The sequence below is a fragment of the Chiloscyllium punctatum genome, chromosome 15 (assembly GCF_047496795.1).
Source record: "Chiloscyllium punctatum isolate Juve2018m chromosome 15, sChiPun1.3, whole genome shotgun sequence".
NCBI lineage: Eukaryota > Metazoa > Chordata > Chondrichthyes > Orectolobiformes > Hemiscylliidae > Chiloscyllium > Chiloscyllium punctatum.
The window spans coordinates 19,150,500-19,294,678 of NC_092753.1; the positions used below are offsets into that span (position 1 = coordinate 19,150,500).

A 144,179-nucleotide genomic window follows, 5' to 3' on the forward strand; every position below is an offset into this window, starting at 1 on the left:
GTTGAGTGCCAGACCTTCAGGAATTTCTGTGCATTTCTTTGCCATACGTCAAGGACATTTCTGAAACAAACACCAGACTACTCTGACCCCTAGGTATTATGGTAGCCCACAAATCAGCAATTACGCTACAACAGCTACTGATGAGCATAAAGGATCCCATACCTGCAACTAACAGAATCAACATTATATACAAAATACCATGGAAAGATTGCCACAAAAGGCACACTGGAAAAAAACTAGCCATCAGGATACATGAACACCAACTAGCCACCAAGATATATGATCAACTATCACTTGTGTCCATACACATGGACAAAGAAGGAGACCAATTTGACTGGGACACACGTACCTATCCACGGACAAGCTAAAGACATGCATGGGAATCCCTGGAGGCCTGGCACCCAACCTAGAACTCCATGAACAAACATGTAGAATTATACCCCATACACCAACAACTAAGAAACAAAACCAGATATGAAACCACCCACCTCAGCAAACCGGGAGACATAAATAACAACCAGGACAGAACACCAATGCTTCACAGGAGATGGACTGATTATGTTACCTAATACGGTGTTGAAAAGTCTGCAAACAAACTTTCCAACAAGCAAGTCAACAACCTCTCATCCAAATCGTTTTGATTAACAGCAGTGGACCCAGCACCGAAACTTGCTGAACACCACTGGTTACCGGCCTCCAGTCTAAAAACAACTCTACAATCTTCCTCTGTTTTCTATTGTCAAGCTAATTTTGTATCCAATTGTATCCCATGTGATCTAACTATACTAATTAGTCTACCATGTAGAACATTATCAAAGGTTTTACTAAAGTCGATGTCAACAACATCTAATGCTCTACCTTTATTAATCCTTTTAATTACGTCCTCAAAAACCTCAATCAAATTGATGGGACACAATTTCCCAATCACAAAACCATACTGACTATCCTTAATCTGTCTTTACCTCTCCAAATGCAATGTATTTTATAATTTTATTTTTATAAATATGATATTTTATAATCTCTTCAACAACTGGCTCGAAGGTAGAAGATAGTGTGCTGACGCATGATTGCCTTCAGATTGGGGGCCTGTGACCAGCAGTGTGCCACAAGGATCGGTGCTGGGTTCATTGCTTTGTGTCATTTATATAAATAATATGGATGTGAAGTGTCGTTAGTCAGTTTGCAGATGACCACAGAATTGGAGGTGTAGTGGACAGCGAAGAAGGTTACCTCAGATTACAACAGGATCTTGACCAGATGGGCCAATGGGCTTAGGAGTGGCAGATGGAGTTTAATTTAGATAAATGTGAGGTGCAGCATTTAGGAAAGGCAAATCAGGGCAGGACTTGTATACTTAACACTAAGGTCCTGGGGAGTGCTGCTAAACAAACAGACCTTGGAGTGAAGGTTCATAGTTCTTTGAAAGTGGAGTCGCAGGTAGATAGGATAGTGAAGGTGGTGTTTGGTCAGAGCATTGAGTAAAGGAGTTGGGAGATCATGTTGCGGCTGTACAGGACCTTGGTTAGGCCACTTTTGGGATACGGTGTGCAATTTTGCTCTTCCTGCTATAAGATGGATGTTGTGAAACTTGAAAGGGTTCTGAAAAGACTTACAACGATTTTGCTAGGGTTAGAGAGTTTGAGCAAAAGGGAAAGGCTGAATGGGTGGGGCAATTTTCATTGGAGTATCTGAGGCTGAGGGGTGACCTTATAGAGGTTTATAAAATCATGCAGGGGCATGGATAGGACAAATAGACAAGGTCTTTTCCCTGAGATGGGGGAGCTCCAGAATTAGAGGGCATAGGTTGAGGGTGAGAGGGGAGATATTTAAAAGGGACCTAAGAGGCAACTTTTCCACATAGAGGGTGGTGCATGTATGGAATATGCTGCCAGAGGAAGTGGTGGAAGCTTGTACGATTATAACATTAAAAGGCACAGGATGAGCACAGGAATAGGAGGCATTTAGATGGATCTGGGCCAAGTGCTGGCAAATAGAACTAGATTAGTTTAGGATATCTGGTCAGCATGGATGAGTTGGACCGAAGGGTCGGTTTCTGTGCTGTACATCTCTATGACTCTATAACTCCATGTGGCACCGATGACAGATTCACTGGTCGATAGTTCCCTGGCTTCTCCTTAGAGCCTTTCTTTAAATAAAGGCACATTAATCGACCTGCAGTCCTCTAGTGCCCCATAGATATCTATGGTAGGGGGCCCACAATTTCTTCTCTGTCTATCCACAACGTCCTGGGATACACTTGATCAGGTCCCAGAGATTTATCCACCTTTATGTGTTTTTAAGATCTCCAGCACCTCCTCTTCTGTAATGTGGATTGTTTTCAAAACATCAATATTTATTCTCAGTTCTCTCGCCTTCATGTTTCTCCACAGTAAAAACTGGCACAAAATTTAGTATGCCTGCCATCATCTGTGGTTCCACACAAAGATAACCTCATCCATCTTTAAGGTGCCTTATTTTTTCCTTAGCTGCTCTTAACATATGTGTTGAATCTCTGGATTATTGTTAACCTTATCTGCCATGGCTATCGCATCTCCTTTTGTCCCCTGATTTCCCTCTTAATAATGGACCTATCTATCTCTCTTGAAATACTCTTCAAAGGATTCACTTGATCCCAGTTGTCTATACCTAACATATGCCTCCTTATACTTGTTCAAACAGAGCCTCAATGAAGGCAGCATTTGGTATACATGCCGTTATTGCATAGTGCATTGAGTATAGACTTTGGGAGGTCATGTTGCAGCTGTACAGGACATTTGTTAGGCCATTATTAAAATACTGTGCGCAATTCTGGCCTCCCTGCTATGAGAAGGATGTTGTGAAATTTGTAAGGGTTTAGGAAAGTTTTACAAGGATGTTGCCAGGATTGGAAGATTTGAGCTATAAGGAGAGGTGGAATACACTGGGGCTATTTTCCCTGGAGGCTGAGGGGTGACCTTACAGAGGTTTATAAAATCATGAGGGGCATGAATAGGGTAAATACACAAGGTACTTTCCTCGGGTTGGGCGAGTCAAAAGCTTGAGGGCACAGGTTTAGTATGAGAGGGGAAAGATTTAAAAGGGGCAGTTTTTTCACGCAGAGGGTGGTGCATGTATGGAATGAGCTGCCTGAGAAATTGTTGGAGGCTAGTACAATTACAACACTTAAAAGGCCTCTGGATGGGTATATGAATAAGAAGGGTTTAGAGTGATATGGGCCAAGTGCTGGTGAATGGGACTAGATTAATTTAGGGTATCTGGTTGGCATAGACGAGTTGGACCGAAGTCTGTGCTGTATGTCTCTGCGACTTTATGTCTTCATCCACTGTACTCGCATTTACCAGCTTTACTCTAACAGGAACATAATGGTGTCCAGAAAGAAAATCACTGCCAAGGTGCTGCAGGGATTAAAATCCCAAATTTGTGATGATTTTTGCATCCCCAGGATTAAGAGGCGATTGGTGAAATCTCTCATTTTCTGGAACAGTCTCAGTGGAATGGAATTTTTTTTAGTCACTTGTGGGACATGAGCATCACTAGCTGGCCAGCATTTATCACCAGTGCCCAGTGGCTCTTGAGAAGTTGGTGATGAGCTGCCTTCCTGAATTGCTGTAGTCCATGAGATATAGGTAGACCCCTCAGGGAGAGAATTCCATGATTTTGAACCAGCGACGGTGTAGGAATGGCAATATATTTCCAAGTCAGGATGGCGAGTGTCTTGGAGTGGAACTTGAGGGGTTGGGGTTCCATGTATCTGCTGCCCTTGTCCTTCTAAATGGAAATGGTCATGGATGCTTAGCTATCTACGAATCTGTCTCTTCACCTTCAGGGATCTGTGGGCAAGACCCCTGTTCCTCTGAGTTTCCTAGTGTCCTATCATTCACTGAGTACTCCCCTTGTCTTGTAACACAGGAACAGGAGATCATTCAGTTCCTCAATCCTGTTACACAGGAATAGGAAGGAGACCAGTCAGTCCCCCAGCAGATAAGATCAGTGAGCTCAGAATAAACCTTGGCTGATGGGAGGGAGATGGAGCAATCTGGGACCATCTTGCTGTGTGTGAAGCCTGCACCTTCACCCCGCATCCCTTATGACAACCCGTGAAAAGAATGAGTTCTGAAGTCAGACAGAATCTTTTGCTTTATTTAGGAATCGAAAGGAACTTGTTGCGATGCCTTTACCCATCTCACCTTCGGTCCCAAATTCCCATGCATCGACTGGTACACTCTCCGTGGTTCGCTGAGGATCAGCCCACTGTCTTTTAGCGCAGAGCGGAATCGCTGGACCTACAGAGCACAGAGAGATGGAGATGAGATGAGTTTGTTTGCTGATAGCCCCTTGCTGCCCTCCCTCTCTCTATCCTATAGGGTAGCTGTCCCTTCTCTGCCCAATCCTGAGGCAGTGATTCTTCTCCTCCAGTCAAATCTACCCTCTTCTTCTGTAATACCTCTCCCAGACAACTATCCCTATGGGATTGTGATTCCTACCTCAATCGATGAGCCTAAAAAAATTCTGATTGTTTCCTCCTCCCCCACAAACTTTCTTTCATTATTCCAGGGTTTTGTGATTGCTATTTGGACTGACAAACTCCCATTTTTATCCCAGGTTAAAACTCAGTTTAGAAGATTGCGATACTGCAGACTTGAACTGTTTCCTGAGATGTAAGGGACAAGGAGAAGTTGTTATGAAGGAATTAAAGGCAACATTCCAATTAACCATACCTGGGAGAAAAAGGAGTCAAAGCAACATAAATAACCCGTTTCCAGGGTTAGCAAAGTTAATTGTTTGACAACCAGCTGTCTTGTGACTAATAGGTAATTAATATTCCCTGCATGAGGGATGTACTGAAGTGAAGGGGTTACTGGCACAACATGCAATGTTTTGAATAGAAAGTTGGCATCAAGTGTAACAAGGAACAGAAAAGCTACTCCCAATAAGAAGGCAATCCAAAGACTTGAATACTCCAGAATCAATATTGTGGATGAACAAATCTAAAGGAGCATCAATCATGTCACATCACAAGGCAGAAAATTCTAGAAGATTTCAGATTCAGGATTCCTCAGCAGCAGAACTCTGAAGAACGGTATTGTACAAGGATGATACCCTGGACATCCAAAGACAGACATTGTAGGTCGTAATCGTAGCTAAATTCCACCATGAATCAGGTAATACCCAAGCTGGGTTGTAAGGCCTAACTCGCTGACCGGAGGTCCTTATTTTGGCTGCCACGTGCAATAAAGATTAAGTACAGACTAACCTCAATTATCCGTATTTTGGATTATCCGAACAAGGTCTCAAGGTCTAATAAAAATATTACATCAAAGAGGTAGGTGAATTTGGATTGCCTGTACTGAAGAACATGTGAAAACACTGGCAAAATCAAAGAAACACAATCACCTCAAGCAACAATGAGTGGAGTTTTTGGTTTCACGTAAGGATTAGTTACACAGTCCTTTTCAAACGTGTGCTTTATTTCCGTCACTTTACTGGGCAGTTCTTGAAATAAATTGCCGAGAAAGTAAACATGCGCAAGGCAGTGCTTCTGATTTCCTACTGTGACACTGAGTTCACAGAAACTTGATAAATGCTCTTGTGATTGTAGAAGCTGTTCAGGACCTTGCTTAATGCAGGGATTTCATATATTTATGTGATGTTAAGGGTTTAAGTCCTTCTCAGTTTAACCTGCAATTTGCAGAATGCAAAGATTAGTTTGTTCAAATAGCAGACTCATCAAAATTATTGATTTAAACAAACTGTCTGGTAGAGCACTGCGATCCGGACGAAAAGGTGCTCGCCCAACTCATTCAGACAATAGAGGTTCCTCTGTTTTAAGACTGGATTGTCTTGGAGATTCCTGAGTAAGTAGCCAAATTAAAGGTAGCTTGTGGTAATTCACCCACAAGATCTAATTGAAGTTTGTAAGATGCTAAAGGAGATTAACAAAGTAGACGCAGAGAAGATGTTTCCCCTTGTGGGGCAATGTAGGTTAAGAGGCTGAAAGATTTGGGAGGATGCACTGCAACATTGAGTCAAAGTTAAAATCAGATCGGCCATGACCTTATTGAACGGCAGAGTAAGCTGGAGGAGCTGAGTGGCTTCCTTACGGTCCTCGTTCATATGAGAGGTAATCGTTTTAGGCTTAACATGTGGCACGTTTAATAACAGACATGACGAGGGTTGGTACCTGGGACTTCGATGTTGTGGCCATTACAGAGATGTGGGTAGAACAGGGACAGGAATGGCTGTTGCAGGTTCCAGGGTTTAAATGTTTTAGTAGGGTCAGAGATGGGGGTAAAAGAGGGGGAGGTGTGGCATTGCTTGTCAAGGATAATATTACAGCAGTAGAAAGGGTGATGGAGGAAGACTTGCCATCTGAGGTAGTGTGGGCGGAGGTTAGAAATAGGAAAGGTGAGGTCACCCTGTTCGGAGTTTTCTACAGGCCTCCTAATAGTCCGAGAGAAGTAGAGGAAAGTATTGCCAGGATGATTCAGGAGAAGAGTGAAAGTAGCAGGGTGGTTGTTATGGGGGACTTTAACTTCCCAGATATTGACTGGGAAAGCTATAGCTCGAGTTCGTTAGATGGGTCGGTGTTTGTCCAATGTGTGCAGGAGGGTTTCCTGACACAATATGTAGACAGGCCAACAAGAGGTGAGGCTTTACTGGATTTGGTTCTAGGTAATGAACCAGGCCAGGTGTTAGACTTGGAGGTAGGTGAGCACTTCGGGGGCAGTGACCACAACTCGGTGACTTTTACTCTAGTGATGGAGAGGGATAAGTGTGCACTGCAGGCCAACAGTTATAGCTGGAGGCAGGGAAATTATGATGCGGTGAGGCATGACTTAGGATGCGTGGATTGGAAAAATAGGCTTCAAGGGAAGAACACAAATGATATGTGGAGATTGTTCAAGGAACAGCTAATGGGTGTCCTTGATAAGTATGTACCAGTCAGGCAGGGAGTAAAGGGTCTTGTGAGGGAGCTGTGGTTTAATAAGGAATTGGAATCCCTTGTGAAAGGGAAGAGGGCGGCCTATGTAAAGATGAGGCGTGAAGGTTCACTTGGGGCGATTGAGAGTTATAAGGTAGCCAAGAAGGATCTAAAGACAGAGCTAAGAGCAGCGAGAAGGGGTAATGAAAAGTCCTTAGTTGGTAGGATTAGGGAAAACCCAAAGGCTTTCTACAGGTATGTCAGGAATAAAAGGATGACTAGGGTAGGTATCGGTCCAGTCAAGGATAGTAGTGGGAAGTTGTGTGTGTGGAGGTGGAGGAGATTGGTGAGACACTGAATCAAAACTTTTCGTCAGTATTCACTCAGGAACAGGACATTGTTGCCGATGTGAATATTGAGTCACAAGTGATTAGAATGGATGGCCTTGAGGTACGTAGGGAAGAGGTCTGGGGAATACTGGAAAGGATGAAAATAGATAAGTCCCCTGGGCCTGATGACATTTATCCTAGGATCCTCTGGGAAGCTAGGGAGGAGATAGCGGATCCATTGGCCTTGATTTTTATATCGTCGTTGTCTACGGGAATAGTGCCAGAAGACTGGAGGATAGCAAATGTGGTCCCCTTGTTCAAGAAGGGGAGCAGGGATAGCCCGAGTAACTATAGGCCAGTGAGTCTCACTTCTGTTGTGGGCAAAGTCTTAGAGAGAATTGTAAGGGATAGGATTTAATGAACATCTGGATAGGAATAATGGGATCAAGGATAGTCAGCATGGTTTTGTGAAGGGCAGGTCGTGCCTCACAAACCTTATTGAATTCTTTGAGAAGGTGACCAAGGAAGTGGACGAGGGTAAAGCAGTAGATGTGGTGTATATGGATTTTAGCAAGGCGTTCGATAAAGTATCCCATGGCAGGCTAATGCAAAAACTACGGAGATATGGCATTAAGGGTGCATTAGAGGCTTGGATTAGGAATTGGCTGGCTGGAAGGAGACAGAGGGTAGTAGTTGATGGTATAGTTCATCTTGGAGCGCAGTTACTAGCGGTGTTCCAGAAGGATCTGTTTTGGGACCATTGCTGTTTGTCATTTTTATAAATGACCTGGAGGAGGGGCTTGAAGGCTGGGTGAGCAAGTTTGCGGATGACACAAAAGTCTGTGGAGTTGGGGACAGCGAAGAAGGATGTGGCAGGTTACAGCGCGATATAGATAAGTTGCAGAGCTGGGCAGTAAGGTGGCAAATGGAATTCAATGTAGCTAAGCGTGAAGTCATTCACTTTGGTAGGAGTAACAAGAAGATGGATTACTGGGCTAATGGTAGACTACTTGGTAGTGTGGATGAGCAGAGGGATCTTGGTGTCCATGTACACAGATCTTTGAAAGTTGCCACCCAGGTAAATAGTGCTGTGATGAAGGCATATGGTGTACTGGGCTTTATTGGTAGAGGAATTGAGTTCCGGAGTCCTGAGGTCATGTTGCAGTTGTATAAGACTCTGGTGTGGCCTCATCTGGAGTATTGTGTGCAGTTTTGGTCGCCATACTATAGGAAGGATGTGGAGGCATTGGAACGAGTGCAGAGAAGGTTAACCAGGATGTTGCCTGGCATGGTAGGAAGATCATATGAGGAAAGGCTGAGGCACTTGGGACTTTTCTCATTGGAGAAAAGAAGGTTTAGGGGAGATTTGATAGAGGTGTACAAGATGATTAGGGGTTTAGATAGGGTTGACAGTGAGAACCTTTTTCCGTGTATGGAGTCAGCTGTTACTAGGGGACACAGCTTTAAATTAAGGGGTGGTAGGTATAGGACAGATGTTAGGGGTAGATTTTTTACTCAGTGGGTTGTGAATTCATGGAATGCCCTGCCAGTAGCAGTGGTGGACTCTCCCTCTTTATGGTCATTTAAGCGGGCATTGAACAAGCATATGGAGGTTATTGGGCTAGTGTAGGTTAGGTAGGCTTCGGTCGGCGCAACATCGAGGGCCGAAGGGCCTGTACTGCGCTGTATTTTTCTATGTTCTATGTTCTCATAAGGGGATTTGCTTCTCCAGAGTGTGATAGTCACTGAATAAATTTGAGGTGGTAGACAATTCTTTAGTCAGTAATGGTTTCAAGACAGTGGGCAGGACTGTGGAGTTGAGGCCGGATGCAATCAGCCACAATCCTGTTTAAGTGAGTCACCCATCTTTCCTCCTAAACTAATCAGGACCCTCATTCTCTTAAAGTTCTCGGGACTTACCGACTCTGCCCAGTATTCCCAAGGGATAGCCCGGAATTGGAGGTAGCCGATCCCGGCCTCAAGGCAGCGTTGAGCTAGCACACGGCCCACAGTCTCGGCTGCAGTGACGTCCCGGGTGCTGTATAGGTGCTTCTTGATGGACCACTCTTGGGTCGAAGCTGAGATGACCACCTCGCCCTGACTGCTTGCTGCCTCCACACAGGCTGTGACGTGCCTCTGGCTCTTCCTGAAACGCAACCTGGCATCAAGCAGTAGAGAGACAGAAAAATCAATGACAAAGGAAATGAGAGATATCAGCAGCAAATCATCCTGTGAGGCACCACTTACCACAACTGTACTCCCCTGCCTTCTTCAATCGTCTTTGTCACTTCATCAAAAACTCAATTAAGTTGGTGAGATACCATTTCTCATGCACAAAACCATGTTGACTATCCCTAATAAGTCCTTGGCTTTCCAAATGCACATAGATCCTATCCCTCACAATCCCCTCCAACAACTTACCCACCACTGACATCAGTTCCCTGGCTTTTGCTTACCACCTTTCTTAAATAAAGACACCACATTAGCCACCCTCCAATCTACTGGCACTTCATTCGTGGCTATCGATGATACAAATATATCAGCAAGGGACCCAAAAATCACTTCCCATACTTCTGAGGCGTTAGATAAAGTCCTTGGGATTACAGGAATGAAATGGGATGAGGGAACCGGGTTGGCTGATCAGCCATGATCACATGGATTGTTAAAAGGGGTAAACAGCCTCCTCCTTTGCTTATACTGTATGTTTCTATGAGCCCTGTGTGACCTTATTTCTAAGTCAATGAATGCGAACATGGCGCTACAGCTAGCAGTTTGGAAAACAAGTAGTCCTTTGGCCTTTTTATGAGTAGTAGTGAGTCCAGCCGTTAAACTGTCTTCCATTTTCTTCCACGCAATTTTGGTGAGATGGAATATTCCATCTAGTTTTGACATTCCTGATAAAGGGCTTACCCCCGGAACGTCGACTCTCCTGCTCCTCGGATGCTGCATGACCTGCCATGTTTTTCCAGCGCCACACTTTTCGACTCTAGTTTTGAGGCACAGTCTCAGAATAAAAGGGAAGCATGAGGAGGAATTTCTTCTCTCAGAGGGGAGTGAATCTGCGGAACTCTTGACCACAGAGGGCGGTCGAGGCTGAGTCATTAATTATATTGAAGGCTGCGATGAGATTTTTAATCTGGAAGGGATCAAAGATTATAAAGAAAGACAGGAGAGTGGAGTTGATAATTGCCAAATCAGCCATGACCCCATCGGACAAAAGAGTACATTCAATTGGCTGACCTCTGTTCCAACATCATATGGACTGTCAGGTAGATACTGCGGTTACTCAGGGAACACAGCAACTAACGTGCAGACAGCAAGAACTGACTAACAGCACTGTGATATCGGGCTGATTGCCTGTTTTCACCAACTGGACACAAGTTTTAAAGATTCAGATTGGCATTCACAGTGCTTCTTCCAAGGAGGTCACGAAATCTTTAATATGGACTTCAGACAGCAGTCAGCCAGTTAGATGTCACAGAGGGACACAGTCTGGCACTCCCTCAGCACTGACCCTCCAACAGTGTGCTACTCCAGTACAACAGTTCTCACATCAGCCCAGATACCAGTGGTTAGATTTCTGCTCTCCCATCTAACCCAAAATCTCGGAAGTCTGAGACAAGAGGACTATTCACTGAAGAATTTTCACATTCACTCGGCCAGAGGCAGAACTCAGGGACAAAGAGCTGACAGCCACTGGCAATGGAAACGGGAAATTGGCAGAAACTGACACAGCAGTGAACCTGCACAGTTACTGCCTTTGCTGTTTGAATTCGTGAATCACTGGACATTGGAATACATCTGGGAAAACAAACAAGTGAAATTCACAACTAATCTTGGAGGAACCTGTTTGGGAGAGGGGACAGCACAGAAACAGGTAAGTGGATATTTTAAGCATGGCCTTACAGTAAATCTGCAGTTGTGAGTAGAGTTGGTGTTTTATTATGTTTTTTTGAGATATGCCTCTTGATTAAACTTAAAATATAAGCCACAAGTATTAATTTAACCTGGAGCAGTGTTTTGTAGAGGAATAAGACAGTGCTATTTTCTGTGTCTGTAGACTAAAAGCAAAAATGGCCTTTAGTAGAGTGATATGCTCTTCTTGTCGGATGTAGGAGTTCAGGGAGAGTTTAAGGGTTACTGAGGACTATATCTGCAATATATGCCGTTGATTAAGAATCCTTTCAAATTGAATGGAACAGTTGGAGAGACAGTTCGAGGTAATGAGGAATTTACAAGAGCAGGGAGACATGAAGGATGGCAGTTATAGGAAGAGGGAAAAGATGCAGATCCAGTCACATAGATTGGTTAACTCCAGGAAAGGTAAGAGAGGTAGACAGTTGGTGCAGGAGTCTTCTGTGGCTATCCCCATTTCAAATAAGTATGCTGTTTTGGAACATGTGGGGTTGATGATTCTCAGGGAAACGTAGCAAACAGCCAAGAATCTGGTACTGAGACCAGTTCTAATGCAATGACAGGTACATCAGGTTCCAAGAGATCGATTGAATTTGAGGACTGTCTAGAATTTGAGGACAGATGGTCCTGTGGCCAGCGGCATAAAATCAGAATGGTGTGTTGCATTCCTGGTGCCAGAGTCAAGGATGTCTCAGAGGGGATGCAGAATGTTCTCAAGTGGAAGAGGGGCCAGCAGGAGGTCATTGGAACCAATGACATAGGAAGGGAAAAGATTGAGATTCTGAAAGGAGATTACAGGGAGTTAGGCAGGAATTTAAAAAGGAGGCCCATGAGAGTACTAATATCTGGATTACTCCTGGTGCTATCAGCTAGTGAGGGCAGGAATAGGAGGATAGAGCAGATGAATGCATGGCTGAGGAGCAGGTGCACGGGAGAAGGATTCAAAATTTTTGATCATTGGAAGCTCTTTTGGGGTAGAGGTGACCTGCACAAGAAGGATGGATTGTACCTAAATTGGAAGAGGACTAATATACTGGCAGGGAGATTTGTTAGAGCTGCTTGGGAGGATTTAAACTAGTATGATGGGGGTGTGGGACCCAGGGAGATAGTGAGGAAAGAGATCAATCTGAGACTGGTACAGTTGAGAACAAAGGCGAGTCAAACAGTAAGGGCAGGCAGGAACAAAGCAGAGAACAGAGTAGGACTGATAAATTAAACTGCATTTATTTCAATGCAAGAGGCCTAACAGGGAAGGCAGATGAACTGAGGGCATGGTTAGGAACATGGGACTGGGATATCATAACAATTACAGAAACATAGCTCAGGGATGGACAGAACTGGCAGCTTAATGTTCCAGGATACAAATGCTAGGAAGGATAGAAAGAGAGGCAACAGAGGAGGGGGAGTGGCGTTTTTGATAAGGGATAGCATTACTGCTGTACTGAGGGAGGATATTCTCGAAAATACATCCAGGGAAGTTATTTGGGTGGAACTGAAATAAGAAAGGGCTTGTTGGGCTTGTATTATAGACTCCCTCATAGCCAGAGAGAAATTGAGAAACAAATTTGTAAGGAGATCTCAGAACTAGAGCAATAAGCTTAGGGTGAGAGGGGAAGACATAAAAGAGACCTAAGTGGCAACTTTTTCACACAGAGGGTGGTGCGTGTATGAAATGAGCTGCCAAAGGAAGTGGTGGAGGCTGGTACAATTACAACATTTAAAAGGCAATGAATGGGTATACGAATAGGAATGGTTTGGAGGGATATGGGCCAGGTGCTGAGAGGTGCCAGACTGGGTTGAGATATCTGGTCGGTATGGACAAGTTGGACTGTTCCCATGCTGTACATCTCTATGACTCTTTGACTTGCTATCTGAATGCTCATCATTTGGAGATGCCACTGCTGGATTGAGGTGTACAAAGTTAAAAATCACACAACACCAGGTTATAGTCCAACAGGTTTAATTGGAAGCACACTAGCTTTCGGAGTGCCGCTCCATCATCACAACCACCTGAAGAAGGACGAGCGGCACTCCGAAAGATAGTGCTCCCAATTAAACCTGTTGGAACTATAACCGGGTGTTGTGTGATTTTTAACTTTGTATCGGAATGCTGTTGACAAACTGAGGGCAGAAGCTGGAAGAGGGGAAAGCAGACAGATACATTCAAGGGCAAAGCGAAGGAAGATGGAGTGGATTTTTCCCGCTACAGGTGTACAAGTTAATGAGGGGCTTAGATAGAGTAGGTAGCCAGAGACTTCCCCACCCCCCACCCCCGGGCAGAAATGGGTGACACAAGAGGTCATAATTTTAAGGTGACTGCAGAAAGGTATCGGGGCGATGTCAGAGGTAGGTTCTTTATTCAGAGAGCGGTGGGTGTGTGGAATGCACTGCCAGCGGTGGTAGAAAAGTCAGAGACATAAGGGACATTTAAGCAACTGCTGGACAAGCACATGGACGGCAGTAATTTGCAGGGTGTGTAGATGTGGTTGATGTTAGATAAATGCTCAGCACAACATGGTGGGCCGAAGGGCCTGTACTGTGCTGTCCCATGTGGTGTCCGGTGCTCACCGGTGCCAGTAGCTGCCCCTCGGCCAGGTGCTCTGCCAGCCGTTGTCCTTCCTCGCCAGCGCCAGACGCTCCAGGTTCCGGGGGTTGCGGTTCACAAATCGCGGCGAGACCGTCTCGTTCTCTCGCGTGTCCGGGGCTATCGAGGCTTCAGCCGAGGCCGACATCAACCGCCAACCTTCAGGCCCAGAGAGAGAGAGACGGGGTTAATGCAGGGGCACATGGGTCATCACTGCTGACAATGGCCGGGTGACAGGGGCATGACCCTGCCCACCCCGTACCTGCTCGAGCGGGAGCCGCCACCGCCGCTCGCTCCAGCTGCAACCCGACAGCAACCGCCACCACCGCCATTGCGCTGAGAACCCCGCCCCCTGACGTTACGACGGAACACGTAGCCCCGCCCCTCGACCTCACTCCCAGACACTCAGCACTATCCCCTGAAGCCTCGCCCTCCGCCCATGGACACCAAGCCCCGCCCACTTATTCCCCGCCCTGGCAACTAAGCCCCGCCCCGGCAACTAAGCCCCGCCCCCTAACGCCTCACCCGGTTTGCCAACCCACGCCCCCTGGCAACCAAGCCCCGCCCCCCTGGACATCCTCCCCGGACACCTCGCCTGGCCTCCGACGCCTCTCCTGGATACCGCGCCCCGCCCACTGACGTCTCTTCCCCAATATCAAGCCCCGCCCCACCCGGAGACCCATCCCCGTCGTCCCCTGACACCATTGGCTAGTCACTAGCCCCGCCCCCTGACCGCTCTGCCGGAAGCTGGCCTTTACGGCAGTGACGGAACCGTCGCAGTGGGCGGGGCTTCAGTTCGTATCCTTCATTTGATTGGCGTTTGGATGAAGTCCCATCTCCAATCCACACACCATCCCCTTCCCTCACAACTGTCCTCCAATCTGTCCCCATTCCACACATCATCCTCAATCTCTCATAATTGGCCTCATCCCCTGCTGTTATTAGACTGCTGCAAGGACCCCTCTCAGTTAAAATAATGTTGATATTGCTGTTGTTGAAACTGCTTTGTGCACCTTCTGTGCAGTGTAACGTGTATGCCTGGCTCTGCCCAGACACCCTCTGATCTATATGTCCTTGCTTGTTATGATCTCCATGTACTGCTCACAAAACAAAGCTGCACTTAGATTACGACAAAAAATACTGCAGGAGGCTGGAGGACACAGCAAGCCAGGCAGCATCAGGAGGTCTTGAAGAAGAGTTATACCCGAAACATCGACATCTCCACCTCCTGATGCTGCCTGGCTTGCTGTGTTCTTCCAGCCTCCTGCCTGTTTATTTCACTCTACTTGGGTACACGTGACTACAATAAATCAAGATGTGGAGGCACATTCTCTCCCAGTCAGGGAACACTTCAGCAGTCAGGGACATCCGGCCTCAGATCTTCAGGGGACTGTCCTCCAAGGCCGACTTCGGGATTCGCAACATTGCACTGTGGCCGGGCAGAGGCTCATATAAGTTTGGTACCCATGAGGATAGCTTCAACCAGGATTTTGGGTTCATGCCACACTACAGGGGACCGCACTACACAATACCCACACACTGTTACATACTCACATGGACCCTATCATACACACACATACACCACCCACACTCACACCCATGTACACACTCTCTCACAGGCTTATTCTCCGTCATACTCATGCACACACTCTACCAAGAATGCACACACGCAAACACACCCTCTCACAAGCATTAACACTTACATGCACATACTCACAGTCTTTACCACACACCCACATAAAATCACTCAGAGTCTCTGAGACTTACATGCACGCACACACTCATGTAAGTCTATGGGGTGATTTTGCGTTTACAGTATTGTAATTGCAGATAGATTCTATTTTGTTCAAAAAGCACACAATTTGCAAGCAGTCAATGCAAGCAAGTCAATCCATGTAACATTTTACAAATTCCTACTTTGGAAATAGAACCAGTCTGGCTCAAGATTAAGATACAGACAGGCTCTAACTTCACACAGTTAATGCATTGTCTGAGCTGAAATGTCATCTCTTTTCTAATAAAGCCTGAAGTTATCTCAAGCATGTGACTTGAAAGAAGTTCTGGGATTTACATATTAATGAACTGAAACCTGCAGCCCATTCTAAAAGATGAAAGACTTAACAGCAATCTAGGTTTGTTCAACATATCATTTCAGTTGCATGACACTGTGATCTTTTTCTATAAAGTCTGTGTCTTATAGTCCTGCTCCACAGCTCCCTCATGAAGGAGCAGTGCTGTGAATGCTGGTACTTCCAAATAAACCTGTTGGACTACAACCTGGTGCCGTGTGATTTTTAACAATCTCCATCCCCTGTCTTCATCTTCCACACTATCACATAACTCATATCATCCCCATCCCTGCACTGTTCCAAACCTCCACACCATCCTCATTCCACACACCATGTCCATCATTACTCTCACTTTCCCACACCATTTCTCTCATCCCATTGGACAATCTCCACGTCAAGCAACACATTCATCCCAACTATTAGCCCCCATCGAATTGGCCATTCCCCTCATCCAAGGTAACTGTCTATAATTTTCAGTGAGGCCCCACATCATCTATCTACTCAGCCTTGTGTTCTGGCTCAGATTCCTCAACTTCTCCTCATATGACAACCCAGAACCATTCTTGTAGACCTTCTCTGTCACTTCCTTGGGTAACACATCCCTCCTTTGACACAGGGCTCATAGCTGCTCACAATGTAGAAAATGCCATCTGACCAGAACTTTGTACAGCCTCAACAGTTCACTTCTGCTCTTGTATTCTAGTCCATTCAAAACAAATGCAAACATTGCATTTGCCTTCCTAACTGTTCACTGAATCCACTTGATACCTCAAAAGATTTCTGAATTAAAACTCTGAAATACAGTATCCACATCCTTCATCCTGTGTCCTACTGCCCACCTCACCATCACTGCTATGTTATTGGCGAGTTTCCATGTTCATCACCAAACCTCCTCTGCACTATCTCCCACATCCTATTGGCCATTCCCAGAATCCAACATTACTGGCATCCCAATGGTCAGTTACCATGGCCATCATAGCACTCCATACCTAACCCACCATCACTCTAAACCCAGCATGCACATCTCCATGTCCAGTCTCCATGTACATTATCACTCTCTTTCTCACATACACCTCACCAACATTCCCATCCTATTGGCATTCATGCCATCATTCCTCTGCCTGACCGCCCACATCATCACACCAACACCAATGGCCAATCACCATGTCCATTATTACTCTGACAGCTCACCATTGTTGCAAGCCCAGTCACTCATCTCCAGAGGCAGCATCATTCTGTCTTCTGTGATGATACTATGGCTTTATGTATTGTATTATGACACGGTGGTGAACTCCTCTGTTAATTAAACGAAACACCCAAAAAGGTTCACCTCACCTCATAATCTGTTAAAATATGAGTAATAGAGAACATCCAAATTCCACTATTTAGAGAAAATAACATTAATTTATTCCTTAACTCTAAAAGTGAACATTAAACAACAAACCACAACTCTAAGCTCCTTCCTCCCTCTCTTAACTGCTTATTGTCTGCCTACAATTCTATAACAATGAACTCTTCCAATAAAAAAAATATATTAATATTACATCAATTTAGTTTCAAAACCATCTAGTGGCTGTCGTCTCCGGTGTCTGTCTTCTTTTGGCTGAAGATCTCTCTGGGTTGCTTTCTGCCTTTTAATGTGAAGATATTTCATATGAAGAAGATACCTCTGACAGAGAGTGTTTTTGAATGGCAGTCTTTCTTGATAGCAGTTACTCTCTCAATAACAGTTGCTCTGTCAGACTTTCTAAATGCCGGCTTTTTTTTTAATACCCCAACATCAGATCGTCTCACTGGTTGTATGTTTGCAAAAACAATAAATACAAACGCGATTGGGTTTAGGTATCCTGGGGCATAATTCAAAATGATTGGTTAAGTTTGAATTCTTGTCAAAGCAGCAACCAACTCATGTATCCATTTCACAGCCAAATTATACATATTTTCAAATTTCCAATACTCTCTGAAACTGCCATCTAGTCACCACAGGTGCGTGTCAGCTCTCAGTTCAGAACAGCATTTACTCTCTCTTAAACTTCTACTTCATAACACCTCCCCCCCGGTTAAGAAAAAGATGGACCATCATAATGAAACAACTGCTTCATCTTTTTTCTAATTCTTCAATCCCATTACAATAAAATACATAAGACATTAATTTAAGATCATATTAAATTTCTGCACACATATATATAACATAAGGTATCTGTCCAATCTTAGTTGTAATTTATCTGTTGAATTCACAATAACACGTGCTGTCAGATGAAATTCCTTGATGGCCTTTGTCTTTGCGATCCTTGAGGTCAACCTTCCATGACAGATTTTATGCCCCAAAAGCATCACCTCGGTTTTCGCAAATTCTGTTTTCTTTACATTTATTACGGTTTTATTTTTCTTAATTGTTCAAAGAGCTCTGCCAACTGTACCATGTGATCTTTCCATGACTTGCTAAACATCAATATATCATCCAGATAAACTGCACAGTTTGTTAACTCAGCCACGACTCTGTTCATAAATCTTTGGGATGTGGCTGGTGTGTTCTTCATTCGACTTTGAATTGATATAGCCCATTTGGAATGACAAATGCAGAAACCTCTTTCACTTTCTCTGATAAAGGTACCTGTCAATAACCACACAGTAAGTCCAACTTTCTGATGTAACTCGTTTATCCAACCTTCACCCTACAGTCCTCCAATCTTGTATGAGCCTGATTTTGTTACGGCATTGATCTTCCAATAGTCCACACAAAACCATTCAGTCTTGTCAGGTTTGGGAACTATCACGATCGGCGAACTCCACTTGCTCTGACTCAGTTCGAAGTATCTCCGTTAAGCATCACATCCACTTCCTTCTGGACCTGTGTGGCTTTGAAATGAAGAAGTCTGCAGGGGTGTTATTTTATGCATCAGCATTCCCAACTTCCAACTCATGCACAACAGTATTAGTCCTCCTCATCTTATTCCTGCATATGTTGTCATGCTGCTGCACCAATCATTTCAACTGGATTCTTTGCTCCTGAGACAGAGAGTTCATTAACCTATCCCACTCCTCAAGGACTTCCTCACTGAGACAATGAAATGTCCCCCCTACCTCCACGTGGATTGGATTCGCAGACGGGGAGTGTGAGGAGCGTTTGAGACAGCCTGCAAAACCTCGCTCCTGCAGTAGCCCAAGGGTCTCGCGTGTTGGGGAAATGGCTCAATCATAATATAGGAGGCCTGCGGATGCTCTCTCTGTGGATGGGCACCGTTTCGCTGAGTACCTGAGGGTAGTGCATGGGTGGACTGCTACAAGAGGGGCTGTGATCCAATAATCCCTTGTCCAGTGACCCTGCTCTCTGTGTCCCCTGCATTCATCGGTATTCCTGTCCCGACATCACTGCGCCGGGCTACGACTTCCTCCCAGTCTAATGGTTCCTCTGTTTTTGCCGTTTTTGTTTTCGAAGAAAACTCTTGAGAAGTTTTCGAAACTGAAAGAACTGCAGAATTATGTGGGGCATGGATAGGATAAATAGACAAAGTCTTTTCCCTGGGGTCGGGGAGTCCAGAACTAGAGGGCATAGGTTTAGTGTGAGAGGCGAAAGATATAAAAGCGACCAAAGGGGCAACGCTTTCATCCAGAGGGTGGTACGTGTGTGGAATGAGCTGCCAGAGGAAGTGGCGGAGGCTGGTACAATTGCAACATTTTCCAGGCATTTGGATGGGTATATGAATAGGAAGGGTTTGGAAGGATATGGGCCGGGTGCTGGCAGGTGGGACTAGATTGGGTTGGGATATCTGGTCGGCATGGGCAGGTTGGACCGAAGGGTCTGTTTCCGAGCTGGACATCTCTATCTCGATGACTATGTCTACGCTGTAAATCAGAAACCAAACCCGAAGTCGGTGGTAAAGCTGTATGAAGAGAAATCAGAGTTCACGTTTCGGTCCGGTGAACCTTTCTGAGAACTTGACAAGTTTTAATTGTGTGATCGTTCCAGGGTTGCCCTGGGATTTTCGTGCTATTTCTGTTATTGATTGATTTCAGATGATGAGAAATCCGAAATGCTGCTTTGTGTGTATTAAAAAGTGAGGCGGGGCATCAGGAGACCGATCCACTCAGTAAAACTCGGTCTTTGATGACTTCTCAATTCTAATATTTCACTGCAAAATTTCCAACAAAACAACAACGAAATTTCGAGTCAAGAACTATTATGGCACATCAGCTGATTTCTAGAGCGCTTCAGCCTGTAGCGATGGTGGTATAGTGGTAGTATAGCTGCCTTCCAAGCAGTTGACCCGGGTTCGATTCCCGGCCATCGCAAGCAGTGCATTTTAACACCACTCCACAACCAAAAGAGCCGATCGATTCAGTGGGAATGAAACACCTCCGTCTGCACATCACATTGAGTCTGCCAGACCTCTGGAGTGCAGACACAACTTTGAAGTTGAGGATGTCCCCAGGAGGATTAAGGAGTCAAGTCGAGCACGGTTCAAAGAAACACGAGTCATGGCAGAATTCCTTGGTTTTCCATCTTATTTCGAAAGAAATGTTTCCGGATTTCACTCATTTCAACATTACTCTCATTTTGTTTTTTGTGAACTACAGCCTAATATCAAGTGAAATGTGGGTGGACAGTTCACAAATATCCAAACAACGTTATTTCTCATATCGAATCGGTAATGTTATTGTTTTAGGTGCAGGTCAGATATAGGAGGAGTGGACACCAGCTGCTTTTATATTTCCAGTATGAGAAAATGATTCGATAAAACTCTGAGAGATGATAGAAGTGACCACACAGTGAGTGAAAGTTTAATCCAGGATAAAGTTAAAAATCACACAACACCAGATTACAGTCCAACAGCTTTACTTGGAAGCACTAGTTTTAGGAGTGCTCCGAAAGCTACTTGGACGATAACCTGGTATTGTGTGATTTTGAACTTTGTCCTCCCCAGTCCACCACAGGCTCCTCCACGTCATCATCCGATATAGTCATCATGGATTTGTTAAGGGAAGGTAGTGTCTGATGAAGGTGACTGATTTTCTTTGAAGGATAAAGAATGGATGGAGTGTATCCGATGTAGATCAACCTGATGATAAGAAGGACCATAAGACGCAGTATTTATAGCAAAAGGATTACAGTTTAATGCAGCTGAAATGATATATTAAACACATTTAGGTTAAGCCTTTCATCTTTTATAATGGGTTTACTAGTTTCCGTTCTTTAATATAAGAACCTCAGAACCTTTTCAAAGTTACGTTGTCGAGATAACTTCAGGTTGTCTAACAAGAGATGCCATCTCAGCTCAGACAATGCATTAAAGGTGTGAGGTTAAAGTCTGTCTGTGTCCCAATCTTGAGTCAGACTGGTTCTAGCCTCCCAGTCGGAGAGCACTTCAGCGCTCTGTGCCTTTCGGTCTCGGACCCCTGGGTGACAATCCTCCAAGGCACACTATGGGACAGCCAACAATGCAAAGTGGCCAAGCAGAGGCTGATAGTCAAGTTCGGTACCCATGGGGATGACTTTAACTGGGCACTTTGGTTCATGTCACACGACACGTGACAACACTGCACTGTATACTATTTCACGGACACTACACAAGTACACGCACACACACAAAAGCACACTCCTACCGACCCACACACACATGCATACCCTCTCTCAAACACAAGCTCTCTCTCATAAACTCACTCAAACACTTCCACATTCACAGCCACTCACGCACATTCTCACAAATTGATACCCCAGTACACTCACACACATGCACCTACACACACTCTCACACACCCGCATATCCCTACATGCATACACACACACACAGACACACACACACACAGCCACACACACCCACACATGCACCCACACACACACACATGCAGCCACACACACACGCATGCACCCACACACGCAGACACACACACACACACACACACACATATACACACACACACACACACAGTCCCCCCCGCCCACCCCCCCCACACACACTGATTCCGGGTTCTCACGACTCTCAGCTGGAGACTATCATTGCCTGCAGACCCGACCTTCATCCCCCCACGACACCATGAAGGGTAACACTTGTTCATGCCCTTACACAGCCGTCTGTGCCCTCCCTTGACACCGTCCTTTCCATCTTGCCCACCGCGCCTCCATGCCTCTCTACCTCCTTCCTGCGCAGGTTTGCTCTGACAATGTCAATTTCACGTCCTTTGTCAATTTCACTTCCTATGTTAATTTCACCGCACTACGTTTTCTTTTTCCCCTCACGAACCGGGATCACCCTACGCTGTGCTTGCTGACCCCACCCCCTACGTTTGCCTTCCCGGATAGCGCTTTGTGTTTCGTTGGACCCGCAGGAGTAGCTGCGGACGTTCTGCTTAAACCTGAGCGGATAACACTGTTCTGCTCGGAGACAGGGAGGTCTGTAGATGCTGGAGCCCGAAACATCGATTTCCCTGCTGTGCGTTTCCAGCAACACACTCTCGACACTGTTCTGCCACGACCCTGTCTCGGTTGCACACAATCCCATTCATCATTAAGGCGCCACGGCATCCCAAGGACTTGGGACCCATGGGAACTAAATGATGACAGCGGCCTCAGCACTCTGCACCCCCTGACCTTGGAAAGCCCATCTTGGTTCAGGTTACCTATCTAGGGCAGGGAGGGTTTTGCGTGCACTGCCTTCCCACATCAGTGGAAGCGACCTTCACTAAACAGCTGCCCATGACTACCCCTTGCTGTGAAGTTAAACATCACACAACACCAGGTTATAGTCCAACAGATTTAATTGGAAGCTCTCGATTTCGGACAACCACCTGATGAAGGAGCAGCGCTCCGAAAGCTAGTGCTTCCAATTAAACCTGTTGGTCTATAACCTGGTGTTGTGTGATTTTTAACTTTCTATACCCCAGTCCAACACTGGCATCTCCAAATCATGCCCTCCTGTGAAAACCCCTTACTGCTGACTGACACCTCCCCCTCTTCTACAAAGTAAAAGAGAAACCTGCAAATCTATCAACGGGATCGAACTTCAAATTAATACATATTCCTCGAGAGGGTTCTGCTTCCCGAACTGTTACCCGGAATTCCCTCCTCTCCACAATTACTGCAGCGTGGCCTCAGTCTAATGGTTCCTCTGTTTTTGCCGTTTTTGTTTTCTAAGAAAACTCTTGAGAAGTTTTAGAAACTGAAAGAACTGCAGAATTATGTGGGGCATGGATAGGATAAATAGACAAAGTCTTTTCCCTGGGGTCGGGGAGTCCAGAACTAGAGGGCATAGGTTTAGTGTGAGAGGCGAAAGATATAAAAGCGACCAAAGGGTCAACGCTTTCATCCAGAGGGTGGTACGTGTGTGGAATGAGCTGCCAGAGGAAGTGGCGGAGGCTGGTACAATTGCAACATTTTCCAGGCATTTGGATGGGTATATGAATAGGAAGGGTTTGGAAGGATATGGGCCGGGTGCTGGCAGGTGGGACTAGATTGGGTTGGGATATCTGGTCGGCATGGGCAGGTTGGACCGAAGGGTCTGTTTCCGAGCTGTACATCTCTATCTCGATGACTATGTCTACGCTGTAAATCAGAAACCAAACCCGAAGTCGGTGGTAAAGCTGTATGAAGAGAAATCAGAGTTCACGTTTCGGTCCGGTGAACCTTTCTGAGAACTTGACAAGTTTTAATTGTGTGATCGTTCCAGGGTTGCCCTGGGATTTTCGTGCTATTTCTGTTATTGATTGATTTCAGATGATGAGAAATCCGAAATGCTGCTTTGTGTGTATTAAAAAGTGAGGCGGGGCATCAGGAGACCGATCCACTCAGTAAAACTCGGTCTTTGATGACTTCTCAATTTTAATATTTCACTGCAAAATTTCCAACAAAACAACAACGAAATTTCGAGTCAAGAACTATTATGGCACATCAGCTGATTTCTAGTGCGCTTCTGGCTGTAGCGATGGTGGTATAGTGGTGAGCATAGCTGCCTTCCAAGCAGTTTACCCGGGTTCGATTCCCGGCTATCGCAAGCAGTGCATTTTAACACCACTCCACAACCAAAAGAGCCGATCGATTCAGTGGGAATGAAACACCTCCGTCTGCACATCACATTGAGTCTGCCAGACCTCTGGAGTGCAGACACAACTTTGAAGTTGAGGATGTCCCCAGGAGGATTAAGGAGTCAAGTCGAGCACGGTTCAAAGAAACACGAGTCATGGCAGAATTCCTTGGTTTTCCATCTTATTTCGAAAGAAATGTTTCCGGATTTCACTCATTTCAACATTACTCTCATTTTGTTTTTTGTGAACTACAGCCTAATATCAAGTGAAATGTGGGTGGACAGTTCACAAATATCCAAACAACGTTATTTCTCATATCGAATCGGTAATGTTATTGTTTTAGGTGCAGGTCAGATATAGGAGGAGTGGACACCAGCTGCTTTTATATTTCCAGTATGAGAAAATGATTCGATAAAACTCTGAGAGATGATAGAAGTGACCACACAGTGAGTGAAAGTTTAATCCAGGATAAAGTTAAAAATCACACAACACCAGATTACAGTCCAACAGCTTTACTTGGAAGCACTAGTTTTAGGAGTGCTCCGAAAGCTACTTGGACGATAACCTGGTATTGTGTGATTTTGAACTTTGTCCTCCCCAGTCCACCACAGGCTCCTCCACGTCATCATCCGATATAGTCATCATGGATTTGTTAAGGGAAGGTAGTGTCTGATGAAGGTGACTGATTTTCTTTGAAGGATAAAGAATGGATGGAGTGTATCCGATGTAGATCAACCTGATGATAAGAAGGACCATAAGACGCAGTATTTATAGCAAAAGGATTACAGTTTAATGCAGCTGAAATGATATATTAAACACATTTAGGTTAAGCCTTTCATCTTTTATAATGGGTTTACTAGTTTCCGTTCTTTAATATAAGAACCTCAGAACCTTTTCAAAGTTACGTTGTCGAGATAACTTCAGGTTGTCTAACAAGAGATGCCATCTCAGCTCAGACAATGCATTAAAGGTGTGAGGTTAAAGTCTGTCTGTGTCCCAATCTTGAGTCAGACTGGTTCTAGCCTCCCAGTCGGAGAGCACTTCAGCGCTCTGTGCCTTTCGGTCTCGGACCCCTGGGTGACAATCCTGCAAGGCAGACTATGGGACAGCCAACAATGCAAAGTGGCCAAGCAGAGGCTGATAGTCAAGTTCGGTACCCATGGGGATGACTTTAACTGGGCACTTTGGTTCATGTCACACGACACGTGACAACACTGCACTGTATACTATTTCACGGACACTACACAAGTACACGCACACACACAAAAGCACACTCCTACCGACCCACACACACATGCATACCCTCTCTCAAACACAAGCTCTCTCTCATAAACTCACTCAAACACTTCCACATTCACAGCCACTCACGCACATTCTCACAAATTGATACCCCAGTACACTCACACACATGCACCTACACACACTCTCACACACCCGCATATCCCTACATGCATACACGCACACACAGACACACACACACACAGCCACACACACCCACACATGCACCCACACACACACACATGCAGCCACACACACACGCATGCACCCACACACGCAGACACACACACACACACACACACACATATACACACACACACACACACACACACAGTCCCCCCCGCCCCCCCCCCACACACACTGATTCCGGGTTCTCACGACTCTCAGCTGGAGACTATCATTGCCTGCAGACCCGACCTTCATCCCCCCACGACACCATGAAGGGTAACACTTGTTCATGCCCTTACACAGCCGTCTGTGCCCTCCCTTGACACCGTCCTTTCCATCTTGCCCACCGCCCCTCCATGCCCCTCTACCTCCTTCCTGCGCAGGTTTGCTCTGACAATGTCAATTTCACGTCCTTTGTCAATTTCACTTCCTATGTCAATTTCACCGCACTACGTTTTCTTTTTCCCCTCACGAACCGGGATCACCCTACGCTGTGCTTGCTGACCCCACCCCCTACGTTTGCCTTCCCGGATAGCGCTTTGTGTTTCGTTGGACCCGCAGGAGTAGCTGCGGACGTTCTGCTTAAACCTGAGCGGATAACACTGTTCTGCTCGGAGACAGGGAGGTCTGTAGATGCTGGAGCCCGAAACATCGATTTCCCTGCTGTGCGTTTCCAGCAACACACTCTCGACACTGTTCTGCCACGACCCTGTCTCGGTTGCACACAATCCCATTCATCATTAAGGCGCCACGGCATCCCAAGGACTTGGGACCCATGGGAACTAAATGATGACAGCGGCCTCAGCACTCTGCACCCCCTGACCTTGGAAAGCCCATCTTGGTTCAGGTTACCTATCTCGGGCAGGGAGGGTTTTGCGTGCACTGCCTTCCCACATCAGTGGAAGCGACCTTCACTAAACAGCTGCCCATGACTACCCCTTGCTGTGAAGTTAAACATCACACAACACCAGGTTATAGTCCAACAGATTTAATTGGAAGCTCTCGATTTCGGACAACCACCTGATGAAGGAGCAGCGCTCCGAAAGCTAGTGCTTCCAATTAAACCTGTTGGTCTATAACCTGGTGTTGTGTGATTTTTAACTTTCTATACCCCAGTCCAACACTGGCATCTCCAAATCATGCCCTCCTGTGAAAACCCCTTACTGCTGACTGACACCTCCCCCTCTTCTACAAAGTAAAAGAGAAACCTGCAAATCTATCAACGGGATCGAACTTCAAATTAATACATATTCCTCGAGAGGGTTCTGCTTCCCGAACTGTTACCCGGAATTCCCTCCTCTCCACAATTACTGCAGCGTGGCCTCAGTCTAATGGTTCCTCTGTTTTTGCCGTTTTTGTTTTCTAAGAAAACTCTTGAGAAGTTTTAGAAACTGAAAGAACTGCAGAATTATGTGGGGCATGGATAGGATAAATAGACAAAGTCTTTTCCCTGGGGTCGGGGAGTCCAGAACTAGAGGGCATAGGTTTAGTGTGAGAGGCGAAAGATATAAAAGCGACCAAAGGGTCAACGCTTTCATCCAGAGGGTGGTACGTGTGTGGAATGAGCTGCCAGAGGAAGTGGCGGAGGCTGGTACAATTGCAACATTTTCCAGGCATTTGGATGGGTATATGAATAGGAAGGGTTTGGAAGGATATGGGCCGGGTGCTGGCAGGTGGGACTAGATTGGGTTGGGATATCTGGTCGGCATGGGCAGGTTGGACCGAAGGGTCTGTTTCCGAGCTGTACATCTCTATCTCGATGACTATGTCTACGCTGTAAATCAGAAACCAAACCCGAAGTCGGTGGTAAAGCTATATGAAGAGAAATCAGAGTTCACGTTTCGGTCCGGTGAACCTTTCTGAGAACTTGACAAGTTTTAATTGTGTGATCGTTCCAGGGTTGCCCTGGGATTTTCGTGCTATTTCTGTTATTGATTGATTTCAGATGATGAGAAATCCGAAATGCTGCTTTGTGTGTATTAAAAAGTGAGGCGGGGCATCAGGAGACCGATCCACTCAGTAAAACTCGGTCTTTGATGACTTCTCAATTCTAATATTTCACTGCAAAATTTCCAACAAAACAACAACGAAATTTCGAGTCAAGAACTATTATGGCACATCAGCTGATTTCTAAAGTGCTTCAGCCTGTAGCGATGGTGGTATAGTGGTGAGCATAGCTGCCTTCCACGCAGCTGAACCGGGTTCGATTCCCGGCCATCGCAAGCAGTGCATTTTAACACCACTCCACAACCAAAAGAGCCGATCGATTCAGTGGGAATGAAACACCTCCGTCTGCACATCACATTGAGTCTGCCAGACCTCTGGAGTGCAGAGACAACTTTGAAGTTGAGGATGTCCCCAGGAGGATTAAGGAGTCAAGTCGAGCACGGTTCAAAGAAACACGAGTCATGGCAGAATTCCTTGGTTTTCCATCTTATTTCGAAAGAAATGTTTCCGGATTTCACTCATTTCAACATTACTCTCATTTTGTTTTTTGTGAACTACAGCCTAATATCAAGTGAAATGTGGGTGGACAGTTCACAAATATCCAAACAACGTTATTTCTCATATCGAATCGGTAATGTTATTGTTTTAGGTGCAGGTCAGAAATAGGAGGAGTGGACACCAGCTGCTTTTATATTTCCAGTATGAGAAAATGATTCGATAAAACTCTGAGAGATGATAGAAGTGACCACACAGTGAGTGAAAGTTTAATCCAGGATAAAGTTAAAAATCACACAACACCAGATTACAGTCCAACAGCTTTACTTGGAAGCACTAGTTTTAGGAGTGCTCCGAAAGCTACTTGGACGATAACCTGGTATTGTGTGATTTTGAACTTTGTCCTCCCCAGTCCACCACAGGCTCCTCCACGTCATCATCCGATATAGTCATCATGGATTTGTTAAGGGAAGGTAGTGTCTGATGAAGGTGACTGATTTTCTTTGAAGGATAAAGAATGGATGGAGTGTATCCGATGTAGATCAACCTGATGATAAGAAGGACCATAAGACGCAGTATTTATAGCAAAAGGATTACAGTTTAATGCAGCTGAAATGATATATTAAACACATTTAGGTTAAGCCTTTCATCTTTTATAATGGGTTTACTAGTTTCCGTTCTTTAATATAAGAACCTCAGAACCTTTTCAAAGTTACGTTGTCGAGATAACTTCAGGTTGTCTAACAAGAGATGCCATCTCAGCTCAGACAATGCATTAAAGGTGTGAGGTTAAAGTCTGTCTGTGTCCCAATCTTGAGTCAGACTGGTTCTAGCCTCCCAGTCGGAGAGCACTTCAGCGCTCTGTGCCTTTCGGTCTCGGACCCCTGGGTGACAATCCTGCAAGGCAGACTATGGGACAGCCAACAATGCAAAGTGGCCAAGCAGAGGCTGATAGTCAAGTTCGGTACCCATGGGGATGACTTTAACTGGGCACTTTGGTTCATGTCACACGACACGTGACAACACTGCACTGTATACTATTTCACGGACACTACACAAGTACACGTACACACACAAAAGCACACTCCTACCGACCCACACACACATGCATACCCTCTCTCAAACACAAGCTCTCTCTCATAAACTCACTCAAACACTTCCACATTCACAGCCATTCACGCACATTCTCACAAATTGATACCCCAGTACACTCACACACATGCACCTACACACACTCTCACACACCCGCATATCCCTACATGCATACACGCACACACAGACACACACACACACAGCCACACACACCCACACATGCACCCACACACACACACATGCACCCACACACGCAGACACACACACACACACAGGACACACACCCACACATGCACCCACACACACACGCATGCACCCACACACGCAGACACACACACACACACACACACACACACATATACACACACACACACACACAGTCCCCCCCGCCCCCCCCACACACACTGATTCCGGGTTCTCACGACTCTCAGCTGGAGACTATCATTGCCTGCAGACCCGACCTTCATCCCCCCACGACACCATGAAGGGTAACACTTGTTCATGCCCTTACACAGCCGTGTGTGCCCTCCCTTGACCCCGTCCTTTCCATCTTGCCCACCGCCCCTCCATGACGCTCTACCTCTTTCCTGCGCAGGGTTGCTCTGACAATGTCAATTTCACGTCCTTTGTCAATTTCACTTCCTATGTCAATTTCACCGCACTACGTTTTCTTTTTCCCCTCACGAACCGGGATCACCCTACGCTGTGCTTGCTGACCCCACCCCCTACGTTTGCCTTCCCGGATAGCGCTTTGTGTTTCGTTGGACCCGCAGGAGTAGCTGCGGACGTTCTGCTTAAACCTGAGCGGATAACACTGTTCTGCTCGGAGACAGGGAGGTCTGTAGATGCTGGAGCCCGAAACATCGATTTCCCTGCTGTGCGTTTCCAGCAACACACTCTCGACACTGTTCTGCCACGACCCTGTCTCGGTTGCACACAATCCCATTCATCATTAAGGCGCCACGGCATCCCAAGGACTTGGGACCCATGGGAACTAAATGATGACAGCGGCCTCAGCACTCTGCACCCCCTGACCTTGGAAAGCCCATCTTGGTTCAGGTTACCTATCTAGGGCAGGGAGGGTTTTGCGTGCACTGCCTTCCCACATCAGTGGAAGCGACCTTCACTAAACAGCTGCCCATGACTACCCCTTGCTGTGAAGTTAAACATCACACAACACCAGGTTATAGTCCAACAGATTTAATTGGAAGCTCGAGATTTCGGACAACCACCTGATGAAGGAGCAGCGCTCCGAAAGCTAGTGCTACCAATTAAACCTGTTGGTCTATAACCTGGTGTTGTGTGATTTTTAACTTTCTATACCCCAGTCCAACACTGGCATCTCCAAATCATGCCCTCCTGTGAAAACCCCTTACTGCTGACTGACACCTCCCCCTCTTCTACAAAGTAAAAGAGAAACCTGCAAATCTATCAACGGGATCGAACTTCAAATTAATACATATTCCTCGAGAGGGTTCTGCTTCCCGAACTGTTACCCGGAATTCCCTCCTCTCCACAATTACTGCAGCGTGGCCTCAGTCTAATGGTTCCTCTGTTTTTGCCGTTTTTGTTTTCTAAGAAAACTCTTGAGAAGTTTTAGAAACTGAAAGAACTGCAGAATTATGTGGGGCATGGATAGGATAAATAGACAAAGTCTTTTCCCTGGGGTTGGGGAGTCCAGAACTAGAGGGCATAGGTTTAGTGTGAGAGGCGAAAGATATAAAAGCGACCAAAGGGTCAACGCTTTCATCCAGAGGGTGGTACGTGTGTGGAATGAGCTGCCAGAGGAAGTGGCGGAGGCTGGAACAATTGCAACATTTTCCAGGCATTTGGATGGGTATATGAATAGGAAGGGTTTGGAAGGATATGGGCCGGGTGCTGGCAGGTGGGACGAGATTGGGTTGGGATATCTGGTCGGCATGGGCAGGTTGGACCGAAGGGTCTGTTTCCGAGCTGTACATCTCTATCTCGATGACTATGTCTACGCTGTAAATCAGAAACCAAACCCGAAGTCGGTGGTAAAGCTGTATGAAGAGAAATCAGAGTTCACGTTTCGGTCCGGTGAACCTTTCTGAGAACTTGACAAGTTTTAATTGTGTGATCGTTCCAGGGTTGCCCTGGGATTTTCGTGCTATTTCTGTTATTGATTGATTTCAGATGATGAGAAATCCGAAATGCTGCTTTGTGTGTATTAAGAAGTGAGGCGGGGCATCAGGAGACCGATCCACTCAGTAAAACTCGGTCTTTGATGACTTCTCAATTCTAATATTTCACTGCAAAATTTCCAACAAAACAACAACGAAATTTCGAGTCAAGAACTATTATGGCACATCAGCTGATTTCTAGAGCGCTTCAGCCTGTAGCGATGGTGGTATAGTGGTGAGCATAGCTGCCTTCCAAGCAGTTGACCCGGGTTCAATTCCCGGCCACCCCAAGCAGTGCATTTTAACACCACTCCACAACCAAAAGAGCCGATCGATTCAGTGGGAATGAAACACCTCCGTCTGCACATCACATTGAGTCTGCCAGACCTCTGGAGTGCAGACACAACTTTGAAGTTGAGGATGTCCCCAGGAGGATTAAGGAGTCAAGTCGAGCACGGTTCAAAGAAACACGAGTCATGGCAGAATTCCTTGGTTTTCCATCTTATTTCGAAAGAAATGTTTCCGGATTTCACTCATTTCAACATTACTCTCATTTTGTTTTTTGTGAACTACAGCCTAATATCAAGTGAAATGTGGGTGGACAGTTCACAAATATCCAAACAACGTTATTTCTCATATCGAATCGGTAATGTTATTGTTTTAGGTGCAGGTCAGAAATAGGAGGAGTGGACACCAGCTGCTTTTATATTTCCAGTATGAGAAAATGATTCGATAAAACTCTGAGAGATGATAGAAGTGACCACACAGTGAGTGAAAGTTTAATCCAGGATAAAGTTAAAAATCACACAACACCAGATTACAGTCCAACAGCTTTACTTGGAAGCACTAGTTTTAGGAGTGCTCCGAAAGCTACTTGGACGATAACCTGGTATTGTGTGATTTTGAACTTTGTCCTCCCCAGTCCACCACAGGCTCCTCCACGTCATCATCCGATATAGTCATCATGGATTTGTTAAGGGAAGGTAGTGTCTGATGAAGGTGACTGATTTTCTTTGAAGGATAAAGAATGGATGGAGTGTATCCGATGTAGATCAACCTGATGATAAGAAGGACCATAAGACGCAGTATTTATAGCAAAAGGATTACAGTTTAATGCAGCTGAAATGATATATTAAACACATTTAGGTTAAGCCTTTCATCTTTTATAATGGGTTTACTAGTTTCCGTTCTTTAATATAAGAACCTCACAACCTTTTCAAAGTTACGTTGTCGAGATAACTTCAGGTTGTCTAACAAGAGATGCCATCTCAGCTCAGACAATGCATTAAAGGTGTGAGGTTAAAGTCTGTCTGTGTCCCAATCTTGAGTCAGACTGGTTCTAGCATCCCAGTCGGAGAGCACTTCAGCGCTCTGTGCCTTTCGGTCTCGGACCCCTGGGTGACAATCCTGCAAGGCAGACTATGGGACAGCCAACAATGCAAAGTGGCCAAGCAGAGGCTGATAGTCAAGTTCGGTACCCATGGGGATGACTTTAACTGGGCACTTTGGTTCATGTCACACGACACGTGACAACACTGCACTGTATACTATTTCACGGACACTACACAAGTACACGCACACACACAAAAGCACACTCCTACCGACCCACACACACATGCATACCCTCTCTCAAACACAAGCTCTCTCTCATAAACTCACTCAAACACTTCCACATTCACAGCCACTCACGCACATTCTCACAAATTGATACCTCAGTACACTCACACACATGCACCTACACACACTCTCACACACCCGCATATCCCTACATGCATACACGCACACACAGACACACACACACACAGCCACACACACCCACACATGCACCCACACACACACACATGCATGCACCCACACACGCAGACACACACACACACACAGGACACACACCCACACATGCACCCACACACACACGCATGCACCCACACACGCAGACACACACACACACACACATATACACACACACACACACACACACAGTCCCCCCCGCCCCCCCCACACACACTGATTCCGGGTTCTCACGACTCTCAGCTGGAGACTATCATTGCCTGCAGACCCGACCTTCATTCCCCCACGACACCATGAAGGGTAACACTTGCTCATGCCCTTACACTGCCGTCTGTGCCCTCCCTTGACCCCGTCCTTTCCATCTTGCCCACCGCCCCTCCATGAGGCTCTCCCTCCTTCCTGCGCAGGTTTGCTCTGACAATGTCAATTTCACGTCCTTTGTCAATTTCACTTCCTATGTCAATTTCACCGCACTACGTTTTCTTTTTCCCCTCACGAACCGGGATCACCCTACGCTGTGCTTGCTGACCCCACCCCCTACGTTTGCCTTCCCGGATAGCGCTTTGTGTTTCGTTGGACCCGCAGGAGTAGCTGCGGATGTTCTGCTTAAACCTGAGCGGATAACACTGTTCTGCTCGGAGACAGGGAGGTCTGTAGATGCTGGAGCCCGAAACATCGATTTCCCTGCTGTGCGTTTCCAGCAACACACTCTCGACACTGTTCTGCCACGACCCTGTCTCGGTTGCACACAATCCCATTCATCATTAAGGCGCCACGGCATCCCAAGGACTTGGGACCCATGGGAACTAAATGATGACAGCGGCCTCAGCACTCTGCACCCCCTGACCTTGGAAAGCCCATCTTGGTTCAGGTTACCTATCTAGGGTAGGGAGGGTTTTGCGTGCACTGCCTTCCCACATCAATGGAAGCGACCTTCACTAAACAGCTGCCCATGACTACCCCTTGCTGTGAAGTTAAACATCACACAACACCAGGTTATAGTCCAACAGATTTAATTGGAAGCTCTAGATTTCGGACAACCACCTGATGAAGGAGCAGCGCTCCGAAAGCTAGTGCTTCCAATTAAACCTGTTGGTCTATAACCTGGTGTTGTGTCATTTTTAACTTTCTATACCCCAGTCCAACACTGGCATCTCCAAATCATGCCCTCCTCTGAAAACCCCTTACTGCTGACTGACACCTCCCCCTCTTCTACAAAGTAAAAGAGAAACCTGCAAATCTATCAACGGGATCGAACTTCAAATTGATACATATTCCTCGAGAGGGTTCTGCTTCCCGAACTGTTACCCGGAATTCCCTCCTCTCCACAATTACTGCAGCGTGGCCTCAGTCTAATGGTTCCTCTCTTTTTGCCGTTTTTGTTTTCTAAGAAAACTCTTGAGAAGTTTTAGAAACTGAAAGAACTGCAGAATTATGTGGGGCATGGATAGGATAAATAGACAAAGTCTTTTCCCTGGGGTCGGGGAGTCCAGAACTAGAGGGCATAGGTTTAGTGTGAGAGGCGAAAGATATAAAAGCGACCAAAGGGTCAACGCTTTCATCCAGAGGGTGGTACGTGTGTGGAATGAGCTGCCAGAGGAAGTGGCGGAGGCTGGTACAATTGCAACATTTTCCAGGCATTTGGATGGGTATATGAATAGGAAGGGTTTGGAAGGATATGGGCCGGGTGCTGGCAGGTGGGACTAGATTGGGTTGGGATATCTGGTCGGCATGGGCAGGTTGGACCGAAGGGTCTGTTTCCGAGCTGTACATCTCTATCTCGATGACTATGTCTACGCTGTAAATCAGAAACCAAACCCGAAGTCGGTGGTAAAGCTGTATGAAGAGAAATCAGAGTTCACGTTTCGGTCCGGTGAACCTTTCTGAGAACTTGACAAGTTTTAATTGTGTGATCGTTCCAGGGTTGCCCTGGGATTTTCGTGCTATTTCTGTTATTGATTGATTTCAGATGATGAGAAATCCGAAATGCTGCTTTGTGTGTATTAAAAAGTGAGGCGGGGCATCAGGAGACCGATCCACTCAGTAAAACTCGGTCTTTGATGACTTCTCAATTCTAATATTTCACTGCAAAATTTCCAGCAAAACAACAACGAAATTTCGAGTCAAGAACTATTATGGCACATCAGCTGATTTCTAGAGCGCTTCAGGCTGTAGCGATGGTGGTATAGTGGTGAGCATAGCTGCCTTCCAAGCAGTTGACCCGGGTTCGATTCCCAGCCATCGCAAGCAGTGCATTTTAACACCACTCCACAACCAAAAGAGCCGATCGATTCAGTGGGAATGAAACACCTCCGTCTGCACATCACATTGAGTCTGCCAGACCTCTGGAGTGCAGACACAACTTTGAAGTTGAGGATGTCCCCAGGAGGATTAAGGAGTCAAGTCGAGCACGGTTCAAAGAAACACGAGTCATGGCAGAATTCCTTGGTTTTCCATCTTATTTCGAAAGAAATGTTTCCGGATTTCACTCATTTCAACATTACTCTCATTTTGTTTTTTGTGAACTACAGCCTAATATCAAGTGAAATGTGGGTGGACAGTTCACAAATATCCAAACAACGTTATTTCTCATATCGAATCGGTAATGTTATTGTTTTAGGTGCAGGTCAGAAATAGGAGGAGTGGACACCAGCTGCTTTTATATTTCCAGTATGAGAAAATGATTCGATAAAACTCTGAGAGATGATAGAAGTGACCACACAGTGAGTGAAAGTTTAATCCAGGATAAAGTTAAAAATCACACAACACCAGATTACAGTCCAACAGCTTTACTTGGAAGCACTAGTTTTAGGAGTGCTCCGAAAGCTACTTGGACGATAACCTGGTATTGTGTGATTTTGAACTTTGTCCTCCCCAGTCCACCACAGGCTCCTCCACGTCATCATCCGATATAGTCATCATGGATTTGTTAAGGGAAGGTAGTGTCTGATGAAGGTGACTGATTTTCTTTGAAGGATAAAGAATGGATGGAGTGTATCCGATGTAGATCAACCTGATGATAAGAAGGACCATAAGACGCAGTATTTATAGCAAAAGGATTACAGTTTAATGCAGCTGAAATGATATATTAAACACATTTAGGTTAAGCCTTTCATCTTTTATAATGGGTTTACTAGTTTCCGTTCTTTAATATAAGAACCTCAGAACCTTTTCAAAGTTACGTTGTCGAGATAACTTCAGGTTGTCTAACAAGAGATGCCATCTCAGCTCAGACAATGCATTAAAGGTGTGAGGTTAAAGTCTGTCTGTGTCCCAATCTTGAGTCAGACTGGTTCTAGCCTCCCAGTCGGAGAGCACTTCAGCGCTCTGTGCCTTTCGGTCTCGGACCCCTGGGTGACAATCCTGCAAGGCAGACTATGGGACAGCCAACAATGCAAAGTGGCCAAGCAGAGGCTGATAGTTAAGTTCGGTACCCATGGGGATGACTTTAACTGGGCACTTTGGTTCATGTCACACGACACGTGACAACACTGCACTGTATACTATTTCACGGACACTACACAAGTACACGCACACACACAAAAGCACACTCCTACCGACCCACACACACATGCATACCCTCTCTCAAACACAAGCTCTCTCTCATAAACTCACTCAAACACTTCCACATTCACAGCCACTCACGCACATTCTCACAAATTGATACCTCAGTACACTCACACACATGCACCTACACACACTCTCACACACCCGCATATCCCTACATGCATACACACACACACAGACACACACACACAGCCACACACACCCACACATGCACCCACACACACACACATGCAGCCACACACACACGCATGCACCCACACACGCAGACACACACACACACACACACACATATACACACACACACACACACAGTCCCCCCCGCCCCCCCCACACACACTGATTCCGGGTTCTCACGACTCTCAGCTGGAGACTATCATTGCCTGCAGACCCGACCTTCATCCCCCCACGACACCATGAAGGGTAACACTTGTTCATGCCCTTACACAGCCGTCTGTGCCCTCCCTTGACACCGTCCTTTCCATCTTGCCCACCGCCCCTCCATGCCCCTCTACCTCCTTCCTGCGCAGGTTTGCTCTGACAATGTCAATTTCACGTCCTTTGTCAATTTCACTTCCTATGTCAATTTCACCGCACTACGTTTTCTTTTTCCCCTCACGAACCGGGATGACCCTACGCTGTGCTTGCTGACCCCACCCCCTACGTTTGCCTTCCCGGATAGCGCTTTGTGTTTCGTTGGACCCGCAGGAGTAGCTGCGGACGTTCTGCTTAAACCTGAGCGGATAACACTGTTCTGCTCGGAGACAGGGAGGTCTGTAGATGCTGGAGCCCGAAACATCGATTTCCCTGCTGTGCGTTTCCAGCAACACACTCTCGACACTGTTCTGCCACGACCCTGTCTCGGTTGCACACAATCCCATTCATCATTAAGGCGCCACGGCATCCCAAGGACTTGGGACCCATGGGAACTAAATGATGACAGCGGCCTCAGCACTCTGCACCCCCTGACCTTGGAAAGCCCATCTTGGTTCAGGTTACCTATCTCGGGCAGGGAGGGTTTTGCGTGCACTGCCTTCCCACATCAGTGGAAGCGACCTTCACTAAACAGCTGCCCATGACTACCCCTTGCTGTGAAGTTAAACATCACACAACACCAGGTTATAGTCCAACAGATTTAATTGGAAGCTCTAGATTTCGGACAACCACCTGATGAAGGAGCAGCGCTCCGAAAGCTAGTGCTTCCAATTAAACCTGTTGGTCTATAACCTGGTGTTGTGTGATTTTTAACTTTCTATACCCCAGTCCAACACTGGCATCTCCAAATCATGCCCTCCTGTGAAAACCCCTTACTGCTGACTGACACCTCCCCCTCTTCTACAAAGTAAAAGAAAAACCTGCAAATCTATCAACGGGATCGAACTTCAAATTAATACATATTCCTCGAGAGGGTTCTGCTTCCCGAACTGTTACCCGGAATTCCCTCCTCTCCACAATTACTGCAGCGTGGCCTCAGTCTAATGGTTCCTCTGTTTTTGCCGTTTTTGTTTTCTAAGAAAACTCTTGAGAAGTTTTAGAAACTGAAAGAACTGCAGAATTATGTGGGGCATGGATAGGATAAATAGACAAAGTCTTTTCCCTGGGGTTGGGGAGTCCAGAACTAGAGGGCATAGGTTTAGTGTGAGAGGCGAAAGATATAAAAGCGACCAAAGGGTCAACGCTTTCATCCAGAGGGTGGTACGTGTGTGGAATGAGCTGCCAGAGGAAGTGGCGGAGGCTGGTACAATTGCAACATTTTCCAGGCATTTGGATGGGTATATGAATAGGAAGGGTTTGGAAGGATATGGGCCGGGTGCTGGCAGGTGGGACGAGATTGGGTTGGGATATCTGGTCGGCATGGGCAGGTTGGACCGAAGGGTCTGTTTCCGAGCTGTACATCTCTATCTCGATGACTATGTCTACGCTGTAAATCAGAAACCAAACCCGAAGTCGGTGGTAAAGCTGTATGAAGAGAAATCAGAGTTCACGTTTCGGTCCGGTGAACCTTTCTGAGAACTTGACAAGTTTTAATTGTGTGATCGTTCCAGGGTTGCCCTGGGATTTTCGTGCTATTTCTGTTATTGATTGATTTCAGATGATGAGAAATCCGAAATGCTGCTTTGTGTGTATTAAAAAGTGAGGCGGGGCATCAGGAGACCGATCCACTCAGTAAAACTCGGTCTTTGATGACTTCTCAATTCTAATATTTCACTGCAAAATTTCCAACAAAACAACAACGAAATTTCGAGTCAAGAACTATTATGGCACATCAGCTGATTTCTAGAGCGCTTCAGCCTGTAGCGATGGTGGTATAGTGGTGAGCATAGCTGCCTTCCAAGCATTTGAGCCGGGTTCAATTCCCGGCCATCGCAAGCAGTGCATTTTAACACCACTCCACAACCAAAAGAGCCGATCGATTCAGTGGGAATGAAACACCTCCGTCTGCACATCACATTGAGTCTGCCAGACCTCTGGAGTGCAGACACAACTTTGAAGTTGAGGATGTCCCCAGGAGGATTAAGGAGTCAAGTCGAGCACGGTTCAAAGAAACACGAGTCATGGCAGAATTCCTTGGTTTTCCATCTTATTTCGAAAGAAATGTTTCCGGATTTCACTCATTTCAACATTACTCTCATTTTGTTTTTTGTGAACTACAGCCTAATATCAAGTGAAATGTGGGTGGACAGTTCACAAATATCCAAACAACGTTATTTCTCATATCGAATCGGTAATGTTATTGTTTTAGGTGCAGGTCAGAAATAGGAGGAGTGGACACCAGCTGCTTTTATATTTCCAGTATGAGAAAATGATTCGATAAAACTCTGAGAGATGATAGAAGTGACCACACAGTGAGTGAAAGTTTAATCCAGGATAAAGTTAAAAATCACACAACACCAGATTACAGTCCAACGGCTTTACTTGGAAGCACTAGTTTTAGGAGTGCTCCGAAAGCTACTTGGACGATAACCTGGTATTGTGTGATTTTGAACTTTGTCCTCCCCAGTCCACCACAGGCTCCTCCACGTCATCATCCGATATAGTCATCATGGATTTGTTAAGGGAAGGTAGTGTCTGATGAAGGTGACTGATTTTCTTTGAAGGATAAAGAATGGATGGAGTGTATCCGATGTAGATCAACCTGATGATAAGAAGGACCATAAGACGCAGTATTTATAGCAAAAGGATTACAGTTTAATGCAGCTGAAATGATATATTAAACACATTTAGGTTAAGCCTTTCATCTTTTATAATGGGTTTACTAGTTTCCGTTCTTTAATATAAGAACCTCAGAACCTTTTCAAAGTTACGTTGTCGAGATAACTTCAGGTTGTCTAACAAGAGATGCCATCTCAGCTCAGACAATGCATTAAAGGTGTGAGGTTAAAGTCTGTCTGTGTCCCAATCTTGAGTCAGACTGGTTCTAGCCTCCCAGTCGGAGAGCACTTCAGCGCTCTGTGCCTTTCGGTCTCGGACCCCTGGGTGACAATCCTCCAAGGCAGACTATGGGACAGCCAACAATGCAAAGTGGCCAAGCAGAGGCTGATAGTCAAGTTCGGTACCCATGGGGATGACTTTAACTGGGCACTTTGGTTCATGTCACACGACACGTGACAACACTGCACTGTATACTATTTCACGGACACTACACAAGTACACGCACACACACAAAAGCACACTCCTACCGACCCACACACACATGCATACCCTCTCTCAAACACAAGCTCTCTCTCATAAACTCACTCAAACACTTCCACATTCACAGCCACTCACGCACATTCTCACAAATTGATACCCCAGTACACTCACACACATGCACCTACACACACTCTCACACACCCGCATATCCCTACATGCATACACGCACACACAGACACACACACACACAGCCACACACACCCACACATGCACCCACACACACACACATGCATGCACCCACACACGCAGACACACACACACACACAGGACACACACCCACACATGCACCCACACACACACGCATGCACCCACACACGCAGACACACACACACACACACATATACACACACACACACACACACACACAGTCCCCCCCGCCCCCCCCACACACACTGATTCCGGGTTCTCACGACTCTCAGCTGGAGACTATCATTGCCTGCAGACCCGACCTTCATTCCCCCACGACACCATGAAGGGTAACACTTGCTCATGCCCTTACACTGCCGTCTGTGCCCTCCCTTGACCCCGTCCTTTCCATCTTGCCCACCGCCCCTCCATGAGGCTCTCCCTCCTTCCTGCGCAGGTTTGCTCTGACAATGTCAATTTCACGTCCTTTGTCAATTTCACTTCCTATGTCAATTTCACCGCACTACGTTTTCTTTTTCCCCTCACGAACCGGGATCACCCTACGCTGTGCTTGCTGACCCCACCCCCTACGTTTGCCTTCCCGGATAGCGCTTTGTGTTTCGTTGGACCCGCAGGAGTAGCTGCGGACGTTCTGCTTAAACCTGAGCGGATAACACTGTTCTGCTCGGAGACAGGGAGGTCTGTAGATGCTGGAGCCCGAAACAGCGATTTCCCTGCTGTGCGTTTCCAGCAACACACTCTCGACACTGTTCTGCCACGACCCTGTCTCGGTTGCACACAATCCCATTCATCATTAAGGCGCCACGGCATCCCAAGGACTTGGGACCCATGGGAACTAAATGATGACAGCGGCCTCAGCACTCTGCACCCCCTGACCTTGGAAAGCCCATTTTGGTTCAGGTTACCTATCTAGGGTAGGGAGGGTTTTGCGTGCACTGCCTTCCCACATCAATGGAAGCGACCTTCACTAAACAGCTGCCCATGACTACCCCTTGCTGTGAAGTTAAACATCACACAACACCAGGTTATAGTCCAACAGATTTAATTGGAAGCTCTAGATTTCGGACAACCACCTGATGAAGGAGCAGCGCTCCGAAAGCTAGTGCTTCCAATTAAACCTGTTGGTCTATAACCTGGTGTTGTGTCATTTTTAACTTTCTATACCCCAGTCCAACACTGGCATCTCCAAATCATGCCCTCCTCTGAAAACCCCTTACTGCTGACTGACACCTCCCCCTCTTCTACAAAGTAAAAGAGAAACCTGCAAATCTATCAACGGGATCGAACTTCAAATTAATACATATTCCTCGAGAGGGTTCTGCTTCCCGAACTGTTACCCGGAATTCCCTCCTCTCCACAATTACTGCAGCGTGGCCTCAGTCTAATGGTTCCTCTGTTTTTGCCGTTTTTGTTTTCTAAGAAAACTCTTGAGAAGTTTTAGAAACTGAAAGAACTGCAGAATTATGTGGGGCATGGATAGGATAAATAGACAAAGTCTTTTCCCTGGGGTCGGGGAGTCCAGAACTAGAGGGCATAGGTTTAGTGTGAGAGGCGAAAGATATAAAAGCGACCAAAGGGTCAACGCTTTCATCCAGAGGGTGGTACGTGTGTGGAATGAGCTGCCAGAGGAAGTGGCGGAGGCTGGTACAATTGCAACATTTTCCAGGCATTTGGATGGGTATATGAATAGGAAGGGTTTGGAAGGATATGGGCCGGGTGCTGGCAGGTGGGACGAGATTGGGTTGGGATATCTGGTCGGCATGGGCAGGTTGGACCGAAGGGTCTGTTTCCGAGCTGTACATCTCTATCTCGATGACTATGTCTACGCTGTAAATCAGAAACCAAACCCGAAGTCGGTGGTAAAGCTGTATGAAGAGAAATCAGAGTTCACGTTTCGGTCCGGTGAACCTTTCTGAGAACTTGACAAGTTTTAATTGTGTGATCGTTCCAGGGTTGCCCTGGGATTTTCGTGCTATTTCTGTTATTGATTGATTTCAGATGATGAGAAATCCGAAATGCTGCTTTGTGTGTATTAAGAAGTGAGGCGGGGCATCAGGAGACCGATCCACTCAGTAAAACTCGGTCTTTGATGACTTCTCAATTCTAATATTTCACTGCAAAATTTCCAACAAAACAACAACGAAATTTCGAGTCAAGAACTATTATGGCACATCAGCTGATTTCTAGAGCGCTTCAGCCTGTAGCGATGGTGGTATAGTGGTGAGCATAGCTGCCTTCCAAGCAGTTGACCCGGGTTCAATTCCCGGCCATCCCAAGCAGTGCATTTTAACACCACTCCACAACCAAAAGAGCCGATCGATTCAGTGGGAATGAAACACCTCCGTCTGCACATCACATTGAGTCTGCCAGACCTCTGGAGTGCAGACACAACTTTGAAGTTGAGGATGTCCCCAGGAGGATTAAGGAGTCAAGTCGAGCACGGTTCAAAGAAACACGAGTCATGGCAGAATTCCTTGGTTTTCCATCTTATTTCGAAAGAAATGTTTCCGGATTTCACTCATTTCAACATTACTCTCATTTTGTTTTTTGTGAACTACAGCCTAATATCAAGTGAAATGTGGGTGGACAGTTCACAAATATCCAAACAACGTTATTTCTCATATCGAATCGGTAATGTTATTGTTTTAGGTGCAGGTCAGAAATAGGAGGAGTGGACACCAGCTGCTTTTATATTTCCAGTATGAGAAAATGATTCGATAAAACTCTGAGAGATGATAGAAGTGACCACACAGTGAGTGAAAGTTTAATCCAGGATAAAGTTAAAAATCACACAACACCAGATTACAGTCCAACAGCTTTACTTGGAAGCACTAGTTTTAGGAGTGCTCCGAAAGCTACTTGGACGATAACCTGGTATTGTGTGATTTTGAACTTTGTCCTCCCCAGTCCACCACAGGCTCCTCCACGTCATCATCCGATATAGTCATCATGGATTTGTTAAGGGAAGGTAGTGTCTGATGAAGGTGACTGATTTTCTTTGAAGGATAAAGAATGGATGGAGTGTATCCGATGTAGATCAACCTGATGATAAGAAGGACCATAAGACGCAGTATTTATAGCAAAAGGATTACAGTTTAATGCAGCTGAAATGATATATTAAACACATTTAGGTTAAGCCTTTCATCTTTTATAATGGGTTTACTAGTTTCCGTTCTTTAATATAAGAACCTCACAACCTTTTCAAAGTTACGTTGTCGAGATAACTTCAGGTTGTCTAACAAGAGATGCCATCTCAGCTCAGACAATGCATTAAAGGTGTGAGGTTAAAGTCTGTCTGTGTCCCAATCTTGAGTCAGACTGGTTCTAGCATCCCAGTCGGAGAGCACTTCAGCGCTCTGTGCCTTTCGGTCTCGGACCCCTGGGTGACAATCCTGCAAGGCAGACTATGGGACAGCCAACAATGCAAAGTGGCCAAGCAGAGGCTGATAGTCAAGTTCGGTACCCATGGGGATGACTTTAACTGGGCACTTTGGTTCATGTCACACGACATGTGACAACACTGCACTGTATACTATTTCACGGACACTACACAAGTACACGCACACACACAAAAGCACACTCCTACCGACCCACACACACATGCATACCCTCTCTCAAACACAAGCTCTTTCTCATAAACTCACTCAAACACTTCCACATTCACAGCCACTCACGCACATTCTCACAAATTGATACCCCAGTACACTCACACACATGCACCTACACACACTCTCACACACCCGCATACACACACACACAGACACACACACACACAGCCACACACACCCACACATGCACCCACACACACACACATGCAGCCACACACACACGCATGCACCCACACACGCAGACACACACACACACACACACACACATATACACACACACACACACACAGTCCCCCCCGCCCCCCCCACACACACTGATTCCGGGTTCTCACGACTCTCAGCTGGAGACTATCATTGCCTGCAGACCCGACCTTCATCCCCCCACGACACCATGAAGGGTAACACTTGCTCATGCCCTTACACTGCCGTCTGTGCCCTCCCTTGACCCCGTCCTTTCCATCTTGCCCACCGCCCCTCCATGACGCTCTACCTCCTTCCTGCGCAGGTTTGCTCTGACAATGTCAATTTCACGTCCTTTGTCAATTTCACTTCCTATGTCAATTTCACCGCACTACGTTTTCTTTTTCCCCTCACGAACCGGGATCACCCTACGCTGTGCTTGCTGACCCCACCCCCTACGTTTGCCTTTCAGGATAGCGCTTTGTGTTTCGTTGGACCCGCAGGAGTAGCTGCGGACGTTCTGCTTAAACCTGAGCGGATAACACTGTTCTGCTCGGAGACAGGGAGGTCTGTAGATGCTGGAGCCCGAAACATCGATTTCCCTGCTGTGCGTTTCCAGCAACACACTCTCGACACTGTTCTGCCACGACCCTGTCTCGGTTGCACACAATCCCATTCATCATTAAGGCGCCACGGCATCCCAAGGACTTGGGACCCATGGGAACTAAATGATGACAGCGGCCTCAGCACTCTGCACCCCCTGACCTTGGAAAGCCCATCTTGGTTCAGGTTACCTATCTCGGGCAGGGAGGGTTTTGCGTGCACTGCCTTCCCACATCAGTGGAAGCGACCTTCACTAAACAGCTGCCCATGACTACCCCTTGCTGTGAAGTTAAACATCACACAACACCAGGTTATAGTCCAACAGATTTAATTGGAAGCTCTAGATTTCGGACAACCACCTGATGAAGGAGCAGCGCTCCGAAAGCTAGTGCTTCCAATTAAACCTGTTGGTCTATAACCTGGTGTTGTGTGATTTTTAACTTTCTATACCCCAGTCCAACACTGGCATCTCCAAATCATGCCCTCCTGTGAAAACCCCTTACTGCTGACTGACACCTCCCCCTCTTCTACAAAGTAAAAGAGAAACCTGCAAATCTATCAACGGGATCGAACTTCAAATTAATACATATTCCTCGACAGGGTTCTGCTTCCCGAACTGTTACCCGGAATTCCCTCCTCTCCACAATTACTGCAGCGTGGCCTCAGTCTAATGGTTCCTCTGTTTTTGCCGTTTTTGTTTTCTAAGAAAACTCTTGAGAAGTTTTAGAAACTGAAAGAACTGCAGAATTATGTGGGGCATGGATAGGATAAATAGACAAAGTCTTTTCCCTGGGGTCGGGGAGTCCAGAACTAGAGGGCATAGGTTTAGTGTGAGAGGCGAAAGATATAAAAGCGACCAAAGGGTCAACGCTTTCATCCAGAGGGTGGTACGTGTGTGGAATGAGCTGCCAGAGGAAGTGGCGGAGGCTGGTACAATTGCAACATTTTCCAGGCATTTGGATGGGTATATGAATAGGAAGGGTTTGGAAGGATATGGGCCGGGTGCTGGCAGGTGGGACTAGATTGGGTTGGGATATCTGGTCGGCATGGGCAGGTTGGACCGAAGGGTCTGTTTCCGAGCTGTACATCTCTATCTCGATGACTATGTCTACGCTGTAAATCAGAAACCAAACCCGAAGTCGGTGGTAAAGCTGTATGAAGAGAAATCAGAGTTCACGTTTCGGTCCGGTGAACCTTTCTGAGAACTTGACAAGTTTTAATTGTGTGATCGTTCCAGGGTTGCCCTGGGATTTTCGTGCTATTTCTGTTATTGATTGATTTCAGATGATGAGAAATCCGAAATGCTGCTTTGTGTGTATTAAAAAGTGAGGCGGGGCATCAGGAGACCGATCCACTCAGTAAAACTCGGTCTTTGATGACTTCTCAATTCTAATATTTCACTGCAAAATTTCCAACAAAACAACAACGAAATTTCGAGTCAAGAACTATTATGGCACATCAGCTGATTTCTAGAGCGCTTCAGCCTGTAGCGATCGTGGTATAGTGGTGAGCATAGCTGCCTTCCAAGCAGTTGACCCGGGTTGGATTCCCGGCCATCGCAAGCAGTGCATTTTAACACCACTCCACAACCAAAAGAGCCGATCGATTCAGTGGGAATGAAACACCTCCGTCTGCACATCACATTGAGTCTGCCAGACCTCTGGAGTGCAGACACAACTTTGAAGTTGAGGATGTCCCCAGGAGGATTAAGGAGTCAAGTCGAGCACGGTTCAAAGAAACACGAGTCATGGCAGAATTCCTTGGTTTTCCATCTTATTTCGAAAGAAATGTTTCCGGATTTCACTCATTTCAACATTACTCTCATTTTGTTTTTTGTGAACTACAGCCTAATATCAAGTGAAATGTGGGTGGACAGTTCACAAATATCCAAACAACGTTATTTCTCATATCGAATCGGTAATGTTATTGTTTTAGGTGCAGGACAGAAATAGGAGGAGTGGACACCAGCTGCTTTTATATTTCCAGTATGAGAAAATGATTCGATAAAACTCTGAGAGATGATAGAAGTGACCACACAGTGAGTGAAAGTTTAATCCAGGATAAAGTTAAAAATCACACAACACCAGATTACAGTCCAACAGCTTTACTTGGAAGCACTAGTTTTAGGAGTGCTCCGAAAGCTACTTGGACGATAACCTGGTATTGTGTGATTTTGAACTTTGTCCTCCCCAGTCCACCACAGGCTCCTCCACGTCATCATCCGATATAGTCATCATGGATTTGTTAAGGGAAGGTAGTGTCTGATGAAGGTGACTGATTTTCTTTGAAGGATAAAGAATGGATGGAGTGTATCCGATGTAGATCAACCTGATGATAAGAAGGACCATAAGACGCAGTATTTATAGCAAAAGGATTACAGTTTAATGCAGCTGAAATGATATATTAAACACATTTAGGTTAAGCCTTTCATCTTTTATAATGGGTTTACTAGTTTCCGTTCTTTAATATAAGAACCTCAGAACCTTTTCAAAGTTACGTTGTCGAGATAACTTCAGGTTGTCTAACAAGAGATGCCATCTCAGCTCAGACAATGCATTAAAGGTGTGAGGTTAAAGTCTGTCTGTGTCCCAATCTTGAGTCAGACTGGTTCTAGCCTCCCAGTCGGAGAGCACTTCAGCGCTCTGTGCCTTTCGGTCTCGGACCCCTGGGTGACAATCCTGCAAGGCAGACTATGGGACAGCCAACAATGCAAAGTGGCCAAGCAGAGGCTGATAGTCAAGTTCGGTACCCATGGGGATGACTTTAACTGGGCACTTTGGTTCATGTCACACGACACGTGACAACACTGCACTGTATACTATTTCACGGACACTACACAAGTACACGCACACACACAAAAGCACACTCCTACCGACCCACACACACATGCATACCCTCTCTCAAACACAAGCTCTCTCTCATAAACTCACTCAAACACTTCCACATTCACAGCCACTCACGCACATTCTCACAAATTGATACCCCAGTACACTCACACACATGCACCTACACACACTCTCACACACCCGCATATCCCTACATGCATACACGCACACACAGACACACACACACACAGCCACACACACCCACACATGCACCCACACACACACACATGCAACCACACACACACGCATGCACCCACACACGCAGACACACACACACACACACACACACATATACACACACACACACACACACAGTCCCCCCCGCCCCCCCCACACACACTGATTCCGGGTTCTCACGACTCTCAGCTGGAGACTATCATTGCCTGCAGACCCGACCTTCATCCCCCCACGACACCATGAAGGGTAACACTTGCTCATGCCCTTACACTGCCGTCTGTGCCCTCCCTTGACCCCGTCCTTTCCATCTTGCCCACCGCCCCTCCATGACGCTCTACCTCCTTCCTGCGCAGGTTTGCTCTGACAATGTCAATTTCACGTCCTTTGTCAATTTCACTTCCTATGTCAATTTCACCGCACTACGTTTTCTTTTTCCCCTCACGAACCGGGATCACCCTACGCTGTGCTTGCTGACCCCACCCCCTACGTTTGCCTTCCAGGATAGCGCTTTGTGTTTCGTTGGACCCGCAGGAGTAGCTGCGGACGTTCTGCTTAAACCTGAGCGGATAACACTGTTCTGCTCGGAGACAGGGAGGTCTGTAGATGCTGGAGCCCGAAACATCGATTTCCCTGCTGTGCGTTTCCAGCAACACACTCTCGACACTGTTCTGCCACGACCCTGTCTCGGTTGCACACAATCCCATTCATCATTAAGGCGCCACGGCATCCCAAGGACTTGGGACCCATGGGAACTAAATGATGACAGCGGCCTCAGCACTCTGCACCCCCTGACCTTGGAAAGCCCATCTTGGTTCAGGTTACCTATCTCGGGCAGGGAGGGTTTTGCGTGCACTGCCTTCCCACATCAGTGGAAGCGACCTTCACTAAACAGCTGCCCATGACTACCCCTTGCTGTGAAGTTAAACATCACACAACACCAGGTTATAGTCCAACAGATTTAATTGGAAGCTCTAGATTTCGGACAACCACCTGATGAAGGAGCAGCGCTCCGAAAGCTAGTGCTTCCAATTAAACCTGTTGGTCTATAACCTGGTGTTGTGTGATTTTTAACTTTCTATACCCCAGTCCAACACTGGCATCTCCAAATCATGCCCTCCTGTGAAAACCCCTTACTGCTGACTGACACCTCCCCCTCTTCTACAAAGTAAAAGAGAAACCTGCAAATCTATCAACGGGATCGAACTTCAAATTAATACATATTCCTCGAGAGGGTTCTGCTTCCCGAACTGTTACCCGGAATTCCCTCCTCTCCACAATTACTGCAGCGTGGCCTCAGTCTAATGGTTCCTCTGTTTTTGCCGTTTTTGTTTTCTAAGAAAACTCTTGAGAAGTTTTAGAAACTGAAAGAACTGCAGAATTATGTGGGGCATGGATAGGATAAATAGACAAAGTCTTTTCCCTGGGGTCGGGGAGTCCAGAACTAGAGGGCATAGGTTTAGTGTGAGAGGCGAAAGATATAAAAGCGACCAAAGGGTCAACGCTTTCATCCAGAGGGTGGTACGTGTGTGGAATGAGCTGCCAGAGGAAGTGGCGGAGGCTGGTACAATTGCAACATTTTCCAGGCATTTGGATGGGTATATGAATAGGAAGGGTTTGGAAGGATATGGGCCGGGTGCTGGCAGGTGGGACTAGATTGGGTTGGGATATCTGGTCGGCATGGGCAGGTTGGACCGAAGGGTCTGTTTCCGAGCTGTACATCTCTATCTCGATGACTATGTCTACGCTGTAAATCAGAAACCAAACCCGAAGTCGGTGGTAAAGCTGTATGAAGAGAAATCAGAGTTCACGTTTCGGTCCGGTGAACCTTTCTGAGAACTTGACAAGTTTTAATTGTGTGATCGTTCCAGGGTTGCCCTGGGATTTTCGTGCTATTTCTGTTATTGATTGATTTCAGATGATGAGAAATCCGAAATGCTGCTTTGTGTGTATTAAAAAGTGAGGCGGGGCATCAGGAGACCGATCCACTCAGTAAAACTCGGTCTTTGATGACTTCTCAATTCTAATATTTCACTGCAAAATTTCCAACAAAACAACAACGAAATTTCGAGTCAAGAACTATTATGGCACATCAGCTGATTTCTAGAACGCTTCAGCCTGTAGCGATCGTGGTATAGTGGTGAGCATAGCTGCCTTCCAAGCAGTTGACCCGGGTTGGATTCCCGGCCATCGCAAGCAGTGCATTTTAACACCACTCCACAACCAAAAGAGCCGATCGATTCAGTGGGAATGAAACACCTCCGTCTGCACATCACATTGAGTCTGCCAGACCTCTGGAGTGCAGACACAACTTTGAAGTTGAGGATGTCCCCAGGAGGATTAAGGAGTCAAGTCGAGCACGGTTCAAAGAAACACGAGTCATGGCAGAATTCCTTGGTTTTCCATCTTATTTCGAAAGAAATGTTTCCGGATTTCACTCATTTCAACATTACTCTCATTTTGTTTTTTGTGAACTACAGCCTAATATCAAGTGAAATGTGGGTGGACAGTTCACAAATATCCAAACAACGTTATTTCTCATATCGAATCGGTAATGTTATTGTTTTAGGTGCAGGACAGAAATAGGAGGAGTGGACACCAGCTGCTTTTATATTTCCAGTATGAGAAAATGATTCGATAAAACTCTGAGAGATGATAGAAGTGACCACACAGTGAGTGAAAGTTTAATCCAGGATAAAGTTAAAAATCACACAACACCAGATTACAGTCCAACAGCTTTACTTGGAAGCACTAGTTTTAGGAGTGCTCCGAAAGCTACTTGGACGATAACCTGGTATTGTGTGATTTTGAACTTTGTCCTCCCCAGTCCACCACAGGCTCCTCCACGTCATCATCCGATATAGTCATCATGGATTTGTTAAGGGAAGGTAGTGTCTGATGAAGGTGACTGATTTTCTTTGAAGGATAAAGAATGGATGGAGTGTATCCGATGTAGATCAACCTGATGATAAGAAGGACCATAAGACGCAGTATTTATAGCAAAAGGATTACAGTTTAATGCAGCTGAAATGATATATTAAACACATTTAGGTTAAGCCTTTCATCTTTTATAATGGGTTTACTAGTTTCCGTTCTTTAATATAAGAACCTCAGAACCTTTTCAAAGTTACGTTGTCGAGATAACTTCAGGTTGTCTAACAAGAGATGCCATCTCAGCTCAGACAATGCATTAAAGGTGTGAGGTTAAAGTCTGTCTGTGTCCCAATCTTGAGTCAGACTGGTTCTAGCCTCCCAGTCGGAGAGCACTTCAGCGCTCTGTGCCTTTCGGTCTCGGACCCCTGGGTGACAATCCTCCAAGGCAGACTATGGGACAGCCAACAATGCAAAGTGGCCAAGCAGAGGCTGATAGTCAAGTTCGGTACCCATGGGGATGACTTTAACTGGGCACTTTGGTTCATGTCACACGACACGTGACAACACTGCACTGTATACTATTTCACGGACACTACACAAGTACACGCACACACACAAAAGCACACTCCTACCGACCCACACACACATGCATACCCTCTCTCAAACACAAGCTCTCTCTCATAAACTCACTCAAACACTTCCACATTCACAGCCACTCACGCACATTCTCACAAATTGATACCTCAGTACACTCACACACATGCACCTACACACACTCTCACACACCTGCATATCCCTACATGCATACACGCACACACAGACACACACACACACAGCCACACACACCCACACATGCACCCACACACGCAGACACACACACACACACAGGACACACACCCACACATGCACCCACACACGCACGCATGCACCCACACACGCAGACACACACACACACACACATATACACACACACACACACACAGTCCCCCCCGCCCCCCCCACACACACTGATTCCGGGTTCTCACGACTCTCAGCTGGAGACTATCATTGCCTGCAGACCCGACCTTCATTCCCCCACGACACCATGAAGGGTAACACTTGCTCATGCCCTTACACTGCCGTCTGTGCCCTCCCTTGACCCCGTCCTTTCCATCTTGCCCACCGCCCCTCCATGAGGCTCTCCCTCCTTCCTGCGCAGGTTTGCTCTGACAATGTCAATTTCACGTCCTTTGTCAATTTCACTTCCTATGTCAATTTCACCGCACTACGTTTTCTTTTTCCCCTCACGAACCGGGATCACCCTACGCTGTGCTTGCTGACCCCACCCCCTACGTTTGCCTTCCCGGATAGCGCTTTGTGTTTCGTTGGACCCGCAGGAGTAGCTGCGGACGTTCTGCTTAAACCTGAGCGGATAACACTGTTCTGCTCGGAGACAGGGAGGTCTGTAGATGCTGGAGCCCGAAACATCGATTTCCCTGCTGTGCGTTTCCAGCAACACACTCTCGACACTGTTCTGCCACGACCCTGTCTCGGTTGCACACAATCCCATTCATCATTAAGGCGCCACGGCATCCCAAGGACTTGGGACCCATGGGAACTAAATGATGACAGCGGCCTCAGCACTCTGCACCCCCTGACCTTGGAAAGCCCATCTTGGTTCAGGTTACCTATATAGGGTAGGGAGGGTTTTGCGTGCACTGCCTTCCCACATCAATGGAAGCGACCTTCACTAAACAGCTGCCCATGACTACCCCTTGCTGTGAAGTTAAACATCACACAACACCAGGTTATAGTCCAACAGATTTAATTGGAAGCTCTAGATTTCGGACAACCACCTGATGAAGGAGCAGCGCTCCGAAAGCTAGTGCTTCCAATTAAACCTGTTGGTCTATAACCTGGTGTTGTGTCATTTTTAACTTTCTATACCCCAGTCCAACACTGGCATCTCCAAATCATGCCCTCCTGTGAAAACCCCTTACTGCTGACTGACACCTCCCCCTCTTCTACAAAGTAAAAGAGAAACCTGCAAATCTATCAACGGGATCGAACTTCAAATTGATACATATTCCTCGAGAGGGTTCTGCTTCCCGAACTGTTACCCGGAATTCCCTCCTCTCCACAATTACTGCAGCGTGGCCTCAGTCTAATGGTTCCTCTGTTTTTGCCGTTTTTGTTTTCTAAGAAAACTCTTGAGAAGTTTTAGAAACTGAAAGAACTGCAGAATTATGTGGGGCATGGATAGGATAAATAGACAAAGTCTTTTCCCTGGGGTCGGGGAGTCCAGAACTAGAGGGCATAGGTTTAGTGTGAGAGGCGAAAGATATAAAAGCGACCAAAGGGTCAACGCTTTCATCCAGAGGGTGGTACGTGTGTGGAATGAGCTGCCAGAGGAAGTGGCGGAGGCTGGTACAATTGCAACATTTTCCAGGCATTTGGATGGGTATATGAATAGGAAGGGTTTGGATGGATATGGGCCGGGTGCTGGCAGGTGGGACTAGATTGGGTTGGGATATCTGGTCGGCATGGGCAGGTTGGACCGAAGGGTCTGTTTCCGAGCTGTACATCTCTATCTCGATGACTATGTCTACGCTGTAAATCAGAAACCAAACCCGAAGTCGGTGGTAAAGCTGTATGAAGAGAAATCAGAGTTCACGTTTCGGTCCGGTGAACCTTTCTGAGAACTTGACAAGTTTTAATTGTGTGATCGTTCCAGGGTTGCCCTGGGATTTTCGTGCTATTTCTGTTATTGATTGATTTCAGATGATGAGAAATCCGAAATGCTGCTTTGTGTGTATTAAAAAGTGAGGCGGGGCATCAGGAGACCGATCCACTCAGTAAAACTCGGTCTTTGATGACTTCTCAATTCTAATATTTCACTGCAAAATTTCCAGCAAAACAACAACGAAATTTCGAGTCAAGAACTATTATGGCACATCAGCTGATTTCTAGAGCGCTTCAGCCTGTAGCGATGGTGGTATAGTGGTGAGCATAGCTACCTTCCAAGCATTTGACCCGGGTTCGATTCCCGGCCATCGCAAGCAGTGCATTTTAACACCACTCCACAACCAAAAGAGCCGATCGATTCAGTGGGAATGAAACACCTCCGTCTGCACATCACATTGAGTCTGCCAGACCTCTGGAGTGCAGACACAACTTTGAAGTTGAGGATGTCCCCAGGAGGATTAAGGAGTCAAGTCGAGCACGGTTCAAAGAAACACGAGTCATGGCAGAATTCCTTGGTTTTCCATCTTATTTCGAAAGAAATGTTTCCGGATTTCACTCATTTCAACATTACTCTCATTTTGTTTTTTGTGAACTACAGCCTAATATCAAGTGAAATGTGGGTGGACAGTTCACAAATATCCAAACAACGTTATTTCTCATATCGAATCGGTAATGTTATTGTTTTAGGTGCAGGTCAGAAATAGGAGGAGTGGACACCAGCTGCTTTTATATTTCCAGTATGAGAAAATGATTCGATAAAACTCTGAGAGATGATAGAAGTGACCACACAGTGAGTGAAAGTTTAATCCAGGATAAAGTTAAAAATCACACAACACCAGATTACAGTCCAACAGCTTTACTTGGAAGCACTAGTTTTAGGAGTGCTCCGAAAGCTACTTGGACGATAACCTGGTATTGTGTGATTTTGAACTTTGTCCTCCCCAGTCCACCACAGGCTCCTCCACGTCATCATCCGATATAGTCATCATGGATTTGTTAAGGGAAGGTAGTGTCTGATGAAGGTGACTGATTTTCTTTGAAGGATAAAGAATGGATGGAGTGTATCCGATGTAGATCAACCTGATGATAAGAAGGACCATAAGACGCAGTATTTATAGCAAAAGGATTACAGTTTAATGCAGCTGAAATGATATATTAAACACATTTAGGTTAAGCCTTTCATCTTTTATAATGGGTTTACTAGTTTCCGTTCTTTAATATAAGAACCTCAGAACCTTTTCAAAGTTACGTTGTCGAGATAACTTCAGGTTGTCTAACAAGAGATGCCATCTCAGCTCAGACAATGCATTAAAGGTGTGAGGTTAAAGTCTGTCTGTGTCCCAATCTTGAGTCAGACTGGTTCTAGCCTCCCAGTCGGAGAGCACTTCAGCGCTCTGTGCCTTTCGGTCTCGGACCCCTGGGTGACAATCCTGCAAGGCAGACTATGGGACAGCCAACAATGCAAAGTGGCCAAGCAGAGGCTGATAGTCAAGTTCGGTACCCATGGGGATGACTTTAACTGGGCACTTTGGTTCATGTCACACGACACGTGACAACACTGCACTGTATACTATTTCACGGACACTACACAAGTACACGCACACACACAAAAGCACACTCCTACCGACCCACACACACATGCATACCCTCTCTCAAACACAAGCTCTCTCTCATAAACTCACTCAAACACTTCCACATTCACAGCCACTCACGCACATTCTCACAAATTGATACCCCAGTACACTCACACACATGCACCTACACACACTCTCACACACCCGCATATCCCTACATGCATACACGCACACACAGACACACACACACACAGCCACACACACCCACACATGCACCCACACACACACACATGCATGCACCCACACACGCAGACACACACACACACACAGGACACACACCCACACATGCACCCACACACACACGCATGCACCCACACACGCAGACACACACACACACACACATATACACACACACACACACACACAGTCCCCCCCGCCCCCCCCCACACACACTGATTCCGGGTTCTCACGACTCTCAGCTGGAGACTATCATTGCCTGCAGACACGAACTTCATTCCCCCACGACACCATGAAGGGTAACACTTGCTCATGCCCTTACACTGCCGTCTGTGCCCTCCCTTGACACCGTCCTTTCCATCTTGCCCACCGCCCCTCCATGAGGTTCTCCCTCCTTCCTGCGCAGGTTTGCTCTGACAATGTCAATTTCACGTCCTTTGTCAATTTCACTTCCTATGTCAATTTCACCGCACTACGTTTTCTTTTTCCCCTCACGAACCGGGATCACCCTACGCTGTGCTTGCTGACCCCACCCCCTACGTTTGCCTTCCCGGATAGCGCTTTGTGTTTCGTTGGACCCGCAGGAGTAGCTGCGGACGTTCTGCTTAAACCTGAGCGGATAACACTGTTCTGCTCGGAGACAGGGAGGTCTGTAGATGCTGGAGCCCGAAACAGCGATTTCCCTGCTGTGCGTTTCCAGCAACACACTCTCGACACTGTTCTGCCACGACCCTGTCTCGGTTGCACACAATCCCATTCATCATAAAGGCGCCACGGCATCCCAAGGACTTGGGACCCATGGGAACTAAATGATGACAGCGGCCTCAGCACTCTGCACCCCCTGACCTTGGAAAGCCCATTTTGGTTCAGGTTACCTATCTAGGGTAGGGAGGGTTTTGCGTGCACTGCCTTCCCACATCAATGGAAGCGACCTTCACTAAACAGCTGCCCATGACTACCCCTTGCTGTGAAGTTAAACATCACACAACACCAGGTTATAGTCCAACAGATTTAATTGGAAGCTCTAGATTTCGGACAACCACCTGATGAAGGAGCAGCGCTCCGAAAGCTAGTGCTTCCAATTAAACCTGTTGGTCTATAACCTGGTGTTGTGTCATTTTTAACTTTCTATACCCCAGTCCAACACTGGCATCTCCAAATCATGCCCTCCTCTGAAAACCCCTTACTGCTGACTGACACCTCCCCCTCTTCTACAAAGTAAAAGAGAAACCTGCAAATCTATCAACGGGATCGAACTTCAAATTAATACATATTCCTCGAGAGGGTTCTGCTTCCCGAACTGTTACCCGGAATTCCCTCCTCTCCACAATTACTGCAGCGTGGCCTCAGTCTAATGGTTCCTCTGTTTTTGCCGTTTTTGTTTTCTAAGAAAACTCTTGAGAAGTTTTAGAAACTGAAAGAACTGCAGAATTATGTGGGGCATGGATAGGATAAATAGACAAAGTCTTTTCCCTGGGGTCGGGGAGTCCAGAACTAGAGGGCATAGGTTTAGTGTGAGAGGCGAAAGATATAAAAGCGACCAAAGGGTCAACGCTTTCATCCAGAGGGTGGTACGTGTGTGGAATGAGCTGCCAGAGGAAGTGGCGGAGGCTGGTACAATTGCAACATTTTCCAGGCATTTGGATGGGTATATGAATAGGAAGGGTTTGGAAGGATATGGGCCGGGTGCTGGCAGGTGGGATTAGATTGGGTTGGGATATCTGGTCGGCATGGGCAGGTTGGACCGAAGGGTCTGTTTCCGAGCTGTACATCTCTATCTCGATGACTATGTCTACGCTGTAAATCAGAAACCAAACCCGAAGTCGGTGGTAAAGCTGTATGAAGAGAAATCAGAGTTCACGTTTCGGTCCGGTGAACCTTTCTGAGAACTTGACAAGTTTTAATTGTGTGATCGTTCCAGGGTTGCCCTGGGATTTTCGTGCTATTTCTGTTATTGATTGATTTCAGATGATGAGAAATCCGAAATGCTGCTTTGTGTGTATTAAAAAGTGAGGCGGGGCATCAGGAGACCGATCCACTCAGTAAAACTCGGTCTTTGATGACTTCTCAATTCTAATATTTCACTGCAAAATTTCCAACAAAACAACAACGAAATTTCGAGTCAAGAACTATTATGGCACATCAGCTGATTTCTAGAGCGCTTCAGCCTGTAGCGATCGTGGTATAGTGGTGAGCATAGCTGCCTTCCAAGCAGTTGACCCGGGTTCGATTCCCGGCCATCGCAAGCAGTGCATTTTAACACCACTCCACAACCAAAAGAGCCGATCGATTCAGTGGGAATGTAACACCTCCGTCTGCACATCACATTGAGTCTGCCAGACCTCTGGAGTGCAGACACAACTTTGAAGTTGAGGATGTCCCCAGGAGGATTAAGGAGTCAAGTCGAGCACGGTTCAAAGAAACACGAGTCATGGCAGAATTCCTTGGTTTTCCATCTTATTTCGAAAGAAATGTTTCCGGATTTCACTCATTTCAACATTACTCTCATTTTGTTTTTTGTGAACTACAGCCTAATATCAAGTGAAATGTGGGTGGACAGTTCACAAATATCCAAACAACGTTATTTCTCATATCGAATCGGTAATGTTATTGTTTTAGGTGCAGGTCAGAAATAGGAGGAGTGGACACCAGCTGCTTTTATATTTCCAGTATGAGAAAATGATTCGATAAAACTCTGAGAGATGATAGAAGTGACCACACAGTGAGTGAAAGTTTAATCCAGGATAAAGTTAAAAATCACACAACACCAGATTACAGTCCAACAGCTTTACTTGGAAGCACTAGTTTTAGGAGTGCTCCGAAAGCTACTTGGACGATAACCTGGTATTGTGTGATTTTGAACTTTGTCCTCCCCAGTCCACCACAGGCTCCTCCACGTCATCATCCGATATAGTCATCATGGATTTGTTAAGGGAAGGTAGTGTCTGATGAAGGTGACTGATTTTCTTTGAAGGATAAAGAATGGATGGAGTGTATCCGATGTAGATCAACCTGATGATAAGAAGGACCATAAGACGCAGTATTTACAGCAAAAGGATTACAGTTTAATGCAGCTGAAATGATATATTAAACACATTTAGGTTAAGCCTTTCATCTTTTATAATGGGTTTACTAGTTTCCGTTCATTAATATAAGAACCTCAGAACCTTTTCAAAGTTACGTTGTCGAGATAACTTCAGGTTGTCTAACAAGAGATGCCATCTCAGCTCAGACAATGCATTAAAGGTGTGAGGTTAAAGTCTGTCTGTGTCCCAATCTTGAGTCAGACTGGTTCTAGCCTCCCAGTCGGAGAGCACTTCAGCGCTCTGTGCCTTTCGGTCTCGGACCCCTGGGTGACAATCCTCCAAGGCACACTATGGGACAGCCAACAATGCAAAGTGGCCAAGCAGAGGCTGATAGTCAAGTTCGGTACCCATGGGGATGACTTTAACTGGGCACTTTGGTTCATGTCACACGACACGTGACAACACTGCACTGTATACTATTTCACGGACACTACACAAGTACACGCACACACACAAAAGCACACTCCTACCGACCCACACACACATGCATACCCTCTCTCAAACACAAGCTCTTTCTCATAAACTCACTCAAACACTTCCACATTCACAGCCACTCACGCACATTCTCACAAATTGATACCCCAGTACACTCACACACATGCACCTACACACACTCTCACACACCCGCATATCCCTACATGCATACACACACACACAGACACACACACACACAGCCACACACACCCACACATGCACCCACACACACACACATGCAGCCACACACACACGCATGCACCCACACACGCAGACACACACACACACACACACACACATATACACACACACACACACACAGTCCCCCCCGCCCCCCCCACACACACTGATTCCGGGTTCTCACGACTCTCAGCTGGAGACTATCATTGCCTGCAGACCCGACCTTCATCCCCCCACGACACCATGAAGGGTAACACTTGCTCATGCCCTTACACTGCCGTCTGTGCCCTCCCTTGACCCCGTCCTTTCCATCTTGCCCACCGCCCCTCCATGACGCTCTCCCTCCTTCCTGCGCAGGTTTGCTCTGACAATGTCAATTTCACGTCCTTTGTCAATTTCACTTCCTATGTTAATTTCACCGCACTACGTTTTCTTTTTCCCCTCACGAACCGGGATCACCCTACGCTGTGCTTGCTGACCCCACCCCCTACGTTTGCCTTCCCGGATAGCGCTTTGTGTTTCGTTGGACCCGCAGGAGTAGCTGCGGACGTTCTGCTTAAACCTGAGCGGATAACACTGTTCTGCTCGGAGACAGGGAGGTCTGTAGATGCTGGAGCCCGAAACATCGATTTCCCTGCTGTGCGTTTCCAGCAACACACTCTCGACACTGTTCTGCCACGACCCTGTCTCGGTTGCACACAATCCCATTCATCATTAAGGCGCCACGGCATCCCAAGGACTTGGGACCCATGGGAACTAAATGATGACAGCGGCCTCAGCACTCTGCACCCCCTGACCTTGGAAAGCCCATCTTGGTTCAGGTTACCTATCTAGGGCAGGGAGGGTTTTGCGTGCACTGCCTTCCCACATCAGTGGAAGCGACCTTCACTAAACAGCTGCCCATGACTACCCCTTGCTGTGAAGTTAAACATCACACAACACCAGGTTATAGTCCAACAGATTTAATTGGAAGCTCTAGATTTCGGACAACCACCTGATGAAGGAGCAGCGCTCCGAAAGCTAGTGCTTCCAATTAAACCTGTTGGTCTATAACCTGGTGTTGTGTGATTTTTAACTTTCTATACCCCAGTCCAACACTGGCATCTCCAAATCATGCCCTCCTGTGAAAACCCCTTACTGCTGACTGACACCTCCCCCTCTTCTACAAAGTAAAAGAGAAACCTGCAAATCTATCAACGGGATCGAACTTCAAATTAATACATATTCCTCGAGAGGGTTCTGCTTCCCGAACTGTTACCCGGAATTCCCTCCTCTCCACAATTACTGTAGCGTGGCCTCAGTCTAATGGTTCCTCTGTTTTTGCCGTTTTTGTTTTCTAAGAAAACTCTTGAGAAGTTTTAGAAACTGAAAGAACTGCAGAATTATGTGGGGCATGGATAGGATAAATAGACAAAGTCTTTTCCCTGGGGTCGGGGAGTCCAGAACTAGAGGGCATAGGTTTAGTGTGAGAGGCGAAAGATATAAAAGCGACCAAAGGGTCAACGCTTTCATCCAGAGGGTGGTACGTGTGTGGAATGAGCTGCCAGAGGAAGTGGCGGAGGCTGGTACAATTGCAACATTTTCCAGGCATTTGGATGGGTATATGAATAGGAAGGGTTTGGAAGGATATGGGCCGGGTGCTGGCAGGTGGGACTAGATTGGGTTGGGATATCTGGTCGGCATGGGCAGGTTGGACCGAAGGGTCTGTTTCCGAGCTGTACATCTCTATCTCGATGACTATGTCTACGCTGTAAATCAGAAACCAAACCCGAAGTCGGTGGTAAAGCTGTATGAAGAGAAATCAGAGTTCACGTTTCGGTCCGGTGAACCTTTCTGAGAACTTGACAAGTTTTAATTGTGTGATCGTTCCAGGGTTGCCCTGGGATTTTCGTGCTATTTCTGTTATTGATTGATTTCAGATGATGAGAAATCCGAAATGCTGCTTTGTGTGTATTAAAAAGTGAGGCGGGGCATCAGGAGACCGATCCACTCAGTAAAACTCGGTCTTTGATGACTTCTCAATTCTAATATTTCACTGCAAAATTTCCAACAAAACAACAACGAAATTTCGAGTCAAGAACTATTATGGCACATCAGCTGATTTCTAGAGCGTTTCTGGCTGTAGCGATGGTGGTATAGTGGTGAGCATAGCTGCCTTCCAAGCAGTTTACCCGGGTTCGATTCCCGGCCATCGCAAGCAGTGCATTTTAACACCACTCCACAACCAAAAGAGCCGATCGATTCAGTGGGAATGAAACACCTCCGTCTGCACATCACATTGAGTCTGCCAGACCTCTGGAGTGCAGACACAACTTTGAAGTTGAGGATGTCCCGAGGAGGATTAAGGAGTCAAGTCGAGCACGGTTCAAAGAAACACGAGTCATGGCAGAATTCCTTGGTTTTCCATCTTATTTCGAAAGAAATGTTTCCGGATTTCACTCATTTCAACATTACTCTCATTTTGTTTTTTGTGAACTACAGCCTAATATCAAGTGAAATGTGGGTGGACAGTTCACAAATATCCAAACAACGTTATTTCTCATATCGAATCGGTAATGTTATTGTTTTAGGTGCAGGTCAGAAATAGGAGGAGTGGACACCAGCTGCTTTTATATTTCCAGTATGAGAAAATGATTCGATAAAACTCTGAGAGATGATAGAAGTGACCACACAGTGAGTGAAAGTTTAATCCAGGATAAAGTTAAAAATCACACAACACCAGATTACAGTCCAACAGCTTTACTTGGAAGCACTAGTTTTAGGAGTGCTCCGAAAGCTACTTGGACGATAACCTGGTATTGTGTGATTTTGAACTTTGTCCTCCCCAGTCCACCACAGGCTCCTCCACGTCATCATCCGATATAGTCATCATGGATTTGTTAAGGGAAGGTAGTGTCTGATGAAGGTGACTGATTTTCTTTGAAGGATAAAGAATGGATGGAGTGTATCCGATGTAGATCAACCTGATGATAAGAAGGACCATAAGACGCAGTATTTATAGCAAAAGGATTACAGTTTAATGAAGCTGAAATGATATATTAAACACATTTAGGTTAAGCCTTTCATCTTTTATAATGGGTTTACTAGTTTCCGTTCTTTAATATAAGAACCTCAGAACCTTTTCAAAGTTACGTTGTCGAGATAACTTCAGGTTGTCTAACAAGAGATGCCATCTCAGCTCAGACAATGCATTAAAGGTGTGAGGTTAAAGTCTGTCTGTGTCCCAATCTTGAGTCAGACTGGTTCTAGCCTCCCAGTCGGAGAGCACTTCAGCGCTCTGTGCCTTTCGGTCTCGGACCCCTGGGTGACAATCCTCCAAGGCAGACTATGGGACAGCCAACAATGCAAAGTGGCCAAGCAGAGGCTGATAGTCAAGTTCGGTACCCATGGGGATGACTTTAACTGGGCACTTTGGTTCATGTCACACGACACGTGACAACACTGCACTGTATACTATTTCACGGACACTACACAAGTACACGCACACACACAAAAGCACACTCCTACCGAACCACACACACATGCATACCCTCTCTCAAACACAAGCTCTCTCTCATAAACTCACTCAAACACTTCCACATTCACAGCCACTCACGCACATTCTCACAAATTGATACCCCAGTACACTCACACACATGCACCTACACACACTCTCACACACCCGCATATCCCTACATGCATACACACACACACAGACACACACACACACAGCCACACACACCCACACATGCACCCACACACACACACATGCAGCCACACACACACGCATGCACCCACACACGCAGACACACACACACACACACACACACACATATACACACACACACACACACAGTCCCCCCCGCACCCCCCACACACACTGATTCCGGGTTCTCACGACTCTCAGCTGGAGACTATCATTGCCTGCAGACCCGACTTTCATCCCCCCACGACACCATGAAGGGTAACACTTGCTCATGCCCTTACACTGCCGTCTGTGCCCTCCCTTGACCCCGTCCTTTCCATCTTGCCCACCGCCCCTCCATGACGCTCTCCCTCCTTCCTGCGCAGGTTTGCTCTGACAATGTCAATTTCACGTCCTTTGTCAATTTCACTTCCTGTGTCAATTTCACCGCACTACGTTTTCTTTTTCCCCTCACGAACCGGGATCACCCTACGCTGTGCTTGCTGACCCCACCCCCTACGTTTGCCTTCCCGGATAGCGCTTTGTGTTTCGTTGGACCCGCAGGAGTAGCTGCGGACGTTCTGCTTAAACCTGAGCGGATAACACTGTTCTGCTCGGAGACAGGGAGGTCTGTAGATGCTGGAGCCCGAAACATCGATTTCCCTGCTGTGCGTTTCCAGCAACACACTCTCGACACTGTTCTGCCACGACCCTGTCTCGGTTGCACACAATCCCATTCATCATTAAGGCGCCACGGCATCCCTAGGACTTGGGACCCATGGGAACTAAATGATGACAGCGGCCTCAGCACTCTGCACCCCCTGACCTTGGAAAGCCCATCTTGGTTCAGGTTACCTATCTAGGGCAGGGAGGGTTTTGCGTGCACTGCCTTCCCACATCAGTGGAAGCGACCTTCACTAAACAGCTGCCCATGACTACCCCTTGCTGTGAAGTTAAACATCACACAACACCAGGTTATAGTCCAACAGATTTAATTGGAAGCTCTAGATTTCGGACAACCACCTGATGAAGGAGCAGCGCTCCGAAAGCTAGTGCTTCCAATTAAACCTGTTGGTCTGTAACCTGGTGTTGTGTGATTTTTAACTTTCTATACCCCAGTCCAACACTGGCATCTTCAAATCATGCCCTCCTGTGAAAACCCCTTACTGCTGACTGACACCTCCCCCTCTTCTACAAAGTAAAAGAGAAACCTGCAAATCTATCAACGGGATCGAACTTCAAATTAATACATATTCCTCGAGAGGGTTCTGCTTCCCGAACTGTTAGCCGGAATTCCCTCCTCTCCACAATTACTGCAGCGTGGCCTCAGTCTAATGGTTCCTCTGTTTTTGCCGTTTTTGTTTTCTAAGAAAACTCTTGAGAAGTTTTAGAAACTGAAAGAACTGCAGAATTATGTGGGGCATGGATAGGATAAATAGACAAAGTCTTTTCCCTGGGGTCGGGGAGTCCAGAACTAGAGGGCATAGGTTTAGTGTGAGAGGCGAAAGATATAAAAGCGACCAAAGGGTCAACGCTTTCATCCAGAGGGTGGTACGTGTGTGGAATGAGCTGCCAGAGGAAGTGGCGGAGGCTGGTACAATTGCAACATTTTCAAGGCATTTGGATGGGTATATGAATAGGAAGGGTTTGGAAGGATATGGGCCGGGTGCTGGCAGGTGGGACTAGATTGGGTTGGGATATCTGGTCGGCATGGGCAGGTTGGACCGAAGGGTCTGTTTCCGAGCTGTACATCTCTATCTCGATGACTATGTCTACGCTGTAAATCAGAAACCAAACCCGAAGTCGGTGGTAAAGCTGTATGAAGAGAAATCAGAGTTCACGTTTCGGTCCGGTGAACCTTTCTGAGAACTTGACAAGTTTTAATTGTGTGATCGTTCCAGGGTTGCCCTGGGATTTTCGTGCTATTTCTGTTATTGATTGATTTCAGATGATGAGAAATCCGAAATGCTGCTTTGTGTGTATTAAAAAGTGAGGCGGGGCATCAGGAGACCGATCCACTCAGTAAAACTCGGTCTTTGATGACTTCTCAATTCTAATATTTCACTGCAAAATTTCCAACAAAACAACAACGAAATTTCGAGTCAAGAACTATTATGGCACATCAGCTGATTTCTAGAGCGCTTCAGCCTGTAGCGATGGTGGTATAGTGGTGAGCATAGCTGCCTTCCAAGCAGTTGACCCGGGTTCGATTCCCGGCCATCGCAAGCAGTGCATTTTAACACCACTCCACAACCAAAAGAGCCGATCGATTCAGTGGGAATGAAACACCTCCGTCTGCACATCACATTGAGTCTGCCAGACCTCTGGAGTGCAGACACAACTTTGAAGTTGAGGATGTCCCCAGGAGGATTAAGGAGTCAAGTCGAGCACGGTTCAAAGAAACACGAGTCATGGCAGAATTCCTTGGTTTTCCATCTTATTTCGAAAGAAATGTTTCCGGATTTCACTCATTTCAACATTACTCTCATTTTGTTTTTTGTGAACTACAGCCTAATATCAAGTGAAATGTGGGTGGACAGTTCACAAATATCCAAACAACGTTATTTCTCATATCGAATCGGTAATGTTATTGTTTTAGGTGCAGGTCAGATATAGGAGGAGTGGACACCAGCTGCTTTTATATTTCCAGTATGAGAAAATGATTCGATAAAACTCTGAGAGATGATAGAAGTGACCACACAGTGAGTGAAAGTTTAATCCAGGATAAAGTTAAAAATCACACAACACCAGATTACAGTCCAACAGCTTTACTTGGAAGCACTAGTTTTAGGAGTGCTCCGAAAGCTACTTGGACGATAACCTGGTATTGTGTGATTTTGAACTTTGTCCTCCCCAGTCCACCACAGGCTCCTCCACGTCATCATCCGATATAGTCATCATGGATTTGTTAAGGGAAGGTAGTGTCTGATGAAGGTGACTGATTTTCTTTGAAGGATAAAGAATGGATGGAGTGTATCCGATGTAGATCAACCTGATGATAAGAAGGTCCATAAGACGCAGTATTTATAGCAAAAGGATTACAGTTTAATGCAGCTGAAATGATATATTAAACACATTTAGGTTAAGCCTTTCATCTTTTATAATGGGTTTACTAGTTTCCGTTCTTTAATATAAGAACCTCAGAACCTTTTCAAAGTTACGTTGTCGAGATAACTTCAGGTTGTCTAACAAGAGATGCCATCTCAGCTCAGACAATGCATTAAAGGTGTGAGGTTAAAGTCTGTCTGTGTCCCAATCTTGAGTCAGACTGGTTCTAGCCTCCCAGTCGGAGAGCACTTCAGCGCTCTGTGCCTTTCGGTCTCGGACCCCTGGGTGACAATCCTCCAAGGCACACTATGGGACAGCCAACAATGCAAAGTGGCCAAGCAGAGGCTGATAGTCAAGTTCGGTACCCATGGGGATGACTTTAACTGGGCACTTTGGTTCATGTCACACGACACGTGACAACACTGCACTGTATACTATTTCACGGACACTACACAAGTACACGCACACACACAAAAGCACACTCCTACCGACCCACACACACATGCATACCCTCTCTCAAACACAAGCTCTCTCTCATAAACTCACTCAAACACTTCCACATTCACAGCCACTCACGCACATTCTCACAAATTGATACCCCAGTACACTCACACACATGCACCTACACACACTCTCACACACCCGCATATCCCTACATGCATACACACACACACAGACACACACACACACAGCCACACACACCCACACATGCACCCACACACACACACATGCAGCCACACACACACGCATGCACCCACACACGCACACACACACACACACACACACACACATATACACACACACACACACACACAGTCCCCCCCGCCCCCCCCCCCACACACACTGATTCCGGGTTCTCACGACTCTCAGCTGGAGACTATCATTGCCTGCAGACCCGACCTTCATCCCCCCACGACACCATGAAGGGTAACACTTGTTCATGCCCTTACACAGCCGTCTGTGCCCTCCCTTGACACCGTCCTTTCCATCTTGCCCACCGCCCCTCCATGCCTCTCTACCTCCTTCCTGCGCAGGTTTGCTCTGACAATGTCAATTTCACGTCCTTTGTCAATTTCACTTCCTGTGTTAATTTCACCGCACTACGTTTTCTTTTTCCCCTCACGAACCGGGATCACCCTACGCTGTGCTTGCTGACCCCACCCCCTACGTTTGCCTTCCCGGATAGCGCTTTGTGTTTCGTTGGACCCGCAGGAGTAGCTGCGGACGTTCTGCTTAAACCTGAGCGGATAACACTGTTCTGCTCGGAGACAGGGAGGTCTGTAGATGCTGGAGCCCGAAACATCGATTTCCCTGCTGTGCGTTTCCAGCAACACACTCTCGACACTGTTCTGCCACGACCCTGTCTCGGTTGCACACAATCCCATTCATCATTAAGGCGCCACGGCATCCCAAGGACTTGGGACCCATGGGAACTAAATGATGACAGCGGCCTCAGCACTCTGCACCCCCTGACCTTGGAAAGCCCATCTTGGTTCAGGTTACCTATCTAGGGCAGGGAGGGTTTTGCGTGCACTGCCTTCCCACATCAGTGGAAGCGACCTTCACTAAACAGCTGCCCATGACTACCCCTTGCTGTGAAGTTAAACATCACACAACACCAGGTTATAGTCCAACAGATTTAATTGGAAGCTCTAGATTTCGGACAACCACCTGATGAAGGAGCAGCGCTCCGAAAGCTAGTGCTTCCAATTAAACCTGTTGGTCTATAACCTGGTGTTGTGTGATTTTTAAATTTCTATACCCCAGTCCAACACTGGCATCTCCAAATCATGCCCTCCTGTGAAAACCCCTTACTGCTGACTGACACCTCCCCCTCTTCTACAAAGTAAAAGAGAAACCTGCAAATCTATCAACGGGATCGAACTTCAAATTAATACATATTCCTCGAGAGGGTTCTGCTTCCCGAACTGTTACCCGGAATTCCCTCCTCTCCACAATTACTGCAGCGTGGCCTCAGTCTAATGGTTCCTCTGTTTTTGCCGTTTTTGTTTTCTAAGAAAACTCTTGAGAAGTTTTAGAAACTGAAAGAACTGCAGAATTATGTGGGGCATGGATAGGATAAATAGACAAAGTCTTTTCCCTGGGGTCGGGGAGTCCAGAACTAGAGGGCATAGGTTTAGTGTGAGAGGCGAAAGATATAAAAGCGACCAAAGGGTCAACGCTTTCATCCAGAGGGTGGTACGTGTGTGGAATGAGCTGCCAGAGGAAGTGGCGGAGGCTGGTACAATTGCAACATTTTCCAGGCATTTGGATGGGTATATGAATAGGAAGGGTTTGGAAGGATATGGGCCGGGTGCTGGCAGGTGGGACTAGATTGGGTTGGGATATCTGGTCGGCATGGGCAGGTTGGACCGAAGGGTCTGTTTCCGAGCTGTACATCTCTATCTCGATGACTATGTCTACGCTGTAAATCAGAAACCAAACCCGAAGTCGGTGGTAAAGCTGTATGAAGAGAAATCAGAGTTCACGTTTCGGTCCGGTGAACCTTTCTGAGAACTTGACAAGTTTTAATTGTGTGATCGTTCCAGGGTTGCCCTGGGATTTTCGTGCTATTTCTGTTATTGATTGATTTCAGATGATGAGAAATCCGAAATGCTGCTTTGTGTGTATTAAAAAGTGAGGCGGGGCATCAGGAGACCGATCCACTCAGTAAAACTCGGTCTTTGATGACTTCTCAATTCTAATATTTCACTGCAAAATTTCCAACAAAACAACAACGAAATTTCGAGTCAAGAACTATTATGGCACATCAGCTGATTTCTAGAGCGCTTCAGCCTGTAGCGATGGTGGTATAGTGGTGAGCATAGCTGCCTTCCAAGCAGTTGACCCGGGTTCGATTCCCGGCCATCGCAAGCAGTGCATTTTAACACCACTCCACAACCAAAAGAGCCGATCGATTCAGTGGGAATGAAACACCTCCGTCTGCACATCACATTGAGTCTGCCAGACCTCTGGAGTGCAGACACAACTTTGAAGTTGAGGATGTCCCGAGGAGGATTAAGGAGTCAAGTCGAGCACGGTTCAAAGAAACACGAGTCATGGCAGAATTCCTTGGTTTTCCATCTTATTTCGAAAGAAATGTTTCCGGATTTCACTCATTTCAACATTACTCTCATTTTGTTTTTTGTGAACTACAGCCTAATATCAAGTGAAATGTGGGTGGACAGTTCACAAATATCCAAACAACGTTATTTCTCATATCGAATCGGTAATGTTATTGTTTTAGGTGCAGGTCAGATATAGGAGGAGTGGACACCAGCTGCTTTTATATTTCCAGTATGAGAAAATGATTCGATAAAACTCTGAGAGATGATAGAAGTGACCACACAGTGAGTGAAAGTTTAATCCAGGATAAAGTTAAAAATCACACAACACCAGATTACAGTCCAACAGCTTTACTTGGAAGCACTAGTTTTAGGAGTGCTCCGAAAGCTACTTGGACGATAACCTGGTATTGTGTGATTTTGAACTTTGTCCTCCCCAGTCCACCACAGACTCCTCCACGTCATCATCCGATATAGTCATCATGGATTTGTTAAGGGAAGGTAGTGTCTGATGAAGGTGACTGATTTTCTTTGAAGGATAAAGAATGGATGGAGTGTATCCGATGTAGATCAACCTGATGATAAGAAGGACCATAAGACGCAGTATTTATAGCAAAAGGATTACAGTTTAATGAAGCTGAAATGATATATTAAACACATTTAGGTTAAGCCTTTCATCTTTTATAATGGGTTTACTAGTTTCCGTTCTTTAATATAAGAACCTCAGAACCTTTTCAAAGTTACGTTGTCGAGATAACTTCAGGTTGTCTAACAAGAGATGCCATCTCAGCTCAGACAATGCATTAAAGGTGTGAGGTTGAAGTCTGTCTGTGTCCCAATCTTGAGTCAGACTGGTTCTAGCCTCCCAGTCGGAGAGCACTTCAGCGCTCTGTGCCTTTCGGTCTCGGACCCCTGGGTGACAATCCTCCAAGGCACACTATGGGACAGCCAACAATGCAAAGTGGCCAAGCAGAGGCTGATAGTCAAGTTCGGTACCCATGGGGATGACTTTAACTGGGCACTTTGGTTCATGTCACACGACACGTGACAACACTGCACTGTATACTATTTCACGGACACTACACAAGTACACGCACACACACAAAAGCACACTCCTACCGACCCACACACACATGCATACCCTCTCTCAAACACAAGCTCTCTCTCATAAACTCACTCAAACACTTCCACATTCACAGCCACTCACGCACATTCTCACAAATTGATACCCCAGTACACTCACACACATGCACCTACACACACTCTCACACACCCGCATATCCCTACATGCATACACACACACACAGACACACACACACACACAGCCACACACACCCACACATGCACCCACACACACACACATGCAGCCACACACACACGCATGCACCCACACACGCAGACACACACACACACACACACACATATACACACACACACACACACACAGTCCCCCCCGCCCCCCCCCCACACACACTGATTCCGGGTTCTCACGACTCTCAGCTGGAGACTATCATTGCCTGCAGACCCGACCTTCATCCCCCCACGACACCATGAAGGGTAACACTTGTTCATGCCCTTACACAGCCGTCTGTGCCCTCCCTTGACACCGTCCTTTCCATCTTGCCCACCGCCCCTCCATGCCTCTCTACCTCCTTCCTGCGCAGGTTTGCTCTGACAATGTCAATTTCACGTCCTTTGTCAATTTCACTTCCTATGTTAATTTCACCGCACTACGTTTTCTTTTTCCCCTCACGAACCGGGATCACCCTACGCTGTGCTTGCTGACCCCACCCCCTACGTTTGCCTTCCCGGATAGCGCTTTGTGTTTCGTTGGACCTGCTTAAACCTGAGCGGATAACACTGTTCTGCTCGGAGACAGGGAGGTCTGTAGATGCTGGAGCCCGAAACATCGATTTCCCTGCTGTGCGTTTCCAGCAACACACTCTCGACACTGTTCTGCCACGACCCTGTCTCGGTTGCACACAATCCCATTCATCATTAAGGCGCCACGGCATCCCAAGGACTTGGGACCCATGGGAACTAAATGATGACAGCGGCCTCAGCACTCTGCACCCCCTGACCTTGGAAAGCCCATCTTGGTTCAGGTTACCTATCTAGGGCAGGGAGGGTTTTGCGTGCACTGCCTTCCCACATCAGTGGAAGCGACCTTCACTAAACAGCTGCCCATGACTACCCCTTGCTGTGAAGTTAAACATCACACAACACCAGGTTATAGTCCAACAGATTTAATTGGAAGCTCTAGATTTCGGACAACCACCTGATGAAGGAGCAGCGCTCCGAAAGCTAGTGCTTCCAATTAAACCTGTTGGTCTATAACCTGGTGTTGTGTGATTTTTAACTTTCTATACCCCAGTCCAACACTGGCATCTCCAAATCATGCCCTCCTGTGAAAACCCCTTACTGCTGACTGACACCTCCCCCTCTTCTACAAAGTAAAAGAGAAACCTGCAAATCTATCAACGGGATCGAACTTCAAATTAATACATATTCCTCGAGAGGGTTCTGCTTCCCGAACTGTTACCCGGAATTCCCTCCTCTCCACAATTACTGCAGCGTGGCCTCAGTCTAATGGTTCCTCTGTTTTTGCCGTTTTTGTTTTCTAAGAAAACTCTTGAGAAGTTTTAGAAACTGAAAGAACTGCAGAATTATGTGGGGCATGGATAGGATAAATAGACAAAGTCTTTTCCCTGGGGTCGGGGAGTCCAGAACTAGAGGGCATAGGTTTAGTGTGAGAGGCGAAAGATATAAAAGCGACCAAAGGGTCAACGCTTTCATCCAGAGGGTGGTACGTGTGTGGAATGAGCTGCCAGAGGAAGTGGCGGAGGCTGGTACAATTGCAACATTTTCCAGGCATTTGGATGGGTATATGAATAGGAAGGGTTTGGAAGGATATGGGCCGGGTGCTGGCAGGTGGGACTAGATTGGGTTGGGATATCTGGTCGGCATGGGCAGGTTGGACCGAAGGGTCTGTTTCCGAGCTGTACATCTCTATCTCGATGACTATGTCTACGCTGTAAATCAGAAACCAAACCCGAAGTCGGTGGTAAAGCTGTATGAAGAGAAATCAGAGTTCACGTTTCGGTCCGGTGAACCTTTCTGAGAACTTGACAAGTTTTAATTGTGTGATCGTTCCAGGGTTGCCCTGGGATTTTCGTGCTATTTCTGTTATTGATTGATTTCAGATGATGAGAAATCCGAAATGCTGCTTTGTGTGTATTAAAAAGTGAGGCGGGGCATCAGGAGACCGATCCACTCAGTAAAACTCGGTCTTTGATGACTTCTCAATTCTAATATTTCACTGCAAAATTTCCAACAAAACAACAACGAAATTTCGAGTCAAGAACTATTATGGCACATCAGCTGATTTCTAGAGCGCTTCAGCCTGTAGCGATGGTGGTATAGTGGTGAGCATAGCTGCCTTCCAAGCAGTTGACCCGGGTTCGATTCCCGGCCATCGCAAGCAGTGCATTTTAACACCACTCCACAACCAAAAGAGCCGATCGATTCAGTGGGAATGAAACACCTCCGTCTGCACATCACATTGAGTCTGCCAGACCTCTGGAGTGCAGACACAACTTTGAAGTTGAGGATGTCCCGAGGAGGATTAAGGAGTCAAGTCGAGCACGGTTCAAAGAAACACGAGTCATGGCAGAATTCCTTGGTTTTCCATCTTATTTCGAAAGAAATGTTTCCGGATTTCACTCATTTCAACATTACTCTCATTTTGTTTTTTGTGAACTACAGCCTAATATCAAGTGAAATGTGGGTGGACAGTTCACAAATATCCAAACAACGTTATTTCTCATATCGAATCGGTAATGTTATTGTTTTAGGTGCAGGTCAGATATAGGAGGAGTGGACACCAGCTGCTTTTATATTTCCAGTATGAGAAAATGATTCGATAAAACTCTGAGAGATGATAGAAGTGACCACACAGTGAGTGAAAGTTTAATCCAGGATAAAGTTAAAAATCACACAACACCAGATTACAGTCCAACAGCTTTACTTGGAAGCACTAGTTTTAGGAGTGCTCCGAAAGCTACTTGGACGATAACCTGGTATTGTGTGATTTTGAACTTTGTCCTCCCCAGTCCACCACAGACTCCTCCACGTCATCATCCGATATAGTCATCATGGATTTGTTAAGGGAAGGTAGTGTCTGATGAAGGTGACTGATTTTCTTTGAAGGATAAAGAATGGATGGAGTGTATCCGATGTAGATCAACCTGATGATAAGAAGGACCATAAGACGCAGTATTTATAGCAAAAGGATTACAGTTTAATGAAGCTGAAATGATATATTAAACACATTTAGGTTAAGCCTTTCATCTTTTATAATGGGTTTACTAGTTTCCGTTCTTTAATATAAGAACCTCAGAACCTTTTCAAAGTTACGTTGTCGAGATAACTTCAGGTTGTCTAACAAGAGATGCCATCTCAGCTCAGACAATGCATTAAAGGTGTGAGGTTGAAGTCTGTCTGTGTCCCAATCTTGAGTCAGACTGGTTCTAGCCTCCCAGTCGGAGAGCACTTCAGCGCTCTGTGCCTTTCGGTCTCGGACCCCTGGGTGACAATCCTCCAAGGCACACTATGGGACAGCCAACAATGCAAAGTGGCCAAGCAGAGGCTGATAGTCAAGTTCGGTACCCATGGGGATGACTTTAACTGGGCACTTTGGTTCATGTCACACGACACGTGACAACACTGCACTGTATACTATTTCACGGACACTACACAAGTACACGCACACACACAAAAGCACACTCCTACCGAACCACACACACATGCATACCCTCTCTCAAACACAAGCTCTCTCTCATAAACTCACTCAAACACTTCCACATTCACAGCCACTCACGCACATTCTCACAAATTGATACCCCAGTACACTCACACACATGCACCTACACACACTCTTACACACCCGCATATCCCTACATGCATACACACACACACAGACACACACACACACAGCCACACACACCCACACATGCACCCACACACACACACATGCAGCCACACACACACGCATGCACCCACACACGCAGACACACACACACACACACACACACATATACACACACACACACACACACACAGTCCCCCCCGCACCCCCCACACACACTGATTCCGGGTTCTCACGACTCTCAGCTGGAGACTATCATTGCCTGCAGACCCGACTTTCATCCCCCCACGACACCATGAAGGGTAACACTTGCTCATGCCCTTACACTGCCGTCTGTGCCCTCCCTTGACCCCGTCCTTTCCATCTTGCCCACCGCCCCTCCATGACGCTCTCCCTCCTTCCTGCGCAGGTTTGCTCTGACAATGTCAATTTCACGTCCTTTGTCAATTTCACTTCCTGTGTCAATTTCACCGCACTACGTTTTCTTTTTCCCCTCACGAACCGGGATCACCCTACGCTGTGCTTGCTGACCCCACCCCCTACGTTTGCCTTCCCGGATAGCGCTTTGTGTTTCGTTGGACCCGCAGGAGTAGCTGCGGACGTTCTGCTTAAACCTGAGCGGATAACACTGTTCTGCTCGGAGACAGGGAGGTCTGTAGATGCTGGAGCCCGAAACATCGATTTCCCTGCTGTGCGTTTCCAGCAACACACTCTCGACACTGTTCTGCCACGACCCTGTCTCGGTTGCACACAATCCCATTCATCATTAAGGCGCCACGGCATCCCAAGGACTTGGGACCCATGGGAACTAAATGATGACAGCGGCCTCAGCACTCTGCACCCCCTGACCTTGGAAAGCCCATCTTGGTTCAGGTTACCTATCTAGGGCAGGGAGGGTTTTGCGTGCACTGCCTTCCCACATCAGTGGAAGCGACCTTCACTAAACAGCTGCCCATGACTACCCCTTGCTGTGAAGTTAAACATCACACAACACCAGGTTATAGTCCAACAGATTTAATTGGAAGCTCTAGATTTCGGACAACCACCTGATGAAGGAGCAGCGCTCCGAAAGCTAGTGCTTCCAATTAAACCTGTTGGTCTATAACCTGGTGTTGTGTGATTTTTAACTTTCTATACCCCAGTCCAACACTGGCATCTCCAAATCATGCCCTCCTGTGAAAACCCCTTACTGCTGACTGACACCTCCCCCTCTTCTACAAAGTAAAAGAGAAACCTGCAAATCTATCAACGGGATCGAACTTCAAATTAATACATATTCCTCGAGAGGGTTCTGCTTCCCGAACTGTTACCCGGAATTCCCTCCTCTCCACAATTACTGCAGCGTGGCCTCAGTCTAATGGTTCCTCTGTTTTTGCCGTTTTTGTTTTCTAAGAAAACTCTTGAGAAGTTTTAGAAACTGAAAGAACTGCAGAATTATGTGGGGCATGGATAGGATAAATAGACAAAGTCTTTTCCCTGGGGTCGGGGAGTCCAGAACTAGAGGGCATAGGTTTAGTGTGAGAGGCGAAAGATATAAAAGCGACCAAAGGGTCAACGCTTTCATCCAGAGGGTGGTACGTGTGTGGAATGAGCTGCCAGAGGAAGTGGCGGAGGCTGGTACAATTGCAACATTTTCCAGGCATTTGGATGGGTATATGAATAGGAAGGGTTTGGAAGGATATGGGCCGGGTGCTGGCAGGTGGGACTAGATTGGGTTGGGATATCTGGTCGGCATGGGCAGGTTGGACCGAAGGGTCTGTTTCCGAGCTGTACATCTCTATCTCGATGACTATGTCTACGCTGTAAATCAGAAACCAAACCCGAAGTCGGTGGTAAAGCTGTATGAAGAGAAATCAGAGTTCACGTTTCGGTCCGGTGAACCTTTCTGAGAACTTGACAAGTTTTAATTGTGTGATCGTTCCAGGGTTGCCCTGGGATTTTCGTGCTATTTCTGTTATTGATTGATTTCAGATGATGAGAAATCCGAAATGCTGCTTTGTGTGTATTAAAAAGTGAGGCGGGGCATCAGGAGACCGATCCACTCAGTAAAACTCGGTCTTTGATGACTTCTCAATTCTAATATTTCACTGCAAAATTTCCAACAAAACAACAACGAAATTTCGAGTCAAGAACTATTATGGCACATCAGCTGATTTCTAGAGCGCTTCAGCCTGTAGCGATGGTGGTATAGTGGTGAGCAGAGCTGCCTTCCAAGCAGTTGACCCGGGTTCGATTCCCGGCCATCGCAAGCAGTGCATTTCAACACCACTCCACAACCAAAAGAGCCGATCCATTCAGTGGGAATGAAACACCTCAGTCTGCACATCACATTGAGTCTGCCGGACCTCTGGAGTGCAGACACAACTTTGAAGTTGAGGATGTCCCCAGGAGGATTAAGGAGTCAAGTCGAGCACGGTTCAAAGAAACACGAGTCATGGCAGAATTCCTTGGTTTTCCATCTTATTTCGAAAGAAATGTTTCCGGATTTCACTCATTTCAACATTACTCTCATTTTGTTTTTTGTGAACTACAGCCTAATATCAAGTGAAATGTGGGTGGACAGTTCACAAATATCCAAACAACGTTATTTCTCATATCGAATCGGTAATGTTATTGTTTTAGGTGCAGGTCAGAAATAGGAGGAGTGGACACCAGCTGCTTTTATATTTCCAGTATGAGAAAATGATTCGATAAAACTCTGAGAGATGATAGAAGTGACCACACAGTGAGTGAAAGTTTAATCCAGGATAAAGTTAAAAATCACACAACACCAGATTACAGTCCAACAGCTTTACTTGGAAGCACTAGTTTTAGGAGTGCTCCGAAAGCTACTTGGACGATAACCTGGTATTGTGTGATTTTGAACTTTGTCCTCCCCAGTCCACCACAGGCTCCTCCACGTCATCATCCGATATAGTCATCATGGATTTGTTAAGGGAAGGTAGTGTCTGATGAAGGTGACTGATTTTCTTTGAAGGATAAAGAATGGATGGAGTGTATCCGATGTAGATCAACCTGATGATAAGAAGGACCATAAGACGCAGTATTTATAGCAAAAGGATTACAGTTTAATGCAGCTGAAATGATATATTAAACACATTTAGGTTAAGCCTTTCATCTTTTATAGTGGGTTTACTAGTTTCCGTTCTTTAATATAAGAACCTCAGAACCTTTTCAAAGTTACGTTGTCGAGATAACTTCAGGTTGTCTAACAAGAGATGCCATCTCAGCTCAGACAATGCATTAAAGGTGTGAGGTTAAAGTCTGTCTGTGTCCCAATCTTGAGTCAGACTGGTTCTAGCCTCCCAGTCGGAGAGCACTTCAGCGCTCTGTGCCTTTCGGTCTCGGACCCCTGGGTGACAATCCTCCAAGGCAGACTATGGGACAGCCAACAATGCAAAGTGGCCAAGCAGAGGCTGATAGTCAAGTTCGGTACCCATGGGGATGACTTTAACTGGGCACTTTGGTTCATGTCACACGACACGTGACAACACTGCACTGTATACTATTTCACGGACACTACACAAGTACACGCACACACACAAAAGCACACTCCTACCGACCCACACACACATGCATACCCTCTCTCAAACACAAGCTCTCTCTCATAAACTCACTCAAACACTTCCACATTCACAGCCACTCACGCACATTCTCACAAATTGATACCCCAGTACACTCACACACATGCACCTACACACACTCTTACACACCCGCATATCCCTACATGCATACACACACACACAGACACACACACACAGCCACACACACCCACACATGCACCCACACACACACACATGCAGCCACACACACACGCATGCACCCACACACGCAGACACACACACACACACACACACACATATACACACACACACACACACAGTCCCCCCCGCCCCCCCCCCCACACACACTGATTCCGGGTTCTCACGACTCTCAGCTGGAGACTATCATTGCCTGCAGACCCGACCTTCATCCCCCCACGACACCATGAAGGGTAACACTTGCTCATGCACTTACACAGCCGTCTGTGCCCTTCCTTTTGTCCCGTCCTTTCCATTTTGCCCACCGCCCCTCCATGACGCTCTACCTCCTTCCTGCGCAGGTTTGCTCTGACAATGTCAATTTCACGTCCTTTGTCAATTTCACTTCCTATGTCAATTTCACCGCACTACGTTTTCTTTTTCCCCTCACGAACCGGGATCACCCTACGCTGTGCGTGCTGACCCCACCCCCTACGTTTGCCTTCCCGGATAGCGCTTTGTGTTTCGTTGGACCCGCAGGAGTAGCTGCGGACGTTCTGCTTAAACCTGAGCGGATAACACTGTTCTGCTCGGAGACAGGGAGGTCTGTAGATGCTGGAGCCCGAAACATCGATTTCCCTGCTGTGCGTTTCCAGCAACACACTCTCGACACTGTTCTGCCACGACCCTGTCTCGGTTGCACACAATCCCATTCATCATTAAGGCGCCACGGCATCCCAAGGACTTGGGACCCATGGGAACTAAATGATGACAGCGGCCTCAGCACTCTGCACCCCCTGACCTTGGAAAGCCCATCTTGGTTCAGGTTACCTATCTAGGGCAGGGAGGGTTTTGCGTGCACTGCCTTCCCACATCAGTGGAAGCGACCTTCACTAAACAGCTGCCCATGACTACCCCTTGCTGTGAAGTTAAACATCACACAACACCAGGTTATAGTCCAACAGATTTAATTGGAAGCTCTAGATTTCGGACAACCACCTGATGAAGGAGCAGCGCTCCGAAAGCTAGTGCTTCCAATTAAACCTGTTGGTCTATAACCTGGTGTTGTGTGATTTTTAACTTTCTATACCCCAGTCCAACACTGGCATCTCCAAATCATGCCCTCCTGTGAAAACCCCTTACTGCTGACTGACACCTCCCCCTCTTCTACAAAGTAAAAGAGAAACCTGCAAATCTATCAACGGGATCGAACTTCAAATTAATACATATTCCTCGAGAGGGTTCTGCTTCCCGAACTGTTACCCGGAATTCCCTCCTCTCCACAATTACTGCAGCGTGGCCTCAGTCTAATGGTTCCTCTGGTTTTGCCGTTTTTGTTCTCTAAGAAAACTCTTGAGAAGTTTTAGAAACTGAAAGAACTGCAGAATTATGTGGGGCATGGATAGGATAAATAGACAAAGTCTTTTCCCTGGGGTCGGGGAGTCCAGAACTAGAGGGCATAGGTTTAGTGTGAGAGGCGAAAGATATAAAAGCGACCAAAGGGTCAACGCTTTCATCCAGAGGGTGGTACGTGTGTGGAATGAGCTGCCAGAGGAAGTGGCGGAGGCTGGTACAATTGCAACATTTTCCAGGCATTTGGATGGGTATATGAATAGGAAGGGTTTGGAAGGATATGGGCCGGGTGCTGGCAGGTGGGACTAGATTGGGTTGGGATATCTGGTCGGCATGGGCAGGTTGGACCGAAGGGTCTGTTTCCGAGCTGTACATCTCTATCTCGATGACTATGTCTACGCTGTAAATCAGAAACCAAACCCGAAGTCGGTGGTAAAGCTGTATGAAGAGAAATCAGAGTTCACGTTTCGGTCCGGTGAACCTTTCTGAGCGGCACGGTGGCACAGTGGTTAGCACTGCTGCCTCGCAGCGCCGGAGACCCGGGTTAAATTCCCGCCTCAGGCGACTGACTGTGTGGAGTTTGCACGTTCTCCCCGTGTCTGCGTGGGTTTCCTCCGGGTGCTCCGGTTTCCTCCCACAGTCCAAAGATGTGCAGGTCAGGTGAATTGGCCATGCTAAATTGCCCGTAGTGTTAGGTAAGGGGTAGATGTAGATGTAGATGTAGGGGTATGGGTGGGTTACGCTTCGGCGGGGCGGTGTGGACTTGTTGGGCCGAAGGGCCTGTTTCCACATTGTAAGTAATCTAATCTAATCTAATCTAAAACTTGACAAGTTTTAATTGTGTGATCGTTCCAGGGTTGCCCTGGGATTTTCGTGCTATTTCTGTTATTGATTGATTTCAGATGATGAGAAATCCGAAATGCTGCTTTGTGTGTATTAAAAAGTGAGGCGGGGCATCAGGAGACCGATCCACTCAGTAAAACTCGGTCTTTGATGACTTCTCAATTCTAATATTTCACTGCAAAATTTCCAACAAAACAACAACGAAATTTCGAGTCAAGAACTATTATGGCACATCAGCTGATTTCTAGAGCGCTTTAGCCTGTAGCGATGGTGGTATAGTGGTGAGCAGAGCTGCCTTCCACGCAGTTGACCCGAGTTCGATTCCCGGCCATCGCAAGCAGTGCATTGCAACACCACTCCACAACCAAAAGAGCCGATCCATTCAGTGGGAATGAAACACCTCAGTCTGCACATCACATTGAGTCTGCCGGACCTCTGGAGTGCAGACACAACTTTGAAGTTGAGGATGTCCCCAGGAGGATTAAGGAGTCAAGTCGAGCACGGTTCAAAGAAACACGAGTCATGGCAGAATTCCTTGGTTTTCCATCTTATTTCGAAAGAAATGTTTCCGGATTTCACTCATTTCAACATTACTCTCATTTTGTTTTTTGTGAACTACAGCCTAATATCAAGTGAAATGTGGGTGGACAGTTCACAAATATCCAAACAACGTTATTTCTCATATCGAATCGGTAATGTTATTGTTTTAGGTGCAGGTCAGAAATAGGAGGAGTGGACACCAGCTGCTTTTATATTTCCAGTATGAGAAAATGATTCGATAAAACTCTGAGAGATGATAGAAGTGACCACACAGTGAGTGAAAGTTTAATCCAGGATAAAGTTAAAAATCACACAACACCAGATTACAGTCCAACAGCTTTACTTGGAAGCACTAGTTTTAGGAGTGCTCCGAAAGCTACTTGGACGATAACCTGGTATTGTGTGATTTTGAACTTTGTCCTCCCCAGTCCACCACAGGCTCCTCCACGTCATCATCCGATATAGTCATCATGGATTTGTTAAGGGAAGGTAGTGTCTGATGAAGGTGACTGATTTTCTTTGAAGGATAAAGAATGGATGGAGTGTATCCGATGTAGATCAACCTGATGATAAGAAGGACCATAAGACGCAGTATTTATAGCAAAAGGATTACAGTTTAATGAAGCTGAAATGATATATTAAACACATTTAGGTTAAGCCTTTCATCTTTTATAATGGGTTTACTAGTTTCCGTTCTTTAATATAAGAACCTCAGAACCTTTTCAAAGTTACGTTGTCGAGATAACTTCAGGTTGTCTAACAAGAGATGCCATCTCAGCTCAGACAATGCATTAAAGGTGTGAGGTTGAAGTCTGTCTGTGTCCCAATCTTGAGTCAGACTGGTTCTAGCCTCCCAGTCGGAGAGCACTTCAGCGCTCTGTGCCTTTCGGTCTCGGACCCCTGGGTGACAATCCTCCAAGGCACACTATGGGACAGCCAACAATGCAAAGTGGCCAAGCAGAGGCTGATAGTCAAGTTCGGTACCCATGGGGATGACTTTAACTGGGCACTTTGGTTCATGTCACACGACACGTGACAACACTGCACTGTATACTATTTCACGGACACTACACAAGTACACGCACACACACAAAAGCACACTCCTACCGAACCACACACACATGCATACCCTCTCTCAAACACAAGCTCTCTCTCATAAACTCACTCAAACACTTCCACATTCACAGCCACTCACGCACATTCTCACAAATTGATACCCCAGTACACTCACACACATGCACCTACACACACTCTTACACACCCGCATATCCCTACATGCATACACACACACACAGACACACACACACACAGCCACACACACCCACACATGCACCCACACACACACACATGCAGCCACACACACACGCATGCACCCACACACGCAGACACACACACACACACACACACACATATACACACACACACACACACACACAGTCCCCCCCGCACCCCCCACACACACTGATTCCGGGTTCTCACGACTCTCAGCTGGAGACTATCATTGCCTGCAGACCCGACTTTCATCCCCCCACGACACCATGAAGGGTAACACTTGCTCATGCCCTTACACTGCCGTCTGTGCCCTCCCTTGACCCCGTCCTTTCCATCTTGCCCACCGCCCCTCCATGACGCTCTCCCTCCTTCCTGCGCAGGTTTGCTCTGACAATGTCAATTTCACGTCCTTTGTCAATTTCACTTCCTGTGTCAATTTCACCGCACTACGTTTTCTTTTTCCCCTCACGAACCGGGATCACCCTACGCTGTGCTTGCTGACCCCACCCCCTACGTTTGCCTTCCCGGATAGCGCTTTGTGTTTCGTTGGACCCGCAGGAGTAGCTGCGGACGTTCTGCTTAAACCTGAGCGGATAACACTGTTCTGCTCGGAGACAGGGAGGTCTGTAGATGCTGGAGCCCGAAACATCGATTTCCCTGCTGTGCGTTTCCAGCAACACACTCTCGACACTGTTCTGCCACGACCCTGTCTCGGTTGCACACAATCCCATTCATCATTAAGGCGCCACGGCATCCCAAGGACTTGGGACCCATGGGAACTAAATGATGACAGCGGCCTCAGCACTCTGCACCCCCTGACCTTGGAAAGCCCATCTTGGTTCAGGTTACCTATCTAGGGCAGGGAGGGTTTTGCGTGCACTGCCTTCCCACATCAGTGGAAGCGACCTTCACTAAACAGCTGCCCATGACTACCCCTTGCTGTGAAGTTAAACATCACACAACACCAGGTTATAGTCCAACAGATTTAATTGGAAGCTCTAGATTTCGGACAACCACCTGATGAAGGAGCAGCGCTCCGAAAGCTAGTGCTTCCAATTAAACCTGTTGGTCTATAACCTGGTGTTGTGTGATTTTTAACTTTCTATACCCCAGTCCAACACTGGCATCTCCAAATCATGCCCTCCTGTGAAAACCCCTTACTGCTGACTGACACCTCCCCCTCTTCTACAAAGTAAAAGAGAAACCTGCAAATCTATCAACGGGATCGAACTTCAAATTAATACATATTCCTCGAGAGGGTTCTGCTTCCCGAACTGTTACCCGGAATTCCCTCCTCTCCACAATTACTGCAGCGTGGCCTCAGTCTAATGGTTCCTCTGTTTTTGCCGTTTTTGTTTTCTAAGAAAACTCTTGAGAAGTTTTAGAAACTGAAAGAACTGCAGAATTATGTGGGGCATGGATAGGATAAATAGACAAAGTCTTTTCCCTGGGGTCGGGGAGTCCAGAACTAGAGGGCATAGGTTTAGTGTGAGAGGCGAAAGATATAAAAGCGACCAAAGGGTCAACGCTTTCATCCAGAGGGTGGTACGTGTGTGGAATGAGCTGCCAGAGGAAGTGGCGGAGGCTGGTACAATTGCAACATTTTCCAGGCATTTGGATGGGTATATGAATAGGAAGGGTTTGGAAGGATATGGGCCGGGTGCTGGCAGGTGGGACTAGATTGGGTTGGGATATCTGGTCGGCATGGGCAGGTTGGACCGAAGGGTCTGTTTCCGAGCTGTACATCTCTATCTCGATGACTATGTCTACGCTGTAAATCAGAAACCAAACCCGAAGTCGGTGGTAAAGCTGTATGAAGAGAAATCAGAGTTCACGTTTCGGTCCGGTGAACCTTTCTGAGAACTTGACAAGTTTTAATTGTGTGATCGTTCCAGGGTTGCCCTGGGATTTTCGTGCTATTTCTGTTATTGATTGATTTCAGATGATGAGAAATCCGAAATGCTGCTTTGTGTGTATTAAAAAGTGAGGCGGGGCATCAGGAGACCGATCCACTCAGTAAAACTCGGTCTTTGATGACTTCTCAATTCTAATATTTCACTGCAAAATTTCCAACAAAACAACAACGAAATTTCGAGTCAAGAACTATTATGGCACATCAGCTGATTTCTAGAGCGCTTCAGCCTGTAGCGATGGTGGTATAGTGGTGAGCAGAGCTGCCTTCCAAGCAGTTGACCCGGGTTCGATTCCCGGCCATCGCAAGCAGTGCATTTCAACACCACTCCACAACCAAAAGAGCCGATCCATTCAGTGGGAATGAAACACCTCAGTCTGCACATCACATTGAGTCTGCCGGACCTCTGGAGTGCAGACACAACTTTGAAGTTGAGGATGTCCCCAGGAGGATTAAGGAGTCAAGTCGAGCACGGTTCAAAGAAACACGAGTCATGGCAGAATTCCTTGGTTTTCCATCTTATTTCGAAAGAAATGTTTCCGGATTTCACTCATTTCAACATTACTCTCATTTTGTTTTTTGTGAACTACAGCCTAATATCAAGTGAAATGTGGGTGGACAGTTCACAAATATCCAAACAACGTTATTTCTCATATCGAATCGGTAATGTTATTGTTTTAGGTGCAGGTCAGAAATAGGAGGAGTGGACACCAGCTGCTTTTATATTTCCAGTATGAGAAAATGATTCGATAAAACTCTGAGAGATGATAGAAGTGACCACACAGTGAGTGAAAGTTTAATCCAGGATAAAGTTAAAAATCACACAACACCAGATTACAGTCCAACAGCTTTACTTGGAAGCACTAGTTTTAGGAGTGCTCCGAAAGCTACTTGGACGATAACCTGGTATTGTGTGATTTTGAACTTTGTCCTCCCCAGTCCACCACAGGCTCCTCCACGTCATCATCCGATATAGTCATCATGGATTTGTTAAGGGAAGGTAGTGTCTGATGAAGGTGACTGATTTTCTTTGAAGGATAAAGAATGGATGGAGTGTATCCGATGTAGATCAACCTGATGATAAGAAGGACCATAAGACGCAGTATTTATAGCAAAAGGATTACAGTTTAATGCAGCTGAAATGATATATTAAACACATTTAGGTTAAGCCTTTCATCTTTTATAGTGGGTTTACTAGTTTCCGTTCTTTAATATAAGAACCTCAGAACCTTTTCAAAGTTACGTTGTCGAGATAACTTCAGGTTGTCTAACAAGAGATGCCATCTCAGCTCAGACAATGCATTAAAGGTGTGAGGTTAAAGTCTGTCTGTGTCCCAATCTTGAGTCAGACTGGTTCTAGCCTCCCAGTCGGAGAGCACTTCAGCGCTCTGTGCCTTTCGGTCTCGGACCCCTGGGTGACAATCCTCCAAGGCAGACTATGGGACAGCCAACAATGCAAAGTGGCCAAGCAGAGGCTGATAGTCAAGTTCGGTACCCATGGGGATGACTTTAACTGGGCACTTTGGTTCATGTCACACGACACGTGACAACACTGCACTGTATACTATTTCACGGACACTACACAAGTACACGCACACACACAAAAGCACACTCCTACCGACCCACACACACATGCATACCCTCTCTCAAACACAAGCTCTCTCTCATAAACTCACTCAAACACTTCCACATTCACAGCCACTCACGCACATTCTCACAAATTGATACCCCAGTACACTCACACACATGCACCTACACACACTCTTACACACCCGCATATCCCTACATGCATACACACACACACAGACACACACACACAGCCACACACACCCACACATGCACCCACACACACACACATGCAGCCACACACACACGCATGCACCCACACACGCAGACACACACACACACACACACACACATATACACACACACACACACACAGTCCCCCCCGCCCCCCCCCCCACACACACTGATTCCGGGTTCTCACGACTCTCAGCTGGAGACTATCATTGCCTGCAGACCCGACCTTCATCCCCCCACGACACCATGAAGGGTAACACTTGCTCATGCACTTACACAGCCGTCTGTGCCCTTCCTTTTGTCCCGTCCTTTCCATTTTGCCCACCGCCCCTCCATGACGCTCTACCTCCTTCCTGCGCAGGTTTGCTCTGACAATGTCAATTTCACGTCCTTTGTCAATTTCACTTCCTATGTCAATTTCACCGCACTACGTTTTCTTTTTCCCCTCACGAACCGGGATCACCCTACGCTGTGCGTGCTGACCCCACCCCCTACGTTTGCCTTCCCGGATAGCGCTTTGTGTTTCGTTGGACCCGCAGGAGTAGCTGCGGACGTTCTGCTTAAACCTGAGCGGATAACACTGTTCTGCTCGGAGACAGGGAGGTCTGTAGATGCTGGAGCCCGAAACATCGATTTCCCTGCTGTGCGTTTCCAGCAACACACTCTCGACACTGTTCTGCCACGACCCTGTCTCGGTTGCACACAATCCCATTCATCATTAAGGCGCCACGGCATCCCAAGGACTTGGGACCCATGGGAACTAAATGATGACAGCGGCCTCAGCACTCTGCACCCCCTGACCTTGGAAAGCCCATCTTGGTTCAGGTTACCTATCTAGGGCAGGGAGGGTTTTGCGTGCACTGCCTTCCCACATCAGTGGAAGCGACCTTCACTAAACAGCTGCCCATGACTACCCCTTGCTGTGAAGTTAAACATCACACAACACCAGGTTATAGTCCAACAGATTTAATTGGAAGCTCTAGATTTCGGACAACCACCTGATGAAGGAGCAGCGCTCCGAAAGCTAGTGCTTCCAATTAAACCTGTTGGTCTATAACCTGGTGTTGTGTGATTTTTAACTTTCTATACCCCAGTCCAACACTGGCATCTCCAAATCATGCCCTCCTGTGAAAACCCCTTACTGCTGACTGACACCTCCCCCTCTTCTACAAAGTAAAAGAGAAACCTGCAAATCTATCAACGGGATCGAACTTCAAATTAATACATATTCCTCGAGAGGGTTCTGCTTCCCGAACTGTTACCCGGAATTCCCTCCTCTCCACAATTACTGCAGCGTGGCCTCAGTCTAATGGTTCCTCTGGTTTTGCCGTTTTTGTTCTCTAAGAAAACTCTTGAGAAGTTTTAGAAACTGAAAGAACTGCAGAATTATGTGGGGCATGGATAGGATAAATAGACAAAGTCTTTTCCCTGGGGTCGGGGAGTCCAGAACTAGAGGGCATAGGTTTAGTGTGAGAGGCGAAAGATATAAAAGCGACCAAAGGGTCAACGCTTTCATCCAGAGGGTGGTACGTGTGTGGAATGAGCTGCCAGAGGAAGTGGCGGAGGCTGGTACAATTGCAACATTTTCCAGGCATTTGGATGGGTATATGAATAGGAAGGGTTTGGAAGGATATGGGCCGGGTGCTGGCAGGTGGGACTAGATTGGGTTGGGATATCTGGTCGGCATGGGCAGGTTGGACCGAAGGGTCTGTTTCCGAGCTGTACATCTCTATCTCGATGACTATGTCTACGCTGTAAATCAGAAACCAAACCCGAAGTCGGTGGTAAAGCTGTATGAAGAGAAATCAGAGTTCACGTTTCGGTCCGGTGAACCTTTCTGAGCGGCACGGTGGCACAGTGGTTAGCACTGCTGCCTCGCAGCGCCGGAGACCCGGGTTAAATTCCCGCCTCAGGCGACTGACTGTGTGGAGTTTGCACGTTCTCCCCGTGTCTGCGTGGGTTTCCTCCGGGTGCTCCGGTTTCCTCCCACAGTCCAAAGATGTGCAGGTCAGGTGAATTGGCCATGCTAAATTGCCCGTAGTGTTAGGTAAGGGGTAGATGTAGATGTAGATGTAGGGGTATGGGTGGGTTACGCTTCGGCGGGGCGGTGTGGACTTGTTGGGCCGAAGGGCCTGTTTCCACATTGTAAGTAATCTAATCTAATCTAATCTAAAACTTGACAAGTTTTAATTGTGTGATCGTTCCAGGGTTGCCCTGGGATTTTCGTGCTATTTCTGTTATTGATTGATTTCAGATGATGAGAAATCCGAAATGCTGCTTTGTGTGTATTAAAAAGTGAGGCGGGGCATCAGGAGACCGATCCACTCAGTAAAACTCGGTCTTTGATGACTTCTCAATTCTAATATTTCACTGCAAAATTTCCAACAAAACAACAACGAAATTTCGAGTCAAGAACTATTATGGCACATCAGCTGATTTCTAGAGCGCTTTAGCCTGTAGCGATGGTGGTATAGTGGTGAGCAGAGCTGCCTTCCACGCAGTTGACCCGAGTTCGATTCCCGGCCATCGCAAGCAGTGCATTGCAACACCACTCCACAACCAAAAGAGCCGATCCATTCAGTGGGAATGAAACACCTCAGTCTGCACATCACATTGAGTCTGCCGGACCTCTGGAGTGCAGACACAACTTTGAAGTTGAGGATGTCCCCAGGAGGATTAAGGAGTCAAGTCGAGCACGGTTCAAAGAAACACGAGTCATGGCAGAATTCCTTGGTTTTCCATCTTATTTCGAAAGAAATGTTTCCGGATTTCACTCATTTCAACATTACTCTCATTTTGTTTTTTGTGAACTACAGCCTAATATCAAGTGAAATGTGGGTGGACAGTTCACAAATATCCAAACAACGTTATTTCTCATATCGAATCGGTAATGTTATTGTTTTAGGTGCAGGTCAGAAATAGGAGGAGTGGACACCAGCTGCTTTTATATTTCCAGTATGAGAAAATGATTCGATAAAACTCTGAGAGATGATAGAAGTGACCACACAGTGAGTGAAAGTTTAATCCAGGATAAAGTTAAAAATCACACAACACCAGATTACAGTCCAACAGCTTTACTTGGAAGCACTAGTTTTAGGAGTGCTCCGAAAGCTACTTGGACGATAACCTGGTATTGTGTGATTTTGAACTTTGTCCTCCCCAGTCCACCACAGGCTCCTCCACGTCATCATCCGATATAGTCATCATGGATTTGTTAAGGGAAGGTAGTGTCTGATGAAGGTGACTGATTTTCTTTGAAGGATAAAGAATGGATGGAGTGTATCCGATGTAGATCAACCTGATGATAAGAAGGACCATAAGACGCAGTATTTATAGCAAAAGGATTACAGTTTAATGCAGCTGAAATGATATATTAAACACATTTAGGTTAAGCCTTTCATCTTTTATAGTGGGTTTACTAGTTTCCGTTCTTTAATATAAGAACCTCAGAACCTTTTCAAAGTTACGTTGTCGAGATAACTTCAGGTTGTCTAACAAGAGATGCCATCTCAGCTCAGACAATGCATTAAAGGTGTGAGGTTAAAGTCTGTCTGTGTCCCAATCTTGAGTCAGACTGGTTCTAGCCTCCCAGTCGGAGAGCACTTCAGCGCTCTGTGCCTTTCGGTCTCGGACCCCTGGGTGACAATCCTCCAAGGCAGACTATGGGACAGCCAACAATGCAAAGTGGCCAAGCAGAGGCTGATAGTCAAGTTCGGTACCCATGGGGATGACTTTAACTGGGCACTTTGGTTCATGTCACACGACACGTGACAACACTGCACTGTATACTATTTCACGGACACTACACAAGTACACGCACACACACAAAAGCACACTCCTACCGACCCACACACACATGCATACCCTCTCTCAAACACAAGCTCTCTCTCATAAACTCACTCAAACACTTCCACATTCACAGCCACTCACGCACATTCTCACAAATTGATACCCCAGTACACTCACACACATGCACCTACACACACTCTTACACACCCGCATATCCCTACATGCATACACACACACACAGACACACACACACAGCCACACACACCCACACATGCACCCACACACACACACATGCAGCCACACACACACGCATGCACCCACACACGCAGACACACACACACACACACACACACATATACACACACACACACACACAGTCCCCCCCGCCCCCCCCACACACACTGATTCCGGGTTCTCACGACTCTCAGCTGGAGACTATCATTGCCTGCAGACCCGACCTTCATCCCCCCACGACACCATGAAGGGTAACACTTGCTCATGCACTTACACAGCCGTCTGTGCCCTTCCTTTTGTCCCGTCCTTTCCATCTTGCCCACCGCCCCTCCATGACGCTCTACCTCCTTCCTGCGCAGGTTTGCTCTGACAATGTCAATTTCACGTCCTTTGTCAATTTCACTTCCTATGTCAATTTCACCGCACTACGTTTTCTTTTTCCCCTCACGAACCGGGATCACCCTACGCTGTGCGTGCTGACCCCACCCCCTACGTTTGCCTTCCCGGATAGCGCTTTGTGTTTCGTTGGACCCGCAGGAGTAGCTGCGGACGTTCTGCTTAAACCTGAGCGGATAACACTGTTCTGCTCGGAGACAGGGAGGTCTGTAGATGCTGGAGCCCGAAACATCGATTTCCCTGCTGTGCGTTTCCAGCAACACACTCTCGACACTGTTCTGCCACGACCCTGTCTCGGTTGCACACAATCCCATTCATCATTAAGGCGCCACGGCATCCCAAGGACTTGGGACCCATGGGAACTAAATGATGACAGCGGCCTCAGCACTCTGCACCCCCTGACCTTGGAAAGCCCATCTTGGTTCAGGTTACCTATCTAGGGCAGGGAGGGTTTTGCGTGCACTGCCTTCCCACATCAGTGGAAGCGACCTTCACTAAACAGCTGCCCATGACTACCCCTTGCTGTGAAGTTAAACATCACACAACACCAGGTTATAGTCCAACAGATTTAATTGGAAGCTCTAGATTTCGGACAACCACCTGATGAAGGAGCAGCGCTCCGAAAGCTAGTGCTTCCAATTAAACCTGTTGGTCTATAACCTGGTGTTGTGTGATTTTTAACTTTCTATACCCCAGTCCAACACTGGCATCTCCAAATCATGCCCTCCTGTGAAAACCCCTTACTGCTGACTGACACCTCCCCCTCTTCTACAAAGTAAAAGAGAAACCTGCAAATCTATCAACGGGATCGAACTTCAAATTAATACATATTCCTCGAGAGGGTTCTGCTTCCCGAACTGTTACCCGGAATTCCCTCCTCTCCACAATTACTGCAGCGTGGCCTCAGTCTAATGGTTCCTCTGTTTTTGCCGTTTTTGTTTTCTAAGAAAACTCTTGAGAAGTTTTAGAAACTGAAAGAACTGCAGAATTATGTGGGGCATGGATAGGATAAGTAGACAAAGTCTTTTCCCTGGGGTCGGGGAATCCAGAACTAGAGGGCATAGGTTTAGTGTGAGAGGCGAAAGATATAAAAGCGACCAAAGGGTCAACGCTTTCATCCAGAGGGTGGTACGTGTGTGGAATGAGCTGCCAGAGGAAGTGGCGGAGGCTGGTACAATTGCAACATTTTCCAGGCATTTGGATGGGTATATGAATAGGAAGGGTTTGGAAGGATATGGGCCGGGTGCTGGCAGGTGGGACTAGATTGGGTTGGGATATCTGGTCGGCATGGGCAGGTTGGACCGAAGGGTCTGTTTCCGAGCTGTACATCTCTATCTCGATGACTATGTCTACGCTGTAAATCAGAAACCAAACCCGAAGTCGGTGGTAAAGCTGTATGAAGAGAAATCAGAGTTGACGTTTCGGTCCGGTGAACCTTTCTGAGAACTTGACAAGTTTTAATTGTGTGATCGTTCCAGGGTTGCCCTGGGATTTTCGTGCTATTTCTGTTATTGATTGATTTCAGATGATGAGAAATCCGAAATGCTGCTTTGTGTGTATTAAAAAGTGAGGCGGGGCATCAGGAGACCGATCCACTCAGTAAAACTCGGTCTTTGATGACTTCTCAATTCTAATATTTCACTGCAAAATTTCCAACAAAACAACAACGAAATTTCGAGTCAAGAACTATTATGGCACATCAGCTGATTTCTAGAGCGCTTCAGGCTGTAGCGATGGTGGTATAGTGGTGAGCATAGCTGCCTTCCACGCAGTTGACCCGGGTTCGATTCCCGGCCATCGCAAGCAGTGCATTTTAACACCACTCCACAACCAAAAGAGCCGATCGATTCAGTGGGAATGAAACACCTCCGTCTGCACATCACATTGAGTCTGCCAGACCTCTGGAGTGCAGACACAACTTTGAAGTTGAGGATGTCCCGAGGAGGATTAAGGAGTCAAGTCGAGCACGGTTCAAAGAAACACGAGTCATGGCAGAATTCCTTGGTTTTCCATCTTATTTCGAAAGAAATGTTTCCGGATTTCACTCATTTCAACATTACTCTCATTTTGTTTTTTGTGAACTACAGCCTAATATCAAGTGAAATGTGGGTGGACAGTTCACAAATATCCAAACAACGTTATTTCTCATATCGAATCGGTAATGTTATTGTTTTAGGTGCAGGTCAGATATAGGAGGAGTGGACACCAGCTGCTTTTATATTTCCAGTATGAGAAAATGATTCGATAAAACTCTGAGAGATGATAGAAGTGACCACACAGTGAGTGAAAGTTTAATCCAGGATAAAGTTAAAAATCACACAACACCAGATTACAGTCCAACAGCTTTACTTGGAAGCACTAGTTTTAGGAGTGCTCCGAAAGCTACTTGGACGATAACCTGGTATTGTGTGATTTTGAACTTTGTCCTCCCCAGTCCACCACAGGCTCCTCCACGTCATCATCCGATATAGTCATCATGGATTTGTTAAGGGAAGGTAGTGTCTGATGAAGGTGACTGATTTTCTTTGAAGGATAAAGAATGGATGGAGTGTATCCGATGTAGATCAACCTGATGATAAGAAGGACCATAAGACGCAGTATTTATAGCAAAAGGATTACAGTTTAATGCAGCTGAAATGATATATTAAACACATTTAGGTTAAGCCTTTCATCTTTTATAATGGGTTTACTAGTTTCCGTTCTTTAATATAAGAACCTCAGAACCTTTTCAAAGTTACGTTGTCGAGATAACTTCAGGTTGTCTAACAAGAGATGCCATCTCAGCTCAGACAATGCATTAAAGGTGTGAGGTTAAAGTCTGTCTGTGTCCCAATCTTGAGTCAGACTGGTTCTAGCCTCCCAGTCGGAGAGCACTTCAGCGCTCTGTGCCTTTCGGTCTCGGACCCCTGGGTGACAATCCTCCAAGGCACACTATGGGACAGCCAACAATGCAAAGTGGCCAAGCAGAGGCTGATAGTCAAGTTCGGTACCCATGGGGATGACTTTAACTGGGCACTTTGGTTCATGTCACACGACACGTGACAACACTGCACTGTATACTATTTCACGGACACTACACAAGTACACGCACACACACAAAAGCACACTCCTACCGACCCACACACACATGCATACCCTCTCTCAAACACAAGCTCTCTCTCATAAACTCACTCAAACACTTCCACATTCACAGTCACTCACGCACATTCTCACAAATTGATACCCCAGTACACTCATACACATGCACCTACACACACTCTTACACACCCGCATATCCCTACATGCATACACACACACACAGACACACACACACACAGCCACACACACCCACACATGCACCCACACACACACACATGCAGCCACACACACACGCATGCACCCACACACGCAGACACACACACACACACACACACACATATACACACACACACACAGTCCCCCCCGCACCCCCCACACACACTGATTCCGGGTTCTCACGACTCTCAGCTGGAGACTATCATTGCCTGCAGACCCGACTTTCATCCCCCCACGACACCATGAAGGGTAACACTTGCTCATGCCCTTACACTGCCGTCTGTGCCCTCCCTTGACCCCGTCCTTTCCATCTTGCCCACCGCCCCTCCATGACGCTCTCCCTCCTTCCTGCGCAGGTTTGCTCTGACAATGTCAATTTCACGTCCTTTGTCAATTTCACTTCCTGTGTCAATTTCACCGCACTACGTTTTCTTTTTCCCCTCACGAACCGGGATCACCCTACGCTGTGCTTGCTGACCCCACCCCCTACGTTTGCCTTCCCGGATAGCGCTTTGTGTTTCGTTGGACCCGCAGGAGTAGCTGCGGACGTTCTGCTTAAACCTGAGCGGATAACACTGTTCTGCTCGGAGACAGGGAGGTCTGTAGATGCTGGAGCCCGAAACATCGATTTCCCTGCTGTGCGTTTCCAGCAACACACTCTCGACACTGTTCTGCCACGACCCTGTCTCGGTTGCACACAATCCCATTCATCATTAAGGCGCCACGGCATCCCAAGGACTTGGGACCCATGGGAACTAAATGATGACAGCGGCCTCAGCACTCTGCACCCCCTGACCTTGGAAAGCCCATCTTGGTTCAGGTTACCTATCTAGGGCAGGGAGGGTTTTGCGTGCACTGCCTTCCCACATCAGTGGAAGCGACCTTCACTAAACAGCTGCCCATGACTACCCCTTGCTGTGAAGTTAAACATCACACAACACCAGGTTATAGTCCAACAGATTTAATTGGAAGCTCTAGATTTCGGACAACCACCTGATGAAGGAGCAGCGCTCCGAAAGCTAGTGCTTCCAATTAAACCTGTTGGTCTATAACCTGGTGTTGTGTGATTTTTAACTTTCTATACCCCAGTCCAACACTGGCATCTCCAAATCATGCCCTCCTGTGAAAACCCCTTACTGCTGACTGACACCTCCCCCTCTTCTACAAAGTAAAAGAGAAACCTGCAAATCTATCAACGGGATCGAACTTCAAATTAATACATATTCCTCGAGAGGGTTCTGCTTCCCGAACTGTTACCCGGAATTCCCTCCTCTCCACAATTACTGCAGCGTGGCCTCAGTCTCATGGTTCCTCTGTTTTTGCCGTTTTTGTTTTCTAAGAAAACTCTTGAGAAGTTTTAGAAACTGAAAGAACTGCAGAATTATGTGGGGCATGGATAGGATAAATAGACAAAGTCTTTTCCCTGGGGTCGGGGAGTCCAGAACTAGAGGGCATAGGTTTAGTGTGAGAGGCGAAAGATATAAAAGCGACCAAAGGGTCAACGCTTTCATCCAGAGGGTGGTACGTGTGTGGAATGAGCTGCCAGAGGAAGTGGCGGAGGCTGGTACAATTGCAACATTTTCCAGGCATTTGGATGGGTATATGAATAGGAAGGGTTTGGAAGGATATGGGCCGGGTGCTGGCAGGTGGGACTAGATTGGGTTGGGATATCTGGTCGGCATGGGCAGGTTGGACCGAAGGGTCTGTTTCCGAGCTGTACATCTCTATCTCGATGACTATGTCTACGCTGTAAATCAGAAACCAAACCCGAAGTCGGTGGTAAAGCTGTATGAAGAGAAATCAGAGTTCACGTTTCGGTCCGGTGAACCTTTCTGAGAACTTGACAAGTTTTAATTGTGTGATCGTTCCAGGGTTGCCCTGGGATTTTCGTGCTATTTCTGTTATTGATTGATTTCAGATGATGAGAAATCCGAAATGCTGCTTTGTGTGTATTAAAAAGTGAGGCGGGGCATCAGGAGACCGATCCACTCAGTAAAACTCGGTCTTTGATGACTTCTCAATTCTAATATTTCACTGCAAAATTTCCAACAAAACAACAACGAAATTTCGAGTCAAGAACTATTATGGCACATCAGCTGATTTCTAGAGCGCATCAGCCTGTTGCGATGGTGGTATAGTGGTGAGCATAGCTGCCTTCCAAGCAGGTGACCCGGGTTCGATTCCCGGCCATCGCAAGCAGTGCATTTTAACACCACTCCACAACCAAAAGAGCCGATCGATTCAGTGGGAATGAAACACCTCCGTCTGCACATCACATTGAGTCTGCCAGACCTCTGGAGTGCAGACACAACTTTGAAGTTGAGGATGTCCCCAGGAGGATTAAGGAGTCAAGTCGAGCACGGTTCAAAGAAACACGAGTCATGGCAGAATTCCTTGGTTTTCCATCTTATTTCGAAAGAAATGTTTCCGGATTTCACTCATTTCAACATTACTCTCATTTTGTTTTTTGTGAACTACAGCCTAATATCAAGTGAAATGTGGGTGGACAGTTCACAAATATCCAAACAACGTTATTTCTCATATCGAATCGGTAATGTTATTGTTTTAGGTGCAGGTCAGAAATAGGAGGAGTGGACACCAGCTGCTTTTATATTTCCAGTATGAGAAAATGATTCGATAAAACTCTGAGAGATGATAGAAGTGACCACACAGTGAGTGAAAGTTTAATCCAGGATAAAGTTAAAAATCACACAACACCAGATTACAGTCCAACAGCTTTACTTGGAAGCACTAGTTTTAGGAGTGCTCCGAAAGCTACTTGGACGATAACCTGGTATTGTGTGATTTTGAACTTTGTCCTCCCCAGTCCACCACAGGCTCCTCCACGTCATCATCCGATATAGTCATCATGGATTTGTTAAGGGAAGGTAGTGTCTGATGAAGGTGACTGATTTTCTTTGAAGGATAAAGAATGGATGGAGTGTATCCGATGTAGATCAACCTGATGATAAGAAGGACCATAAGACGCAGTATTTATAGCAAAAGGATTACAGTTTAATGCAGCTGAAATGATATATTAAACACATTTAGGTTAAGCCTTTCATCTTTTATAATGGGTTTACTAGTTTCCGTTCTTTAATATAAGAACCTCAGAACCTTTTCAAAGTTACGTTGTCGAGATAACTTCAGGTTGTCTAACAAGAGATGCCATCTCAGCTCAGACAATGCATTAAAGGTGTGAGGTTAAAGTCTGTCTGTGTCCCAATCTTGAGTCAGACTGGTTCTAGCCTCCCAGTCGGAGAGCACTTCAGCGCTCTGTGCCTTTCGGTCTCGGACCCCTGGGTGACAATCCTCCAAGGCAGACTATGGGACAGCCAACAATGCAAAGTGGCCAAGCAGAGGCTGATAGTCAAGTTCGGTACCCATGGGGATGACTTTAACAGGGCACTTTGGTTCATGTCACACGACACGTGACAACACTGCACTGTATACTATTTCACGGACACTACACAAGTACACGCACACACACAAAAGCACACTCCTACCGACCCACACACACATGCATACCCTCTCTCAAACACAAGCTCTCTCTCATAAACTCACTCAAACACTTCCACATTCACAGCCACTCACGCACATTCTCACAAATTGATACCCCAGTACACTCACACACATGCACCTACACACACTCTCACACACCCGCATATCCCTACATGCATACACACACACACAGACACACACACACACAGCCACACACACCCACACATGCACCCACACACACACGCATGCACCCACACACGCAGACACACACACACACACACACACATATACACACACACACACACAGTCCCCCCCGCACCCCCCACACACACTGATTCCGGGTTCTCACGACTCTCAGCTGGAGACTATCATTGCCTGCAGACCCGACTTTCATCCCCCCACGACACCATGAAGGGTAACACTTGCTCATGCCCTTACACTGCCGTCTGTGCCCTCCCTTGACCCCGTCCTTTCCATCTTGCCCACCGCCCCTCCATGACGCTCTCCCTCCTTCCTGCGCAGGTTTGCTCTGACAATGTCAATTTCACGTCCTTTGTCAATTTCACTTCCTGTGTCAATTTCACCGCACTACGTTTTCTTTTTCCCCTCACGAACCGGGATCACCCTACGCTGTGCTTGCTGACCCCACCCCCTACGTTTGCCTTCCCGGATAGCGCTTTGTGTTTCGTTGGACCCGCAGGAGTAGCTGCGGACGTTCTGCTTAAACCTGAGCGGATAACACTGTTCTGCTCGGAGACAGGGAGGTCTGCAGATGCTGGAGCCCGAAACATCGATTTCCCTGCTGTGCGTTTCCAGCAACACACTCTCGACACTGTTCTGCCACGACCCTGTCTCGGTTGCACACAATCCCATTCATCATTAAGGCGCCACGGCATCCCAAGGACTTGGGACCCATGGGAACTAAATGATGACAGCGGCCTCAGCACTCTGCACCCCCTGACCTTGGAAAGCCCATCTTGGTTCAGGTTACCTATCTAGGGCAGGGAGGGTTTTGCGTGCACTGCCTTCCCACATCAGTGGAAGCGACCTTCACTAAACAGCTGCCCATGACTACCCCTTGCTGTGAAGTTAAACATCACACAACACCAGGTTATAGTCCAACAGATTTAATTGGAAGCTCTAGATTTCGGACAACCACCTGATGAAGGAGCAGCGCTCCGAAAGCTAGTGCTTCCAATTAAACCTGTTGGTCTATAACCTGGTGTTGTGTGATTTTTAACTTTCTATACCCCAGTCCAACACTGGCATCTCCAAATCATGCCCTCCTGTGAAAACCCCTTACTGCTGACTGACACCTCCCCCTCTTCTACAAAGTAAAAGAGAAACCTGCAAATCTATCAACGGGATCGAACTTCAAATTAATACATATTCCTCGAGAGGGTTCTGCTTCCCGAACTGTTACCCGGAATTCCCTCCTCTCCACAATTACTGCAGCGTGGCCTCAGTCTAATGGTTCCTCTGTTTTTGCCGTTTTTGTTTTCTAAGAAAACTCTTGAGAAGTTTTAGAAACTGAAAGAACTGCAGAATTATGTGGGGCATGGATAGGATAAATAGACAAAGTCTTTTCCCTGGGGTCGGGGAGTCCAGAACTAGAGGGCATAGGTTTAGTGTGAGAGGCGAAAGATATAAAAGCGACCAAAGGGTCAACGCTTTCATCCAGAGGGTGGTACGTGTGTGGAATGAGCTGCCAGAGGAAGTGGCGGAGGCTGGTACAATTGCAACATTTTCCAGGCATTTGGATGGGTATATGAAGAGGAAGGGTTTGGAAGGATATGGGCCGGGTGCTGGCAGGTGGGACTAGATTGGGTTGGGATATCTGGTCGGCATGGGCAGGTTGGACCGAAGGGTCTGTTTCCGAGCTGTACATCTCTATCTCGATGACTATGTCTACGCTGTAAATCAGAAACCAAACCCGAAGTCGGTGGTAAAGCTGTATGAAGAGAAATCAGAGTTCACGTTTCGGTCCGGTGAACCTTTCTGAGAACTTGACAAGTTTTAATTGTGTGATCGTTCCAGGGTTGCCCTGGGATTTTCGTGCTATTTCTGTTATTGATTGATTTCAGATGATGAGAAATCCGAAATGCTGCTTTGTGTGTATTAAAAAGTGAGGCGGGGCATCAGGAGACCGATCCACTCAGTAAAACTCGGTCTTTGATGACTTCTCAATTCTAATATTTCACTGCAAAATTTCCAACAAAACAACAACGAAATTTCGAGTCAAGAACTATTATGGCACATCAGCTGATTTCTAGAGCGCATCAGCCTGTTGCGATGGTGGTATAGTGGTGAGCATCGCTGCCTTCCAAGCAGTTGACCCGGGTTCGATTCCCGGCCATCGCAAGCAGTGCATTTTAACACCACTCCACAACCAAAAGAGCCGATCGATTCAGTGGGAATGAAACACCTCCGTCTGCACATCACATTGAGTCTGCCAGACCTCTGGAGTGCAGACACAACTTTGAAGTTGAGGATGTCCCCAGGAGGATTAAGGAGTCAAGTCGAGCACGGTTCAAAGAAACACGAGTCATGGCAGAATTCCTTGGTTTTCCATCTTATTTCGAAAGAAATGTTTCCGGATTTCACTCATTTCAACATTACTCTCATTTTGTTTTTTGTGAACTACAGCCTAATATCAAGTGAAATGTGGGTGGACAGTTCACAAATATCCAAACAACGTTATTTCTCATATCGAATCGGTAATGTTATTGTTTTAGGTGCAGGTCAGAAATAGGAGGAGTGGACACCAGCTGCTTTTATATTTCCAGTATGAGAAAATGATTCGATAAAACTCTGAGAGATGATAGAAGTGACCACACAGTGAGTGAAAGTTTAATCCAGGATAAAGTTAAAAATCACACAACACCAGATTACAGTCCAACAGCTTTACTTGGAAGCACTAGTTTTAGGAGTGCTCCGAAAGCTACTTGGACGATAACCTGGTATTGTGTGATTTTGAACTTTGTCCTCCCCAGTCCACCACAGGCTCCTCCACGTCATCATCCGATATAGTCATCATGGATTTGTTAAGGGAAGGTAGTGTCTGATGAAGGTGACTGATTTTCTTTGAAGGATAAAGAATGGATGGAGTGTATCCGATGTAGATCAACCTGATGATAAGAAGGACCATAAGACGCAGTATTTAAAGCAAAAGGATTACAGTTTAATGCAGCTGAAATGATATATTAAACACATTTAGGTTAAGCCTTTCATCTTTTATAATGGGTTTACTAGTTTCCGTTCTTTAATATAAGAACCTCAGAACCTTTTCAAAGTTACGTTGTCGAGATAACTTCAGGTTGTCTAACAAGAGATGCCATCTCAGCTCAGACAATGCATTAAAGGTGTGAGGTTAAAGTCTGTCTGTGTCCCAATCTTGAGTCAGACTGGTTCTAGCCTCCCAGTCGGAGAGCACTTCAGCGCTCTGTGCCTTTCGGTCTCGGACCCCTGGGTGACAATCCTCCAAGGCAGACTATGGGACAGCCAACAATGCAAAGTGGCCAAGCAGAGGCTGATAGTCAAGTTCGGTACCCATGGGGATGACTTTAACAGGGCACTTTGGTTCATGTCACACGACACGTGACAACACTGCACTGTATACTATTTCACGGACACTACACAAGTACACGCACACACACAAAAGCACACTCCTACCGACCCACACACACATGCATACCCTCTCTCAAACACAAGCTCTCTCTCATAAACTCACTCAAACACTTCCACATTCACAGCCACTCACGCACATTCTCACAAATTGATACCCCAGTACACTCACACACATGCACCTACACACACTCTCACACACCCGCATATCCCTACATGCATACACACACACACACACACACACACACAGCCACACACACCCACACATGCACCCACACACACACACATGCAGCCACACACACACGCATGCACCCACACACGCAGACACACACACACACACACACACACACATATACACACACACACACACACAGTCCCCCCCGCACCCCCCACACACACTGATTCCGGGTTCTCACGACTCTCAGCTGGAGACTATCATTGCCTGCAGACCCGACTTTCATCCCCCCACGACACCATGAAGGGTAACACTTGCTCATGCCCTTACACTGCCGTCTGTGCCCTCCCTTGACCCCGTCCTTTCCATCTTGCCCACCGCCCCTCCATGACGCTCTCCCTCCTTCCTGCGCAGGTTTGCTCTGACAATGTCAATTTCACGTCCTTTGTCAATTTCACTTCCTGTGTCAATTTCACCGCACTACGTTTTCTTTTTCCCCTCACGAACCGGGATCACCCTACGCTGTGCTTGCTGACCCCACCCCCTACGTTTGCCTTCCCGGATAGCGCTTTGTGTTTCGTTGGACCCGCAGGAGTAGCTGCGGACGTTCTGCTTAAACCTGAGCGGATAACACTGTTCTGCTCGGAGACAGGGAGGTCTGCAGATGCTGGAGCCCGAAACATCGATTTCCCTGCTGTGCGTTTCCAGCAACACACTCTCGACACTGTTCTGCCACGACCCTGTCTCGGTTGCACACAATCCCATTCATCATTAAGGCGCCACGGCATCCCAAGGACTTGGGACCCATGGGAACTAAATGATGACAGCGGCCTCAGCACTCTGCACCCCCTGACCTTGGAAAGCCCATCTTGGTTCAGGTTACCTATCTAGGGCAGGGAGGGTTTTGCGTGCACTGCCTTCCCACATCAGTGGAAGCGACCTTCACTAAACAGCTGCCCATGACTACCCCTTGCTGTGAAGTTAAACATCACACAACACCAGGTTATAGTCCAACAGATTTAATTGGAAGCTCTAGATTTCGGACAACCACCTGATGAAGGAGCAGCGCTCCGAAAGCTAGTGCTTCCAATTAAACCTGTTGGTCTATAACCTGGTGTTGTGTCATTTTTAACTTTCTATACCCCAGTCCAACACTGGCATCTCCAAATCATGCCCTCCTGTGAAAACCCCTTACTGCTGACTGACACCTCCCCCTCTTCTACAAAGTAAAAGAGAAACCTGCAAATCTATCAACGGGATCGAACTTCAAATTAATACATATTCCTCGAGAGGGTTCTGCTTCCCGAACTGTTACCCGGAATTCCCTCCTCTCCACAATTACTGCAGCGTGGCCTCAGTCTAATGGTTCCTCTGTTTTTGCCGTTTTTGTTTTCTAAGAAAACTCTTGAGAAGTTTTAGAAACTGAAAGAACTGCAGAATTATGTGGGGCATGGATAGGATAAATAGACAAAGTCTTTTCCCTGGGGTCGGGGAGTCCAGAACTAGAGGGCATAGGTTTAGTGTGAGAGGCGAAAGATATAAAAGCGACCAAAGGGTCAACGCTTTCATCCAGAGGGTGGTACGTGTGTGGAATGAGCTGCCAGAGGAAGTGGCGGAGGCTGGTACAATTGCAACATTTTCCAGGCATTTGGATGGGTATATGAAGAGGAAGGGTTTGGAAGGATATGGGCCGGGTGCTGGCAGGTGGGACTAGATTGGGTTGGGATATCTGGTCGGCATGGGCAGGTTGGACCGAAGGGTCTGTTTCCGAGCTGTACATCTCTATCTCGATGACTATGTCTACGCTGTAAATCAGAAACCAAACCCGAAGTCGGTGGTAAAGCTGTATGAAGAGAAATCAGAGTTCACGTTTCGGTCCGGTGAACCTTTCTGAGAACTTGACAAGTTTTAATTGTGTGATCGTTCCAGGGTTGCCCTGGGATTTTCGTGCTATTTCTGTTATTGATTGATTTCAGATGATGAGAAATCCGAAATGCTGCTTTGTGTGTATTAAAAAGTGAGGCGGGGCATCAGGAGACCGATCCACTCAGTAAAACTCGGTCTTTGATGACTTCTCAATTCTAATATTTCACTGCAAAATTTCCAACAAAACAACAACGAAATTTCGAGTCAAGAACTATTATGGCACATCAGCTGATTTCTAGAGCGCTTCAGCCTGTAGCGATGGTGGTATAGTGGTGAGCATAGCTGCCTTCCAAGCAGTTGACCCGGGTTCGATTCCCGGCCATCGCAAGCAGTGCATTTTAACACCACTCCACAACCAAAAGAGCCGATCGATTCAGTGGGAATGAAACATCTCAGTCTGCACATCACATTGAGTCTGCCAGACCTCTGGAGTGCAGACACAACTTTGAAGTTGAGGATGTCCCCAGGAGGATGAAGGAGTCAAGTCGAGCACGGTTCAAAGAAACACGAGTCATGGCAGAATTCCTTGGTTTTCCATCTTATTTCGAAAGAAATGTTTCCGGATTTCACTCATTTCAACATTACTCTCATTTTGTTTTTTGTGAACTACAGCCTAATATCAAGTGAAATGTGGGTGGACAGTTCACAAATATCCAAACAACGTTATTTCTCATATCGAATCGGTAATGTTATTGTTTTAGGTGCAGGTCAGAAATAGGAGGAGTGGACACCAGCTGCTTTTATATTTCCAGTATGAGAAAATGATTCGATAAAACTCTGAGAGATGATAGAAGTGACCACACAGTGAGTGAAAGTTTAATCCAGGATAAAGTTAAAAATCACACAACACCAGATTACAGTCCAACAGCTTTACTTGGAAGCACTAGTTTTAGGAGTGCTCCGAAAGCTACTTGGACGATAACCTGGTATTGTGTGATTTTGAACTTTGTCCTCCCCAGTCCACCACAGGCTCCTCCACGTCATCATCCGATATAGTCATCATGGATTTGTTAAGGGAAGGTAGTGTCTGATGAAGGTGACTGATTTTCTTTGAAGGATAAAGAATGGATGGAGTGTATCCGATGTAGATCAACCTGATGATAAGAAGGACCATAAGACGCAGTATTTATAGCAAAAGGATTACAGTTTAATGCAGCTGAAATGATATATTAAACACATTTAGGTTAAGCCTTTCATCTTTTATAATGGGTTTACTAGTTTCCGTTCTTTAATATAAGAACCTCAGAACCTTTTCAAAGTTACGTTGTCGAGATAACTTCAGGTTGTCTAACAAGAGATGCCATCTCAGCTCAGACAATGCATTAAAGGTGTGAGGTTAAAGTCTGTCTGTGTCCCAATCTTGAGTCAGACTGGTTCTAGCCTCCCAGTCGGAGAGCACTTCAGCGCTCTGTGCCTTTCGGTCTCGGACCCCTGGGTGACAATCCTCCAAGGCAGACTATGGGACAGCCAACAATGCAAAGTGGCCAAGCAGAGGCTGATAGTCAAGTTTGGTACCCATGCGGATGACTTTAACTGGACACTTTGGTCAATGTCACACGACACGTGACAACACTGCACTGTATACTATTTCACGGACACTCACAAGTACCCGCACACACACAAAAGCACACTCCTACCGACCCACACACTATTGCATACCCTCTCTCAAACACAAGCTCTCTCTCATAAACTCACTCAAACACTTCCACATTCACAGCCACTCACGCACATTCTCACAAATTAATACCCCAGTACACTCACACACATGCACCTACACACACTCTCACAGACCCGCATATCCCTACATGCACACACACACACAGACACACACACACACAGCCACACACACCCACACATGCACCCACAAACACACACATGCATGCACCCACACACGCAGACACACACACACACAGGACACACACCCACACATGCACCCACACACACACATGCAGCCACACACACACGCATGCACCCACACACGCAGACACACACACACACACACAGTCCCCCCCCCACACACACACACTGATTCCGGGTTCTCACGACTCTCAGCTGGAGACTATCATTGCCTGCAGACCCGACCTTCATCCCCCCACGACACCATGAAGGGTAACATTTGTTCATGCCCTTACACAGCCGTCTGTGCCCTCCCTTGACCCCATCCTTTCCATCTTGCCCACCGCCACTCCATGGCGCTCGACCTCCTTCCTGCGCAGGGTTGCGCTGACAATGTCAATTTCACCTCCTTTGTCAATTTCACTTCCTATGTCAATTTCACCGCAATACGTTTTCTTTTTCCCCTCACGAACCGGGATCACCCTACGCTGTGCTTGCTGACCCCACCCCCTACGTTTGCCCTCCCGGATAGCGCTTTGTGTTTCGTTGGACCCGCAGGAGTAGCTGCGGACGTTCTGCTTAAACCTGAGCGGATAACACTGTTCTGCTCGGAGACAGGGAGGTCTGCAGATGCTGGAGCCCGAAACATCGATTTCCCTGCTGTGCGTTTCCAGCAACACACTCTCGACACTGTTCTGCCACGACCCTGTCTCGGTTGCACACAATCCCATTCATCATTAAGGCGCCACGGCATCCCAAGGACTTGGGACCCATGGGAACTAAATGATGACAGCGGCCTCAGCACTCTGCACCCCCTGACCTTGGAAAGCCCATCTTGGTTCAGGTTACCTATCTAGGGCAGGGAGGGTTTTGCGTGCACTGCCTTCCCACATCAGTGGAAGCGACCTTCACTAAACAGCTGCCCATGACTACCCCTTGCTGTGAAGTTAAACATCACACAACACCAGGTTATAGTCCAACAGATTTAATTGGAAGCTCTAGATTTCGGACAACCACCTGATGAAGGAGCAGCGCTCCGAAAGCTAGTGCTTCCAATTAAACCTGTTGGTCTATAACCTGGTGTTGTGTGATTTTTAACTTTCTATACCCCAGTCCAACACTGGCATCTCCAAATCATGCCCTCCTGTGAAAACCCCTCACTGCTGACTGACACCTCCCCCTCTTCTACAAAGTAAAAGAGAAACCTGCAAATCTATCAACGGGATCGAACTTCAAATTAATACATATTCCTCGAGAGGGTTCTGCTTCCCGAACTGTTACCCGGAATTCCCTCCTCTCCACAATTACTGCAGCGTGGCCTCAGTCTAATGGTTCCTCTGGTTTTGCCGTTTTTGTTTTCTAAGAAAACTCTTGAGAAGTTTTAGAAACTGAAAGAACTGCAGAATTATGTGGGGCATGGATAGGATAAATAGACAAAGTCTTTTCCCTGGGGTCGGGGAGTCCAGAACTAGAGAGCATAGGTTTAGTGTGAGAGGCGAAAGATATAAAAGCGACCAAAGGGTCAACGCTTTCATCCAGAGGGTGGTACGTGTGTGGAATGAGCTGCCAGAGGAAGTGGCGGAGGCTGGTACAATTGCAACATTTTCGAGGCATTTGGATGGGTATATGAATAGGAAGGGTTTGGAAGGATATGGGCCGGGTGCTGGCAGGTGGGACTAGATTGGGTTGGGATATCTGGTCGGCATGGGCAGGTTGGACCGAAGGGTCTGTTTCCGAGCTGTACATCTCTATCTCGATGACTATGTCTACGCTGTAAATCAGAAACCAAACCCGAAGTCGGTGGTAAAGCTGTATGAAGAGAAATCAGAGTTCACGTTTCGGTCCGGTGAACCTTTCTGAGAACTTGACAAGTTTTAATTGTGTGATCGTTCCAGGGTTGCCCTGGGATTTTCGTGCTATTTCTGTTATTGATTGATTTCAGATGATGAGAAATCCGAAATGCTGCTTTGTGTGTATTAAAAAGTGAGGCGGGGCATCAGGAGACCGATCCACTCAGTAAAACTCGGTCTTTGATGACTTCTCAATTCTAATATTTCACTGCAAAATTTCCAACAAAACAACAACGAAATTTCGAGTCAAGAACTATTATGGCACATCAGCTCATTTCTAGAGCGCTCCTGGCTGTAGCGATGGTGGCATAGTGGTGAGCATAGCTGCCTTCCAAGCAGGTGACCCGGGTTCGATTCCCGGCCATCGCAAGTAGTGCATTTTAACACCACTCCACAACCAAAAGAGCCGATCGATTCAGTGGGAATGAAACACCTCCGTCTGCACATCACATTGAGTCTGCCAGACCTCTGGAGTGCAGACACAACTTTGAAGTTGAGGATGTCCCCAGGAGGATTAAGGAGTCAAGTCGAGCACGGTTCAAAGAAACACGAGTCATGGCAGAATTCCTTGGTTTTCCATCTTATTTCGAAAGAAATGTTTCCGGATTTCACTCATTTCAACATTACTCTCATTTTGTTTTTTGTGAACTACAGCCTAATATCAAGTGAAATGTGGGTGGACAGTTCACAAATATCCAAACAACGTTATTTCTCATATCGAATCGGTAATGTTATTGTTTTAGGTGCAGGTCAGAAATAGGAGGAGTGGACACCAGCTGCTTTTATATTTCCAGTATGAGAAAATGATTCGATAAAACTCTGAGAGATGATAGAAGTGACCACACAGTGAGTGAAAGTTTAATCCAGGATAAAGTTAAAAATCACACAACACCAGATTACAGTCCAACAGCTTTACTTGGAAGCACTAGTTTTAGGAGTGCTCCGAAAGCTACTTGGACGATAACCTGGTATTGTGTGATTTTGAACTTTGTCCTCCCCAGTCCACCACAGGCTCCTCCACGTCATCATCCGATATAGTCATCATGGATTTGTTAAGGGAAGGTAGTGTCTGATGAAGGTGACTGATTTTCTTTGAAGGATAAAGAATGGATGGAGTGTATCCGATGTAGATCAACCTGATGATAAGAAGGTCCATAAGACGCAGTATTTATAGCAAAAGGATTACAGTTTAATGCAGCTGAAATGATATATTAAACACATTTAGGTTAAGCCTTTCATCTTTTATAATGGGTTTACTAGTTTCCGTTCTTTAATATAAGAACCTCAGAACCTTTTCAAAGTTACGTTGTCGAGATAACTTCAGGTTGTCTAACAAGAGATGCCATCTCAGCTCAGACAATGCATTAAAGGTGTGAGGTTAAAGTCTGTCTGTGTCCCAATCTTGAGTCAGACTGGTTCTAGCCTCCCAGTCGGAGAGCACTTCAGCGCTCTGTGCCTTTCGGTCTCGGACCCCTGGGTGACAATCCTCCAAGGCAGACTATGGGACAGCCAACAATGCAAAGTGGCCAAGCAGAGGCTGATAGTCAAGTTTGGTACCCATGCGGATGACTTTAACTGGACACTTTGGTCAATGTCACACGACACGTGACAACACTGCACTGTATACTATTTCACGGACACTCACAAGTACACGCACACACACAAAAGCACACTCCTACCGACCCACACACTATTGCATACCCTCTCTCAAACACAAGCTCTCTCTCATCAACTCACTCAAACACTTCCACATTCACAGCCACTCACGCACATTCTCACAAATTAATACCCCAGTACACTCACACACATGCACCTACACACACTCTCACAGACCCGCATATCCCTACATGCACACACACACACAGACACACACACACACAGCCACACACACCCACACATGCACCCACAAACACACACATGCATGCACCCACACACGCAGACACACACACACACAGGACACACACCCACACATGCACCCACACACACACATGCAGCCACACACACACGCATGCACCCACACACGCAGACACACACACACACACACACAGACATACACACATACACACGGTCCCCCCCCCACACACACACACTGATTCCGGGTTCTCACGACTCTCAGCTGGAGACTATCATTGCCTGCAGACCCGACCTTCATCCCCCCACGACACCATGAAGGGTAACATTTGTTCATGCCCTTACACAGCCGTCTGTGCCCTCCCTTGACCCCATCCTTTCCATCTTGCCCACCGCCACTCCATGGCGCTCGACCTCCTTCCTGCGCAGGGTTGCGCTGACAATGTCAATTTCACCTCCTTTGTCAATTTCACTTCCTATGTCAATTTCACCGCAATACGTTTTCTTTTTCCCCTCACGAACCGGGATCACCCTACGCTGTGCTTGCTGACCCCACCCCCTACGTTTGCCCTCCCGGATAGCGCTTTGTGTTTCGTTGGACCCGCAGGAGTAGCTGCGGACGTTCTGCTTAAACCTGAGCGGATAACACTGTTCTGCTCGGAGACAGGGAGGTCTGCAGATGCTGGAGCCCGAAACATCGATTTCCCTGCTGTGCGTTTCCAGCAACACACTCTCGACACTGTTCTGCCACGACCCTGTCTCGGTTGCACACAATCCCATTCATCATTAAGGCGCCACGGCATCCCAAGGACTTGGGACCCATGGGAACTAAATGATGACAGCGGCCTCAGCACTCTGCACCCCCTGACCTTGGAAAGCCCATCTTGGTTCAGGTTACCTATCTAGGGCAGGGAGGGTTTTGCGTGCACTGCCTTCCCACATCAGTGGAAGCGACCTTCACTAAACAGCTGCCCATGACTACCCCTTGCTGTGAAGTTAAACATCACACAACACCAGGTTATAGTCCAACAGATTTAATTGGAAGCTCTAGATTTCGGACAACCACCTGATGAAGGAGCAGCGCTCCGAAAGCTAGTGCTTCCAATTAAACCTGTTGGTCTATAACCTGGTGTTGTGTGATTTTTAACTTTCTATACCCCAGTCCAACACTGGCATCTCCAAATCATGCCCTCCTGTGAAAACCCCTCACTGCTGACTGACACCTCCCCCTCTTCTACAAAGTAAAAGAGAAACCTGCAAATCTATCAACGGGATCGAACTTCAAATTAATACATATTCCTCGAGAGGGTTCTGCTTCCCGAACTGTTACCCGGAATTCCCTCCTCTCCACAATTACTGCAGCGTGGCCTCAGTCTAATGGTTCCTCTGGTTTTGCCGTTTTTGTTTTCTAAGAAAACTCTTGAGAAGTTTTAGAAACTGAAAGAACTGCAGAATTATGTGGGGCATGGATAGGATAAATAGACAAAGTCTTTTCCCTGGGGTCGGGGAGTCCAGAACTAGAGAGCATAGGTTTAGTGTGAGAGGCAAAAGATATAAAAGCGACCAAAGGGTCAACGCTTTCATCCAGAGGGTGGTACGTGTGTGGAATGAGCTGCCAGAGGAAGTGGCGGAGGCTGGTACAATTGCAACATTTTCGAGGCATTTGGATGGGTATATGAATAGGAAGGGTTTGGAAGGATATGGGCCGGGTGCTGGCAGGTGGGACTAGATTGGGTTGGGATATCTGGTCGGCATGGGCAGGTTGGACCGAAGGGTCTGTTTCCGAGCTGTACATCTCTATCTCGATGACTATGTCTACGCTGTAAATCAGAAACCAAACCCGAAGTCGGTGGTAAAGCTGTATGAAGAGAAATCAGAGTTCACGTTTCGGTCCGGTGAACCTTTCTGAGAACTTGACAAGTTTTAATTGTGTGATCGTTCCAGGGTTGCCCTGGGATTTTCGTGCTATTTCTGTTATTGATTGATTTCAGATGATGAGAAATCCGAAATGCTGCTTTGTGTGTATTAAAAAGTGAGGCGGGGCATCAGGAGACCGATCCACTCAGTAAAACTCGGTCTTTGATGACTTCTCAATTCTAATATTTCACTGCAAAATTTCCAACAAAACAACAACGAAATTTCGAGTCAAGAACTATTATGGCACATCAGCTCATTTCTAGAGCGCTCCTGGCTGTAGCGATGGTGGCATAGTGGTGAGCATAGCTGCCTTCCAAGCAGGTGACTCGGGTTCGATTCCCGGCCATCGCAAGCAGTGCATTTTAACACCACTCCACAACCAAAAGAGCCGATCGATTCAGTGGGAATGAAACACCTCCGTCTGCACATCACATTGAGTCTGCCAGACCTCTGGAGTGCAGACACAACTTTGAAGTTGAGGATGTCCCCAGGAGGATTAAGGAGTCAAGTCGAGCACGGTTCAAAGAAACACGAGTCATGGCAGAATTCCTTGGTTTTCCATCTTATTTCGAAAGAAATGTTTCCGGATTTCACTCATTTCAACATTACTCTCATTTTGTTTTTTGTGAACTACAGCCTAATATCAAGTGAAATGTGGGTGGACAGTTCACAAATATCCAAACAACGTTATTTCTCATATCGAATCGGTAATGTTATTGTTTTAGGTGCAGGTCAGAAATAGGAGGAGTGGACACCAGCTGCTTTTATATTTCCAGTATGAGAAAATGATTCGATAAAACTCTGAGAGATGATAGAAGTGACCACACAGTGAGTGAAAGTTTAATCCAGGATAAAGTTAAAAATCACACAACACCAGATTACAGTCCAACAGCTTTACTTGGAAGCACTAGTTTTAGGAGTGCTCCGAAAGCTACTTGGACGATAACCTGGTATTGTGTGATTTTGAACTTTGTCCTCCCCAGTCCACCACAGGCTCCTCCACGTCATCATCCGATATAGTCATCATGGATTTGTTAAGGGAAGGTAGTGTCTGATGAAGGTGACTGATTTTCTTTGAAGGATAAAGAATGGATGGAGTGTATCCGATGTAGATCAACCTGATGATAAGAAGGTCCATAAGACGCAGTATTTATAGCAAAAGGATTACAGTTTAATGCAGCTGAAATGATATATTAAACACATTTAGGTTAAGCCTTTCATCTTTTATAATGGGTTTACTAGTTTCCGTTCTTTAATATAAGAACCTCAGAACCTTTTCAAAGTTACGTTGTCGAGATAACTTCAGGTTGTCTAACAAGAGATGCCATCTCAGCTCAGACAATGCATTAAAGGTGTGAGGTTAAAGTCTGTCTGTGTCCCAATCTTGAGTCAGACTGGTTCTAGCCTCCCAGTCGGAGAGCACTTCAGCGCTCTGTGCCTTTCGGTCTCGGACCCCTGGGTGACAATCCTCCAAGGCAGACTATGGGACAGCCAACAATGCAAAGTGGCCAAGCAGAGGCTGATAGTCAATTTCGGTACCCATGGGGATGACTTTAACAGGGCACTTTGGTTCACGTCACACGACACGTGACAACACTGCACTGTATACTATTTCACGGACACTCACAAGTACACGCACACACACAAAAGCACACTCCTACCGACCCAAACACTATTGCATACCCTCTCTCAAACACAAGCTCTCTCTCATAAACTCACTCAAACACTTCCACATTCACAGCCACTCACGCACATTCTCACAAATTGATACCCCAGTACACTCACACACATGCACCTACACACACTCTCACAGACCCGCATATCCCTACATGCACACACACACACAGCCACACACACACACAGCCACACACACCCACACATGCACCCACAAACACACACATGCATGCACCCACACACGCAGACACACACACACACAGGACACACACCCACACATGCACCCACACACACACATGCAGCCACACACACACGCATGCACCCACACACGCAGACACACACACATACACACACACACACACACACACACACACACGATCCCTCCCCACACACACAAAGATTCCGGGTTCTCACGACTCTCAGCTGGAGACTATCATTGCCTGCAGACCCGACCTTCATCCTCCCACGACACCATGAAGGGTAACACTTGTTCATGCCCTTACACAGCCGTCTGTGCCCTCCCTTGACCCCGTCCTTTCCATCTTGCCCACCGCCCCTCCATGACGCTCTACCTCCTTCCTGCGCAGGGTTGCTCTGACAATGTCAATTTCACCTCCTTTGTCAATTTCACTTCCTATGTCAATTTCACCGCAATACGTTTTCTTTTTCCCCTCACGAACCGGGATCACCCTACGCTGTGCTTGCTGACCCCACCCCCTACGTTTGCCCTCCGGGATAGCGCTTTGTGTTTCGTTGGACCCCCGGGAGTAGCTGCGGACGTTCTGCTTAAACCTGAGCGGATAACACTGTTCTGCTCGGAGACAGGGAGGTCTGCAGATGCTGGAGCCCGAAACATCGATTTCCCTGCTGTGCGTTTCCAGCAACACACTCTCGACACTGTTCTGCCACGACCCTGTCTCGGTTGCACACAATCCCATTCATCATTAAGGCGCCACGGCATCCCAAGGACTTGGGACCCATGGGAACTAAATGATGACAGCGGCCTCAGCACTCTGCACCCCCTGACCTTGGAAAGCCCATCTTGGTTCAGGTTACCTATCTAGGGCAGGGAGGGTTTTGCGTGCACTGCCTTCCCACATCAGTGGAAGCGACCTTCACTAAACAGCTGCCCATGACTACCCCTTGCTGTGAAGTTAAACATCACACAACACCAGGTTATAGTCCAACAGATTTAATTGGAAGCTCTAGATTTCGGACAACCACCTGATGAAGGAGCAGCGCTCCGAAAGCTAGTGCTTCCAATTAAACCTGTTGGTCTATAACCTGGTGTTGTGTGATTTTTAACTTTCTATACCCCAGTCCAACACTGGCATCTCCAAATCATGCCCTCCTGTGAAAACCCCTCACTGCTGACTGACACCTCCCCCTCTTCTACAAAGTAAAAGAGAAACCTGCAAATCTATCAACGGGATCGAACTTCAAATTAATACATATTCCTCGAGAGGGTTCTGCTTCCCGAACTGTTACCCGGAATTCCCTCCTCTCCACAATTACTGCAGCGTGGCCTCAGTCTAATGGTTCCTCTGGTTTTGCCGTTTTTGTTTTCTAAGAAAACTCTTGAGAAGTTTTAGAAACTGAAAGAACTGCAGAATTATGTGGGGCATGGATAGGATAAATAGACAAAGTCTTTTCCCTGGGGTCGGGGAGTCCAGAACTAGAGAGCATAGGTTTAGTGTGAGAGGCGAAAGATATAAAAGCGACCAAAGGGTCAACGCTTTCATCCAGAGGGTGGTACGTGTGTGGAATGAGCTGCCAGAGGAAGTGGCGGAGGCTGGTACAATTGCAACATTTTCGAGGCATTTGGATGAGTATATGAACAGGAAGGGTTTGGAAGGATATGAGCCGGGTGCTGGCAGGTGGGACTAGATTGGGTTGGGATATCTGGTCGGCATGGGCAGGTTGGACCGAAGGGTCTGTTTCCGAGCTGTACATCTCTATCTCGATGTCTATGTCTACGCTGTAAATCAGAAACCAAACCCGAAGTCGGTGGTAAAGCTATATGAAGAGAAATCAGAGTTCACGTTTCGGTCCGGTGAACCTTTCTGAGAACTTGACAAGTTTTAATTGTGTGATCGTTCCAGGGTTGCCCTGGGATTTTCGTGCTATTTCTGTTATTGATTGATTTCAGATGATGAGAAATCCGAAATGCTGCTTTGTGTGTATTAAAAAGTGAGGCGGGGCATCAGGAGACCGATCCACTCAGTAAAACTCGGTCTTTGATGACTTCTCAATTCTAATATTTCACTGCAAAATTTCCAACAAAACATCAACGAAATTTAGAGTCAAGAACTATTAATGCACATCAGCTGATTTCTTGGGCGCTGCTGGCTGTCGCGATGGTGGTATAGTGGTGAGCATAGCTGTTTTCCAAGCTGTTGATTTGGGTTCAATTCCCCGCTATCGCATGCTCTGAGCTTTGAACCACTCAACAATAATAAACAAAAAGAGCCAGTGCATTCAGTGGTAATTAAACACTTCCATCTCTACGTGACATTGAGGCCGCCTGCATCTTCTGAGATAGACAATTTTGGCCAAGTACCTGCCGCGTACATGGTGGGTGTGTCCCCACGTGCAATGGTGGTACCTGTGTTGACACTCTGACACATCTTGCAGCAGCTGCCCTGACAGGGTTATATGGTGTCATGGTCAATGTGGTCCTGAAGGCTAGGCAGTTTGCTGTGAACAATGATCTGTTTCAGGTTTGGTGGCGATCTAAAGCTGAGCAGTGGAGGCAGAGGGAAGGTCTTGGCGAGGTGCGCATCCTCAGCGACAATGTGTTGCAGTCTGCGAAGAACATGGTGCAGTCTTTTGTTTCTGACCTGCACCATCCAACACAAGGGCAACAATTATTGTCTGTTCTCTCATTCTCTCTGATCAGGGAACTTCATTGTTCCACAAGTTAGTGACCACTACTGGCCACAAGTGGGAATTCCAACCAACCCGCAGAAATACTCAAGAGTCTGTCCGGGTGAATGAAGTGAGCAAAACAGATTCTGTCTGTGCACGACACAATCAGATTGGTGTACATTTCAATTAAAAAATAAAATTACCGATTCGATGTAATAAATAATGTTCTTTGGATATTTGTGAACTTCCCACCCACATTTCACTTGATATTAAGCTGTATTTCACAAAAAAACCTGAGAGTTATGTTGAAAGGAGTGAAATCCGGAAACATTTCTTTTGAAATAAAATGAAAAACCAAGGAATGCTGCCCTGACTCCAGTCTATTTGAACCATGTATTGACCTGACTCCTGAATCCGCTCGGGCGCAACATCAACTTCAAAATTGTGGTTTCACTACAAAGGTCTGGCAGATGGAAGTGTTTAATTACCACTGAATGCACCGGCTCTTTTTGTGTTTTATTGTTGAGTGGTTTAAAGTTGGCAGCTTGCGATGGCTGGCAATTGAACCCAAGGCAACTTCTTGGAAGGCAACTCTGTTCACCACTATACCACCATCACAACAGCCCACAACGCCCGACAAATCAGCTGATGTACAATAATAGTTCTTGACTCTAAATTTTGTTGTAGTTTGGTTCGAAATTTTGCAGCGAAATGGTAGAATTGAGATTTACTGTGAGGGTTGGTCTCATGATGCCCAGCCTCACTTACACACAAAACAGCATTTCGGATTTCTCATCATCTGAAATCAATCAATAACGAAATTAGCAAGAAAATCTAAGGGCAACCGTGAAACCATCACACAATTAAAACTTTTGAAATTCTCAGAAACTTGGCAGAACAGTGTTGAGAGTGTGCTGCTGGAAACGCACAGCAGGGAAATCGATGTTTCGGGCTCCAGCATCTGCAGACCTCCCTGTCTCCGAGCAGAACAGTGTTATCCGCTCAGGTTTAAGCAGAACGTCCGCAGCTACTCCCGCGGGTCGAACGAAACACAAAGCGCTATCCGGGAGGGCACACGTAGGGGGTGGGGTCAGCAAGCACAGAGTAGGGTGATCCCGGTTCGTGAGGGGAAAAAGAAAACGTAGTGCGGTGAAATTGACATAGGAAGTGAAATTGACGTACGACGTGAAATTGACAATGTCAGAGCAACCCAGCGCAGGAAGGAGGTTGAGGGGCATGGAGGGGCGGTGGGAAAGATGGAAAGAACGGGGTCAAGGGAGGGCACGGACGGCTGTGTAAGGGCATGACCAAGTGTTAACCTTCATGGTGTGGTGGGGGGATGAATGTCGGGTCTGCAGGCAATGATAGTCTCCAGCTTAGAGTCATGAGAACCCGGAATCACTGTGTGTGTGTGTGGGTCTGTGTGTGGGTGTCGCTGCATGTGTGTGTGTGGGTGCATGTGTGGGTGTGTGTCCTGTCTGTGTGTCTGTGTGTGGGTGCATGTGTGGGTATGTGTGGCTGTGTGTGTGTGTCTGTCTATGTGTGTGGCTGCATGTGTTGGTGTCTGTGTGAGTGGGTGTCTGTGTGTGTGGGTGCATGTGTGGGTGTATGTGGCTGTGTGTGTGTGTCTGTGTATGTGTGTGCATGTAGGGATATGCGGGTCTGTGAGAGTGTGTGTAGGTGCATGTGTGTGAGTGTACTGGGGTATCAGTTTGTGAGAAGGTGCGTGAGTGGTTGTGAATGTGGAAGTGTTTGAGTGAGTTGATGAGAGAGAGCTTGTGTTTGAGAGAGGGTATGCATGTGTGTGTGGGTCGGTAGGAGTGTGCTTTTGTGTGTGTGTGTGTGCGTGTACTTGTGAGTGTCGGTGAAATAGTATACAGTGCAGTGTTGTCACGTGTCGTGTGACATGAACCAAAGTGCCCAGTTAAAATCATCCCCATGGGTACCGAACTTGACTATCAGCCTCTGCTTGGCCACTTTGCATTGTTGGCTGTCCCATAGTTTGCCTTGGAGGATTGTCACCCAGGGGTCCGAGACCAAAAGGCCCAGAGCGCTGACGTGCTCTCCGACTGGGAGGCTAAAACCAGCCTGACTGAATATTGGGACACAGACAGACTTTAACCTCACACCATTAATGCATTGTCGGAACTGAGATGGCATCTCTTGTTAGACAACCTGAAGTGATCTCGACAACGTAGCTTTAAAGAGGTTCTGAGGTTCTTATATTAAAGAACGGAAACTGGCAAACCCATTATCCAAGATGAAAGGCTTAAACTAAATGTGTTTAATATATCATTTCAGCTGCATTAAACTGTAATCCTTTTGCTATAAATACTGCGTCTTATGGTCCTTCTTATCATCAGGTTGATCTACATCGGATACACTCCATCCATTCTTTATCCTTCAAAGAAAATCAGTCACCTTCATCAGACACTACCTTCCCTTAACAAATCCATGATGACTATCTCGGATGATGACGTGGAGGAGCCTGTGGTGGACTGGGAAGGACAAAGTTCAAAATCACACAATACCAGGTTATCGTCCAAGTAGCTTTCGGAGCTCTTCTAAAACTAGTGCTTCCAAATAAAGCTGTTGGACTGTAATCTGGTGTTGTGTGATTTTTAACTTTATCCTGGATTAAACTTTCACTCACTGTGTGGTCATTTCTATCATCTCTCACAGTTTTTACGAATCATTTTCTCATACTGGAAATATAAAAGCAGCTGGTGTCCACTCCTCCTATTTCTGACCTGCACCTAAAACAATAACATTACCGATTCGATATGAGAAATAACGTTGTTTGGATATTTGTGAACTGTCCACCCACATTTCACTTGATATTAGGCTGTCGTTCACAAAAATCAAAATGAGAGTAATGTTGAAATCCGGAAACATTTCTTTCGAAATAAGATGGATAACCAAGGAATTCTGCCATGACTCTAGTTTATTTGAACCGGGAGCGACTTGACTCCTTAATCCTCCGGGGGACATCCTCAACTTCAAAGTTGTGTCTACACTCCAGATGTCTGGCAGACTCAATGTGATGTGCAGACGGAGGTGTTTCATTACCACTGAAGCGATCGGCTCTTTTGGTTGTGGAGTGGTTTAAACTTCACAGCATACGACGTCGAGGAATCGAACCCGGGTCAATTGCTTGGAAGGCAGCTATGCTCACCACTATACCACCATCGCTACAGCGAGCGGCCCTCTAGAAATCAGCTGATGTGCAATAATAGTTCTTGACTCTAAATTTCGTTGTTGTTTTGTTGGAAATTTTGCAGTGAAATATTAGAATTGAGAAGTCATCAAAGACCGAGTTTTACTGAGTGGATCGGTCTCCTGATGCCCCGCCTCACTTTTTAATACACACAAAGCAGCATTTTGGATTTCTCATCATCTGAAATCAATCAATAAGAAAAATAGCACAAAAATCCCAGGGCAAACCTGGAACGATCACACAATTAAAACTTGCGAAGATCTCAGAAAGGTTCACCGGACTGGAACGTGAACTCTGATTTCTCTTCATACAGCTTTACCACCAACTTCGGGTTTGGTTTCTGACTTACAGCGTCCGTAGTTCTTTCGGGTGTTAAAACTTAGGAAGGGTTTTTGGAAGACAAAAGGATCTGTCAGAATGAGACCTCGCTGCAGTAATTGTGGAGAGGAGGGGATTCCGGGTAACAGTTCCAAAAGCAAAACCCTCTTGAGGAATATATAATTTGAAGTTCGATCCTGATGATAGATTTGCAGTTTTCTCTTTTACTTTGTAAAAGAGGGGGAGGTGTCAGTCAGCAGTAAGGGGTTTTCACAGGAGGGCATGATTTGGAGATACCAGTGTTGGACTGGGGCATAGAAAGTTAAAAATCACACAACACCAGGTTATAGTCCAACAGGTTTAATTGGAAGCACTAGCTTTCGGAGCGCTGCTCCTTCATCAGGTGGTTGTCCAAAATCTAGAGCTTCCAATTAAATCTGTTGGACTATAACCTGGTGTGTGATGTTTAAGTTAGAGTCATAGAGTCACAGAGATGCACTGAATGGAAACAGACCCTTTGGTCCAACCCGTCCATGCCGGCCAGATATCCAAACCCAATCTAGTCCCACTTGCCAGCACCCGGCCCATATCCCTCCGAACCCTTCCTATTCATATACCCACCCAAATGCCTCTTAAATGTTGCAATTGTACCAGTGTCCACCACATCCTCTGGCAGCTCATTCCATACACGTACCACCCTCTGCATAAAATGTTGCCCCTTCAGTCACTTTTATATCTTTCCCCTGTCACCCTAAACCTATGCCTTCTACTTCTGGTCTCCTCGACCCCAGGGAGCAGACTTTGTCTATTTATCCTATCCATGCCCCTCATAATTTTATACACCTCTATAAGGTCACCCCTCAGCCTCCGACGCTCCAGGGAAAACAGCCCCAGCTTGTTCAGCCTCTCCCTGTAGCTCCGATCTTCCAACCCTGGCAACATCCTTGTAAATCTTTTCTGAACCCTTTCAAGTTTCACAAAATCTTTCTGATAGGAAGGAGACCAGAATTGCACGCAATATTCCAACAGCCGCAACATGACCTCCCAACTCCTGTACTCAATACTCTGACCAATAAAGGAAAGCGTACGAAACGCCTCCTTTGCTATCCTGTCTACCTGTGACTCCACTTTTAAGGAGCTATGAACCTGCACTCCAAGGTCTCTTTGTTCAACAACACTCTCTAGGACCTTACCATTAAGTGTATAAGTCCTGCTAAGATTTGCTTTCCGAAAATGCCGCACCTCACATTTTTCTGAATTAAACTCTATCTGCCACTTCTCAGTCCATTGGCCCATCTGGTCCAGATCCTGTTGTAATCTGAGGTAACGCTCTTTGCTGTCCACTACATCTCCAATTTTGGTGTCATCCGCAAACTTACTAATTGTACCTCTTATGCTCACATCCAAATCATTTATGTAAATGACAAAAAGTCGTGGACCCAGCACCGATCCTTGAGGCACTCCACTGGTCACAGGCCTCCTGTCTAAAAAACAACCACCCAACGCCACCCTCTGTCTTCTACCCTTGAGCCAGTTCTGTATCCAAATGGCTCGTTCTCCCTGTATTTCTTGTGATCTAAATTTGCTAACCAGTCTCCCATGGGGAACCTTGTCGAATGCCTTACTGAAGTCCATATAGATTACATCTACCACTCTGTCCTCGTCAATCCTCTTTGTTACTGCTTCAAAAAAACTCAATCAAGTTTGCCTGACATGATTTCTCTCACACAAAGCCATGTTGACTATCCCTAATCAGTCCTTGCCCTTCCAAATACATGTACATCCTGTCCCTCAGGATTCCCTCCAACAACTTGCCCACCACTGAGGTCAGGCTCACCAGTCTATAGTTCCCTGGCTTGTCTTTACCACCCTTCTTAAACAGTGACACCACGTTTGCCAATCTCCAGTCTTCTGGCATCTTACCTGTGACTATCGATGATACAACTATCTCAGCAAGAGGCCCAGCAATCACTTCTCCAGCTTCCCACAGAGTTCTCGTGTACACCTGATCAGGTCCTAGGGATTTATCCACCTTTAACCGTTTCAAGACATCCAGCACTTCCTCCTCTGTAATCTCAACATTTTGCAAGATGTCACCATTTATTTCCCTAAAGTCTATGTTTGTTTTTGTCTTATTAAACAATACGCAGTTTGCAAAAGAATTAACATTAACAGCAGTACACAGAGAAACAGCAATTTTACGAGGGAAAGGAGTGGAAAAGCCAGGCCCCAACCCTCCCAGCTCAACCAGTTTTCAGGGAAAAGAGGACAAACCTCAAATCCCACTTTCAATCATTACAAAACACTACCAATAATATTTGTACATACAAGACAGTCCAATTACGTTTTAAAAAATGTATACAATATAGACCACAAGCAACCCACCAGTCCCTCCCACCTTCCGGCCACTCTAAGCAGCCTGCCCCTACACCTCTTCCAGCTCTCGGTCTATCTCATGCCCCTTCCAGCTCTCAGTCCACCCTGACACACCTTCCGGCCTCCTCTAGGACAGCCCACCCTGGTTTGTTCCCCTTGTATCGGACGGTTCAAGTTAGAAATAATGAGTGGAGACCAGCTGCTATTATATTTCCTGTGGTGAGAAAATGATTGGAAAATCTCTGAGCTACAATAGAAATGATCAAATAGAGTGTGAAATTTTAATCCAGGAGAGTCAGCATGGACTCGTTAAGAGAAGATCGTGACTGATGAACTGAACTGATTATCTTTGAAGGAACAAGATTATTAATTGAGATAGCATTTGTGATGTTAGTCAAACGGATCACAGGAATAGTGGATTTTTGGCTGAAATAGCTCAGTTGTGAGAACGTTAGCCTGAAGATCTGACCTGGTGTTGGACAAGAGTTGATTTGGTTTTTACTGACACAATGACAATGCTTCTTTCTTTGCTATAAACTGTCTCTAGTTCCATGACCCCATGTAACAGTGTGGTAGCAAGGTAAAGTAACAGGTTAGATTGATAATGACACCAACGTGAACGGTAATGATGGACTCATATTTGCATGATTGGAAAGTTGGTTGAGGAACAAGGACGGGCTGTTTTGCCCCTGGAGCATATTCCACCATTCAAAAGCCAGATCCATGGCCTTACTGCATAAGCATTAGGCCTATATTCCTTGAAATCCTTGCTTTTAAAAATGTTTATCTCAGATTTCAATTTCACAATTGAATGAGGAACAACCACCAATTTGAGGAAGAGAATTCAATTCTCTTGAAGTCTTGTGTGAATAAGTGCTTACCACCGTCCCTCGTGAATGGCCTGGCCCTAATTCTTACACGATGCCCCTGTTTCTAGAATCTTTAACCAGTGGAAAAAGTTATCTCTATCAACTCTGTCTTTCCCTGTTAATTTGCTGAAGAGCTCAATTAACTCACTCCTGAACCATCTAAATTCTGGAGAATAAAAGCCAAATTTGATTAAATTGATTGCATATCTTGACCCCTGAATCCCAGGTATCATCCTTGTAAACCTATGTTGAACTCCCATCAGAGCTAAAACAGTCTTCCTAATGTATGATGCCCAGCTCTGCTCACAGTACTCTAAGTGGGATCTAACTAGGATTTTCCATACCATATGCATCCCCTTACTCCAGCTTTTTAGATTTGAAGCCCAGCATTCCATTAGCTGTCTTGAGTATTTTCTGAAACTGAACCTCAAAATCTTGTTGGACGTTCACTGTATTAAACAAATTGCCTTCTAAAAATAATCCTAATCTATCCTTGTTCGAACCAATTGGGTAATTTCTCATTTGTTTGCATTGAAATCCATCAGTCTCAGCTTTGCCCATTCACCTCATCTATGCTGCAATTTGATTAGACTTGCTCCAATTTTGCCCAATTTTGTGTCTTGGATATTTGATTTTTGGTAACATTACCAAAGTGTTAATGAAATGGCGAATAATTGAGGGCCCCACCACAGATCTCTTTGGGACATCACTAGCCACAACCTTCCAGTTTGATTACTTACCAAATATTCTGACTCCCTGTTTGTTGCGACAACATAGAGCAGACGAGCTGAGGCTGATAGCCCAGTTGGGTACCCATGGGGATGACCTCAACTAGGACCTGGGGTTCATGTCACACTGCAGGTGACCCCAGTGCGCTATAAATTCTTACACAAGCACACACACACACACACACACTTACATACACAGACTCACACAGATCCTCTCACATACGTACACTCTGTCTCATTCACTCTCTCTCTGTCTCTCTCTCTTTCTCTCTCGTTCCCTCATCTGCTCACACACACACATATAAGTCTCTGGTGTGAATTTGCATTTGTAAAATTCTATTTGGAAATACATTCTATTTTTGCTCAAAAAGCACACAGTCTGCAGCAGTCAATCCCTCTGACATTTTATAAGTTCCAACTTTGAAAATAGAACCAGTCTGACTCAAGATTTGGGATACAGACAGACTCTAACCTCACACCTTTAATACATTATCTGAGCTGAGATATCACCTTTTTTAAAATAAAACCTTAGTCATCTCGAGAATGTGACTTAAATGAAGTTCTGGGATTTGCAAATTAATGAACCGAAATCTGCAAGATGAAAAATTTAACAGCAATCTAGGTTTGCTCAATATGTCGTATCAGTTGCATGATACGATGATCTTTTGCTATAAATTCTAAGTCTTATGATCCTGCCCCACTATCTACCTGATGATGGAGCGGTGCTCCGAAAGCTAGTGCCTCCAAATAAACTTGTTGGACTATAACCTGATGTTATGTGATTTTTAAACATTGTCTACCCTAGTCCAACACAGGCACCTCCTCATCAGTCTTAAAGTCATGATAGAAAAGGATAGAACAGATCTGAAAGTTAAAATTCTAAATTGGGGGAAGGCCAATTTTGATGGTATGAGGCAAGAACTTTCAAAAGTTGATTAGGGGGCGGATGTTCGTTGGTAGAGGGACGGCTGGAAAATGGGAAGCCTTCAAAAATGAGATAATGATAGTCCAGAGACAGTATGTACCTATTAGAGTGAAAGACAAGGTTGGCAGGTGTCAGGAACACTGGACTGAGGTTTTAGTTCAGAAAAAGAAGGAAGCATATGACAGGTGAAATCCAATGAATCCCTAGAAGGGTATAAAGGCAGTAGGAGTATACTTAAGAGGGAAATCAGGAGGGCAAAAATGGGACATGGGATAGTTTTGGCAAATAGGGTTAAGGAGAATCAAAAAGGGATTCTACAAATACATTAAGGACAAAAGGGTAACTAGGGAGAGAATAGGGTCCCTTAAAGATCAGCAAGGCAGCCTTTGTGTGGAGCTGCAGGAGATGGGGAGATACCAAACACATACTTTGCATCAGAATGACAATCATGACCTAATTCATATTAACTTTCAGCCCATTTTATTGATAAGTCGATTGTTGATTTTCTTTTGAAACCTATACTGGAATTAAATGTAAACAAATTGGTCTGTTACAGAATGAAAAACAAAAAAAAACCTGTTGGAGACCAGAACCAATCAGGATACACAATATTCTGCAGAAACTCATCATTTCTGGCAACATCTTTTGAGTGAGAGGAATGTGATAAATGTCACAAATGTGAGGAAGTTAGAAAGCCAGAAAAGAAGGAGTTCCATTTTTACTTCTTTTTTCTGACATTCTGGGAACTCAAGGGTTAAGCATTCCACTGCTGGCTGACTCCCGGAGAACCGAATCCTCTGGAGCCATACATGTGGATTTCACTTCCAGCCTCAGACAAAGGTGTTTGTCTTCCCTGGATAAGACTGATAGCCTTGGCCATAACCTTATTAACTGCCTCCTGTTCCCATTATTATGTGTCCCCGACCTATAAACATAGGTGTGTGAATCCAACAATGAGAACAAAGCAAAATCCTTCTGTCTAAATCTCTACCCATCAACATATGCTGATGAAGAATACAATAACCAGTCCCTGTAAACCATTCGCTAGTTATCACAGGAAATTGGCAATCACTGGACATTGTAAAATTGTAATTACCTGTCTTAAACAATGTAACAGCAATCAACCATGTGACTTGTCGACCTCTGTATTATTCCTATAAAATATCCTGCCTCCGTGTGTGGAGCAGAGATTCGTTGCAAAGTACCACCACAAGTAGCTCCACGACTTCTTTTGTGTCACTGAGAATCTCTCACTGTCTGTCTGATAATAAAGCATCTCCCTTTGTATGGAAACTTGTGTCGTCCGGATTTGTAGAAAAACTAGATTACTTGCAGCGTGGAAACAGGCCCTTCGGCCCAAGAAGTCCACACCGACCCACGACCCACGACCCACCCCGCTCCCTTCACCCGTTCACCATGGGCAATTTAGCACAGCTAATTCACCTGACCTACACATTTTTTTAGGGAGTGGGAGGAAACTGCTATAAACCCACACAGACACAGGGAGAATGTGCAAAAGCCACACACAGAGTCTCCTGATACAGGGATTGAACCTGAGTCTCTAGCACTGTGAAGCAGCAGTGCTAACCACTGTGCCACCATGCCACCCAACCAACCTTCAACAAATACTTCACAAATCCGACTATTAACTCCGTTTCTCCACACACAAACAAGTAAATCGACACAGACATGCAAACTCCCTCACACTCACAGAGTCACTCACACCCAAACTCTGTCACACACACCCATACACTCAGACACTCACAGACAATAATACGCTCACACGTACTCATTCATGCTCAAGCAAACGCACATGCATACACACAAATTCAAGCTTGCATTCACACATACAGATGCACTCGTGTGCTCACATGTGGCTCAGTGGTTGACACTTCTGCCTCACAGCACCAGTGTACCAGGTTCGATCCCAGCCCTGGGCAACTGTCTGTGTGGTGTTTGCGCATTCTCCCTGTGTCTGTGTGGGTTTGCTCTGGTTTTCTCCCACAATCCAAAGATGTGTCGGTCAGGTGAATTGACCATAGTGTTAGGTGAGTTTGTCAGAGGAGGGTGGGTTACTCTTCAGAGGGTCAGTGTGGACTTGTTGGGCCAAATCGCCTGTTTCCACACTGTAGGGAATCTAATCTAAACACGTGCATGGAGTTGCACAATCAAAAAAGCACACATGCTTACAAACTCACTCACATGTACAGAAGCACAAACGCGCAATCAAGAATTGGCACACAGCCTGTCTCACACAGTTAAAAATCACACAACACCAGGTGAAAGTCCAACAGCTTTAATTGGAAGGAGCATGCTTCCAATTAAACCTTTTGGACTATAACCTGGTTGTTAGAAACGAAAATCGCTTCTTAATAATCGCTCTAGACAAATTCAGGAAAACAAAGGTTTATTTACAAGTCTGCAGAGTTGGGCACCCTTCTGAGAAAAAGGCGCCCAGAGGCTTACAAAGTTTCTCATTATATACAGCAAAAGTCCCTCCCCTCCTTGGCTCTAACGAGCCACGAGGTTCACATTCTTAAACCGTCATTATTCTCCATTTTGCACCCTTATCACAAAGTCTGCAACAAATGTCTCCAGAGTTGTTGTTTTTTTTACCCTGTAGTCTTATCAGTCAAAGACTTATTCTTCTCTGTCTGTGCTAGCGGTCTTATCAATCTGAAGCAGATGTCTCTGTATCAATCTGTAGCAGATGTCTCTCGAGTTGTTTTTCTATCCTGCAGTCTTATCAGTGAAGGACTCATTCTTCCCTGTCTGTGTTAATGGTTTCATCAATCAAGGACTTGTTTTTACTCTGCTCACAAAATGTCAGCATTTGCACAATTTAAATTATCCCACTTTTGAGTATACAAAATGTTTTAGAAAAGAAGCAAAAGTCTTGTCTTTTATTATAGAGCAGCCTGTTGGGTCAGGCACATCTTAATTGTTTGAACCGAAATTGCCTCTCACAATTCCACCCTTTCTCTTTTTAAGATGTGCCTGACCAAGATAAGCCTCCCCTCCTCAAGGGCCCAGGAAATCCTTGGTCTTTCGCAGCAACAGCACCTTAAGTTCCTGTGTCCCATGTTGTGGAACCGCCACTGCCTGGAGTTGGGAAATATTTTTCTGAATTAAAAACTGAATACAGGGGGTTAGGCAGGGTAATATGAGGAGAAGCATCATGCCCCCCCCAACCACCAGCAACGCCGTGCGCCACCAACTGCCACCCAGGAGACCATCCCACTATCCGATGCCACTAAGAGGACGCCAGGATTGTACTGGCACATGGGCCAATTTCCGAATTTCATCGGAAATTTTCAAAACCGCTTTACCATTATCGTCAATTTCTAGACAGCAGTTAGTCAGGTTAAATTTCCCGCACACGCCCCCCTCCGAGGCCAACAGATAATCCAAGGCAAGTCGGTTTTGATATATAGCAGCCCTCATCTGATCCTGCTGCTTAGCCAGCAACTCCAGGGCCAGGGCAGTCCAGTTAGTAATAACCTCTACGACTGCTTGGAGCCTGATAATTCGATTTAACATATAGATAGGAGTACGGTATCCCCATGATCCGTCCTGTGCCCATGTAGCTGGCCCGTAGTATTCAATAATCCGGGCCGGTGGCCACTCATCCCCCCATTCACCGACTTGGATATCCCTTGGCGACCTACGGAGGGAGTCAAAGAGTTTAATTCCCAAATCGTCGCCTTCCTTCCGGGGTAATAGGAAGAACGCAGGTCGTATTAGACCCAGGAAGCATACCCCAGCCCATCCCATGGGCAGTTTGGAGTATGCCTGATTACCGCATATCCAAAATAGGCCATCTGGAGCAGGCCCTCCCTGCCTCACAACGTCATCCCACAGTTCCTTCACCCCGGGGATGCCCTCATAAGGACCAGGACCACTGCAATTCCAGTAATCAGCCCCCAGCTCGTCAGAGGAGGAATTAATACGTAATGGAACGCAATTTCCATGACCTCGGTTTGCAATGTACCAAGTAATATCTTCAGGCCAACATACTCGCGTGGTCGCGTCCAATACATTCTGACAGGGACTAATCCCTACCTCCACGGTCCCCTTGCCTTCAACACAGAACTGGCCCTCAGGGCTGTTTGTCAGTCTCCACCCCTGGCTTTTCCTTTCGTTGACATGAGTCCAAGTGGTTTGCAGCAATTCCCATATGTCTAAGCTTTGACCAGTCCACGGCCATTGTTCTGACATATGTGGCCCCCCACAAACCCAGCAATTGCTAACATTTAAAACAGTGGCTATTCTAGAGGTGAGATCAATAAACAGCTTTTGTGTTACATCAGGGAGTTCAATCTTTTCTTCTACCTCTTCGTATACAGATGGCACTTTAGAGACCACGACCGTTCCTTGACGGTCTTGCTCTTTCCCCAACCCCCGATCAGTGTTCTGTATCTTGGCCTCCTTGACTCTGTCAACCTGCTCCCTGAGCAACACGGAGGATAGGCCCCACCTCCCAGCGGTCATTTATAGCGCATCCACGGATTTTGCCACCGTTTCCTTATTATACACCTGATAATAGGGTCTTCCACCCTCCCAACATTCGTGTCGTGCACTCACATCGTAACACCAATCGTCCACATGGGAGTGAGACACAAATGATCCCGAGTAGATTCGAATCCCGAGCCTTACTGTAGTCCGACATTTGTCACATCTCCCCTCGCCCTCCCCCACATACAGGAGTAAACTGATCAATATCCCCACCAATACAGTCCAAGTAGAGTTCATTATCGCTGTCTTTTCAGTTTTACCACCAACGGCTTGTCCCCTTGCTCGCATGTCCAAGTGCTTTCTCCTTCAGGCGGAACAGGCCCCTTTATCCTTGATGCGTGGACCCACCCCTTCTCTTTCGTCCGAACAGCTGCTTCAGTTGTTAACAGAACCAGGAACGGTCCTTCCCACCGCGGCTGGAGCTTTTCGGCCTTCCAGGTCTTAACAAGTACCCAATCTCCGGGCTCCACCTTATGCAAGAGGAAGTCGAGCGGCGGAGTCTGAGCCAGGAGACCCTTCCTCCGGAGTTCTGCAAAAGAACGGGATAAGGCCAGTAAATAGTTTCTGACAAATACATCTCCCCCTTGTAGAGTGGGACATCCATCAACCTTACTCCAATATGGTAATCCGAACAGCATTTCATAGGGGGAAACCCCGACATCCCGGCGAGGTGCCGTACGTATCCTCAATAGGGCAATGGGAAGGCACTTCGGCCAAGGTAACTTAGTTTCTAACACCAGCTTAGTCAATTGGGTCTTGAGCGTGCCATTCATTCTCTCAACCCGACCCGAACTCTGAGGATGCCAGGGTGCATGGAATTTCCATTGGATACCCAGGGCAGTACAGATCAAATGGTGTAGCTTAGAAATAAAATGTGTCCCGCAGTCGGAGTCGATAGATTCCATTATGCCATGTCTCGGGATTATGTTCTCTAACAACAGTCGGGCCACGGTTGGTGCATCGTCTTTGGCAGTTGGGAAAGCCTCTACCCAGTGAGTGAAATGGTCTACTATTACTAGCAGATATTTCCATCTCTGTACTGGGGGTAATTCTGTAAAGTCGACTTGGATCTTCTGGAATGGCCTAATTGCGAGGGGCTGACCACCGGCTGGCATAGAACGCATGGCTTTCTTGTTAATACGCCGGCAAGTGGGGCATCCGACTACCTCTTGTTGGGCTAATGTGTAGATACCCCTGCATTCATAGTCTCTCAGGATCGTGTCACACATGGCTTGCACCCCCCAGTGGGTCTGATGGTGTAATCGGTGCAGAATACCTCGGGTGATCTGTTTGTTCAGTACTTGTCTCCCATCAGGAACCGTCCACTTCCCGTTAGTATCTAGCCGGGCACCTAATTGAACCATTTTATCAATCTCCCCCTGGGTGAAGACGGGTTGTTTAGCGAGCCCTTCCCTCAACGGTATTAACGTTAACAATTGGACGGATTTTTCGACCGCTGCCCGCTTGGCTTCCTCATCTGCCAGCCGGTTTCCCACCGCTTCCGGTGTCGACCCCTTCTGGTGACCGGGTACATGGACTACTGCGAGTTCCATAGGTAACGCCAGGGCCTCCAACGTTAGGCTGATCATTTGTTCGTGAGCCACTTCTTTTCCCCGGGAAGTTATCAATCCTCTCTCTTTCCAGATTTTTCCGAAAGTATGAACGATTCCGTATGCATACTTTGAGTCAGTATATATGGTCCCCACTTTCCCTTCCAACAACTTCAGGGCCCTCTGGAGGGCGTACAACTCACAGGATTGGGCTGACCACTTCCCGGGCAGTCGTCCGGACTCAATCGTCCGTTTTGTTGTGCCATCTACGACAGCATAGCCACTGTACCGGACCCCACTGACGCACCGGGAGGATCGGTCGATGTACAGTTCCTGTCCCTCACCCAGCGGTGCCTCTTGCAGGTCCTCTCGGCTTTTGGTCTGCAGGTCTACAAATTCCACACAATCATGCTCCTGTCCCCCATCTGCAGGACGTCCGTACAGAAACTGGGCAGGGTTACAACTGAGATGTTTTGCAAAAATAAGATCGTCTCCGGTCATCAAAATTGTCTCATACTTCAGGATACGAGAGTCTGTTAACCAGCGGTGAGCCTTCTGAGCCAGTATGGTGCTAACTGAATGTGGGGAGTATGCTATGATTCTTCCTCCAAAGGTAAGTTTCCGGGCCTCTTCTACTAACATTGCCGTAGCTGCCACTGCCTGTATACAGGTCGGCCATCCACATGACACAGGGTCTAACATTTTTGACAAAAATGCAACCGGCTGACGCTTCCCTGCACGCAGCTGGGCAAGCACACCCTGGGCAATTCCGCCAGCGCTATTGACATATAACTGGAACGGTTCCTTCAGGGTGGGTAAGGCCAATACCGGAGCTCGGATCAGTTTATTTTTAATAATATTAAATCGCTGCTCCTCTTCATCTGACCAGTCCACCTGTTGTCCTTCTTGTCCGAGTTTGTCGTACAAAAATTTTACTAGAGTGGTGTAACTTTCAATCCATATCCGGCAATACCCCACCAGCCCCAGGAATTGTCTGATCTCCTTCTTCGTCCTGGGTATTTGCATACCCGTAATCCCCGATATTCGTTCCGGCGTGATACGGCGATGCCCCTTACTGACTCGATGGCCCAGACATCTTACCTCTTGCTCCACAAACTGGAGTTTCGTCCTGGAGACACGTAGGCCCTGTTTCCCCAGGAAGTTCAGCAGGGCAACGGTGTCTGCTCGTACTTCCTCCTCTCTTAGTCCTGAGAGTAGGAGATCATCGACATATTGGAGCAATTGATTCCCCGCGTTACACTAAAATCCTCCTAAGATCTGCTCCAGTATTTGTCCAAACAAGTTGGGTGACTCCGTGAATCCCTGCGGCAAGACCGTCCATCTTAACTGTCGTTTTCGTCCTGTGAAGGGATTCTCCCATTCAAATGCGAAAAGGTTCCGACTTTCTTTGTCAAGGGGGCAACTCCAGAAGGCATCCTTCAGATCTATTACGCTGAACCATTCATGTTCGGGGGGAATTTTACTCATTAACGTGTAGGGATTGGGTACCACTGGGTATCTAGCCTGGACTACTTCATTCAACCCCCGCAAGTCTTGCACCAACCTATACGTCCCATCCGGCTTCCTCACAGGGAGTATTGGAGTATTGAAAGAGGACATACATTCCTCCAGCAGTCCATCTGTGATTAATCTTTCTATCACAGGTTGTAACCCTTCCCGTCCTTCCATAGCAATCGGGTACTGTTTCCTTCTTACCGGGCCTTTTCCTGGTAACATGGTGATTTGGAGAGGTTTGATGTTTAGACCCCCTCTGTTCCCCTCTCAGTACCATACGTCTGGGTCGATTTGTTGATCATCTTCTTCGGTGAGGGTGAACAACCTTACCACCATTTCCCCGTTACTTGGTACCGTTCCAATCCCTAGTTTGACCTGCAAGTCTCTTCCTAACAAATTAAACCCCGCTGATGGCAGTAGAAGGAGGTCTCGTTTAGTAGTTCTGTTTTCATACCCAATTTCCACGTCCTCCACTACTGGGACTTGCAATTTCTGTCCTCCAATTCCAGATACCCCCATAACTGTTCCTCCTGCTCGGGCGCCGGGGTGTATTTGGATTATACTTGATCTTTCGGCTCCCGAGTCCACCATAAATGTTATCTCCGACCCTTGGGGTCCTACTTTCAAGTTTACCAGGGGTTCCTGTCGATAGTCCTTTTGCCCCAAGGGTAGGAACCCCCGACCTCCCTAATCTTCCTCCTCAGGGTGTACGACTGCACCTCCCGCTTGTAGCGGGGGCACTCTCGTTTAAAATGTCCCTTTTCATTACAGTAGTAACATCTGAGTATCCTCCTCGTTTCCCTGTCGCGGTCTCGTGTTCCTCCACTCTTCCTTTGTTCCAGCCATGGTCCTCTTTTCCGCTGCTCTTGCCACGACTCTCCCCTTTCCTGTTCCTGCCACGGCTCTCCCTTTTCCCTTCTTCCAGCTGTCACTTGTTGCACCGTCTGCATCATTATCTTTGTCGCCTTCTTTTGCTTCTCGTCGTCCCTTCTCACAAACACCTTTTGCGCCTCCCGTAGTAGTTCACTTAGAGGTTTACTATCCCAATCATCCATTTTCTCTAACTTCTTTCGTATGTCCGGCCAGGCTTTTGATACAAACTCTACCCATATGAGTTGTTGTCCCACATCCGTCTCAGGGTCCACCCCAGCGAACTGCTGCAAGTTCTTCCTAATTCTGTCTAGGAAGTCCGTAGGGGTTTCCTCCGGGTTTTGATGATTACCAAAGGCCTTGGTAAAATTGTGCCCCTTCGGGGCTGCCTGTCTTATTCCTTTTATCCAATATTCCCGCATGTCTCTCATGTTGCACCGTCCTTCTTCCGTTTTCTTATCCCACTCGGGGTCGGTGAGGGGAAACTTCTGCTCCCCTCCTTCTCTCCCCTCTCTCTCCCAGACCAACAGCGCAGCTTGTCGAATCATCTGTCGCTCCTGGCTAGAGAACAATGTTCTCATGATGGAACACATCTCTTCCCACGTGTAAGCATTTGGACCCAGGAACTGATTCAATTGTTCATTTTTGAAACAATGAGATCGGAAGCTGAGTGGCCCTGACTGAACTCTAACTGGTTGTCACTGAACAATAAAAGCAGGTGCTGCTTGATGGAAATATTGTCTGGTGCTTTCCATCATTTTACTGAAATTCAAGAGTAGACTAATGGTGCAGTAATTGCCTGGGTTAGATTTGTCTTGCATTTTGCGTTCGGGACATATATGCACAGTTTTCCACTTTGTTGTGTTAATACAGTGTTGCAATGGCACTGGATGAGTTTAGCCTTTGGAGCTGCAAGTTCTGGAGCACAGCTCTTCACTACTATTAGATTAGATTCGCTACAGTGTGGAAACAGGTCCTTCAGCCCAACAAGACCTCACTGCCCCTCCCAAGATCAAACCCACCCAAATCCATTCCCCTACCCTATATTTACCCCCGACTAATATACCTAACACTGTGGGCAATGTAACATGGCCAATTCACCAGATCGGCACATCTTTGGACTGTGGGAGGAAACTCACGCAGGCACAGGTAGAATGCACAAACTTCACACAGGTCGGCAAGAATTGAATCCAGGTCCATGGTGCTGTGAGGCAGCAGTGCTAACCACGAAGCCACTATGCCACCACCCACCCATTGCTGTAATGCTGTCAGGGCTCATAGCCTGATCACTATCCAGTGCCTTCAATTATTTCTTGATGTCACATAGAGTGAACTGAACTGCCAGAACATTTGTACATGTTATTCTGGAGATCACTAGATGAGCTGAAAATGTGTTGCTGGAAAGGCGCAGCAGGTCTGGCAGCATCCAAGGAGCAGGAGAATCGACATTTTGGGCATGAGCCCTTCTTCAGGAATGAGGAGAGTGTGCCAAGCTAGCTAAGATAAAAGGTAGGGAGGAGGGACTTGGGGGAGAGGCGTTGGAAATGCGATAGGTGGAAGGAGGTTAAGGTGAGGGTGATAGGCCAGAGTTGGGGGTGGTGGCGGAGAGGTCAGGAAGAAGATTGCAGGTTAGGAAGGTGGTGCTGAGTTCGAGGGATTTGACTGAGACAAGGTGGGGGGAGGGGAAATGAGGAAACTGGAGAAATCTGAGTTCATCCCTTGTGGGTGGAGGGTTCCTAGGTGGAAAATGAGGCACTCTTCCTCCAGCCGTCGTGTTGCTATGGTCTGGCGATGGAGGAGTCCAAGGACATGCATGTCCTTGGTGGACTGGGAGGGGAAGTTGAAGTGTTGAGCCAAAGGGTGGTTAGGTTGGTTGGTCCGGGTGTCCCAGAGGTGTTCTCGTATAGAGGAGGCCACACCGGGTACAGTAGATGCAGTAAATGATGTGTGCGGAGGTGCAGGTGAATTTGTCGCGGATATGGAAGGATCATATAGAGGAGGCCACATTGGAGAGACAGTCCGCCCACTTGCAGAACACAAGTCAGGTCAAGAGGGCAATGCCGAGTTGGATGTTTGGATCTGGGATAAGGTGGGGAGAGGGGAAATTAGGAAACTGGCGCAATCCACATTGCTCCCATGTGGTTGGAGGGTCCCGACCCTCCAAGATGAGGCATTCTCCTTCCAGGCGTCGGGTGGTTAGGGTTTGGTAGTGGAGGAGGCCCAGGGCCTACACGTGGAGTGGAAGGGGAGGTATCAAGTTTGGCCTGATCCTGACATGCTCCGCTGCAATTTTCATTGAGGAGAAAGTGAGGACTGCAGATGCTGGAGATCAGAGCTTAAAAATGTGATGCTGGAAAAGCGCAGCAGGTCAGGCAGCATCCAAGGAGCAGGAGAATCAACGTTTCGGGCATAAGCCCTTCTTCAAGAATGAGGAGGGTATGCCAAGCAGGCTAAGATAAAAGGTAGGGAGGAGGGACTTGGGGAGGGGTGTTGGGAATGCGATAGGTGGAAGGGGGTTAAGGTGAGGGTGATAGGCCGGAGAGGGGGTGGGGCAGATAGGTTGGGAAGAAGATTGCAGGTCAAGAAGGCGGTGCTGAGTCTGAGGGTTGGGACTGAGATAAGGTGGGGGGAGGGGAAATGAGAAAGCTGGAGAAATCTGCATTCATCCCTTGCACTTGGAGGGTTCCTAGGCAGAAGATGAGGCGCTCTTCCTCCAGCCATCGTGTTGCCATGGTCTGGCGATGGAGGAGGCCAAGAATCTGCAATAAGACTTCTGCCTATTTCCCACTGTCCATGACCAATAAGACTACTGCCCTATTTCCTACCGTCCATGACCAATAAGGCTCCTGCCCTATTTCCCACTGTCTGTGGCCAATAGGTCTCTTGCTGTCTGGCACCTTGTCTGATTCCCTCCTGTTGCACACTCCCGGCATTCCCGTTTTTCCTCTCCCCCTTCCCGCTCCTCAATACAGTTTGAGATGAATGCTTTGTGTCTTGTGATGCTCGCTCTCTCTTTCCCTTCATTCGCTGGCCTGAGACTGAGAGTCATGCTTCACCATTTCTCCTACACTTGGGAAACCTGGAAAACAATTCGAATTTAACATTGTTTCCATCTGTTACTTAAATAGGTCTGTAGTTTAAATTGAAAGAAGGTATGATATTGGATGGCGCAACATATTAGATTACTTACAGCGTGGAAACAGGCCCTTCAGCCCAACAAGTCCACACCACCCCAGCGAAGTGCAACCCACCCCTACATCTACCCCTTACCTAACACTACAGGCAATTTAGCATGGCCAATTCACCTGATCTGCACATATTTGGAAACCCACACAGACACAGACACAGACACTCCACACAGTCAGTCACCTGAGGCAGGAATTGAACCCGGGTCTCTGGCGCTGTGAGGCAGCAGTGCTAACCACTGTGCCACTGTGCCACCATGCCACCCGAAAAATTCACGTAAAAATATGCGTTAAAAATTCATGGCTATATGTGTTCAGAGCACAATGCTGACTCAAAAATATGTTTGAGTCGATCAGAGAGGAAGTGCTTTCAAAAAACTTTAGAATTCTCTGGCTGTTGTCTGCAGTGCTGATATTCTGTAAGTTCCAAATTACCAGACAACCCTTCTCAATCATTTACAAGCAACCTGGGCATTATTTCTTTCTGTTTATTTGTTATTGCAGAGGTGTCTTTATTCATCCCAAAGAGGTCACTGTCACCGGCTACTTCCATTGCTGTTCAGAGATTGGTGCAGAAATCAGTCTTGAATTGCTGCAGTCCATGGGGGTCAGGTATACCCAGTGTGCAAACTCACTGCACCACTGCAACATTGAGAGCTTGGGATTCCTTACCCCAGTCAGGGACTCGCCTTCCCTTTCAGAGAGGATCAGTCACTGAAGTTTGACACTATTCTGCCCCTTCTGATAACAATTGAATTGCTCATCTTAATCTATTTTTATATGATGATCATTTATTGGATTTTCAGACACCTTCACCTCACATTCTTCGAATGTTAACTTGGAACATATTTCAGAAAGAAACATCAGATAAACAGGGGGTACAGTTAAAAGAGTTTCCATGCTTCAGCAAATGATTCCGAGCTGATCCTCTCTCTCTGACATCTCACATGTCAGAACCTGTGTTTGAACTTACCCTTTTTAAAAAAGGCTGAGTTAAAGGGGATGTTGCAATAAATTGGAACAACATCATTAGTTTGCAATAGAGTCAACTCGGTTTTCAGATGGGTTGTTACTCTGTGTTCTGTACTCTTTTGTTTGTGTTTCATTTGGTAGACTGTAAGTTAATTTTGTTTTGCTTAAAACTGATTGGTTTGAATCAGCAACATAATTCCTGGAATATCTACCTTACATCTGCATAAAACAAGTGACCATCTGGGCGACCTTATTAAAATGTTTGGAAGGGGTCTGGTCTGATCCATGACAGATTGGAGTCCCTTTGTAGGATTTATTCTATCGTTCCAATTTAGGATTAGGGTTGCTAGACTCAAAGGCAGCAAGTGGTCGTGTTAGTGTCTTTTGTTCCGCATGTTATATTTGGTTAGTTTAAACAGTGCTTGGTGTGGTAATGGATCTTTCAGTCACTAGGAATGTTCTGGGGGTGGAAGAAATGACATTGGGGCTTTCCAGAAGGTGAAAAAGGCAAACCCGCTGGAAATGACAGTCAAGCTGCAGCTGAAATTGCTGCATCTATGAAAAAGGATGTGGTTATTACCAAAATCGCTCAACATTTAAATGTGCTGCAAATGCCATTAGAATCTTTGGAAATGACTCTTGACATTACTAAGGACATCTTGGGGTTTGAAGGTTTTCCCAAATTTGCCAAGAAAGTTTAGAAAGACAGAGGAAGGACATACTTTTAGAATTAACAAATACGTTAGGATTGGGTTTGTCCCAAAACCAAAGCTGAAATGGTCATGGAGTTGGTCAAGTGCTTGGATATATCAAAGAAAGAGGCAAGTGCAGTGGAGTTAGAAAAATTCAAATTGCAAGTTAGGCAACAACAGTTAGAAGACAAAGAAGAGGAAGAAGACATGAAACTGAATTTCAATTAAAAGCAGAGGAAAGAAAAAAAGAATGGATCGCCTGAGCAGAACAAAAAGAAAAGGACAGAGAGAGGAAAGGGAGAAAGAGAGAGAGTTTGAACTTCAGAAATTGGTACTTAGAAAGAAAAGTTGGCTTAAAAGGGTAGAGGTGAATGCAGAAGGTAAGCTTAATGAGGATGACCAAACCCATCATAACAAAAGGCCTGGTGGGGATCTGTTCAAATATATACAAACATTGTCTAAATTTGATGAGAAAGATGTAGAAGCCTTTTTCACCTCATTTGAGCAATTGGCGAAACAAATGAAGTGGCCAGTGACCATGTGGGTTTTGTCGATCCAAACAAAGCTGGTAGGTAGAGCTAGTGAGGTATTTGAATCACTATCCCAAGAGGCATCTGGGGAATATGAGGATGTGAAGAAAGACATCTTAAGTACATATGAGCTTGTGCCAGAACACTACAGATAGCATTTCAGGAATCCTAAGGAGGGACCTTGGTCAAAAACCCTCTTCAGTTTGAAAGGATCAAACAACGTACATTTGATAGGTGGATAAAGGCACTAAAAATAGAGCATACCCATGACATTCTTCCGGTGATGATTATTTTGTAGGAGTTCAGAAATGCACTTCCAGCAATAATGAGAACTCATGGAAGAACAGAGAGTTAAAACAACGAGCAGCTGAAATGGCTGATGATTGCGAGATGGTTCATAAATCAAAGTTTGGTTTCCAACAATTTCAACCCATGAGGGATAGAAACTGGGGGAAGAGAGAAATACTCACATGATAAGGGAACTGTAGACCTCAGTGAAGATTGTAAGGATAACCTACCACAGGGTAAAAAGAAAACCGTGATGGGGAAAGAGAAGTTAAAAATCTCTGGTGCTTTCACTGCAATAAAGGAGGCCACACGAACTCACAGTGTTGGTCAGTAAAGAAAAGCACTGGGAAAGTAGGATAAGCCAGTGAATTTTGTTGGAGTTGTAAAGGAAAGCACAATGGAGACCGGAAAGTACAAGCTGATCGGAGGTTGGTTCAGGAGGAAGTGCCAGATCTTCTAAAACCATCTACTTGTGAAGGTAAAGTTTACTCACATATTCAGGGAGCAGCAAGATTTTGAATGATGAGATATATACCTCCGAAGGACCAGTGCCAGAAAATGTGCTAGTAAGTGGAACTCACGGTGAGACAAGAGGGCTCAAGTATGTAAAGTGAGGTTAGAGTGCAAAGTGGAGAAGTGACAGTCGAAGTACTGGAAAAACTCTCAGCTCCAGGAATACAATTTGTCCTTGCTAACGATATAGCTGGTTCACAGGTAGGAGTGCTGCCTACTGTGGTTGATAAGCCCAGTGGACAATCAGGCAACTGAGCTGTTACAAGAAGCATGCCCTGGGATTGTTACTGACTGTGTGGGAAGGAGGTCACAATGTCAGTAGTTCAAACAGGAGAGATCAAAGAGAAGTAAGAAATATGAAATGAAATTATCAGACACGCTGGTTTGATCAGATGGTTGAGAACAAAACAGGAGCAGATGGATGACAAAGCAGACATCTTTAGCTCAGAGAAATTTACTGAGTTACAGCAGGAAGATAAAAAACTGAAGCACATGTATCGAAAAGCACACACAGAAGAGAAACTGAATGTATCCCTGTGTACTACGATCTTAAAAATAATGTCTTAATGAGGAAATGGAGACCATCACGTATTCAGGAGGATGAGAAATGGGCAGAAGTTCGTCAAGTTGTATTGACAGTGGGTTATAGAAAGGAGGTGTTACTGGAGGTGCATGAACTACCAGTAGGAGGTCATTTAGAGTCATAGAGTCATAGAGATGTACAGCATGGAAACAGACCCTTCAGTCCAACCTGTGCTAAAATACAAAAATATTATTACTGACCTGGACTGCACAAGGATGTAGGTGAATTTTTCCAGACATGCCGTACATGTCAAGTATTTGGAAAAAAACACAGGCAATAATAAAATCTATACCTTTAATACCCATTCCTGCATTTGAGGAACTTTCCACAAGAGTCTTGATTAATTATGTAAGACCCCTACCTGAAACAAAAGGTGGGAATCAATATTTGGTAACATTGATGGATGTGTCCACTAGATTTCTGGAGACATTCCATGAGGCAATATCACAGCTAAAAGGATTGTAGAAGAGTTATTCAAAGTTTTCACAAGAATGGGCTGAGGAGTGGCAGATGGAGTTTAATTTAGAGAAATAAGAGGTGCTGCATTTTAGAAAAGCAAATCTCAGCAGGACTACTGCCCTTAATGGTAAGGTCCAAGGGAGTGTTGCTGAACAAAGAGACCTTGGAGTGCAGGTTCATAGCTTCTTGAAACTGGAGTTGCAGGTAGATAGGATAGTGAAGAAGGCGTTTGGTATGCTTTCCTTTATTGGTCAGAGTATTGAGTACAGGAGTTGGGAGGTCATGTTGAGGCTGTACAGGACATTGGTTAAGCCACTTTTGGAATATTGCGTGCAATTCTGTGATTCAAAGATGTTGTGAAACTTGAAAGGACTCAGAAAAGATTTACAAGGATGTTGTCAAGGTTGGAGGACTTAAGGTATAGGGCAAAGTTGAATAGGCTGGGGCAGTTTTCCCTGGAATATCGGAGGCTGAGGGGTGACCATATAGAGGTTTGTAAAATCATGAGGGGCATGGATATGGTAAATAGACAAGTTCTTTTCCTTGATGTGGGGGAGTTCAGAACTAGAGGGCATAGGTTTAGGGTGAGAGGAGAAAGATATAAGACTCAAGGGGCAACTTTTTCATGCAGTGGGTGGTGCGTGTGTGGAATGAGCTGCCAGAGGAAGTGATTGAGGCTGATACAATTATAACATTTAAAGGGCATCTGGAAGGGTATATGAATAGGAAGGGTTGGGAGGATATGGGCCAGGTGCTCCCAGGTGGAACTAGATTAGATTGGGATATCTGGTTGGCATGGTCGAGTTGGACTGAAGGGTCTGATTCCATGCTGTACATCTCTATGACTCTATGACTCTGTATGGGCTACCCAAAAAGATACAATCAGATAAAGGGTTAAACTTCACATCAAAATTATTCAAGGAAGAAATGGACAGCTTGGGAATAAAACAATTCAAATCCAATGCATACCATCCAGAATCACAGAGAGTGCTGGAAAGGTTTCATTAGATATCAAAGACCATGTTCAGGGCTTATAGTCAACAATACCCAGATGATTAGGGTAAAGGATTTCCATTTGTACTATCCGTAAATCGAACAAATTCAATCCATTTGAATTAGCTTTTGGGCATGAAGTGAGAGGGCCACTAAAATTGATTAAGGAGAAATTGGTAAGCCAGAATTCAGAGACCACATGTTTGAACTATGTGTCAAATTTTATGGAATGAGTAAATGGAGTGGGGGTGCTGGCTACATAGCTTTTAAAAAACATCACAACATACAATGAAACAGGAAGTAGCCAATGAGTTAAAAACTTGCAATTTTGCTATTGGGAGATAAAGTTACTTCCAATGGTAGATGAACCTTTTAAATGAAGGTTTAATGGACCTTATTACGTTAAAATGAGAGCGAGTGAGGTGACCCATTTGATAAAGACTCCAGACAGAAAGAAATCTCGTCGAGTATGTCATGTGAATATAATCAAAAGATATTTTGATCAGGAAGGAAAGCAAAAGGGGAATGTGAAACGAGTTACAACACAGAGTCAAGAACTAGTTCAGAGGATTCTGAATTGGACATTCCTCAAATTAAATTGGAAAATGAGGAAGTTGTCAAAAATTGAGGTAAATTATTGAGTTACCTTCAGGAAGTGAATCAAAATGACCTGCAAGAGTTATTACTATCAGCTGGGAAATTATGCGGAAATAAGCTGGAAAGTACTAAGTTGGGAAGGTAGTAACTAAAGCCTTTAAGAACATAAGAACTAGGAGCAAGAGTAGGCCCTTCGAGCCTGCTCCACCAATCAGTAAGATCAGTTGGTCTTTGAGTCGATTTGTAGCTCAGGTTGAGGTTCTGGATGTAGGTTTGCTCGCTCAGCTGGAATGTTCATTGTCAGACATTTCATCACCATACTTTAACCTCCGGATGAAGTACTGGGGGTGCAGCCCACTTTCTATTTCCATGTTTAGGATTCCTTGGGTTAGTAGTGCCATTTCCTGTGGTGATGTAATTTCCTATGGTGATATCATTTCCTGTTCTTTTTCTCAGGGGGTTGGTAAATATGATCCAAGTCAATGTGTTTGTTGATAGAGTTCCAGTTGGAATGCCATGCTTCTAGGAATTCTCGTGCATGTCTCTGTTGGGCATGTCCTAGGATGGATGTGTTGTCCCAGTTGAAGTGGTGTCCTTCCTCATCTGCATGAAAGAATCCAAGTGAAAGAGGGTCATGTCTTTCATGTTCATGTATCCGGATGGCTAGTTTTCTAGATAGAGTCGGATGGATTTACAGATTGGTTGATACTCTACACTCTACATTCTGTTCTCTTTTCTGTTCATGTTTCATTCAGTAGGCTGTAAACAAATTCTGTTTTGTTTAAAACTGAGTGGTTTGACCAGATGCTTGAGTCCTGGAATATCCACCTTCCATCTGCCTAAGTTAACAAAAAATGTTAAGGTCTAGGCTGCCTTCTTAAATGTTTTAACGGGGTCCATAACATAAGTCCAGTTCAGTTTCTTGTCCAGCCTAAATGTTTATCATGGGGAATTTAAATATGCTCATGTCATTGAATGATAAGCAGAGATGTTGACATTCTGTGCTACTGGTGACAGTAATCGTATGTCACCTGAGTGGCACAAATCCACTCAGATCATGCTAGTCTGCTAAAGTAGCTCATTGAGCACCATTCTATATGGAGTATTGGTCAAGTCACCTGATTTGTAAGTATCTGCTGAGTGACTCACCTTTGAAGATCACCACCCTTTATGCAGAAGGCCACAAGCTGAGGCATGAAGAGAAGAGGAAGAAATATGCTGACTACCTTAGCATTCAGAGATCTGCCACCATTTGTCCATCCATTATCACTTCCTTGGCAAATTCCATCCAAACTCTACTGGAACAAGCATAGATTATGAGGCCACTTTTCATCCTGATAACACTTTCAGTTTCCACCTTCCTATTAATGTACGTGACTTAGCAGTACACCTGAAAGCCTAAGTAAGATATAACAGACATGAACTTACGATGTGAAGCACACAATAATTTTCCACTTCTCTGTCCGTTTCTTGCAGCAAATGTTATGACAATTATGATTCCCTCCAGAGGAAATTGTGGCCTTTCGAAATGCATCTCTGTCTACATGGTGGGCATGGCAGTAGCAGATCTATTTGTCATGATCTTCAATGTGATTGTTTACTTGATATTTAATTATCACTTTCCATATTCCTTTCTGTCTTACACTGCTGTTTGTAAGTTTATCTTGTACATAGCTTTTGCTACGCTGGATATGTCAGTGTGGTTCACAGTCACATTCACATTTGATCGATTTGTGGCGATCTGTTGTCATGACTTTAAGGAAAAGTACTGGACCAAGAGAATTGCAACTACAGTAATAGCAACATCTTCAGTCTTGACTTGTTTAAAGGGTATTCCTATGTTGTTTTCATATGAAGCTGAACAAATAAGTAACAATGTGCACTGAGGGTGCAGGACAAAAGCAGCTGTTTATACAATACCTGCATGGTCAGTGTATAGTTGGATGCAGTCATTGTCAGTTGTTTTGCTTCCTTTTGCTCTCATGACCTTGTTTAATTCTTTGACTGTCAGACGTATTTTATTGGCTAACAGAACATGCAAGGGACTCCGAGCTAAAAGCACCGAGAGTCAGAGTGATCCAGAGGTGAGAGGTCGGAGGAAATCCATCATAGTACTCTTCACTGTGTCAGGCACCTTTATTCTGTTGTGGTTAACATCTGTTGGAAGTTTTGCAGCCACCAGACTATCAAGCAATGTCTACTATCAAGGTGATAACTCCAATCCAGGATATATCGCCACGGAAACAGGATATCTGCTTGTGTATTTAAGTTCCTGTACAAACACGTGCATTTATGCAGCAACCCAGAGGAAATTCAGAGAAGAGCTGAGAGATGTTCTGAAGTCTCCTTGGGATAAATTTCTTGATCCTTTTTTTAAAATAACGAACATGTGAATTCAAACCAAAAAAGAAATCTTGTAACTAAAACAACATTTCATCTGGTTTTCTGTATGAGAATATCAATCGTCCTGACAACCTGACAATAGGAAATGTTGGGAATGGCATGAATGTTCTTTAATAAGAGCTGAAATGGTCTATTTGAAAGTTATATTTTCAATAACTTTCCATTGATTCCCCAAAGTAAATGATGGATGACACTGACATCAAGTCTGGTCTGGTCTGACGTGGATGTCGGCAAGCAAGTATCTCTCGATGTTTCAGGAACCTGTCACTCTTTGCAGTTGTAGTCGGCGGAGCTGTGTGTCTCGGGCGATCAATGTGAGGGGTCCAACAACTAGAATGAACTCAAAGCTCAGGTATCCCATGTAAACACAAGTTTCTGACCTTACCAAAGTGACAAGACAGCACAGTGGCTTAGTGGTTAGCACTCCTGCCTCACAGTGCCAGGGGCAAAGTTCAATTCTAGCCTCAGTTTGTTTGCACATACTCTGGTTTCCTCCCACAGTGCCAAGTTGTGCAGGTTCAGTGGGATGGCCATGTTAAATTGCCATTAGTTGTGGAAATTACAGGGATAAGGTTGGTGTGGACATAATGGGCTGAATAGTTTGCTTCCACACTGTAGAGATTCTGATTTTATTTGATGTTACTTACTTTCAAATGAGGGTTTCTCAACTATTCTGAGAAATCTCCTTACTCTTGAGTAAACACTTCCAACATCCATACAGAACCAGATTGTGTGCGATGTGAAATTAAAAGATTTAGTTAAAGGTTTGTGGGTAGCATGATGGTTCAGTGGTTCGGACTGCCAGGGAGATGGACTTGATCCCAAGGAACTGTAAGCTAGGTAGACTGACTTTGAGAAATGCAGGGTTACGGGGATAAGGTGGGAGTTGGGTCTGATTAGATTAGATTAGATTTCCTACAGAGTGGGAACAGGTCCTTTGGCCCAACAAGTCCATACCAACCCTTCAAAGAGTAACCCACCCAGACGCATTCCCCTATCCTATATTTACACCTGACTAATGCACCTTGCATTATGGGCAATTTAGCACAACCAATTCACCAAGCCGGCACATCTTTTGGATTGTAAGTGGAACCCGGAGAACCCATAGGAAACCCACACAGACACAGGGAGAATGTGTGTACTCCACACAGGCAGTCGCCTGAAGATGGAATCGAAGCCGCGTCCCTGGCACTGTGAGGCAGCAGCGCTAACCACTGAGCCACCGTGCCACCCCTCACTGAGCCACCGTGCCACCTCTGGGCAGGGCTCTCTTCTGAGGGTTGGTTTGGACTAAATTGGCCGAATGGCCTCCTTCCACACTGTAGGGATTCTATGAAGTCATTAAGATTTCATCTCAGAAGTTTTTAAAAAGCCCTCATTCTTCTGCTTGAAAGCAGGATAATATCCTACCATCATCAACAAAGAATTCGGAGGGGAGTGGTTGTGGTAACCAGAGTTACAGATTTGATGATGGGGTAACAGGTGTACAGGTAGATAGAGTGTGCAGAGAGTCTGTGAGGAAAGACAGACAGTTGACAGGACAAAGTTGCAGTCGGTGTGATGGGGTGAAGTATGTCCATTTTAATGCAAGACGTGTCAGGAATAAGGATAATGAACTTAGAGCATGGATCTGTACTTGGAGCTGAAGTCCTGTGGCCATTACAGAGGCTTGGATATCACAGGGACAGGAATGGTTGTTGGATGTTCCAGGGTTCAAGTGTTTCAAAAGGAACAAGGAGGGAGGTCAAAGAGGTGGGGGAGTGGGATTCCTAATCAGGGATAGTATCACAGCTGCAGAAAGGTAGGTTGTTGAAGAGAGTTTGCCAACTGAATAATTATGGTGGAAGTCAGAAACAGGAAAGGAGCAGTTACTTTATTGGGAGTTTCCTATAGACCTCCACACAGCAACAGAGACACGGAGGAGCACATTGGGAGGCAGATTTTGGAACAGTGCAGAAGTAGCAGGGTTGTTACCATGGGTGACTTCAACTTCCTCAATATTGATTGGATCTGACTTAATGCAAAGAGTTTGGATGGAGCAGATTTTGTCAGGTGTGTCCAGGATGTAGATAGGCTGACAAGAGGGGAGGCCATGTTGGATTTGGTGCTTGAAACGAACCAGGTCTGGTGCCAGATCTTTCAATGGGAGAGCATTTCAGTGATAGTGATCCTAACTCCCTGATCTTTACTACGGTCATGGAGAAGAATTGGAGCAGATAGTGTGGGGAG

General features: G+C 46.3%; 1 protein-coding gene and 22 non-coding genes across 23 annotated transcripts; 22 read left to right on the plus strand and 1 right to left on the minus strand.

The window, feature by feature from the left end:
- Positions 1-4,119: 4,119 nt before the first annotated feature.
- On the minus strand, positions 4,120-14,082 carry LOC140486102 (large ribosomal subunit protein uL18m-like). The gene is made up of 4 exons (XM_072584757.1): positions 14,013-14,082; positions 13,735-13,909; positions 9,172-9,409; positions 4,120-4,283 (listed from the first exon to the last, which is right to left on the minus strand). Exons 1-4 carry the CDS (start codon positions 14,080-14,082, stop codon positions 4,143-4,145), a joined length of 624 nt encoding a protein of 207 aa, XP_072440858.1. The 3' UTR covers positions 4,120-4,142.
- A 5,959-nt stretch (positions 14,083-20,041) lies between these two features.
- Positions 20,042-20,112, plus strand: trnag-ucc (transfer RNA glycine (anticodon UCC)). The gene has a single exon. It is a non-coding gene; the product is annotated as a tRNA-Gly (tRNA).
- Positions 20,113-23,735: 3,623 nt separating this feature from the next.
- On the plus strand, positions 23,736-23,807 carry trnag-ucc (transfer RNA glycine (anticodon UCC)). Its single transcript has one exon. It is a non-coding gene; the product is annotated as a tRNA-Gly (tRNA).
- A 3,627-nt stretch (positions 23,808-27,434) lies between these two features.
- On the plus strand, positions 27,435-27,506 carry trnag-ucc (transfer RNA glycine (anticodon UCC)). Its single transcript has one exon. It is a non-coding gene; the product is annotated as a tRNA-Gly (tRNA).
- A 3,674-nt stretch (positions 27,507-31,180) lies between these two features.
- Positions 31,181-31,256, plus strand: trnag-ucc (transfer RNA glycine (anticodon UCC)). Its single transcript has one exon. It is a non-coding gene; the product is annotated as a tRNA-Gly (tRNA).
- Positions 31,257-34,924: 3,668 nt separating this feature from the next.
- trnag-ucc (transfer RNA glycine (anticodon UCC)) lies at positions 34,925-34,996 on the plus strand. Its single transcript has one exon. It is a non-coding gene; the product is annotated as a tRNA-Gly (tRNA).
- A 3,615-nt stretch (positions 34,997-38,611) lies between these two features.
- trnag-ucc (transfer RNA glycine (anticodon UCC)) lies at positions 38,612-38,683 on the plus strand. The gene has a single exon. It is a non-coding gene; the product is annotated as a tRNA-Gly (tRNA).
- A 3,674-nt stretch (positions 38,684-42,357) lies between these two features.
- Positions 42,358-42,429, plus strand: trnag-ucc (transfer RNA glycine (anticodon UCC)). Its single transcript has one exon. It is a non-coding gene; the product is annotated as a tRNA-Gly (tRNA).
- An 11,014-nt stretch (positions 42,430-53,443) lies between these two features.
- On the plus strand, positions 53,444-53,515 carry trnag-ucc (transfer RNA glycine (anticodon UCC)). The gene has a single exon. It is a non-coding gene; the product is annotated as a tRNA-Gly (tRNA).
- Positions 53,516-57,186: 3,671 nt separating this feature from the next.
- On the plus strand, positions 57,187-57,258 carry trnag-ucc (transfer RNA glycine (anticodon UCC)). The gene has a single exon. It is a non-coding gene; the product is annotated as a tRNA-Gly (tRNA).
- A 3,619-nt stretch (positions 57,259-60,877) lies between these two features.
- On the plus strand, positions 60,878-60,949 carry trnag-ucc (transfer RNA glycine (anticodon UCC)). Its single transcript has one exon. It is a non-coding gene; the product is annotated as a tRNA-Gly (tRNA).
- A 3,621-nt stretch (positions 60,950-64,570) lies between these two features.
- trnag-ucc (transfer RNA glycine (anticodon UCC)) lies at positions 64,571-64,642 on the plus strand. The gene has a single exon. It is a non-coding gene; the product is annotated as a tRNA-Gly (tRNA).
- Positions 64,643-68,266: 3,624 nt separating this feature from the next.
- Positions 68,267-68,338, plus strand: trnag-ucc (transfer RNA glycine (anticodon UCC)). Its single transcript has one exon. It is a non-coding gene; the product is annotated as a tRNA-Gly (tRNA).
- Positions 68,339-71,938: 3,600 nt separating this feature from the next.
- Positions 71,939-72,010, plus strand: trnag-ucc (transfer RNA glycine (anticodon UCC)). Its single transcript has one exon. It is a non-coding gene; the product is annotated as a tRNA-Gly (tRNA).
- Positions 72,011-75,633: 3,623 nt separating this feature from the next.
- On the plus strand, positions 75,634-75,705 carry trnag-ucc (transfer RNA glycine (anticodon UCC)). The gene has a single exon. It is a non-coding gene; the product is annotated as a tRNA-Gly (tRNA).
- Positions 75,706-79,657: 3,952 nt separating this feature from the next.
- Positions 79,658-79,729, plus strand: trnag-ucc (transfer RNA glycine (anticodon UCC)). The gene has a single exon. It is a non-coding gene; the product is annotated as a tRNA-Gly (tRNA).
- Positions 79,730-83,352: 3,623 nt separating this feature from the next.
- trnag-ucc (transfer RNA glycine (anticodon UCC)) lies at positions 83,353-83,424 on the plus strand. Its single transcript has one exon. It is a non-coding gene; the product is annotated as a tRNA-Gly (tRNA).
- Positions 83,425-87,376: 3,952 nt separating this feature from the next.
- On the plus strand, positions 87,377-87,448 carry trnag-ucc (transfer RNA glycine (anticodon UCC)). The gene has a single exon. It is a non-coding gene; the product is annotated as a tRNA-Gly (tRNA).
- Positions 87,449-91,066: 3,618 nt separating this feature from the next.
- Positions 91,067-91,138, plus strand: trnag-ucc (transfer RNA glycine (anticodon UCC)). The gene has a single exon. It is a non-coding gene; the product is annotated as a tRNA-Gly (tRNA).
- A 3,615-nt stretch (positions 91,139-94,753) lies between these two features.
- trnag-ucc (transfer RNA glycine (anticodon UCC)) lies at positions 94,754-94,825 on the plus strand. Its single transcript has one exon. It is a non-coding gene; the product is annotated as a tRNA-Gly (tRNA).
- Positions 94,826-98,420: 3,595 nt separating this feature from the next.
- On the plus strand, positions 98,421-98,492 carry trnag-ucc (transfer RNA glycine (anticodon UCC)). Its single transcript has one exon. It is a non-coding gene; the product is annotated as a tRNA-Gly (tRNA).
- Positions 98,493-102,111: 3,619 nt separating this feature from the next.
- On the plus strand, positions 102,112-102,183 carry trnag-ucc (transfer RNA glycine (anticodon UCC)). Its single transcript has one exon. It is a non-coding gene; the product is annotated as a tRNA-Gly (tRNA).
- Positions 102,184-105,839: 3,656 nt separating this feature from the next.
- On the plus strand, positions 105,840-105,911 carry trnag-ucc (transfer RNA glycine (anticodon UCC)). The gene has a single exon. It is a non-coding gene; the product is annotated as a tRNA-Gly (tRNA).
- Positions 105,912-144,179: the final 38,268 nt, after the last annotated feature.

What these genes read in the sequence shown, in the direction of transcription:
- LOC140486102 (XM_072584757.1), bottom strand. Translation starts at nt 14,082, where the DNA reads ATGGCGGTGGTGGCGGTTGCTGTCGGGTTGCAGCTGGAGCGAGCGGCG. An exon ending in AGGGGCAGCTACTGGCACCG is followed by an intron (nt 9,410 to 13,734) that starts GTGAGCACCGGA and finishes GCTTGATGCCAG; the next exon opens with GTTGCGTTTCAGGAAGAGCC. An exon ending in GGGAATACTGGGCAGAGTCG is followed by an intron (nt 4,284 to 9,171) that starts GTAAGTCCCGAG and finishes TGTGCTCTGTAG; the next exon opens with GTCCAGCGATTCCGCTCTGC.